At 42.4% G+C, this 119,291-nt stretch overlaps 11 protein-coding genes, 1 long non-coding RNA gene and 3 other non-coding genes across 35 annotated transcripts; 7 read left to right on the top strand and 8 right to left on the bottom strand.

Annotated features, from left to right (window-relative positions):
• Positions 1–3,480: 3,480 nt before the first annotated feature.
• On the bottom strand, positions 3,481–12,589 carry Nadk1a (NAD kinase 1a). Of its 7 annotated transcripts, none has more exons than XM_089470436.1 (5): positions 10,924–11,058; positions 8,670–9,126; positions 4,804–5,181; positions 4,067–4,730; positions 3,481–4,008 (listed from the first exon to the last, which is right to left on the bottom strand). In XM_089470436.1, exons 2-5 carry the CDS (start codon positions 9,020–9,022, stop codon positions 3,721–3,723), a joined length of 1,683 nt encoding a protein of 560 aa, XP_089326562.1. In that variant the 5' UTR covers positions 9,023–9,126; positions 10,924–11,058; the 3' UTR covers positions 3,481–3,720. The 7 variants fall into 7 exon arrangements, with proteins under 7 accessions (XP_089326562.1, XP_089326560.1, XP_017865718.1 ...); XM_089470434.1 differs by lacking the exon at positions 10,924–11,058 and adding an exon at positions 10,386–10,510; XM_018010229.2 differs by lacking the exon at positions 10,924–11,058 and adding an exon at positions 10,106–10,486.
• A 138-nt stretch (positions 12,590–12,727) lies between these two features.
• On the bottom strand, positions 12,728–15,140 carry Nadk1b (NAD kinase 1b). 2 transcript variants are annotated; one of them, XM_018010242.2, is made up of 4 exons: positions 14,903–15,140; positions 13,914–14,231; positions 13,272–13,854; positions 12,728–13,205 (listed from the first exon to the last, which is right to left on the bottom strand). In XM_018010242.2, the coding sequence occupies exons 1-4, from the start codon at positions 15,055–15,057 to the stop codon at positions 12,918–12,920; spliced, it is 1,344 nt and encodes a 447-aa protein (XP_017865731.1). In that variant the 5' UTR covers positions 15,058–15,140; the 3' UTR covers positions 12,728–12,917. The 2 variants fall into 2 exon arrangements, with proteins under 2 accessions (XP_017865731.1, XP_017865732.1); XM_018010243.2 differs by lacking the exon at positions 14,903–15,140 and adding an exon at positions 14,393–14,633.
• A 1,473-nt stretch (positions 15,141–16,613) lies between these two features.
• On the top strand, positions 16,614–17,829 carry Roe1 (grpE protein homolog, mitochondrial Roe1). Its single transcript, XM_018013363.2, has 3 exons — positions 16,614–16,823; positions 16,897–17,233; positions 17,297–17,829. The coding sequence occupies exons 1-3, from the start codon at positions 16,738–16,740 to the stop codon at positions 17,552–17,554; spliced, it is 681 nt and encodes a 226-aa protein (XP_017868852.1). The 5' UTR covers positions 16,614–16,737; the 3' UTR covers positions 17,555–17,829.
• Positions 17,830–17,984: 155 nt separating this feature from the next.
• link lies at positions 17,985–19,302 on the top strand. The gene has a single exon (XM_018013361.2). The coding sequence runs from the start codon at positions 18,126–18,128 to the stop codon at positions 19,257–19,259; it is 1,134 nt and encodes a 377-aa protein (XP_017868850.1). The 5' UTR covers positions 17,985–18,125; the 3' UTR covers positions 19,260–19,302.
• A 1,242-nt stretch (positions 19,303–20,544) lies between these two features.
• Positions 20,545–28,072, top strand: garz (Sec7 domain-containing protein garz). 3 transcript variants are annotated; one of them, XM_018012911.2, is made up of 10 exons: positions 20,545–20,965; positions 21,044–21,242; positions 21,320–22,320; positions 22,379–23,347; positions 23,421–23,629; positions 23,692–23,918; positions 23,990–25,211; positions 25,276–26,339; positions 26,422–26,660; positions 26,751–26,890. In XM_018012911.2, exons 1-9 carry the CDS (start codon positions 20,864–20,866, stop codon positions 26,649–26,651), a joined length of 5,223 nt encoding a protein of 1,740 aa, XP_017868400.1. In that variant the 5' UTR covers positions 20,545–20,863; the 3' UTR covers positions 26,652–26,660; positions 26,751–26,890. The 3 variants fall into 3 exon arrangements, with proteins under 3 accessions (XP_017868400.1, XP_089326552.1, XP_089326551.1); XM_089470426.1 differs by having other exon boundaries at positions 25,276–26,354; XM_089470425.1 differs by lacking the exon at positions 26,422–26,660 and adding an exon at positions 27,061–28,072 and having other exon boundaries at positions 20,553–20,965; positions 26,751–26,995.
• A 464-nt stretch (positions 28,073–28,536) lies between these two features.
• On the bottom strand, positions 28,537–28,608 carry TRNAH-GUG (transfer RNA histidin (anticodon GUG)). The gene has a single exon. It is a non-coding gene; the product is annotated as a tRNA-His (tRNA).
• A 3,288-nt stretch (positions 28,609–31,896) lies between these two features.
• Positions 31,897–42,952, top strand: SerT (Serotonin transporter). Its single transcript, XM_089471857.1, has 8 exons — positions 31,897–32,932; positions 34,935–35,551; positions 35,623–35,899; positions 38,890–39,100; positions 39,157–39,609; positions 40,049–40,343; positions 41,367–41,567; positions 41,632–42,952. The coding sequence occupies exons 2-8, from the start codon at positions 35,315–35,317 to the stop codon at positions 41,875–41,877; spliced, it is 1,920 nt and encodes a 639-aa protein (XP_089327983.1). The 5' UTR covers positions 31,897–32,932; positions 34,935–35,314; the 3' UTR covers positions 41,878–42,952.
• Positions 42,953–47,468: 4,516 nt separating this feature from the next.
• On the bottom strand, positions 47,469–49,387 carry Rpn8 (regulatory particle non-ATPase 8). The gene is made up of 2 exons (XM_018012081.2): positions 48,730–49,387; positions 47,469–48,663 (listed from the first exon to the last, which is right to left on the bottom strand). The coding sequence occupies exons 1-2, from the start codon at positions 48,902–48,904 to the stop codon at positions 47,816–47,818; spliced, it is 1,023 nt and encodes a 340-aa protein (XP_017867570.1). The 5' UTR covers positions 48,905–49,387; the 3' UTR covers positions 47,469–47,815.
• On the top strand, positions 49,136–61,122 carry Slik (Sterile20-like kinase). Of its 9 annotated transcripts, XM_089471854.1 has the most exons (14): positions 49,497–49,713; positions 50,180–50,381; positions 50,508–50,983; positions 51,643–51,841; positions 51,902–52,212; positions 52,285–52,425; positions 52,716–52,757; positions 53,162–53,237; positions 53,297–53,649; positions 53,711–56,020; positions 56,082–56,188; positions 56,246–56,378; positions 59,233–59,259; positions 59,521–61,122. In XM_089471854.1, exons 3-14 carry the CDS (start codon positions 50,657–50,659, stop codon positions 59,668–59,670), a joined length of 4,176 nt encoding a protein of 1,391 aa, XP_089327980.1. In that variant the 5' UTR covers positions 49,497–49,713; positions 50,180–50,381; positions 50,508–50,656; the 3' UTR covers positions 59,671–61,122. The 9 variants fall into 9 exon arrangements, with proteins under 9 accessions (XP_089327977.1, XP_089327975.1, XP_017867562.1 ...); XM_018012073.2 differs by lacking the exons at positions 59,233–59,259; positions 59,521–61,122 and adding an exon at positions 57,524–58,752 and having other exon boundaries at positions 49,496–49,713; XM_089471852.1 differs by lacking the exon at positions 52,716–52,757 and having other exon boundaries at positions 49,498–49,713.
• Positions 61,123–62,425: 1,303 nt separating this feature from the next.
• mAChR-A (muscarinic Acetylcholine Receptor, A-type) lies at positions 62,426–76,543 on the top strand. Of its 4 annotated transcripts, none has more exons than XM_018012075.2 (5): positions 62,426–63,848; positions 68,523–69,717; positions 70,647–70,830; positions 70,932–71,119; positions 72,840–76,543. In XM_018012075.2, exons 2-5 carry the CDS (start codon positions 68,774–68,776, stop codon positions 73,894–73,896), a joined length of 2,373 nt encoding a protein of 790 aa, XP_017867564.1. In that variant the 5' UTR covers positions 62,426–63,848; positions 68,523–68,773; the 3' UTR covers positions 73,897–76,543. The 4 variants fall into 4 exon arrangements, with proteins under 4 accessions (XP_017867564.1, XP_017867563.1, XP_089327981.1 ...); XM_018012074.2 differs by having other exon boundaries at positions 62,429–63,848; positions 70,932–71,068; XM_089471855.1 differs by lacking the exon at positions 62,426–63,848 and adding an exon at positions 63,856–64,160.
• A 3,554-nt stretch (positions 76,544–80,097) lies between these two features.
• LOC149268893 (uncharacterized) lies at positions 80,098–83,322 on the bottom strand. Its single transcript, XM_089469347.1, has 2 exons — positions 80,737–83,322; positions 80,098–80,682 (listed from the first exon to the last, which is right to left on the bottom strand). The coding sequence occupies exons 1-2, from the start codon at positions 80,897–80,899 to the stop codon at positions 80,354–80,356; spliced, it is 492 nt and encodes a 163-aa protein (XP_089325473.1). The 5' UTR covers positions 80,900–83,322; the 3' UTR covers positions 80,098–80,353.
• Positions 83,323–83,466: 144 nt separating this feature from the next.
• bs (serum response factor blistered) lies at positions 83,467–117,355 on the bottom strand. Its single transcript, XM_018012076.2, has 4 exons — positions 115,644–117,355; positions 110,341–110,589; positions 84,253–84,628; positions 83,467–84,176 (listed from the first exon to the last, which is right to left on the bottom strand). Exons 1-4 carry the CDS (start codon positions 116,274–116,276, stop codon positions 84,031–84,033), a joined length of 1,404 nt encoding a protein of 467 aa, XP_017867565.1. The 5' UTR covers positions 116,277–117,355; the 3' UTR covers positions 83,467–84,030.
• Positions 85,976–86,049, bottom strand: TRNAN-GUU (transfer RNA asparagine (anticodon GUU)). Its single transcript has one exon. It is a non-coding gene; the product is annotated as a tRNA-Asn (tRNA).
• Positions 88,131–88,204, bottom strand: TRNAN-GUU (transfer RNA asparagine (anticodon GUU)). Its single transcript has one exon. It is a non-coding gene; the product is annotated as a tRNA-Asn (tRNA).
• LOC149268892 (uncharacterized) lies at positions 91,283–106,305 on the top strand. The gene is made up of 2 exons (XR_016270175.1): positions 91,283–91,511; positions 104,827–106,305. It is a non-coding gene; the product is annotated as an uncharacterized LOC149268892 (long non-coding RNA).
• Positions 117,356–119,291: the final 1,936 nt, after the last annotated feature.

Below are 119,291 nucleotides of genomic sequence, written 5' to 3'. Positions count from 1 at the left end.
GATAGCGCAATACTCTATAGAACAGCGAGGGCAGAAACATTCACAAAAGAATAGAAACCCAGCTGCTTGAATCAAATATTCAATTTCAATTCAAACAGTATTTTCTAATTTAACAAAGTGTTTACATCACTGCTATTTCCCTAAGAAATTGAAATACATATATCACAGTTATAACCATCGGAAAGCAAAGAAATCATCAAAGGTTCTCGATCCATATCAGCTCAGCAGTCAGTATAGTTATAGAACAATTCATAAAAAATAAACTCTATATAGATACAAACGAATTATGGTTTTATTTTTATTAAGTATATACATACAGGTACTGCCACATCACAGGCTATCAGATGGCCCTCAAGGCTCATGCCCTTAATCTATTCTGTATTTACTCCTCCCTCCTTCCAATACTTATACTTATCGATATTGTTATACTTAATTCATATTACTGCTCTGTAACCCTCTGTACTGTCCAAACAAACTATACCTACCACTAGAAAAGACAAAGACATATTCCCCCCAATAAGATCGAACCGTAATCGGATGGGAAAAGGGGGGATATACTTTGGGCATGCTTTCAAAGAACATATATATAAATATATGTACACACATATATAATAAAATGTTCCTCTTAGTATGGGTCCCCTGAGAGCAAAATGTCAGCTAAACAAGTTATATGTCATATTTATATACCTTTTCAAAACTCCACAAATTAATGAATTACAGCATATCTGCAAAATTGTGAAAATACTGATTTATGCTGACATAAAAAATACACATTTCAAAGGCTAGGCCTTAATTATATAGCACATTTAGTATAGCATGCCAGATTTTAAATACAATATGGTTTAGAATTGGATTTATTTTACTTTTTAAGTAATAAGCACTTAGGAACACTTTCTTGAGGAGAGTGAGGACAAATTGAATAAAAAGACAAAGGCAACAATTAAGAAGGCTCTAGTCGAGACTGCTCGACTAGGAGATACCCTGAACACTCTAAGCTGAAATAACAAAATTAATTTTTCGATTATTCTCGATAAAAAAGTTATTGGATAAGTTATCGACAAAAAACAACTTGAACTTGTATTGCGTATAGTACACTCCAGTCGACATGCAAAATTTCAGCTCTCTAGCTCTTCTAAATTATGAGATCTAGGCGTTCATACGGACGGACGGACGGATAGACGGATAGACGGATAGACGTACAGTGCATTATCGACTCAGCTCGTCGCCCTTATCAACAATATACGTATATACTTTATGGGGTCTGCCATGATTCCTTCTACCTGTTACATACTTTTCACAAAATTATTATACCCTGATTAACCATTTTCAATAGGCTCAGGGTATAACAATACTTATTGAACCACAAGAATAGAAGAGAAAAGGTCAAAAAGCCGTTGAAGTGCTCCAGTATCGTCGCCAAAATAACTTCAAAGTTAATGGACTAGAAATCTAAGATGAGGGATGGACATTAAATAAGATGTGTGTAGGTAGTAGGAATTCTCGTATTGGGTTTCACTGAAAGTAGCACAAGCATAAATATGTTATATTGGTAGAATGGAGAAATATGTAGCCTCTGTATGTAAAAATGTATCAAGCAAATATGCTTTAAATTTCAATGCTTTGAGGTAGCCCAATCGGAAATTTAAATCTAATCGTCAGTTCTGAAATAGACCTAAATGATGTTTGCTAAGAGTTAAGGTAAGTTTATGCTGGTCCTCCACATACGAGTGCAAATACATTTATGGTGGTCAACTTTTGCCAGAAATAGGCAAAAGCCAACTCGAGGGAAAACGTTTAATTTCCTCTTAGTTCAGCATCGAGTAAGCGACGAGCAATTTGTTTGAAATGCAGGTCCACCCCAGCCAGGATTAGCAAAGCCCTCCAGCTAGGCAGCTAGTCAGTTAGTGAGCTAGTCGCCCAGCCGGCTATTCAGGCAGCCATCAACACACAAAGAGCGCAAACTTCAGCTGTCATCCGCACTTGGAATACTATCGGAGAATCGCTTGTTCTCCTTTGCTCTGGATGGGCGGCAGCCAAAGTTTAAATGTCAAGTGGGGTTCGCAGTGCAGGAAAATATTTTTCATTTAGCTCGGATGCCTTTGGCCTTACGGGGGTGTCTGCCACACATATTTTGTGGCATTCAATTGAAATATCAGCACGTGCCACTTGGCAGCTTCGAATATTATGCCAAGTCAAGTTAAGTTTGCTCTTTCGCGCTGCTCTTCATCATGTTTCATCATCATCGACCATTTGTCTTAAACTTCCTGGAGCATTACGTTATGCGCGTAAGCCCACAAATTTCATTAAGAAATTCCAAACATATTTCGAAATTCGAATTATTATATTACTCCGTTATAAACTTAATAAGCGTTAGATGGTCCGTCCGGCTAAAGGACTTTCTGTCTGGGGTGCTAATTGAATGTGAGTAAACTATTATAATTATTCGTAAGAATATAATTATAATTATAATTTATATATTATAATTTTTGACTATTTAGCTAATGGTTCAAACTATAAATATTGTGTAAACTGTAACTATTGTGGTTATTAAATCAAATGAGTTCTAATAAGATTGCTCGTTGATCAGCATTCCTCTATTTAATATACATATTTTGTTTATTTATTTTAGTTTTTCTTTGTAACTACATATTATAGAACGTTGGCATTCGTAAGGGCGTGTACGACGCATTTTCAACTTGAAGCCTGCGCAATGAAAGTGCGTGGGCGTGACTGTCCAGAAGGTAGCACCAATCGTCATTGGCGGATATTACGCAACATTTTTATCCGCCAGTCGGATGAGAGAACCAGAGGCGAGAGGACGCTGTGACCCACTTGTTGCTAAAGCTCGCGAATGAAGTCGAAGCAGGAGGAGGAGGAGGATGAGGAGCAGCAGCATCTGAATGTTGCCCATTATAGCAGAGCATGTGCAGAGTGCGTGTGGAAATGCTTTGGGCTGTCAGCACGTAGAAGTCATCACGAAAACATAATCCATGAAATAATTCAGCTAGCATTTATGGCCTCTGTAGTCTTTTTATTATATTAGTCTCTTAGCCAACTCGTTATATTCTTTTAACTTACTGCTGCAGGCATATGGGGAGCAGATGACAGACAAGGTAATTTATGGCCTTTGATAATTATTAGACATGCAATTTGATACGGTTCCTTATCCTAAGAGTAAGTCATCAAAATAAAGTTCTACCCTTTTTTTATATATACCAGTTCGGTAATCCCGTTACGTTTAATAAGGTCGATTTTTTTTTTTTTTTTTTTTTGTCAAAAAGACTTACAATGCATTTTTCCTTATTTAATTTAACTGTCTAATTAAATTTAAAAGCTTGAGCTTAAAACAAATTAATCTTAAATTATACTTTCTACACGTTCCCATAATCCTAAGCGACATAGGTGAATTGCACTGAAGTATCTAACACAACAAACTTGCCTATATTGTAGTAGTTAAAAATTGAATCGAATTTGGTGGCGTTTAAGTAAATAAAACAATTTATTACTATTATAAAAAACACACAGAATTCTCATTATCGCGGCACACTTACCTTACAAACTATACTTAAGTTTATTTGTTCTGAAGCAATATTAAATTGTATATATTTTTGTATAGATTTTGTATAACGTAAACTCAACCAAATATTATGTATCTGAATATTATGTATCTACAATAGACCGGAGCATTTATTTAGTTAGTTAGATTTATATCTGATTATACTACGCGTCGTGGATCTTTAGGTTCTCAAATTCGTCGAGCGTGTCCTCCGAGCCGGATGCCGTCAAATCCGACAGCTCGTCAAGACACTTTTGGCGTTTGCGCACATTCCAATGCAGACCCTCAGCCAGTGAATCGAACCAGTCGGATATCTGATCCTGTGCGCAAATGCTCGGTACAGGATAAATAGAGGTTGTTACTCGCAAGAAGTCACCATGATTTAGCTCCTGATCATTTCGGCCGTCGAAGGATACGCGCGACGTATTCCTACTATCCGGAGATATCGATATCTAAGACGAGAAAATGAAATTGAGACTTAAGGCTACACATCGAATTCGATCGTCTTACCTTCAGCTCCACTCCGGCTGGTACTACAATTGGTCTAAAACTTAGTGAATGTGGACAGATGGGAGTTACCAGAATAGCTGGCACAGATGGATGGATCATGGACGCACCAGCGGCTGCCGCGTAGGCTGTGCTGCCCGTGGGCGTCGACACAATCAACCCATCTCCTTGCACAGATGTGATGTACTTGCCGTCCAAGAAAATATCAATGTTGCTCAAGTAGGGGGATGGGCCCCGATTGATGACCACCTCGTTTAACACCAGAATACTGCTGTAGCCAGGAGCAGCCTGTGCTGAGGATGGACTACAGTTGTTATTGCTGGCTTTGGGGTTACCCAATTCGCCGTAGTGGGATTGTCGTTGCGAGAAAGGCTTTAAGAGATTACTAGATTGCTGCAGAGACTCCCTCCGGCGCTCGCCTTTCCGGTGGATTGAACAACGCAAGCGACTTCGTAGCGTGAGTGCGGCATGACCCTCCAGCACATTGGTCACTTGTTCTTGGAAGTTGTCACACTGGAACGGTGTCAGGAACCCCAATGAACCCAGATAGAAGGCCATAACAGGAGGAACCGATTGCTGGAATAACTGTGAGGCATACAGCAGCGTTCCATCGCCTCCCAGGCAGACAATAAAGTCAATGCGATCGGTGAGATCATCGCGTCCATCTCTGTAGCAAAGACACCCAAAGATTGTCAGTATGATCATAAGCATGGTTACATTCTAATGGTACTCGTATTTACTTAAAGGTCACTAGCTTCTCCCGCAGTGCGAGGAAACGAGAGCGTACTCCAGTGTAATACTCGTGAACCAGACGGAACTTCGCGCTTTCTTCCTCCAGTCGGACGTCGTCGCGCAGCAACTTGTCTTCCAGCACTGCGGACTCCACCCAGACGACCATATTTTTCTCCTGGACCAGCCATTCAACCAGCTGCACAAACGGCAGCAGCACCTGGGAGTCCTTCTTTTTAATTACGAGGACCGTCAACGGTGGCTTATACCAGGTCAGACGCTGGCTGGCGGGATCTTGGATTTGCATTACCATTGCTGAGTTCTTCATGATGCGCCCGCATGGTCCAAACTGCTGGAACGGCGAAGGTGCGTTTAGGCTACGTGTGCGCCTGAAATACATGTTTCGAAAACAGACGTGGAACTATTAAGTTGAGATTAATACGAAAATGCTTAAGGTAAACCTCAAAATTCGCGGATCGGGATCTTGGCCATAGTCTCGGCCTATATGCTTGGAAACAAGGCCTAAATGCAGCGACGCAAGACGCAATTTCGGATGCTGCATATTTGTAGCTCTGAAACTTATTTTGATGTGGACTTTATAGCCATGTGAGGTGCAGAGAGCAAAGCACAGCAAAGCTAATTTCTTTTCTCAAATAACAGTTCTTATGTGCACGAAAATTATTGGAATTTCCGTTGCCTCGCTCGCTCTGGTTAGTGCGAATTGGTTGAAGGTTACAAAATCACTGAAAGGCCAAAAAGTATCTGAGAATTTACGATTTTGTTCGTTACAGCAACAGCATTAAGAAACTCGTTTAGCCTCGAACAACGGAACAACGGAAACTGCACACTCGTTGAGGAGAGAGGGAGTAAGAGAGCAATAGAGCGAGACAGACAGTTGCTAAGAGAGAGCTCAGCTTAAAAGCGAAAGGAATGAATAAAAGTACTGCGTTGGTAGAAAACTCGGATGTCAAGTTTTATGCAGGGCAGTATATTATTGCTGTGATACATCTCTTCACATATCGTATAAATCTCTAGATCTCGGGTCGGTAGCACAACAACATAAGCGAGGAACTGTTGCTCTCATGGATCGTGGTTTTCTCGAATATGTTCCAGCTGCTGACTTCCCACTACTCTGCGCCTCCATTAAAAGCTATAAACTTGATATGAGCTGAAACGGCTTCTTACAAGCGGTAGGTGTTATATTCCCAATTGGTACCCGAAACAAATGCTGTACCGTTTATGCGTCTACCCACGCGGGGAATAAAGCTCTCAGCATTTCAATACCTTCAAAGGAACACTAATTGAAGACAAGGTAAGCCTACTTCATACTGACACTGGTACTGATAGCAACGTCGATCAGTGCGACGCTGTGACTTTCTATCTAAATGGATAAGATATGGCGAACATATTCAATAAAACAAATGAAAATAGTTAGGTATGCAGTTAGGACTGCCTTAGACTGCTGTTAGAAAGACAATATTTCCAGATATGTCCACTCCCGAAAACAAGTAATTTATGGGACCACCTGTCGAGGGGGTCAATACTGATCTACTAGAAAATGCTCGATCTGATTCTTCGTACGGATCACAAGTCCGGCAGTGGATAAAGCACGCGTGCACGCGTATTGAAAGCAATTCAAACGAATTTTGCACAAATTTTAGATAGGCGTATCCACCTATTTAGTTGGTTCCACTGTGCGACGGGACAAAAACCGCACCTCATTGACTTCTAGGCATTTCGCTAGGGTATTAATTAAGGGCCGTCTGGGGTTTGTTTAACATACTGCGAACGTACATGCAAATTGAAGGTTAACGCTTTTGACCCGCTGCACCTTAGGAGCCCTCAGTTGGCAGATTGATTTGATTTTGAGTTTTCGCTGTCCGCTGGTCATGAAGTTTTTTTATACCCTGAACCCATTTTCAATGGGAAATCAGGGTATAATGGTTTTGTTGAAATGTATGTAACAGGGAGAAGGAGGCGTGGCAGACCCCACAAAGTATATATATTCTTGATCAGGGTGACGAGCTGAGTTGATTTGGCCCTGTCCGTCTGTCTGTCCGTCTGTCCGTCTGTCCGTATGTATGAACGCGTCGATTTCAGAAGATATAAGAGCTAGAGACTTCAAATTTTTTTTTAAATGTCCGTAATTACAGCGCGCATATCAAGTTTATCATTAAAATTCGATAACTCATCCCGATCTTTTTTTATCGATAAAAAACCTTATCGAAAACCAGTTATAAAATTATATCTTCTACACCTTTATTGCAAGAGTCTCCAAATTTTTAATGTATGCTTATATGCAATTTATACAATTTCGGTTTTTGTTAAAATTTACCCCCCACCCTTAAATTCACCCCCTCACCCTCACTTTTGTAAAAAGCGTATTTCAAATACTAGAGACTTGTGCTTTGGCAATTACATGCATATCCATGTTATAATCATAATCTGAAAGTTTCATGAAGATCGTACGTCCATAAAAAAAGTTATTAAACAATTAAGTTCTCATAGTAAGCGCTCACTGCAGCCCATGCGTTTATGCGTGGGTGCTTGTGTGTGTATGTGTTTGTGTATGTGTGTGTATGTGTTTGTGTATGTGTGTGTGTATGTGTATGTGTGTGTATGCGCTTGTGTATGTATGCGTGTGTGTGTGTGTATGTGTGTCTGTATGCGTGTGTGTGTATGTATGCCTGTGTGTGTGTGTGCGTGTTTCTTGTGTAAGCTGAAAGACGCGAAAAATTATTGAAATATCTATTGCTCCAAGGGTTCAGGGGATCTCGTAGTCGAGCAGTCTCGACTAGAGCTTTCTTACTTGTTTTTTTTTTTGTGTTTTATTTATGAATGGCGCCTCGCACAAACTGGCACGGAATTAATTAATAGGCATTGACTGATATTCAATGCCTCGAGAGTTTTATGAAAACAAAAAGGCTAATAAACAACAACAAATAAAAGACAGTAGTACACACGTGCGGATCGGCTTTGATTCACAGACGGCGCCATCACAGCAAATGACTAGCCATTCAAGACGTCCGCAAACTCGTTGAGAAGTGCCCCAAGACGGTGATAACTATTCACAGACAACTATTTCTATCCGTAACTAGATCTGTGCAGAAGGGTCACGGCCTCTATGCCGTCGTGTAGGTCAACATTTTTATATTGATCAACTTTGACGAAATACGGCATATTCAATATACTCCTTATGCCAGCTTCACTAAGTCTATCTATATGATAATACACTCGAATAGACATTTATATAAATATCGAATGCACTAGTTCTAACCTTGAGCAGGAGTTCAAACACAAACCTATTAAAGTACTTTGCGTATTAGCCTGATAACGAAATCTGGCTCATCATGCTGGCGTTAACATTTACTTGAAGAACATCTACGTGATAGTTGGGCAGGCACCAATGATTCATACATTTTGATAACTGACATGCTAGGTGCAAAGTAGTACTGGGCCAGGCCTACTAGGCTGTGTATAAAAGCAGCAACGGTTTCCTGATCCAAATAAATAAGTAATATTCAAGACTTACATGCAGTTCCCAGAACAAACTTCGAAAATTCTCGTAACGCTGGCTTACACCCAATGTACGTAATCTGAGAAGTGTTATAGGGCCCATGCCCAATCTTTGCACGTGTATGGGTGCGCCGAAATTAAAGACCTACAATCGACACTCGAAAATGGAGAAAGCAAATCAATCCACAACGTGTGCGCACAAATTATGAGAGTTTTCTACAATCGCAGATTGGCCAGACCTAATCTATGTATTTTTGAAGGTCATTCGAGTGGTCTGTGAAGCGAACTTGTTGTGAGGCGATCTTGCTGGCTTGTGCCTATCTATAACGTAGGGCGATAGGTTTTGATTATTGTTACTTACGGCCAAGTGCCGGAGCGTCTGCGACGCGTCGTAGCTGTAAAGTAGTCATTACTATAGTACTCCAGTCCCTGAAGCGGCTTATCTTGATTATCTTTGGCAACGTTATCCTTTAGCCTGCTGACAGTTTTACTACAACTGCTGAAATTGCTTTTTGTCAACTGTTGGTGCGGGTGCTGATGGCGATGCTGACGCTGGCTGGCGCTCTGAAGGCCGAGGAGCTCATTGTAGTGGGTTAACTGTTGCAGCTCCTGACTTCTTCCATGGGCTCCGCACCAGGTTAAGCCATAGTTCCAGCGCTCTTCGAGGCGGTGCTGATGTAGAGTGGCCAGATCGATGTCCGAGCGGCAAGACATGGCTCAGATGCAGCTTTTGCAAATGCACTTTTCAAGTAATTCAAGGATCACAAATCAAAGTTCACTTTCTCAATTTCTTAGCACATTGCGGAAACTTGATCAAGCTGCAATATTGTATTTCGTTAGATTAACGTTTTCTTGGCGTTACACACTGCTAGCCAAACCACTTTAAAGACGGCCCTGGCCGATTGCTCAAAAATGTAAACAGATTTAACCTTGCTCCCTTTTTCGAAAAGTGTTAAAACGAACTTCACAAAAACCACGAATATTTTATTGTTGAGTCAGTGAGATGCCTCTTGATTCAGCATGGTAAGCACCGACAAAACGCGGTAAGAGCGTGAAATATATTTTAAATGAAAATATCATAGTAGTATGTTGCTATTTTGCAACAGGTTTTAGAATACAAATGATGAAAAACATTAGGTTTTTGCCTCTTCTTTTTTGCCTTTTTAACTTATGAATGCTTATGAATTTTGCTTAAGTTCCGGCTCTGACGTCAACTAATTGGCATGGGTATTTGCATAGAGATTCCAGTCAACACCAAGTCAACGAGAAATCTCAGCATGAAAGAGAGCAGGAGAAAGAGTTTCTCTCTATTTCTGCAAAACAAAGAGCCAATCATCAATCATTAATCAGCATCTTTTGAGCATCATTTTTGACAAAGGACAGAAGCCCTTGGCAAAAAATTGTTGTACATGTATGTGGAATGAGGTCATTTTCTATAATAAATTATAATTTTGCAAAATTAATTTTTGAGTGCATAAACTAAGAAATAGGGTAGATTAATCTCTTGATGCAAAACAGGAAGCAATGCATTGAAGTTCAAATATAAAAAATATTAATTACAATAATTGTGCACTTGCGTGAACTTGTAAACAAAGAAAACAAACAATACATTAACGAGCAGGTTTGTAGCGATTTATTGAACAAAGAAACGTCATGAAAACAAAGCAAGTACGTAATCTAGTATACTAGCTAGTATATACTAGGCTCGGGACTCGAGACTCAAGACTCAAGATTCAACACTCGTGCGTAATCGTTGGCTTGATCAGTGAGGCCACTCGAAGTCTTATTCATTCTTACAAAACAACGATTGCCGAGGAGGGCTGCACGTGTAAACGCCCAAGATTGTTTCAGTTAAATGAGCACTCCTGTTAAGATAGAAGGACTATTTAAAACACAGAAGTAACGTAGCTACATATTATATAAGATGGCGTTTTAAGCACACGTAGCTTTAGCCCTAGCTTCAAGCGAAGCCAACGACCGACATGAGAGAAAGAGAGCGAGCGAACGACCGACCGACAGAGATAGAGAGAGAATGAGATAATCTATACAAAAGACACGAGATAGGTAGAGATATCACCAGAGAAAGGCAAGGGGAGAGAAGAGAGCGCGCCCCGCCGATCTCACGAAACACAACCGTGCTGTCTGGTAAACCAGCGATAACTGAACTGAAACGCCAAAAAGGTGATAAACTTATAAATTGTTGTGTGATTTGAAAATAAAAGTTTAGGACCGTCTCCAATCGTCGCAAGCGATCAGGTGTAAACAGCTGAGAAATTTTTGGACACGCGTCGTATAATCAACAGAGAGCGCGCGAGAGACAAACAGAGGGAGAGACTAAATTTACTAACAGGTGCTTATGTGTCTAGTAGTATATATGTATGTTTGTATTTATATAAAAAAAATAAAAACAAACAGACCAACAACAGTAACCAAGTTATGTAAGCAACGCAGTAATTAGCGACTAGTCTTGCCTAATTATTACTTATATTCGAGTCTAATAATTACAATGTATGCCGCCTGTAAAAAAGCAGCTAGTTCTCCTTTAGAATGTGAGTGTGTGCGCGTGTTCGTTTATATGCATCCCGCTAATTAATTCAACTACTTCTTTTACTTACCACCACCAACGCATTTCTCTATCGGTAGCAGTGCCATTGGTCAGCAGGCCAGGCCCAGGAGCAGAGGACGCTGATCCATTGTTGTGGCGAGCACTGATTAAACTTATCAACTTATTGTCATGCTCATCGTAGTTGCCGCAGTGCGAAAATACACCTGCACTTCGTTCTCCAGTTGCACCTGGCACAGATTGTGCAGGGGATGTCTTAGTTGTTGGATTTTGATTTTGTATTATGTTATAGGAGGACGAGGACATGGCTTACACTCACAAATCAGAAAATTTAAGCTTTAAAGTGAAATTCCACAACACAAAACAGTATTTATTGGGACTTAAACGTATTTGCAAACATTTAATTTAGGCACCATGGTTATGGAATTATTAACGCAGTTGTGGTTGACCTACAAACGCGTTCACTTGACATCGTCTTTACAATTTTTATTATTAATATTATGGTTGACGGATACGCAGCCTAAATGCAGCATGCAACGCACTTTCAACTCTACCAACGTTTATTGATACATTTTTATTTATTTATTTACATATATGGAATTCATTACATTTTCTAAATTTAATCGATACGTCGGGAACCAGTTCGATTAATGAACAATCAGATTCCGACTTAAGTACAACCGCGAATAATTACTATCTTGCATAGTTTTGTCGTACTACATATAACTTTTACATATCAAAACAAGTCGGTATCTTATACAACTTATATATTTTTCAATATATTAACTTAACAGCGTTAAATCAGCTGTTATAAAACACATATCGATTATTCATGTCTGACTTTGGAGCATTCAATTGTAACATGCTAATCGCTTGTTGATATTAATAATGAAATAATTCAGAATTACGCAGAAAAATATAGTGTAAGTATACTGCAGCAAGTTTTGAAAATTAACTTTTCTTACAACTATCACTGACCAACTATTTAATAAATGTAGAAAGTATAGCTATCGATAAACTGAATACAAACTGGTTGCTATATCACTCAAAGATTCAGTTATTTTTAAATTCATTTTGGTTGACAGTTCAAGGACGGGATGGCTGTCAAAAAAAGTTGCTTAGTTATGCTTACCGAAACTGATTTCGCTTGTCGTATAAACTACCCATTTGTAGATTATTTTGTGTAGTATATGTTGTTTTCAGTACGGGCACTGCAGATCCATCTTCACACATTTGTCTAGCTCGGTCCATATCCCGTACATTCATTTTGACTTTAATTTAACTCAATTTAATAACAAAAATAAATTAAATAAATTTTTAAGTTTTACGCATAAACACAACCGCACGCTGTAACTGCTTAAAGTGTACTATAGCATACGCCTATATTTTGAGATTTTATGCATTTCATATGACTAGATAAGCACGCACACCTGTCACGACCCACACACACAATGGCAAACATACTTTGATATTGATTCGCACACCTTGAATCTGTTAACAAAAAAGGCAAAAGCAATCGACAGTAAAAAATGTATTTTAACATGAAGCAATGGCAAAAATCTGGTGTGTAAGTGTATCTTATGTAGACCTACGAAGCATTATCCATTCTCTTTCAGTTTCAGTTTTTTTGCCTAGACAAAAAGCCTGCTAATTGATGCTCGTTAAGTTCAAATGCCTATCATCGGAAGTGCTGATAGCTTGGCTATGGCAGTTCAAACAGATTAAGTCGAGGTGAGCAACATGTAACCACAATGTACATGGCATATTATGTGTACTTATATAAATACAGCAACGAAACTTAAAGTCTACTTAAACTGAAGTATTTCGTTGAAGACTGCGAATGGGCAACTCAGGGAGACAGTGTAAAATGAGTTTTTAATTAATTTTTCAAAATGTTCGAGTCGTTAAAATTAAACAATATGAAATAAAATTAAAATAATGTAGAATTCCGTTACATAGGCACACAAACAGAACGCGACTGCACATTTACACTACAGTGAAAGCTTGCAAGCTTACTATTTTCCAAATGGGTGTCTCTGAAACTTACTACACATCATACAATTTTGTATTTTCAATCTCATCGAATATATCCTCCGATCCAGATGCAGTTAAGTCTGATAATTCATCAAGACATTTCTGACGCTTGCGCACATTCCAATGCAGTCCATCGGCTAGCGACGCAAACCAGTCAGATATTTGATCTTGGGCACAAATACTGGGGACGGGATAAATTGACGTGGTTACGCGCAGACTGTCGCCATGAAACAGCTCTTGGCGATTGCGACCATCAAAGCTCACCCATGAAGTATTCCGACTCTCGGGTGAAACTGAAATCTGCATAACGCGCAAAAGAAGCGAATTATATTTGCTTTCTTCTAAAAGTTTATTATTAGTACTTGCTTTTAATTCAACCCCTGCGGGCACTACTATCGGTCGAAAACTCAACGAGTGCGGACATATTGGTGTCACCATAATGGCAGGCACGGAAGAATGTATCATGGAGGCACCAGCGGCCACCGCATACGCCGTGCTACCCGTAGGCGTGGACACAATCAAGCCATCGCCCTGCACCGACGTAATATACTTGCCATCTAAAAACAAATCAATATTGCTTAAGTACGGTGATGGGCCACGGTCAATTACGACTTCGTTTAATACTAATATGCTGTTGGCCAAGGAGGACGACGGCTCAGCATTCGAATCTACCGCATGTTCGAACTCGTGGGGATTTTCGCTTTTTCGATGCATCACGCAACGTAGCCGACTACGCAATGTAAGCGCTGCATGGCCCTCCAATATACTGGTTAGTTGTTCTTGGAAATTATCAAACCGAAATGGCGTCAAAAAGCCCAAAGATCCTAGGTGGAAGGCCATCACAGGTGGTACCGATTGCTGGAACAATAGCGAAGCATATAATAGTGTGCCATCACCACCAAGACAGACAATAAAGTCGATACGGTCTGTAAGATCATCCCGGCCATCTCTGTTAGGAGAATATTTTTTAGATATAACTTACTAAAGACAGCTATGCTTAAAACTTGCTTGAAAGTCACCAGCTTATCGCGAATAGAGCGAAATTTTATGTCTTCGTTAAGAATAACGTCGTCTAGCACCGCAGACTCTACCCAAACAACCATATTCTTCTCCTGAACCAACCAAGTGACCAGCTGCACGAATGGCGTCAGTACGGAGGCATCGCAGACTTTCTTGATGACCAGCACCGTGAGTGGGGGCTTGTACCATGTCAGACGCTGACTGGCTGGATCTTGGATTTGCATAACCATTGCCGAGTTTTTCATAATACCCCCACATGGTCCAAATTGCTGGAACGGTGACGGTGCGTTTAGGCTGCGAGTACGCCTTTAAAAAAAAGAAAGATTCTTCTATTAACCATTGATTTTAAAGAAACGGCTTTATTAGTGAAAAAGGCGTAGTTGAGATTGCGGATATGTGAAGTATTTTCACTTATCTCTTTGATGCGCAGATGAGCGGGTGATGGCAAATGAGACAAAAAAGCTCACCACCACCAGCTGCTGTTCATGATGTCGTCAGACGCTGTGCTGGATGCATCGTTGTCATTTACAAGCCTTTTGCCAAAATTATGGCACGGTTGCGACTGTCGCGGACTTTGTTTTACATGATTGTGTTTTAACGATTCTGGCGTAGTAGACATTATAAAATTTCACTGTATTGAGTTTTAAACCATTTTTTTATTGAATACAAAAATGTGACTGTAGACTGCGTCTGGCAAAATACCGATAAAAACTTAGGTTCCCAAAAATACCTAAGATGGACATTGACATTAATATTGCATACTTTTAACAGCTGGTATTATTTACGAATAATATGCTTTCATTGAAGTTTTTTTTTCAATTTTATTGAATATTAATAGAGCATTACTTATATCAATGTCGCTTACAGATACAACCACATTAAATGAAATACTATTTGTGATTCAAGGAATCCAACAATCCAACAGTGCAACAATATAGTTCATACATATTCCGTACTATTTTTAGTTTTTTACTTACCGAAATTGTTTACGTCTTTCATTCAAATCTAAAACACGTGCTCTCCTCAACGGCTTCGGAGAACTTAGTGTTTCATATTTGCTATCAGGATCATCCTCCACAGATATAGAGTTGGCTGCCATTTGGAGAGCCAATTGCATCTCTTCGTTGCTCATTTTGACAGGATGTTTAAAATTATTGTTTTACGATAAATTTGATCGCAACTTCACTGTCAGAGTGTTAAATTTCAACTAAATGGTTTTCTATGCCTTAACTTATATAATATATACATCAGCTGAATACAACATTTATTTACATATGTACGTACGTGAATATACGCAAACATGGACATGTATATGTAAAGTACTGTATTGAATAAGCACACATACTCGTACTTTGAATTTTAAAGATCGTACTCGAAACAATAATGCAGCCTCTATTGTATTCGAATAGAATATACCACGCACACAGTTCTACATCACTTAATAAGCTATTGCTAATTTACTGATGCAAAAGAAGAATTAGCATTCTCATCTTCATCCAGGATCTGAGTACTTCCTTTAATACTTTAAAGGTCAATCAAAAGTGGAATGCCCCGATTGTATAATATTACGGTTACAGGGTATACCTGTAAATTTACATTTTATCTCAACAGACAGATTATACACATGTATATGTACATATGTACATGCATATGTAATCACAGATATATTTTGTATACGAGTGAAAACATGTGTAGCGAGTGTTAATAATTTTCTAGTTTCTGGCGAATGGTATAAGGGTTTTGTTAAATGTATGTAACAGGCAGAAGGAGGCGCGGCAGACCCCATAGAGTATATACATATGCATATATTTGATCAGGGCGACGAGCTGAGTCGATTTAGCTCTGTCCGTCTGTCCGTATGTTTGAACGCGTCGATCTCAGAAAATATGAGAGCTAGAGACTTGCAATTTTTTCCTAGGTCCTTGTATACCACGCGCATATCAAGTTTTGCTTCAAATATCCTTAACTTGTCCCGTTATTTTTTTATCGATTAAAAACATTATCGAAAACCAGTAATAAATTTATATCTTCTACATCTTCAAAGCTAGAGTCTCCAAATTTTTAATGTAGATTTAAATGTGTTTTATGGAATTTCGATTTTTGTCAAAATTTACCCCCACACCTAATTCACCCGTCACCCACATATTTGTAAAAGGCGTATTTCAAATACTAGAGACTTGTGCTTCGGCAAAATGCATATTTATGTTATATTCATAATCTAAAAGTTTCGTGAAGATTGTCCATCCACAAGAAAAGTTATTAAACAATTAAGTTCCCATAGTAAGCCACTACTGCAGCCAATGCGTGTTTATGAGTGCGTGCGTACGGCTGTGTGTGTGCGATTATGTGTGTATGTGCGAATAATTATTCAAAATTTCAGTTGCTCCAATGGTTCAGGGGATCTCGTTGTCGGTCAGTCTCGACTAGAACTTTCTTACTTGTTTAATAAATTAATTGCGTTCACCCTGCGGCAAACAGACGGAAACTATATGTAAACAATTATAGGTAATTCAAGGTAATCCATTGTAGCTACAAATTTATTGTGTATAAATTAAATCAATCAGTCCGTTCAGCTCAGGCTTTTCTAGGAATTATTTCAATAATATATATTATGATTTAGTTGAATATTCGCAGTAAGCTCAAAAAGCTCACTGCTGTGCATAAAATACCAGTTCAGTTTTTGGTATTTTGTATGTATATCGATTGAGTTCTCGATTAATCAGTAAGCGCTGAGGCAAAAATTATTTCAGTGAATTGTAACTGTAAGATTTGTTAAAAGTTGCGTAGCTTAAAAAAGAAAACAATAACTTCAATGGCAACGAAAGCGTCTTTAACTATGAAAATGCTAGCTAATCGTGTAGGCAACTTTGTACCCACGGCTTGTATAAATAACATAAGGTAAGCGCTACCACATGGCCCACTTCTGTGACGTAATAATGGACGCTTAATTCTTGTGGCCAAATCCTGACAGCTTGCTATGCCATTCCCAATCACATTTGCTACGGGGTTATACAACGGAAAAGAAAGAGCAAGCGGTAGCTGACGATGCCACAGCAGCGGACCAGAAAAAAGTGCCACAATCACTGGAGATTGAGAGGCTGACGCAAGAGTTGGCGGCAGCTAAAGAGCAAAACAGCGAGCTTTTAGACAAATATAAGCGTGCACTGGCTGATAGCGAGAATATGCGCACACGGTTAAATAAACAAATAAGCGATGCGAAAATATTTGGAATACAAAGTTTTTGCAAGGATCTGCTAGAAGTGGCCGACACACTTGGCCATGCAACCCAAGCAGTTCCTAAAGAAAAAGTAATCTTAATTTAGTTCTCATTAATAACACAGAATTTATTATACATTTGGTCTATCTCTTAGCTCAACGACAATTCCGATCTGAAGAATCTGTTTGAAGGCCTAAGTATGACACGCGCTTCATTGCTTCAGGTGTTCAAGCGTCATGGTCTAGAACCAATTGATCCAATCAATGAAAAATTCAATCCAAATATGCACGAAGCACTGTTTCAAAAAGAAGACTCCACTGTTGAGGCAAACACGGTTATAGAAGTTACCAAGCTCGGCTACAAACTACACGAGCGTTGTATACGCCCCGCTCTGGTTGGTGTGTCCAAATGATAATACCACGATGCTCATCGTTATCCTATCTTATACGCAAGCGACATTTACATAGACTATTTTCCAGTTTGCACTTTGTCTTATGCTGCTAAATTCATGTACGATACGATACTATGTAAATACATATAGGTTATCCATATACAGGGAATTTACCCATTTCCTAGTTATTAAGCGCACTGAGGCGCTCAGGGTACAACTTATTTTCCCATCGGACTTAAATTCTTTAGTTTAAGCGATGTATTTTTAATAAACTCTAGTTTATTATTATTTTCAAATTGAAATGTTTCAAACGAACAATATTTATACATTTATCCACTAAGTTCGAAAATTCTGAGAAGCCATATGAAATTTGATAATTATACAGGTAGTCGATGGCAATGAATTTTCAATGGAAATCGTAATTTTCGATGGCCAACAGGTAAAAAACGTTTCGCCTATGCCATCGAGCATTCGTAGTAACAAGAAAAGAGAATTCCACGAAAGTAGGCCCAAACAAGAATACGGATTAGGTTTCTCAAGGCTCGATCGACAATGATTTATCAGTTGTTCTTTTAACCTCGTGTTGAGCAGAATGTTCGCTGAACTCCTGAAGTTTCTTTTGCATTTGGCTCTGTGGCAATGTATAAGCGGCCGTATTCCATTGATGCCCAAACTCTACGGGCAAGACAGTGCAATTATTGTTGACACTGATAAGCTCAGATTGAATCCAAAGTTACAAAATGGAATCTATTATAATATTCCCGCCTTTAAGCTCATCCATCCGATCACACATAATCCATCGTCTATTACGTACACAGAGACAGCAGTACCAAGAGGGGCTGGCGAGTATCCCAAGGATTTGATTGACATCGCTCGCACTAAGCTGGGCTTTAAGCGAATAGATCAGCTGCCCAGCCTAAGTGAGCTCGGGAGTCTGCTGGGCACTAGCAACGACGATGAGACAATCAAATATGTGCGCTCTCTGACTTCCACGGATCAAGGCATAGCACTGATGAAGGCATACTTGGAGTCAACCGATTCCAACAATGATAGCAAGGATAAGCCGGAAGCAAATGATAACTATAACAATGCCGATTTCGATGTCGACTACGATGCGACGCCATCCAGGCTCGATATACCTGTAACAACGCCGCAGATGGAAACGGGGGGCTTGATGAAGGGTGTGAACGAGTTCATAAATCAATACAAATTGTGGCCGGGACTGGATAATAGCACAAAATCCAGACGGTTGCCATATAAGCATATGCTGGTGGCACCCGTTCAGCCAAACAGCAACCATAAGCAGAGTTTAACACCAGCCTTACGACCCCTACTTTTACGGAGCCCATTGCCCTATCATTATCCTATTCCATTACGACCCGTATTATTTCCAAAACCCATGACAACTACTACAAAGCCAGCCCCAGTCAGCAACGACGCAAACACGGATTTGAGGCCGCCACACCTCAACACCCCTAAGGGGACGACATCTGATCTTGTGGCCCCGCATGTTCACGAGCTAGCGCGGATTGCTAACATTTCCCCAGACCTTCTTGACAGCTTTTTGCAACAACAACCAAAGCTGGCCGAATTGGCGAAAAGGTTTAGTCGATTACCGCTGGCTCAACAGCACAGCAAAGCTATTGACTCGCAATTGTTTATGGCTGTCAAAAGAGCCCTGGCACAGGATAACTTAAAGCGTTTGCTTGGAGCATCGCAGACATAGATTAAGTATGGTGTCGTCAATAATAAAAATTATATAAATGTAACATATACATATTTTTAAACTGGGCTAGTAACGGAATTTACGATGTCCCTTTATAGCCATTCACATACATATGTATGTGAATAAATACATTTAAATTCATACATATACATGTCGCGACACCTCAAAATGCAATGTCCATGGGACTTAGTGGTCAATGTATTATTAAATGTCGTTAGTTTTTTCTACCGTTGCTTGCATTATCGTCGCCTAATTATCAATCAGCGACCATTTACTGCTCAACGCAAGGGTATTCTTGATAAGTACATACATATGTATGTACGTAATACAATGTGTGTTTAACAATTTAATGAAAATGATGTACTAGGTATTTTGAGCACATCACTTTGGTAAGATAGTTAAATTACTCTTTGTCCATTAAAATAGCACCCGAGAGAAGAAAGTTACTAAACTAACGAGCGTGCATTGGACAATAATTATTACATAGGGTATTTTACAAAATTACTACATATATGTATCTTGATAGAAAAATATAACCACGTGGCACGTGCATCTAGAGTACGCTTTCGAAAGAACATAGGAAGCATTGCGATATACAACGAGCAACGCTAAGTATTTTAACAGTGATATTTGTCACTGCAAACATAGCTATCGATAAAATCGATTGTAATGTATAGAGTTTACAGATTATCAACTCTGTGTATAATTGCAACAGTGCTGACAATCTAAATGGGAGCGCAAATTGCGTGATCAATCTTGACTTCAAACTCTCAGAGATGTCTGCGATTGTTCATAACCACTGACCAAACAAAACAACACAGTGGTCAGTGTCATAACTATAGACTTAAATTTAAGCGAACATCCACTAACAGTTACCATTTCTTGAGCCAGCTTTTTGTGATCAGCTAGTAAAGAAGTTCTTAACATAGAATGCTCGACGATAAGTTATAATAGTAAAAATGGAAATGTCAAAACCAAAATCAATGTAGGTGCTTTTCTCAATAAATTTTTTATTAGTTGTATGTCCCACAAGCTACTAGGATGACACCGGTTTCAAAGATTAAGGAAATCGCTATACAAAGTGGTATAGCCACACTGTCCTAAATATTTTACTATTTACATATACACTCAAAGTGCACATTCGTAAACCCAAGGCTTATCAAGTTTATTTCAATAAATCATATGATTGATTCGAACTTATAAAAAATTGTAAACTTTTTTTTTTTTTAAGTTATGAGAATGGTAATTATTGTAGAGAAATTGAAAAAATACTAGCTCTAGCGATATATCGATATTGGCAGGGCTGCTAGTAAATAAACTGAAACGGAACATACACGTCGTAAACGTCACCAAAAAACTACTTGCAAACAAATTATTGACAAATTTCGTATTAATAAAATGTTTAATTAAGCTTATTCTTCCGTACACAATTGGCGAGCGTATGTGTGTATGAGTGTGTGTGCGCCTTGCTTTGTCTAAATGGAATAAACCTGTACATATGTAAGAAACAGAGCTGCAGCAGCAAATTATTGAAAATTCGTACGTTTCGTGCCAAATTCCTAAAGGTTGAAACCAATTAGCTGCAATTACTGAGTCTGGACACAATGTCACTGCCAGGAAATGGTATTTATGTGGTACGAGGTGAAATGGCCACATTAATGACGGCCATGCGACGTGGTACGCGTTGGAACGCAACAGCCTACGTGGTAAGTTCCTGACGTAAATATGTAGAATACATATGTATATATCCTACCAACATATTTAACTTGATCATTTAAATGCAGGATGACGAGAAGGACGGCTTGTTAAAATCGTTCATCGATCTGAAGCAGGTGCTTAACCGAATTGAGGATCTGCGTTTAATTGAGCCGAACGTGTTTCTGGCGCCCTTTCTTGAGGTGATTCGAACAGCAGACACCACGGGACCACTAACTAGTCTCGCCTTAGCCTCAGTCAATAAATTTTTGTCATATGGCTTGATTGGTATGTACAAGATTATTTTTACGTCTCTTTGGGTCTTGCCATCTGATTATGAATTTTCTTTAATATTGAAAATTTAGATCCTACAACCCCAAATCTAGCTGTAATTGTAGAGATGATTGCAGATGCAGTTACGCATGCCCGTTTTATGGGCACCGATCAGTCGTCTGACAGTGTAACATTTATGCGTGTTATCGAAGTGCTGCACACTCTAATCCGAAGCCCAGAAGGTGCTGCTGTAAGCAATGAGTCAATGTGCGAAGTGATGCTCAGCTGTTTTAAAATCTGCTTCGAGCCGCGTCTTAGCGAACTGCTCCGCCGATCCGCAGAACAGTCTCTGAAGGATATGGTGCTATTGTTTTTCATGCGTCTGCCACAGTTCACAGAGGACGGCAGCGATACTGCACTACAAAAGCGGTTTACCATTTATGAAGCAGCTGGTGCAGCTACAGAGAAACATAAGCGTAAAGCACAGCCGTCCTTGACTGCGCCACAACGCAAATCATCTACAGCCGAGGAGCCCCCCCAGACGCCGCAGAGCGCGTTAGGGGCACCCACGCATTTGAAGGCACCTATTCTCGCAACTACACCTGCTTCTCCAGCTGGCAATATTCTGGATATGCAGGGCAAGATAACGCAGACACCCACCACAACAACAACTGTTAACAATGTTGGGAATACAATCAGTGCAGGACTAGATGTACCATCAATTCAGGTGGAGGCTACGAAGCCTGACGAAGCAGCCGATGGAGAACAGGAGTCTACAATTGCCACGCTAGGCGACTCCAATAGCAACGAATATATTAACTCTGTGGGAGTGCGGTTCACCCAGCAGTCGTCTAGCCAGGATGCGGCAGCATTGTCTTCTACGCTAACGCCTTATGGTCTACCCTTCATTCAGGAGCTATTTCGGTTTCTTATTATATTGTGCAATCCGTTGGATAAGCAAAACTCGGACAGCATGATGCACACTGGTCTAAGCTTGCTGACCGTGGCCTTTGAGGTGGCTGCGGACAACATTGGAAAATATGAAGTATTGCTGGAGCTGGTCAAAGACGACTTGTGCAGAAATCTAATATCGGTAATAATATGTATTATAAAGATTGTATGGATAATTTAACACGTTTCCTATTTATCAGCTGCTCAGCTCCGAGCGTCTCAGCATATTTGCCGCTGATTTGCAGCTTTGTTTTTTGCTCTTTGAATCGCTTCGAGGCCATCTTAAATTTCAATTGGAGTGCTACCTGAAGAAGGTGAGCGAAATCATAGCAAGTGATAATCCGAAGACCCCATATGAGATGCGAGAACTGGCGTTAGACAATCTGCTGCAACTGTGGCGCATTCCTGGTTTTGTTACGGAATTGTACATTAACTATGACTGCGACCTGTACTGTACAGACATGTTTGAGAGTCTCACCAATTTACTCAGCAAGTATACGCTCTCAGCCACTAATGCAGTCTACAGCACGCACATTATCGCGATGGATACGCTAATCAGTGTCATCGACTGCATCGAACGTAACTGTGCGGCTGCCAAGAGCAATAACAGTCTTAACAACACTCTGGCTCAGACTCCAGCGATTGATGTTGGTGGCAGTCGACACTCGCGCCATAATAGCGGCCTTGAAGGCATAGTCATTGACAACGGGGAGGAGCACGTTGAAAATATTGCGAGCTTCATCAACAACAGCTCACAGCGTTTGCGACTGCAGTCTGCGGGAGAGAGTGGGGGCATAACAAGCGAACAACTAGCAAGCGTTAAGGAGAAGAAGCGTTTGTTGTCCAAGGGTACTGAGTGGTTTAATCAACGACCTGACAAAGGCATTCAGTACTTGCAAGAACATGGCATTCTAGATGCTCAACTTAATCCCATGCAAGTGGCACTTTTCCTGCGAGAGAACCCGGGTCTTGATAAAAAAATGATTGGAGAATATATCTCTAAAAAGAAAAACGTCGACTCCAAGATTCTCATCAATTTTGTGGATTCGTTTGACTTCACTGGGCTTCGCGTTGATCAAGCTCTACGTCTCTATTTAGAAACTTTTCGGTTGCCTGGCGAGGCGCCGTTAATATTTCTCGTATTGGAACACTTCTCGGATCATTGGCATGTAAGTAACTCATTTGCACAAGCGAGTACATTGCATGCAAGGTAGAATCTGTATTCAATAACTTGTTTTATAGAGTCAAAACAATGAGCCCTTTGCCAATACGGATGCCGCTTTCCGCTTGGCCTACGCTATCATCATGCTAAATATGGATCAGCACAATTCGAACGCTAAACGTCTTAACGTTCCCATGACGCTGGAAGACTTCACAAAGAACCTTCGTGGCCTAAATGGTGGACAAGATTTTGATCAAGAAATGTTAGCGCAGATCTTCAATGCAATTAAGTGAGTGGTGTGTGCTATAGTTGTTTTAAAGATAATTCAAAATGTATAATCTGTTCCCGCAGAAATGAAGAGATTGTGATGCCCGCCGAACAAACTGGGCTTGTACGCGAAAATTATTTATGGAAGATGTTGCTGCGTCGAGGTGCGACCCATGACGGGCATTTCCACTATGTGAGCGATGCTGCCTACGATGTGCAAATCTTTAATATTGTGTGGGGTGCTTCGTTAAGTGCTCTGAGCTTTATGTTCGACAAGAGCACCGAGACGGGATATCAGCGGACCCTGACAGGTAATTTTGACTCAGCTTGATTCGAATTGAAGTTGATTAATGAATACAATCGAAAAACTTATCTGCTGCAGGCTTCAGTAAATCGGCAGCTATATCGGCGCATTACAATCTCCATGATGACTTTGATGCTCTTATCCTAACTCTGTGCAAGTTCACGACGTTGTTGAGCAGCGTAGAACAGCACGAGTCAGTGCCAGCCAACAATGAAATCCAGCAGGCAGTGAATTTTGGTCTCAATGCTAAGGCGCAAGCGGCAATGAGAACAGTGTTTCTCCTAGTGCACGGCTATGGAGACAGTCTCCGAGAAAGCTGGAAGCATATTTTGGACCTGTTTCTGCAGCTTTTCCGTTTGAAATTGCTACCCAAATCTCTGATTGAGGTAGAGGATTTCTGTGAACCCAATGGCAAGGCAATGCTGGTACTGGAGAAACCACGCGAAAAGCAAGAGTTGGGTCTATTCTCTAGCCTCTACTCATTTATAAGCTCAGAGGGTCAGCGGGAGCCCACTTACGAAGAGCAAGAAGTTATCAAACACGGTCGAAAGTGCATTAAGGAATGTCAGCTGGATCAAATGTTGCAGGAGTCAAAATTTGTGCAACTGGAGTCACTGCAGGAGTTGCTTAGATGCATATTATCTTTGATAAAGGCACCAGAAACACCAAAATCCAGCGGACAGCCATATGCGGAAGACATAACTGTATTTTGGATGGAGTTTCTTGTGAAGATTGTAGTCCACAATCGTGATCGCATGGTCCCGCTGTGGCCAGGTGTGCGTGATCAAATGTTGCATCTATTGCTTGCCAGTGCACAGAACGGCTATGATTATCTGCTTAATCGCTGCATCGTGGCTGTACTAAAGCTGGCAATCTATTTGATGCGCAATGAAGAGTTGTGCCCTGTTGTATTGCAGTCACTCAAAAGTCTTTTGTCATTGAAACCAGCACTTTTGCTGCGCATATCTAATCAAATTTCCATTGGCATCTACGAGTTGCTGAAGACCTCTGCTCAAAATATTCACTCGGAGCAAGATTGGCAGATTATTTTCAATTTACTGGAGTGCGTTGGCGCTGGCGCGGTTTCGCCTAACTGTGAAGCTGGACAGCAGATAACAATGCCGCCCAATGGCCGCGCAGCATCTGACTGCGAAGAAGACTTAACGGCTGTGTCACTCGAGCGCGGATACACATCAGATTCAGAGTTGAATAAGACAGCGAGTGCAGCTGCACCTTCTAGTCCCACCGCGGAGAACTGGATATTGGTTGGCAAAGACAGTGAATTGACTACTGCATCAAGGCATGTTTAACGTTTTCTTAAAAGTTGATATACCTCGTTCATAATTCACAATTCTTGTATTTAGGCCCCAATCACCACCCAGCTCCGGCACACCTGTTGTCAACTCGCTGGTGTTTAACTGTCAGCTGCAAGATCATTCACCCTTTGCATTATTTAAGTGCTGGGACTCGCTAGCATTCATCGTTCGCAGCGTTGCTCACATTACGCCGTACAACTTTGAGGCCTGCGTGCGTTGTATTCGCATCTTTGTGGAAGCGTGCCGCGATGGTGGAATTCACCAGCGTCGAAAATTTGAGGCCATTGTCAAGAAACGTAATTTTAAAAAGCGCCAGGAGAGCGCACGTGAGCCAGGTGTGTTCAAGTCTACATCAACTGGAAACTTAACTTCAGCAGTAGGCGACATTGGCGAAAGGAATACTCCAAATGCCGCGGAACAGGAAGAATTGGCGCAGCGTTACGAACAATTGTCCATTCAGTTACTAGACCTCATGTACACGTTGTACACGCGCACTGCACAAATTTTTCGGTGGTGGGCCGAGGAGGGCTGCGCGGTGTCACAGTCGGGAGCACTATGGACGCCTGGCTGGTGTCCGTTACTGCAGGGCATTGCAAGGCTAGCTATGGATCGTCGGCGCGAGGTGCGCACCCATGCCATCTCCTGTCTGCAGCAGCGAGCATTGTTGGTCCACGATTTACAAACGCTTTCAGGCGCGGAGTGGAGCTCTTGTTTCAAAAATGTCCTGTTTCCGCTGCTCAACGAGCTACTGCCGGAGAGCCCTGCTACGAGTCAGCTGGACAGCTCTCTGTTGGAGGAGTCACGCATTCGAACAGCTACCATAATGTCTAAAATGTTCTTGCAGCATTTGACAACGCTTATTGAGCTGGGCACGACATTTAACGACCTGTGGCTCGACATATTGGACTATATTGACCGTTTCATGAAAGTCGGCTCCGACACGCTTTCCGAACAGATGCAGGAAATACTTAAGAACATGTTGCTTGTGATGCACTCTGTACGCGTTTTCCATAACCAGGACGGCTCACTTCAAGAAGCTTTATGGGAACTAACTTGGCGGCGTATAGGAGAGTTTCTACCTAATCTCAAAGCAGAGCTGTTCCACGATGAAGGTGCGTCGGGTGTGGGTGGGTGGCTAGTCGAATGCTAAGCAAAGCCGTAGCGTTTTAATGTCCGGTAACCGTCCGCCTGCAGATTTGGTCTCGCCAGCCATATCGCTGGAGATAACAAAAATCACTAACGAGCATTCAATGTCGTTGCCCTTGCCAGTGCGCGGTTACGATTTGGCACCATTTGCGACTGCTACAGCTAGGAGTGTGGGCTTAAACAGGGCCTCTATGCAGGTTAAGCGTCAAAAGAAACTGTGGACCCGTTTGTATTTTAAGCCAAAGATGCTCAAGGGTCTGACCAAGAAGTTCAAATGAAATTGAAATGTTTAGTTTTTGTCAACAATTTTGATATTTTCGCTTTTATTCGTTATTTAGCTATTAATTAATTCAATTGTCTCACTGCTCGTTTTGCAGGAAAGCGAGCTCAGACATTGACCAACACTACAGCCGCTCAGCAGGTGTCCTCTGCAGCTGTTCTACCTAACCATACATCACAGCTGCCAGATCAGACTGTCAAGGCAACTACTGATGCAGTTGCTGTTGCGATTGTTGGAACAGCTGCCCCGTCCTCACCTGTAGAATCGCCGCGACGGAGCATAATTCTTCAGCCTCCTATGACTGACGCACTCCAGCAGGCTCCCAGCTTTACTTTCGCGCAGGTAAGGTCACTGTTTTTAATTTTGTAAGCCAATAAGCTTATCTTCTGAATATTCTATTTCACCAGCCCATATTAGTCCCTTCGCAACATTCTACAGAACAACAGCAGCAACAACAGCAACTGCAGCTTTCCGTTAACAATAACACATTGCTTCCTGACTTGATCAATGACGCTGCTGCTTCAGCTTCAACAGCTGTCCACACAAATACGTATGTAAGGCCCGTTCAGGCTGTTATCCAACCGGAAGTGTTGACTTCGCCAGCAATGGTTAGCATTAACAACTACGCCATTGAGCTGCCAGCTACACCGCCGAATTCAGTTGAAAATCAGCAAGCTCTGTATCAGCAATTCCAGCATCAACAGACGCAACAGACACCAAGTGATGTTCCCCTTAGTCACCTGCTGGCCTGCAATGCTTATCCATCACTTCCCAGAATGCCGACTACATCCATTGTCCAAAGCTTTGTTCCAATCTATGAGGCGTCAACGGCGGTGCAAACAGGAAATGCGTCAGACATATATCACGAATATGTGCAGAATCCTTATAATATAACTTTACAACAGGCGCCGCAGGATCAACGACAGCCACAGGTACAACCACATCCATATTCACAGCAACCTCAGTCAGCAGAGGTGCTCTTTCCGTCTGTAGCAACGCCCGCCAACTACTTTAGTGCTAACGTCGATCCCAGCTCCATACCACCCGGCTCTGAACTGCTTTATGGACAGCAGTAAGCAGTGCATATAAAGTTTAACATAAAAATGTAATTTTAGTCGATTTTATTTTGTGTATTTTAAAAACATGTATCTTGTATACATCTGAAATGTTTTAACACATTCCGCGGGTGAATGTGTTTATGGCTTTCAAATATGACGAGTAAGCTGTAGTGGTAAACCACACTTTTTCTAAAAGATCGAAATGAATTCGATGAATTATCGGGGAAACGATAAAGCTTTATAACAATGTTTGATTTACTGAGAACTGTTTCAGATATATTATTTATATGAATCGTATGTATGTTATGCAAAATGGCAATTGTAAATACTGAAATCTAAAATATAGAGAAATGGATATGAATTTGTTGTTACTACATAATTTAAGAGTTCCTCATATATTCAGTTAAACAATAGAAAAAAAAAACCCAGACTCCGTGACAATGCCTTCCTTTAGACATTGCCGTGACCAGGATTCGAACCTGGGTGAACCTGGGTTACCACGGCCACAACGTGGGGTCCTAACCACTAGACGATCACGGCTACGCCTGGTTATTGAAAATGTCGAGCCTAACTACCAAAGATGTACAAAGCTGATCAAATAATTTATTTTCAATTTAGCCTATATACATACATTACATATCTTTCGGAAAAATAATTGAAGACAGAATTCTACAAATACATAATGTCAAAATAAGAATATTTTAATGCAGAATGCAGATTAATCGTAATAGAAGCTGGCTAATTTATTCAATATTAAATTTAAATAAAAATACAAAAAAAGTTGTTCAAATTCGACTCCGTGACAATGCCCTCTCTTATTAGCATTGCCGTGACCAGGATTCGAACCTGGGTTACCACGGCCACAACGTGGGGTCCTAACCACTAGACGATCACGGCTACGTCGAATCTGTCATACATTTCTCTAAATCTTGCTTTTATCTTAAATAGCATATATATAACGAACGAACGATAGATGGGGATTAACAATTTTAGATGTTACTGGTTTCGTAGCAATGACACGAACATGTTTTTTGTAAGAACTCAATATTTAAATTAAATAATGGGCTGTTGCGTACTGTTTAATTCAACAAAAGTAAAATTTGGTGAATAAATATATACCCATATATTGTATGAGCATACGAAAGATAGATGGCGCTATAGCTACAAAATAATTTAATAATACTGGTTTGACATTACTGGCATAGCAGCAATGGCACGAACCTTTATTTTTTAAGACCTTCATTTTCAATTGCAGTATAGATGGCGCTGTTGTACACTATGTAATTCAACAAATGTATAGTTTTACAAATAAATATAAAATACCAAACATAAAATCCACTGGCACACGTAGTCGTACAATACAAAGGTACTGAACTGAATATGACTTCGATTTAGGTCTGATGACTTTTTTCAATCAAGTAAAATATGTTTCTATTAATTTTATATTCTATTATAAAAAATCTAGAAATCCAGACCCCCATGACAATGCAATCCCATGCATTGCCGTAACCAGTATTCGAACCTGGGTAACCCCCGGCCACAACGTGGGGCTCTAACCACTAGACGATCACGCCTACTTCTGGATGACCCATTTCAAGTGGCACCGGAAAAACTATACCTTTCTCAGTTAGCTTAATTTTTACGACCAATTTTTGCAAATAAGAAAAATAATAAGTGAAAATACAACTACACTAACTACAATAAACATAGGTACACATGCGTCAATTATACATATGTACATATAAATTTTTGCATGATTTCTATTACGCTGATAATCTTATAATGTGTGTCGACAGATGTAATTAAATGCAAAATATAGATATTGTTTTTTAGCGATAGTGCGAGTGAGACAGCCATATACTATGTATATAATATGTACAACATAACTAACTATCAAGACTTATAATTCGATATCCAATATCCAATGTGTTCAGTTATCCGATGTCCCAAATATCCACTAATCTCAGACACAGAATCGTTTCAGTTTTCTTGATTTTATACCCCCATATTCTCAATGCTCAATCAGTTGAAACAATTGGAGCTAAGTCCTCAAGTTGTGCCAGGCGCACATCAAATACAACTAGCTCTTACATTCAAACATGTGTACATTTGTATATGATGCTTGTGTGTGTGTGCAGGAGTGTGTGTACATGTCATGTGTGTAGGCAAAATATCAATTGAATGACCTTCTCTGCGGCATGAGCGCAGTTTTATTCCATCTCAACCTTTGTTGCTCATGTGGAAACGAGTGTGAAATTCTTCCAGGCGCACAGAACTTGAGTAAGGTGAGTTGAATTCACCATGGACTGGGAGCACATTAACATTATCGAGACTATGAGAAAATTTCTTATTTGTAGTTTGCTTAAAATACCTGATGCTCGCAAGAGCCGACAGTGTTTTGGGCGCCACTATTATTTAGTATTATTATCATTGACAATCGGAATATCTCTCCAACCATAAAACGGATGTTTGTTTGGCTGCATAGATTAAAGATTAAATGAAATCAATGACAAAAATGTAAATCCACGGATTAGCCCCACACTTAAGTGCATATGTATGTATATGTGTGCGAGTGTAAATAAATGATTTTTAATGAACAAATATTACACAGGAAAACACCAGCAAGCAGGCACGCAGAAAGTACAGTGCACTGTTAAGGTAAATGTAGATAAATAACTACACATGTATAAATGAGCAGGTAGCGGAACTACCGCGCTACCGCGCTACCGCGCTACCGCTGCGCAGTTTCTTTGGGTACTTCAGAAAAATGCGGATGTAATGTTAAAAGTTTCACGATACATGTTAAACTAAGCAGAGAGCAGCTATGTTAGATTCATCTTAAATAACATTTTTATTTTTACTTTTGACCTACATATGTTCTAATAGCCTACATAAATAGTAAATGAAATCATTTTAGCGCATACTTAAGGTTGAGCCACCTCAAGAGTTTTTAGTAACATGAACATAATATGTAAGAATCAATTGAAAATAATAATATAACGTTCACTACGATCTTATACCTATCAGGTTAATCTGTCCAAATATACAATTAGATATCTTTATTTGTAAAAGTTGTCGTAGCAGTTTTATATCTTTGACAGATTGAAGAGCCCAAAAAGTACTATTCCGTGGGAGATCACGCGACTGTCAACGTTTACGAAATTATCGATATTTCAATAGAGAATAAGAGGAGGAATTCAAACACAGATTTGAAAAGCCGATTTTACTCAATGGGTACTAAATTATTTACGCAGCAATTAGCAAGGGGCATGCGAATTCCGTTTGCATCTTATTACAAAAACTAGGCACACGCAATTATCTTTCTCTCGCTCTCGCTCTCGCTCTCGCTCTCGTTCATGCTCACTCTTTCTTTCTTTCGTAAGTCACCTTCTGCGTGGGGCGAACGTGACGTATTCAAACAGTTTGTGGTCGTGGGCAATCGCTAGGAAATTCGATATCCGATTACACTTATATGAATTTCGGGGCGTGTAATGGCTCATAAATGCACAGATACGATGATGCGACACAAATGTGCATTTGTACAATCATTGAAAATGCGACGTGACTCGTGATCACTGATCAGACCTAAGGCGGTGCTGACTGCCCATTGACAATTCTGATCACCCTCGCTCGCTCTCTCTATCATGGGTGAGTAATCGATGAGGTCGCTCGAAGTGCCGGCATAAGTTATGGTATCGTTATGGTATCGTAGCAATAATGACAACAGTATCATTGTGCGCTCTGTCGTGGCTGGCATGTCCATAATTCGCAGCTCAAAACAAGCAACAGGTGCTACAGGCAAGGGCATGACATCACACCAGTCTGTGGACTCAAGCCCAGCTCTCGGCTTGCAAATGCGAGGTAAGCCGCAGAGGGAGCGCTAACACCAGTGTGGCCAGACTTTTGCTTGCGCTACCTGCCAGACCGCCAAGCTGCGAATGCCGCCTACCTCAACCGTATAAAACGTGCGCAGTGCAGGGCGCGCACAATCAGTGTAAGTTTTGCAGCTCGGCTGCGAGCGCCGCCTGGCCCGATCCGCGACTTCTAGTAATTAAACCAATTAGCTTGACTTGGAAATTGATGCAGTCGTCTACATCGGCAATGCGCTCAGACCCAAGAAATTAGTGTGCTAAATGAGCAACTTATACTATACATTTATTATGTATTGTGAAATGTTAGGTGATCTTTACACTTATTCTACTGTTTCCGGTATCTCAGAAACCATACTTTGTAAAGTGATGGATACCTCCCATTTGTAATACATAGTCTTATGAATACGTTGATGTAAGCATTGCTCAATCATTATACAAGCCCATTGGGTCTAAGCTCTGCTTTGAACAGTCAAGTTTCTAAACAAGATAAAGCCAACGATCGAGAATTCATTTCCCATATTAACCCTTATCGCCATAATCGGAGGCGTACGGCGCTCTCTGCAGTGCTCTGACTAAAAATCCAATAGGAATGATTTGAATATAAAAACTTGTAACTTTAGTTGTTTAGGAGTTGAGTGAAAAGTATTCTGGTATATTTACATTGAGATACAGGGAGATATATCAATATTTGTGTGTACATGTATTTCGAATATATATATATGTATATACATCTATACATATGCGTTAAACACTGCAGTTCAATTACGTATCAGTTAACATTAAGTGCTAAGTATGTGTCGGCTGCTCTTTCGACACATGTCCCATCTCCTCCCCTGCCCAGCCCTGCCCTGCCCTACCCGTGCCCATTCCTTCACGCCGTAGCTGTTGAATAAACTGTGGCACGCAACAGTTTGTTGCAATTTAAGCTACAGCTGCCACCTGTCTAAGTCAGGCAGGAGGCGAGCAGCCCCTGCCTCGGGCAGGGCAAGCATAGCCCGCATACATTTGGGCAACGCACGATGGGGAGCAGTTCGTTCGGCTCGGCTGTCGTCCTGGCGTGTATAAAAGGATGCGCCTCGTTCGCACGGCCAGCAGTTGCCACAGCGAAGCGGCGCGCGCCTCTCGAATTTTGAATGAAGCTCAGTTGAGGAAGAAAGTGCAAGTTGTTATTTACATATATTGAACGCGCAAAAAAAAAACAATTCACTTTCAACTGATTTTTAACATATAATTTTAAAAGATTCAATATGCCGGACTTAAAATTTTTGTGGATATTACGAACAGTGTTGTAAAGTCAATTTTAAAAACACACACACACACACACAAATAAATAAAAATAAATAAAAAAAGTAAGTTTGCTAAATTAACCGAAAGTAAATAAACTAAAGGAATCGGATGTAAACTTGCAATTATTTTTGAAAAAAAGAAAACAAATAAAATAAAAGCATTTCATACTTTTTACTGTTGGATATTATTTAAATTTTATCATTATTTTTTTTTTTTTGCTTCAGCTTTGAAAAACACAGTCATTCGTTGAACTTATTTCAAGTATCAATAGGTCTATAATGATACTGTTGCAGTTGCTTTTTTGTGACAATGATTACTATGTATATGTATATATAGATACATAAAGAATATAACTAATAACACATAAATTAGCGGTAATTATACAATGCATGTATGATATATGGTTAAATAAACACCTTGAAACATTTGCATGAAACGCTTTCTGATTGATAAAATCTTCATCCTATCTGCACGTCAAGTCGATATGCGAAACGCGATCTCAATCTATAATTTTATGGATTTATCGCAGTTAGTTCATAAAGTGCAATGGGTAACTGGTTTCTATTGAGCTCTCTCCAACAAACACCTGTAGACATATAATTTATGTGTAACTTTAGTTGAGGCTCGTTCGTAACTCACTTATTTTCATCTGATATATTAAGTTAACATGGGCAATTAATTTGCAATTGCCACGTGTGATTCGTTCCCTTCCAATCTCTAACTGACTTTTAATTACTGGCGACGTTTGTGCTGTTCGTTTTATCAGAATTGTCGCTTCCCACTCGGAGATATGTGCGCTGTGAACGCGCCAGGTGCAAACATCTTAAATTGTAATTAAAAAGCGATCCAAATGACTTTTAGCAGTTGCGACTCATCTCGAAATTCAAGAAGAGGCATCCTCTCTTACAGCACTACCAGTCCCACGATCCCACGAAAACACCTCGACTGTAATGGGCTTCGGTTGAATCATGTTCAAATACATGTGGAAGACCAGGGCGGCATCCTACAATAGCCTGAAGGCTAGCCGTCGGCTATTCGCGCCTAGCAACTCTACCTGATAGCGCACTCAATTGGCAATATATACATATGTGTACGTATATATGTATCTGCATCTGCATTCATGCCACACTGCAGTCTACAAGTATTTACAGCATTGACATTGAGCATCGCCAATTTGGTCAGGGATGCGCCGCAAATGCTCTCGGTGCAGGGCAACCGCTGAGCCATAGATTACGCGGCAAAGGACACCTCGGGGACTCCGAAGTAAGCGAGAGAGTCGCCAGTTAATGATGCGTACATGCGCGTCTGGGCAGGGGTAGTCAGCCAAAACAAGTATCAAATTTACAAAGAAAATCAAATTAGTCCATTCATGCAATTGCATATATCATTGTTATTTGAAAGGACTTCAGCTAGTTCAATGGCAAATTCTGTAGAATAATTGAATCAACTGATTTGAACTAGATTAAATACAACTTCCGATATTATTATCTCGATTCGATTTGCTTACTAGCCTTGTAAAAGTTTTAAGAAAATATTTCGACAATTTGATATGTATGTATATAGGAAGACCTATAATTAATTATATAGTCAAATTAATAGAATATTACGTTTAAAAACGTAAAAAACGTTCACGAAAGTGAAATGAGTATATTTGTTTTGTGCAATGTCCGTTTGAGGTAAACTTAGCTACTAAATTGCTGATAGGATGTGAATGAGTATTCTGCAGTTAGAACGCCCAACTGCAACGTTCTTATTTGTATTATGATTTGGAAATTTGATTAATGTATTAATGTAATGTAGGTATTCATATATCTATATTATAATTTGGCATCCACTTATTAACTTTATTTTCGTGAGCCACTTTACCACATGGATATTTCCTTGAATTTACAAATATTCATGTACAAACTTGTGTTTAGCCATTGTCCATAGGTGTGTGCGTGTGTGTGTGTGTGTGTGGGTGTGGGTGTGTTTGTTTGTGTATATGTGCGATACACCGTTTGGGAGGAGCTTCCCTGGTTGTTCATCATTTGAAGTCACGAGTAATCCTTTAACCGCTTTCAGTTAATGGCAAAAGCAATTGTTGTCCCAAGGTCAGTGCCACGCCCCCAGGCAAAGGATGTGCCGGCCAGCATGTAAACACTGAAGGGCAAAGTGCAATAATCGGGGTCCAGCTGACAATACACGGAGTGCAATAGAGCTTGTGTGCGACAGAGACAGAGACAGAGCCAGAGCCAGAAAGAGAGAGTAAGTGAGAGAGAGAGAGAGAGAGAGGGAGAGAGAGAGATAGAGAGATAGAGAAAGGGAGGTAGTGAGAGGAGGAGCGAGAAAGAGTGGGTATACTGAGAGCCTTGGCTCTGGCACAGCCACAAACGCAACCTGTGGCAGTGCAGGGCAAAGTCCGGCTGGCCACGCTAGTACCGCGATCGCCGTATTCGGCCACAATGCCCGTTCAGGCTCAGCCAGATGTCCGCAGCAGTGGCAGCATGGAGCGCACCAGAAACGACAGCAGCATGGAGTTCGGACAGAATGCAGCCGCGGCGAGCGCAGCAACGGCCACGCCGTGGGGCAACAAGGAGTCGCCCAACAACGAGGATGACTCCAACGGCGAAGATGACGGCGACAACACGACGCCCGCTAAGGTCACCGATCCTCTGGCCCCACGACTAGCCAACAATGAGGTAAGTCCAGCATCCTCATAAGCTCCGCTGCGACAGGAAACCATCAATGCCTTTGGCCGTTGTACTTTCAGCGCGTGTTGGTCGTGTCCGTGACGGAGCGACATCGGGAAACTTGGGGCCAGAAGGCCGAGTTCCTTTTGGCCGTGATCGGGTTCGCCGTTGACTTGGGCAACGTCTGGCGGTTTCCCTACATTTGCTATCAGAATGGCGGCGGCGCCTTCCTGGTGCCATATTGCATCTTCCTCATCTTTGGCGGTCTGCCGCTGTTCTACATGGAGCTGGCCTTGGGTCAGTTCCATCGCTGCGGCTGCATCAGCATCTGGAAGCGCATTTGTCCAGCATTGAAGGGTGAGTGAATGCTTGGTAATACTAAATCATTCTTAGAGAGATCTCGGGACATCATTGTTGCAGATTATTTCGAAATCTCTATAGCGCATTTAGGGCTTAACTATACCAATCAATGGTTTTTAATGTTTTTAATTATGCCGTGATCTCTCATTTCCAACAAGCTAAAAATGGGCTGTTGCCAGTCGGCGACGCGTTCTGTTTGACATCCTCTGAAATATTAATTGGACTTAAATGATATTGTCTGTAGAAGATCTACATATTCTACCGAAAAAATATATGTGCATAGGAAAAACGCAAAACTCGTTCCCACTTTGGCTGTATTTGCATCGAAATTCAATGAAAAACTTGCGTAAAATCGCAAAAGAAACAAACATACTTACGAAAGTAAATGTAAATTAAATTGCTTTTCAGAATGTAGCCCCAAGATGTGTAGATATAATGAATAACTGAAACGGGGTCTCGAAAAGTTAGATGTCGTAAATACTTAAAAACAAATACTTCAATTGTATAGCTCTTGAGGCATTTGATCGTAGCCCTGATAATACCTTGGGGGATTTCCCAATTTCAATGGGATCTTCGAATGAAATTCGAAGTCTCTCGGAGTATTCTCATTCAAAGACGAAACTAAATTAAAATTAAATCTCAAGCTCAACAGAGCCATCGCCATTACCCACTGCGTAGCTCCCAGAAGAATCCCAAGGCCCACCTTCTTTGTTGGGTGCAATTTATTTTGATGCTGCTCCACATAAATGAATTACAAATATTGAATAATCGCCACACGGAAAAGAAAGCACATTCCACACAAATTGCACGTTCGAATCTATCAAGACTTCAAATTGCGATCAATATTTGTGCAGTTAAATGCCCCGCAGCCCTGGGAGAGTAATGAAAATTGATTTATATGTACATATTTATGTATTTCACATTAATTTGAAGAGTTTTAATATCAAATATATTACACGCACACACACACACACACACACATGCACACATGCTGGAGGCACTAAAGAGCAACAGAAACAGCAACAGCAACAGCAACAGCAACAAAATTGTTTAATGTTTGAATTTGACGTGATGTTGCGATGGGATGGGACTGAAATGGGTAGGAGACAGAGAGGGGAGTTAGGTGAGAGTGTGGACAGCGGCGCCCGCAGGGAAGTTGCCTTCATTGTTTCGCTCAGCTGCTGTTGACATTATCGGGGAGACCGAATGGGACCGGAGTCGGCCTCGAGTTGAGTCAAGTGAGCTGCTGATAAGCCAGACTGGAAATTGTTGCAACAATTAGCGACGCATTCAGTCAAACTCAAATTCAAATCTGAATAGGGCACAAATCAGGCGCAATATTAGCTCTAATTAAATTGTGCAGCAAGGCGTCGCCACCACGTCCCCTTCCTCCTCCTTCGCCTTCCCATGCACAAATTGACTTATCTCGATACGAAGACACTCGAAAGTTTTGCGTATCAAGTTGATAATTTCATTAAATGGCAAACAAAATGCTGCCAAATGGATTTTCCAGGCATACAAGTGGATTTATCCTGCGGCTGACAGCGCTTTAAACTTGCTCCAACTTTTTGCTGACTCACTAGAGCCACTTCCACTTTCGCATCCGGAGCTCCTCTGAGCCTCCGCGCTGCCGAGCCGCCGGCCCTCTGGCCCTCTGGCCCTCTGGCCCTGAGCTGAACGGCAAACATTACTTTGTGGCAGTCATCATTTGCTCAACAAGTGTTTGCTCTAGAGAAACCTTTGCGCCAACTTTCTGCCAGGCGATTAAAACTGAATAGAAATGAAGGAAAACCATTGACACACACACACTCGCACACAAACTGAAAGTCACAGAGGTATAAAATAGATGAAAGTGCTCGACCAAGGTGCACCCTACAATCTAACGCTCCTTTATGATAAGACATTTCGGTATATACACATTACATACATGTACACATTAGATGTATACAGTGCTTAACTAATACATTTTGACAGCCAAGCTTTTCCCAATTAGTTACGGTAAAGCAATTAAAATAGAATTGGGAATGGCCCGCTTTTGATCTCAATTGATACAGGGTATCACAAGCATAAAATAAAATTGCTTGTGGCAAAGTCTGAGCCAGGCTACGATGGCTACAAACCAACTCAAAATCATGTGACGTGTCTTATTGGCATCATCAAATAAGTGTGGCAGGTGTTGCGAGGAGAGGTGCACAGCGGGTGGATCCAGATGCTTTGGAGACGCGTGGAGTCCGTGGACACATTTCAGCAAAGCATTCCACTTCCATGTCGTGTCCAATAAGCAGGAATGTGTAAAATGTCACGTGGGAATATTTGAAGTTGATGAATTCTCTCATCGTTATCAATCAGAGATTGGCAATCCCACTTTGCACAGAGACACGCACACACACTAACACACACATTCTGTTATATCGAAGCATTCTGTTAAGAGAAACTATGCCATGCAACTAGTTCGGTGCTGCCAGGCATTCGGGTTGCACTTGAAGGGAGGTTAACTGAATGGCATAAGTACTATGACAATAAGTAGTATGATAATGCATACTACAAGAAATCGGGGCCACAAATATCTCCCCATAATGAGATATTTATGGCAACTAATGGAGTTTCATGGCAATTATAATAAATTAGATTTGCAAATGTTATCATAGATAAGCAAAATTATATTTTCAAATCAATGCAAGTTCTATGTAATGCGATGATAAATCAATCAAATTATTATAAATTAAAATGCGATCAAATCACAAGAATATATAAGGGAGTTGTCCGACTGCTTCTCTCACGGCGTATAACTGGAGCTCAAGTGTGGTTGCCCCGGTACTCCTACTGCCCTATCGAAAATAAAGAAAGTATGGGGCGATAAATGATGAAGGGTATGCGAGAGTATAACGAACTAATTTAAGTAAGTCTACTACGAATACCTACGTATGTATGTGGTATAGACATGTGCTCACATAAGCTCTTCTGCTTCTCCTTCTTCTTCTTCCCAGGCGTTGGCTATGCCATTTGCCTGATCGACATCTATATGGGCATGTACTACAACACGATAATCGGCTGGGCGGTGTACTACTTGTTCGCCTCGTTCACCGCCAAGTTGCCCTGGACGTCGTGCGACAACGCATGGAACACCCAGAACTGTATGCCCGTGACAAGCGAGAACTTCACGGAGTTGGCCACATCGCCGGCCAAGGAGTTTTTCGAGTAAGATCACCATAGATATACTCTTATTCCTATGCGTCCATAACTGAATATCACAGGCGTCGAGTTTTGGAGAGCTACAAGAGCAACGGGCTGGACTTCATGGGGCCCGTGAAGCCCACCTTGGCGCTTTGTGTGTTTGGAGTCTTCGTGCTCGTCTACTTCTCGCTCTGGAAAGGCGTACGCAGTGCCGGAAAGGTCGTCTGGGTCACAGCCCTGGCGCCCTACGTAGTACTCATTATCTTGTTGGTGCGCGGCGTGTCTCTGCCTGGCGCTGATGAGGGCATCAAGTATTACCTGACTCCCGAGTGGCACAAGCTGAAGAACTCCAAGGTGTGGATCGATGCAGCCTCGCAAATCTTCTTCTCCCTGGGTCCCGGTTTCGGCACCCTGTTAGCTCTCTCCAGCTACAATAAGTTCAACAACAACTGCTACCGGGATGCGCTCATAACCAGCAGCATCAATTGCCTGACCAGCTTTCTGGCCGGATTCGTTATTTTTTCGGTGTTGGGGTGAGTATAGAGCAGAAATCCTGATTTTATTATATTCAGAAACGAATACCTCATTAGAAACTGAAAAAATGTAGGGATGGGTGCAAATACTACTAATAAAAGTTTGCTTCTTCAATGGGTTTTTCCGTTGTGATTTTTATGAAACATAAACTGTTATGTACATCTGAGGTAATTTCTAAAGTATAGCAAAATAAAATATTATAAATACCAAAAAATAAATAAAGAGTGTAGAAATTGTGTAAATATGAAGTATAGTTAGTTAATTCAATTGATTCATTCATTTACATTTAGAAAGAGACTTTGAGTATAATTTGGAAAAATATTTTTGGGGCTAGAATGAAGCAGCGCAATCAATCAATAAATCATTATATCAATACTAGCCGATAAATATTTGATTCTCTTAAAAACGTAAGCCTGTAAACTCTCTTCACGCCCCCAGCTATATGGCCAACGTGCAGAAGACATCGATAGACAAGGTGGGCTTGGAGGGACCCGGCCTGGTTTTCATTGTGTATCCAGAGGCTATTGCCACCATGAGCGGCTCGGTCTTTTGGAGCATTATATTCTTCTTAATGCTCATCACGCTGGGACTGGACAGCACCTTTGGCGGCCTGGAGGCGATGATAACGGCCCTATGCGACGAGTATCCACGTGCGATCGGGCGAAGGCGAGAGCTGTTCGTGCTCCTCCTGCTCGCCTTCATCTTCCTGTGCGCGTTGCCCACAATGACCTATGTAAGTATGAGTGTGAGGAGCTGCTGTCGCTTATCTATCGGTCCGAGTGATTCGTTTAATTAACTGTTAAGTGCGTGCGCCCTACTCCCCTGCTCGCCTGCACCCCACCCTACGACTATTCATGGCGGGGGCTTCTCATGGCTCATTAAACGCGGCCAGGGCCAAGAGTGGCAATTGTCTTGCTGCCGGCTGAGGCAAGGGATGAGCGGACTTGCTGACTGTTTAAATATGCCCGTTTGCCTGGAGCAAAAAACGATGGATTGCCATATTAAGTGCTTTCCATCGTTCCTCCAGATAATCTCACATACTCACTTAGCTCCGTCAAGTCGCTAGCCGCCTACCCGGTTCGCTTCCCTCTCCTTGTGTTTCAACTTCGGCGTCTGCCTCTGCTTCTGCTTCTGCTTCAGCTTCAGCTTCTGCATTTTTATTAGCTGTCAGCCAGGTGGGTCGCGCGCTTGTTTGCTCTTCGCCTGGCCAAGCATGCCCGACCACCGGGATAGGGAAGGGGGCTGGCCAAACACTTGGCTCTCTGTCTGTCTGTGCATGTTTCTGTCCGCCCATCGCCACTTTGTCTGATTACATTTGAAATTGTAATTCAGTATCTTTTATATATTTAACTTGACCACTCGACTTGAGTATCGGTCAATGGATCAAGCAATTCCATTTATGTGCATATCTTAGCCGGGACTCCGCCTGCATCCATTTATCAAGCCTAGCATGGACAACTGCATCCACTCCAGAGAGTGGAAGCTATTAAATAACAATCGGCAATGGTTATGATATAGATTTGCTGGGATAAACAACAGCAATTCGATTGATAGGCAATAGTGAATCCATCCACAGTCTGAATATGTGTGTAATAGATGTGTCCGAGTCCACGATAGCTGACATGCCACACAATTCGTAAATACTGTCCAGTTCTCTGTTCTCACCCAATAATAAGTACATGAAAGAGAATGCTGCAAGCCCAGCAAACGTAGAATGTAGCACAGGTGACTGATACCAGCGACCTTCTGATTGCAGGGTGGCGTGGTCTTGGTTAACTTTTTGAATGTGTACGGGCCCGGCCTGGCCATACTCTTCGTGGTGTTTGTCGAAGCGGCTGGCGTCTTCTGGTTCTATGGCGTTGATCGCTTCAGCGCGGATGTGGAGCAGATGCTGGGCGCCAAGCCGGGGATTTTCTGGCGCATCTGTTGGACGTACATAAGCCCCGTGTTTCTGCTGGTAAGTGGACAGAGAGAGAGAGAGAGGGAATTAAGACGCCCCTACAGATCTGGCCTTTCCGCAGACCATCTTTATATTCTCGATACTAGGCTATAAGGAAATGCTGGGCGAGGAGTTCTACTATCCGCCATGGAGCATCCAGGTGGGCTGGGCCGTGACCTGCTCGTCGGTGCTGTGCATACCCATGTACATGATCTACAAGTTCTTCTTCGCGTCGAAGGGCAAGTGCCAGGAGCGACTGCAGCAGTCGTTCAAGCCGGATGCCAGCTGTGGCTCGGCTGTGCCTGGCCAGCAGGGCACTTCGGTGTGACATGATAATGCTGTGCATTTGAATATACACACCAGCAGCACCAGCATCAACATTTATAGTTTAAACTGCAGGGCTTATTCACCAACAACAACAACAACAACAACAACAACAACAACAACAACAAACAAAGCAACAACAAATACGGAAGTGATCAACAACAAGGTGCTGAACCTCCACAGTTACTACGCTTATCACACAAATGTTAGTTATACAGAGGCGGACGGCAGTGCAGAGGATGCAGAGAAGAGGGAGCCATTCCCGAAAGCACGGAATGGAAACGGTGTTAATGCATGTAGTCTTAGCCATAGTCTTAGTCTCGGCTCGGCCAACGAGAAGTGCTATTACAGCAACCCAACAACTGCTCCCGAGGACAATAACTGCGCGCTAAGGATCAGCAGCTGCAAGCCACTCAAGTTTCCGCTAGCCAGCGAGTGGTTGGTCTGAAGATGGAATCCCCCCAAAGAGGAGTCATCTGGAAATGCTTCGCAAACAGCCATTTGCAGAGCATTTCGGGCCACCTGCTTTTCTCTCGCTTTCTATTTAACTTTAATGTTTATAATCGATTATAATTGTTATTGTAATTGTATAACAATCCCTAGGGCACAACTGTTTGAACTAGCCAAATGTGCCATGAGCTCGCCTACCCCTAATTACAGAGTTCTAATATTACTTTAACGGCTATGTAATACACTTGAAATGCTTCTTAATACACTTAATATAACTAGTTATTGTAATACATTAGGAAAACAAAATGAAAGAGCTCGAGCTGAAGCTTCGATAATTATACAATGTAATGTGGAAGCGCATCGTTAACAAATGCTTTTACTGGCAGATCAATAATAATAAGTTTGCAAAATAAGTTTGCTTTCAGCATCTTAAGCATACCCTGTGCAATGGTTACATGGACGGATCTCACAGATAACCCAATTGAAGGCCTCCGTTTAGCTGCAAAAACAATTGTGGAACAGCCATCCAGAATTGTTTTTGCAAAATGTATTCCTACTTATATAGAATATTTATAGAGTACCTAGACAAAATAAATATAAATAAACTATTAAAAATTATTACAGTACAATTTTGATTGATTTCATTAACTTAATCCTGAACGAAACGTAATTATCCAAATATTTACAAAATACTTAATATATACATACCGTTCGAACACAATAAGTATACGTTATATGTTTAAAAAAAAAAAAGAGAATATATACTAAAGATATATATCAAAGAACTTTTATTTTTCCCCATTTACTTCATTTAAGACCATTTGATCGGCATTTATCAAGAGAATCGGGTATTCAAGTGAAATGAATTATAATGTACATATAAACAGATAATATACAGTATAAAATAATGTTCCATATTCGACTGACCCATGTGTTTTTCAATTAAATCAAAGATAAACACAATTTTTGTTCATGTTGACGATAATAATCAATTTATTTGGTTCAAGTAGATTTGTTGACATCACTTTTTGAATAAGATTTCTCTCAAATGGCCGCGTTGAGAATTAACGGCTTATTGTGTCCGTTTTGCAGAATTTTCCATAGTTTTGGCGAACATTTCAGTTGGAATATCGGCTATTTCCTCGTGAATGTTGTTCTTGAGCTCTCCTGGGGTCGTTGGCTTATTAGGATAAGCCTTTGACTTTAAATATCCCCACAAGAAAGTCAGGTGGCGTTAAATCAGGCGAACGCGGTGTGCAGTCGAAATAGCCATTTTCCGACATCAAACGCGGAGGAAACAATTTCATTAAAGAACCGATTGTAATGCGAGCTGTGTGTGATCGAAAATATTTTGTGCAAACGTTTAATGGTGCTCTTAGCACATTTTCACATTTAATTTTTTATACGCACGTTGAGTTTTCAAAATTTACTTGTTTTTTTGAATGTAAATTTCAACAATTTGGGAGTGCTCGCGTCGCGTATACTGATTCATATTAATAAGCGCTCTGGCATCTCTGTCAAAAGATGTAAGGCTTCAGATGGGTCAGTCGAATATGGACAGCCCTGTGTATATAACTTATATATAAAATTCTCGTGTCGCGGTGCTTGTTGCCAAACTCCTCCGAAACGGGTCAGCCTATTCCCACGAAATTTTGTGTGCAGATCGGGTAGGTCTGAGAATTGACCAACATCTATTTTTCATGTCCCTCAGTTTAAAGGGTGGGTTACCGCAACGAATTTACGATATTATTCTGTGACGCAGTGTACAATGAAGCATTGCTTGCTGTTGAGGATCTTTGCATTGTCATTGATAATATACCCAGTAAGCTTGATACAGTGACAGTTTTCGGTCATGCTCTCATGTAAAACAATTATTCATGCACGTGTAAAGGTAAGCCAAATAATGAGCAATCGAATACAATATTATGACTGGCTATCCCCAAACAGTTTTTCAACTTGATTTATTTATGTTTGATTAAGAGACAATAATGCCACGAAAATGCAAGAGGGCTTATTAATTAATCCAAATCTAGAAGCATCTAAGATAGCAGATCAGATGAAGGAAAGCAACAAAAGCAATGCTGATGTCCGTCTAAGCATGCCGCACTTACATGCATCACAATTGCAAGAGGCACGAGATGAGCCAAACCAGCAAAGCAATTAGAACGAAGAGAGGCGCGTAGATTCGTAGTCAATGGCCGTAGAGGAATTCCATAGTGGTCATTGGTACATTGGAAAAAAAATGCTCGCACTGCCCTTAAATTTAAAAATCAGCTTCATCAGAAAAAGTGAAACTCCCATTTGAATTTGAACACCGCCGGACCCATTGCACGGCATCCTTATTGGTACTGATCCAGATTCTGAACTGTTCTTGCAGTCAATTCGATAATTCAATTTATGTTTTCAAATGAGAACGTTTGTAGCAACGGAAATAGTTGAAAATACTGTTGCAAATGTTCAGCAATCAAAGCCCAAGCTAACCACAAAGTCGGTTCATTGCTACCAATGCCAAGCGAACCTTATCAATTTTTACAAATGTACTTTATGGGTGGCAAACCATTCCTTATTTCGATATTTCTTGCCTAGATACGAGCAAAAGAAGGCATCGGATTAGCCGCTGCATCGTCTGGCATTGCGCATTAAAACCAAGTAAGAAGACTCTAGTCGAGGCTGCTCGACTAAGAGATATCCTGAACCCTCTTATCTGATATTCTAATCAGTCTGCACTTCTTTTCGACCCACATATGTACATACACACGCACGTAGTAGAACGCGCTCTGCTAACTGCGCAGTAAGCAGCGACTGCGCTTGGGCTGCGCTGCAGTGTGGGCAAGATAAGAATATAAATTAAATTATAAGAATTTATTTGTTGAATAATTTAATTTCTAGACGTACAATCTTAATTAAACTTTCAGAGCGTAATCATATGGTGAAAATGTGTGTACATTCTAAAGCACACGTCTCTAGTACTTGAAATAAGCCTTTTACAAAGGTGAGGGTGAGGGGGTGGATATAAGGGTGGGGGGTAAATTACAACAAAAATCGAAATTATATAAAATACATATAAGTCTACATTTAAATTTTGGAAGCTCTAGCTCTAAAGGTGTAGGAGATAAAATTAAATAGCTAGCTTTCGATAAGGTTTGTAATCGATAATAAAATATCGGGAGTAGTTATCGATAGATAAAGAAAAACTTGATATGCGCGTGATATTCACGGACCTAGGAAAACAAATTTCAATGGGTTCAGGGTATAAAAATTTAATGGAGTATTCAAAAAAAGGATAAACTTTTATTTTATAATTTTTAATTTTTATACCCTGAACCCATTTTCAATGGGAAATCAGGGTATAATGGTCTTGTTAAGAGTATGTAACAGGCAGAAGGAGGCATGGCAGACCCCATGAAGTATATATATTCTTGATCAGGGTGACGAGCTGTATATATACAAAAATATTTGATCTAGCTCCTTTAGTTCAAGAGATATTTCAATTCATTTTTTATTTTAAATTTTTATAATAAATTTTTAATATAAAAGTTAAGGCATAATTTTTATTTTTGGTTTTTATTATAAAAATAAAAAATAAGAATTATAATTTGATTTTTATATACAAATTGTTTTGTATTTTTATTATTATTATTTTTGATTTTTATAATAAAAATCAATTTTAATAATTAAATATATATATTTTAATTTATCAAAAAATAATTATTTTTTAATTTTTTGCTAAAAAATTATAATCGTTACGGTCCCTGTTCAAAATAATCCAGATGCAGCTTGTAACATTAAAAAAAAACCATCATTTGGGCGTAGACACTTCATTTTTGGTCACTTTTTAGAACGAGCTAACGGTACTCTAACTTTAAAAAATTATTGCTTACGCTCAAAATATGTGAAAATTACAGGGTTTTTATATGCTAGTCCTAAACAGGCGTACAAATTATTTTTGGGTCATCGATAGAGGAGGCTGCTAGTAACTTAACTATATAAATTTGAAATTTCTAGCTATTATACTTTAGGTTTCCGGTTTGCCACGCGCCCTGTGGGCGGACATACATATATCCGTGGAAGCTTTTTGGTCTTGGGTGGTCAGCCCGAATATATATACAAAATTTGAGGTCTCTGGCATCAATAGTGTCCAAGATATAGCAGAATTTAAAAAATCACTATATCCTCAGTTCCGAATTGCCACGCCCCTAATGGGCGTAGACATATTTACAATTTTATTATTAGACTTTATAGAATCATAACATTAGCTTACGCGCAGAACTTCAGGGTTCTAGCTGTAAAACTCCTAGAGATACAGTTTTATCCGATTTGCCACGCCCCCAATGGGCTTAGATATTTCCGCCATAGTTCGTGATCTTTGGTGGTCGCCGCGGATCTACATTCCAAATTTCAGTACTCTAGCTCTTCAACTAATATGATTACTGGCATATCGGAAAATGCATTTTCGGGAAAATTAAAAATTATAAATCGGAGATATACCAGAGTATGTGTTCCAAATTTAAAGTCTCTAGCTTCAATAGCGCCGAAAAAATTGCGTTCATACGGACAGACGGTTGCATTGCCGATCGCTGCGATTTGCGCGGGTCCCTTTTATTGACTTTGATTTTATGTGAGGCGGTTCGATGAGCCGCCTTACATCCCCCTTACTTATTAGAGAGATGGTCACGCTCCCCGAGGCCGCGACCGTCACGTTGACCGTGGCACCCTCGCTCCCGACGCGGAAGCGTGTCCTCCTGCGCGGTAGTCGCCGTCCTTCTAGCTCCCGTTGTACTGCCTGGACCACCTGTTCGCCCAGTGAAGTGCTGCGGGATGTATTATAAACGATCCCACCTTGAATTCTGTATTTACATCAATTTTTTTTGTGTTATATGATAATAATATAAACAATTGGCTGGCCCTGGGAGTAAACCATATAAAGATCCTTAGGCTTAAAAACTATATTTAAGATAATTATAGCTTACCTGGATCATTTTGAGTCGAAGACTGGTGCAAATCGATATAGATGGCCATTGCTTTAAATATTGGATACAAATAATATAGAGAGATCTTTATAGATCTAACGTATATCTGACAAGATCAACTGATTGTTTTCTATATACCGCGCATTGAATGAAATATTCTTATTGAATTTTAAAATTAAATTAATTAATTAAAATTTTAATTACATCAACACTTGCTGCTTTTTAGCGAACTTAGCTATACAAATTAGTTAAAGAGGATCTGGCTGCGTTTATTTATATATATATGTATAACTAGGTACGATATATTTATGTTATGAAGAAGAATTATATATGGTATTTCGTTTCGACGTTTGTTGACATGCCTAACACCTCCCACTCAGCTGGCCAAAATATGTTTCTGATTTGAAAATTGATGTTGTCACTGCCGCTTCTGCCTTTGGTGTCTGATGCTTTTCGTGTTGTTTACGGCTCTGGCGGGTGCTTTTTCCGTTTGCGACGTGATTTGCGTTTTTTCTTTCGCTCCTATTTCTTGCTACTCTTACCGCCCTCGTCCTTGCTCTTATCGGACTTTTCATCGGCCTTCTTACTGGCATCCTTATCCTTAGTGTCCTTATTCTCTTTATCCTTGCTATCCTTATTCTTGTCCTTGCCATCACTCTCAATTGACTTCTTTCCCTCCTCAGCATCGCGATTAGCCAGCTTGTTATTAATCAAATTGTGCAGAGCGATTATCGAACGGACCATGGACGCCAAATAGACTACCAGCATCTGATCGTTGGTCTTTACGTACATGGTTCCCGTGAACTGATCGTTGGTTATATCCGGCAGAAGGTTAAATATGTCCTGCAGCTGGTAGACAATCTGATGGTTGATGGGCATCTTGCCTTCTCCGACGCGCTGTAGATACTGTTTTATGTCACGCAATTGCGCATTTAGGCCTTTGAGACCCATTAGCTGGTTGGTGATTTTTTGGGACAGGCTGCCAACGGTGGTGTCCTTAATATCACGCAGCAAATGCTCAACGCCCACTTCTTCAGCCTCCTCGGCACCAATCTCGCTTGGCACATGCTCGAAGGTTTTGGTAGTGGGCGATCCATCGTCATGCACCTCTTCAACGGATATATACGCTTCTGTCGGAAGACCCAGATCTTTTGGCTTGGCGTCTATGATGACCAGTACAGAGTTTGGACAGTAGCGGCGAATCAGCTCGTTAATTGCTATATCATTCTGGTGCAGCTTTGGTCCAGTATGATACCAGCCCACAACGCGCTCGCGTGCGTTCACCTTCTTGAACATGCCATACATGTTCTCCAAATAATCGTGATCCAAAAACCACACTGACTTGTCCTTGTCATCTTCATCAAATGGAACTGGATGGCATTTGGGTGAATTGTACAAATGGCTAAATCATATTTATAAATGAATGTATCACTTACCCGCAAAGCTGTTAGAGACATCTAGTACACCCTTGGAACGCCAGCAACCAAGGAGCACGCCTACGACGCGCTTCTGGTTTCCAATTTTACCCATGCGATTGAAGTGATCCACGACCGACAACAGAACCAGCGGGTGGACAATAACTTTGTTTACGCTAACCTCCAGCGATGGCATTTTGAATTTGTGGCTTGATTTTTAGTGTTGGGGACTTCCTATGCACAGCGTACTATGCTTGTGTTTTCCTTAATATTTACTTGCAGCAATTGCAACTTTTGCTACGGTTAACAATTAAGCGAAATACCGAAATGACAAGCAGATTCTTCTTCTTTCACGTGTGTCTAGAGATGAGTGAATATCGAGTAAGTCGTCCGATATCGTTTGCATTCGTGCTATCGATTAGTTATATACAAGAATAGTTAGAGAGTTAATGGGAATCGATTATTCTAAATACCATTGAAATTAATTTATAAGGTATCAAGATCCTGTGATTCTGTATATTCAAAACAAATTTTACGTATAGATCGAAGTATCGATATATTTGGGTAAGCCTTAAGATTTACTAAATCTAAAATATAAATTTGCTGGATGTACTACGCGTGAATAACAATAGTTATAATAACAAAATTCCTAACAATTGATATGCCGTTATCGTTTCCTCGCGTGAATGTGTAGTTGTGGAGTGCTGTTTCTGTTTGCCCTTGGCGGCACTGCACGTACACAATAGTCGTGCTCTTCTAACACATTGGTGAATCCAAAGGCAATACGCGTTGCCATATCGTCGCTGTGGAATTTCAGAACTGGTCACACTGGTAGTCGTTGCGCGAGAGAAATTGACAAAATATCAAAAGCAATTAGCAGTTTGAGTGCAAAAGTGTTTTATCTACTCGCATAGTTCAGTAATGCCATTTATTTTGCTAGAAGTGATTGTCGTTTGTATAGTGTAGCCAACTGATATGATAAAATGATTGTGGTGCGACGATGAGGTAATTGTTTTCGCTGCCGTTGCTTGCTGCGTTCGTCTACAGTTTCACGCACACACGCACACGCAAGCACACGTCCAGTTTGATGGGCGGCCGCAGCGTAATCATCAATGAGCAACTATAAAACGAGGCTGAGGCTTCGATGCGCGTGTTGTTTACAAATTGTGCATTGCATTTTTTTTTTTAAATTAGGGTGCTTATCACATATGTGTAAAACTGCTGCCTGTTCCGAAAATCTGTTTAATGGAAATAAAGTTAAAAACCTGCTAAGAGCCAAGTAAAACAAGAGCCAAGTCTCAGTCTCAGATTCAGCTCGTAGACATACTCATATTCACACACATGCAAATGCATACGCATACACTGAAGCAATGACATACTCACGCACAAATACATGCACACGGACATACAGTTTTACGCTCTTTTTGTCTACATACGTCTTTTACTTATCTCGTTTGTAATCGTTTTGCAGCCATTCTTATGTGTCTCTCTCTATGTAGTGTACAAATATTAGAGCTTGAGAGCTGCTAATTAAATTATAAACACACAGAAGCGTTAAACAGTCGTCGCCGAGCAGCCAGAGCCAAACCCACGACCCCAAAGTTTGGCCCAGTTCTATTTGCACTAAGACGACGACGAGGAAAGAGAAGTAGCAACTAAAGTAGAAAAGACAGGTGAGCGACAAGAGAGTATAAATGAAAAACAGTGAATTAAAAAAAACTACACCTAGAAGAGTTCAATCAATCAATGAAGCTCAAGCTCAATGAATGATGCATGTGTTTGTTTTTGTTGTTACGCAGCTTTCACCAAATTGAGATCTAGTTTAATTTGGCAGTGGCCACTGCATCTTGCAGCATGTAGAACAAAGAGACCAAAATAAAAACAATATTTACATACGCATTTCTGCAAGTCGTAGACGAACAAGAAGAAAACTAAGAAGCTGCTCGAAATGTCCTTCATAACGAATTTGAAGAAGGTCTTCCACCTCGGCGGCGGTGGCGAGGCGAAAAAGAAACGCCTCTACAATAACATCAAAATGGACACCGACCCAAAGGAATTTTGGGAAATGGTTGGGGAATTGGGCGATGGCGCCTTCGGCAAAGTCTACAAGGCCCAGCACAAGGAACATAAGCGGTTCGCAGCCGCCAAAATGTGCACCCTCGAGGATGAGGAAAATCTAAGTGACCACATGGTCGAAATCGATATACTCTCGGAGATCAAACATCCAAATATTGTTGAGCTCTACGAAGCATTCTCTATCGATGACAAACTCTGGGTGAGTCATAGCAATGAGCATGCTAATGTGCTGGCATTTGTAAGAGGTTAGTTAGGGAATTGACTGTAACAGATTAATGAGTAATGAAAACAAGTTTATACATACTCCATTGCTTGAATCTGAATCGGAATTATTATTGGATTGTAAAAGGGAAAACCACAAACCCCTGAAACTCGAGCTCCAAATTGGGCTGTTTATGTTGGAAAACGGTTTTCATCTATTACATTTACACAGCAATCATGGGAAAGAAACTCTATAGAGCTGCATATAAGGATTGCAAGTCTCTAACAGACATGCAAATATAAATATTGCTAGATGCATAAACGGACAGACAGACGGACTTGATTCGACTTTATGGGTTCTGCCGCGGCCCATTCGGCCTGTTGCATTCATTTTTATAAAAACATACCCTGATTTGCCTTTTCCAAGGGCGGTCTGATTGAAAGACGGTATGAAATGAAAAAATTTAGTTTACTGGGAATACGGAACACATAAAATACTTTCTTACTGGTTATATGCGTTATTAGTCAGTTACTAGTCAGTATTATTCAGTAATTTTATGTACGCATACTAATGCATGTGCTGTATTTAAAATTAATGAGTAAAATGACTGTCTTAACTTTAAAAAAATATAAAATTGAAGCGCCTTTTATTTATAGATGCTCATTGAATACTGTGACGGCGGGGCCTTGGACAGCATTATGGTTGAACTGGATAAGGCATTGACAGAGCCACAAATCGCCTATGTGTGCAAGCATATGACCGAGGGTCTTTCATTTCTACACAAGAACAAGGTCATACACCGAGATTTGAAGGCGGGCAACGTGCTGCTCACCATGGAGGGTGGAGTTAAGCTGGGTATGCTGACTTTAAGTTAAGCGTGTTCTGAATTAACTGTCCTATACTCCTCACATGCAGCTGATTTTGGAGTGTCGGCCAAGAATAAACACACAATGCAAAAGCATGACACGTTCATTGGTACGCCCTACTGGATGGCCCCAGAACTTGTACTGTGCGAAACGTTTCGCGATAATCCATACGATCACAAGGTCGACATTTGGTCGCTGGGAATCACACTTATTGAGCTGGCGCAAATGGAGCCGCCTAATAGCGAAATGTCGCCCATGCGTGTCCTGCTCAAGATACAGAAGAGTGAGCCGCCCAAACTGGATCACCCGAGCAGATGGAGTAAGGAATTCAATGATTTTTTAAAAAAGGCTTTGGTCAAGGTGTGTAAAGTTTATTTCTACCAATGAAAACCAGTAAAACTGATCTGCTGTGCGTATATTTCACTCTTTCAGGATCCCCAGCAACGGCCCTCAACAGAAGTGCTGCTTCAGCATGGCTTCATCAATTGTAATCTGGATGCAAAACCGATCAAGGATCTGTTACTCGAGTACAAGGCCGAAGTTGTCGAGGAGGTCGTCGATGATGAGGCTGAGGTTAGCTATACATTTAACTACTCACTGTGATTTTTTTTGTTGCCAGCACAATTGCACCTGTATTACATCCAGAGCTAGAAAGGACACTAACTCTCTATATTTTGTATATCTTTTTCTTACACGCTGCCTCCTTGCCCCGTCTACTATGCCCAATCAAAACAAAAATCAAAATAACTAACTGTGCGATACATCTCTTTATTTATTTGACTCCGTAAATTTGCCGGGCTTATTTTGTTATCGTTTTCTGCATTATTTATTTTTGTGTGTGTGTGTTTATAAAATTGATTTAGAAGCTCAAACGCCAAGAGAAGCGGCGTTCACTCTATCAGAGGGTTGGTAAGTCGTTCTACAGCAACACCCCGACAGCCGTACCTCCGTCCTCCAGCGCACGCTCTATTTATATTAAAGTTATTTTGTTTTATCAGCATTGCCAAATTTTTATCTTGCTTTTTATAGTCGCCTTCAAGTGGCAGTCTTTTAGTTCTGTTTCTTTTCGGATGTCACCAACACATATATAGATATATGTATTTATTTATATGTCGCATTTTTGCTTCTGATGTTCTTATTTTATACAACGACTCATTGGCAAACAACATTTTTCCACAAAAATTGATTTTAGTTTGAAATGATTTAAATCTGATTTAATGTAATACGTGGGGCTTTTATACTCTTCAGCGAACCATTTTTATAAAACAGTTTACTGTATTTAACTGATGATATATTGTTTTTTGCCTAGGAACCCCGCAACTCGGCGCTCCAGCTCGACCTGGACGATGACTCTGTTTCGATGCAGAGTCAAGACATTGACAAACGTAAGTGTCTATCAACCTTTTCGTATTACGCTTGTTGAGCTTTTGTTTTGCATACGCAGTTCCAGGTACACCTACATCCATTTCGCGGGATTCCAAAGAGCAATCCCAACCAAGTAGCAGTCTACCAGCAGCTGCAGCAGTCGCAGCGGCAGCAACAACAACTACAACAACAACAACAACACCAGAAAAACCAAACCAGATCAAAGAGGAGCATTCGCCAGCAGTATCCGATACAGCCGCTCCGCATACCAAAGTGCCCGCACCAGTGCCGCCAATACCACCAGTGTCGGATAAACAGCAGCAACAAGAACCACAACCTCAACTACAGCCCCAGCCACCAGCTACAGCCGTGCAAAAGAAATCGAGTGAGGACATTGCAGAAACAAATGACAAGTCTGATGCTGAGAAAAAGGTGAGTAGTCCTTTGAAGACTTGCTAATGGCCCAATTTAATTGTCTAAACCGTTGCCATAGCACTTCATCAAAAAAGAAAAAGGCAAAGCGCCTCCGCCGCCATCAGCAGCTGCCGTTGCTGCTACAATTGCCAAGCCACAAAGTACTCCCGCATCGGAAGTGGAGACAACAGCGCCGCCTAAGCAGCCGCCAGGGGCCACAGGCGGCATTGAAGTGACCATTGGACAGGACGGCGGGGAGCCCAAGTCACAGCCACCGTCCCCGACCGCCTCTTCCATCATATCCGTGCAGTCCGTAGCCTCTACGGGCAGCACCTCGGGTAGCGCAACGGGCGCTGTGCTCAGCTCCAGTACCTCGTTGATAACCATCAACAGCAGCGATGCATCGTCTGCTCTGCGTCAACAGCAATCGGTGCCGCCGCCATCGCTGCCACCGACACAGACGCAGCAGCAGCAGCACTTGGTGCTGCCCAACAGCCTTGAGTCGGTTAGTCAAATAACGGTAGTGACAAGCACCCATCCGCCAGTGATCATTGACAATACACAGCCGTCATCGCTAATGGCGCAAAGTGAGGTGATAATTGTGTCGAATGATTTGAACAAGAGCAGGCACATGCATGAATCGTCCACTGATGAAGATTTCCCTTCATTGGACGACAGTCTCGGAGATCAGGTGAAACAGTCATCCATGATACTCTCTGTAAATGAGCGTCCTGACAGCGGCATAGCAACAGCTGCGGCAGGTGCTGTGCACGCACGCAAGTTGGACGAGAGTGAGGTATTGATTGTGAGTCCCTCGTATGCGGACGACGATTCGGCGTATAACACCGCTTCAGGCAGTCATGAACATAGTGATCAGCTCATGGACACCAGTCACGTGTCTGTCGTCACCGTAGGCGATGAGATCATCAAGGTCAAGGATAGCAGCCATCAGGATCTTAATGATTGCAGTGATATCGGCAAGCGCCAGCATGCCAATGGCGTTGTGCCTGAGGATGTGAGCATCATTGTGAACCGGTTTAAGCCCGGCCAAGAGCAAGAGAAACGCCTCTCGCCTGACAGCAGCCTCGGCTCCGGGTCAAGCGAGAATGGCTCCGTGCGTGAAAAACGCGGCGTTGAAGTGCTGATAACCAGCGGAGGCGGCGATGCGGACAGCATTGGCACCAACACTAGTCAGGACAGTCGCAACGAGGTAGATAACAAGCAGCTGCACACCATGATGCCCCCGCCGCCTCCGTTGAATAACAACAACCGCAACAACCTACATCAGCAGCGGCTGGCGCTGTCTATTGATGAGGAGGAGGAGGCGGACGTTGTGGTTATACGTCAAAAGCCGCGCATGCCGGCTGCTAAATCTGCAGGCATTAGTGGACTCACCAAGGAGGAGATCGAGCTGCGCAATTTGCGCAAGAAGACACGCAAGCGCACGCGCAAATTTGAAATTGATGGCGTGCAAATGACCACAACGACTAGTCGCGTCATCTATGGCGATGAGGATAACGGACGCATCTACGATGATCACGACTTCCGCAAACAAGAGCTGCGTGAACTGAAAATGCTGCAGAAGCAGGAAAAGAAGCAGCAAACCGAGTTGCATGTCAAGGAGCAGCTGGCCAAGGAGCAACAGGATCGCCGCTTTGAACAGGAGCGCATGTCACTTGAGAAAACCTACGAGACGGACATGGAAACTCTCGCGCGTCAACACAAGCAGCTAATCGAGAAGACCGAACAGACTCAAGAGAACGAGCTGCGCAGCTCTTCGAAACGTATACGCTCCGAGCAGGAGCAAGAGCTTAAGATATTCCGCGAGAATCTTAAGCAGGAGATCCGTTTGCTTAAGCAGGAGGTCGATCTGTTTCCCAAAGACAAACGGAAGGATGAGTTCAAGCAGCGCCGCACAGCCATGGAGCTGGATCACGAAGAGAAGGAGCGCGCGTTCCTTGACTCACTCAAAGAGCGACACGAGCTGCTGCTGCGCCGTCTCAGCGAGAAACATCGAGATCACTTGGCAACCATCAACCGCAATTTCCTGCAACAGAAACAGAATGCCATGCGCACGCGCGAGGCTCTGCTCTGGGAGCTGGAGGAAAAGCAGCTGCATGAACGCCATCAGCTCTCTAAGCGGCATGTTAAGGAGCTATGCTTCATGCAGCGCCATCAAATGATCGTACGCCATGAGAAAGAGCTAGATCAAGTAAAGCGTATGCTGCAGCGCAAGGAGGAGGACTTACTTAAGAAGCAAACACTCGAGAAACGCGCCCTGCCCAAGCGCATACGGGCTGAGCGGAAGGCACGTGATCTCATGTTCCGCGAATCCTTGCGCATCTCCACAAATCTCGATCCTGAGATGGAGCGTGATCGCTTAAAGAAGGTAGGTTAACAACCGATCAGGATTAAAAACAACTACTAACTGGAGCTTTTTCTTACAACAGTTCCAGGAGCAGGAGAAGAAACGCTACATGCAGGAGGAGCGTCGCTTTGAAGTCAAACATCAAAAGCAGTTGGAAGAGCTGCGTGCCACGCGTGAAAGCGCCATTAGGTGAGCGAACGCGAATGAAACGAGAGGACCGCTTTATAATTCTTACTTACCTTGCAGAGAGCTGGAACAGCTGCAGAACGAGAAGCGTAAGGCCCTTGTTGAACACGAGCATGCAAAGCTCTCGGAGATCGATGAGCGTCTTAAGGCCGAGTTGCGAGATTGGCGTGAACAGCTAGTGCCCCGCAAACAGGTGTGTATGCGCAGTTTCCGCTTTTACTTTCAACTCTCACTCCTCTGCTTGTCTCTATCTGTTACGTCCCTTCCGCACACCTGACTCTCCCAGTCCCCTGCAAGCCAGGCTACTTTTATCACAGCGGAAAACTGTCTGCCTCATTTTGTTGGTGTTTTGTATAATGTACAGTTGCGTGTAGTTCTTCTACTTTGGTTTATCTTAAGTTATTTCTAAAAACTTGTAAATATTATTATTTATTGGTTAACGGTGGTGTTTTGTGGTGTCCTGTGCTACCCTTGCTGTCCTTCCCATGCCCTCTGACCTGACCCCAGTCTTTCGCCTGCCCGTTCTTCCAAACTTCACAACGTTATTACGCCTGTCAGTTGAGCAATAATTGATTGTTTCACGGCTTACAACTTACTTGCTGATATCTCTGCCATGACTAATTTCACATTATCTATGAGAAATGCATTCTAGTGCGACAAAACAAATTGTGACTCATAAACTGATTGAGAAGATAGCCTTTAAAGTTGATAAGTTAATTATGACTAGCAGACATTTCGTATTGTAGAGGTTCTTGAAAAATTAAAATGAAGAAAGCTCCTGCTTTCTGTTAGACGAAACTAATTTGATTTATACTTCTGAAACTCCTTTCCTTATAAAGAAAATGCTCTGTTCTAATCGCGCTCTGCAGGCTAGAGGACTTTTTAAATGACATGAGGTCGCAGCACAACGTACATAAATATAATAGTATTATTATATTCGAAAGCAAGTAAAATGTTGCTCAACTGCAAAACGTTTTGTGTTTGGTGAACCTAGCACCACCATCAACAACAATAACTACAGCAACAGCAGCACGAGCAATGCTGCGATCCGATAATTCAAATGATATATATCTTGAACAACTTTTTCTCTCTCTTTACACCTCCACGAATATGCATACACTTTGGTGGCCTACTACTCTACCTACTCAATACTACCTACAAAACTAAAAATATATATATAACGATATACTTCCGATATTGTCAAAATCAATGCTTACCGCTGTGCTTTTCAACTACTAACCCATGCCAAACTACCAATTGACCGATTGGCTGGTCTCGGGCCTTGCATGTGCTAACCAAACCAACTTCAACTTTGACCTCGACTGCGGCAATGTTCAGCGACTCAATGTCCTGATAAGCGCCGCCATCGATGAGCATGAGAAGCGCTACGGCATCATAGCCAACCGAAGCGAGTTTGAGAACCTAGAGGTGGAGCTGCCCTTGAGGCTGCGCGGTATATTCAATGATCGATCGGCGCGACTGTTGCCGCGAAACACGTTCATCGATCCGCAGCAGCTGCCCCGGTCGCGCTCGTCGCTCTTGATGCTGGGGTCGGGCGGTGGCCGGGGTAACTTCCGTGGCTCAGCGCCCGATTTGAGCCGCAGCGTGCCGAGCACGCCGATCATGCACAAGCATCAACGGGCTCAAATGTGCAGTGACATGATGCTGCCCGAGGAGGACGGGGACGAAGAACAAATGAAGCGCGCTAGTGTGGTCCCCTTGCCGGGAGCTCAGCCGTTGCGTTTGATTACAATGATGCCGCCAAGTGCGACGCCGAATGAGCTGGTCAAGGTGGTGACCCCGACGCCACAGCTGAACAGCGCAGACGAGGCGAGTGTGAAGCCAGCGATGAGCACGTTCAAGCAGACAGCAGCCCCGCCGCTACCGAAGACACCAGAGGAGCTGGGTCTGGTAGCGCATCGATTCGGACGACCCGAAATGCCAGAGCCACCCGTCGAACTGCGCATACATGAGGGGCCCAAGCTGACAGCTCGCACACAGCACTTGCTGCACTCCACTTCATTTGCGATCAAGCGTCCCTCGCTGGCCAGCCGAAGCAGCGGGCGCTCCTCGTTGGGCAGTGCCCAGTCCATGTACAATATGCACGAGCTGAGCACGTCGACTCGCTACTGCAGCGACGCCGAGCTGATCTTCGATGCGGGACTGAAAGCAGCCGCCCTGCTGGATGAGGTGCAGCCGCAGCTGCGCTCCACGCTGAAGCCCAACCACAACGGCAGCGTCACAGATGACTTCTACCACGATTTGTATGCGACCAAGTACAGGCTGCCTCGCATAGCTCAGCGCCAGCTCAGCTTGGACGACGACACATCGGCCGCTTAAAGATCGCACTGGAGACTATATATTTATATATAACAACCATGTTTACAATATCAATATCTATCGAGTCGCCTCATCTAAGCAGCATCTCCTAATCCACCTTACTAATTCCTAAATGCGCTATATTTTCCCTTCCATTAACATAGCTTGCTTTTGTTGGTTAACACACACACACACACACACACACACACACACACACACACACACACACACAGAGACATAGCACACACTCATAACTAAACATACAGAACTATCGAGATCTTCGAAATCTAATTTTTGCCAATTGCCATTCAAAATTGCCAAAGTTAATATATATATATATATATATATATTGTTAATTAAATAATCGTTTTGCCTATGATGCCAAATAAAAAAAATGGTTTTGTGCGCGGGCTTCGCCTGCAACCGTTGCGTTCCATTTAGCAGTATTATAAAGCATAGAGTACTTAGACCAGAAACAGAAAGAAAGAAAGGCGAGAAATGTAATTAGAAAACTGTAAGATAATACTTATTAAACATACATCATACACGCACTCCATACATCATATACATGCCTGCCATATGTATATGTATGCATCGATATTCACTATTTCACATTAACACAAAAACAACGCGCGATACAAAACAGAAATGATATTAAAATCAAAAATCAAAAATGCCAAAATTATGTTAAAATCAACATTTTCTTGCCGGCTCTTCTATTCGCAAAGCAACTACAACAGAGGCTGCAACAAGAGGTTAGTTTACGGGCCAGAGAGCTCTTAACACTATACTATCTAACTTTAGCTATCCTTACTTACGTACAAAGCATTAGTAGAACTTAATTAGCAACTAACATGCATGCCAAATATCAAATTCAAATTCAACTTTTGTATACAGAATCTGAAACTTTTTTAGTTGGATGTTGTGTGTTTCAAATTCTTTGTTGCGTATGATCCAACATGGGTGTTGTAAATTCATGAATGACCATTTACTCTTGTATTTCTTACCGTGATCAGCGTTTGGAAGAGACATTCGCACAGCAGCTGGATGAGATGGAAACCTTGTACGGCGGCGCCTTGATCGTTTCTGTGCCTTCGGATACGCTGCAGCGCGATCACTTCACGGGTTCCACGCGAAGCAGCCTAAGCTCCTATTCCGAGGGATGACTTCCACCAGCAGCAGGAGGAGGAGCAGCAGCAGCAGCAACAACTATAAAACATTTGTCAGCCATCCCCAAAGGCTAATGGGCTCAGTCCCAACTATATCTATTTATATACAATATATCTAAATATATATACATATAATATATATATATATATATATATATATATATATATTTATATATTTATATATATATATTTATATATATATATATAAAATGCCAAGCAGCGCGTCGTTCGGGTAAAGCAAAAATATGTGTGTCGTTAAATTTAAGCATAAGACGTAATATAACTTTTTTTGCATTATATTTTAGCCTACTTATTCTATCACTCTTACTTATATATATATATATATATATATATATATATATATATATATATATATATATATATATATATATATATATATATATATATATATATATATATATATATATATATATATATATATATTTATATATATATATATATATATACTATAAAGCAAATAGCATCTATAAGGTATATATTTATATATATATCTATATATGTATCTAATTGTATGTAAAATGCTATCAAAACTTAAAAATATTTAACAAGAAACACGAAATAAGAAAATCAACCCACACACAAATCTATTGTTCACCTTATCGCTTTTGTAAATATATTTACATAACTTTTTATTATTCACACCTGATGAGAAGACCATATATGCTTACATCCATATACATCCAATTATCACTGAGTATGATATGACATATGAGAGTTGATCAAAAATAATTAAGAACCATCTAAACATATGTTGAACGAACTTCTTTATACCCCTGCAGCGTGGTAGAGCTGAGAAATTATTGAGAATTGAGAAAGAGCACTCGAGCGGTGGCTGACCTTCAGACTCTCCCTCTCAATTACTCTCAATTGTAAACGAAAACTTATAGTACTCAAAAAGGTATAATGGGGCCCATTTGGAGAATTTCATAATTTCACCCAAAAACGAGATATCTACTGTTTCTCGGTGCGCGGAGGGGTACTTGGTCGGAGATGTAGTAAACAGGCTACTAAGATCATATCACTAAAAAAGGTATCTCCCACTCTTACGTACTTTCCAGAAGACTCCACTAGAGAAGGAGACGGAAAAGACACTCGAAGTTTTACTGAACCGATTATTCTAAATTTGACATTAGCCGTCACCCCGTCTAAATACCACGCCCACATCTTCAGTCCTATACCATCCATACAATAATCTAACCCTAAAATAAGATACAAAATTTGGAAAGCAAAAGAGAAAGAAGTAATTCATTTAATTAAGAAAGAATGAGAGAGACAATGATAATGAGAGAGAGAGAGAGAAAGCAGGCTTTGCATAGCCACTGGAGTATGATAAAAGATATTTATATTTGTAAAACTTTATGCTTATATATAATATATATATAGAAAAACAACAACAAAAAAATAAAATATATATAAAAAGGACACAAACGATTGCATTGACTTAACCCGGTAACCTTACAGGCTCAACACGATTTCCAAGGGCAGGCATGATATACTTCTACATCCACTAGGAAACTGGGACATCACATTCGGCTATATAGTGTTTTTTATAAATTGAGTAATAACATACATATATATGAGTCATGTTTGGTCTATAAACTTGGAATATATACGCTTATAGACAGCTCCCGTGTAAATATAAATTCGTTTTGGCGTTCAGAAAACACCCTATAGTTCTTTAGCCTTCTAAAAATTGACTAAGAATCCTATATCAACGTTTGAGGTTCGAGGTCTATAAACTTACAATCTCCCATATACATATGTATGTATAGAGTCCATATAGGTCACATATAACTTTAGAGCCTTAACAATCGATGAACACTTCGGCTACATTTGAATACTGGTCGCGTAGCACGTAGTTAGTATACGAATAGTCCAGGGCCATTTCGCTAAAAGCATATATGTATATATAGATCGAGCATACATATGTGGTCTACAAGCTGGAATAGGGCCCATGGGGCTCAGACGGCCTGCAGGCATGTCAGCTGTCGGCTCGCATTAGCCCTTGGTCAGTTGGCTGGCCATTGTCGTCCGGCGTGAGGGCAACACGAGTTGCTATTAATAAAAGCGAAGGCAGCCAAAGGAGCGAATAAAATAAAAAATTCAAATTCATTCGGCATTATTACATTGAAATGTGAGAATGCGCTTTTTCAGACATCTACTACGTCCGCCCAGTGGATGACCTAACATGCCGAAACATAAGTCCATCGTCATCATCACTATCACTATCACCGTCACCACCAACACCAACACCACCACCACCACCACCACCACCGCACAAACATCGCCATCGTCCCCAACATTCCATCATCCTGCAAGTCCCATTCACAAACATCCACTGCTGCCGCTGTTCAGCCTGATGAAGAGCAAAAACAGCAACTGTGCTTCAGTTACACAGAAGCATGCTTGAGACAACGTCCCCTCGGGGCACAGGTTCATCCTCCTACTCCCACCCACCCGGCCACCTAGCCAGCAGTCCGCCAGTTGAGCATTTGTACTCTGCACTTGGCTGCTTGCGGATCTTTCATTCATATTCATCCATTTAGTTTGTGTTTTGTGTTCTTATTCTGTTGTTGCTGGTGCAACTTAACGCTACACTGCACGAAAAACGAGCTTATTGTAAATAAGAGAATATAAATATTATATGATATACATAAGTATGAAAGGCTATTGCTAATAGGTAAGCTCTAGTCATGTTAGATGATTGATTAGCATGCAACCGTGTGTTATTTTTGTCCTCGTTCGCAAAGCTAGACTCGAAATTTGGAATATATATTCTCGTGTTGACTGCCCTCTGACAGTTGTGTTCCTCTAGACTTTTCCTGAGGATTTTCCAAAGAAGATCTATCAAAAACCATATTTTCATTACTTTATCTACGGACTCTTAGAAGAGAATTCTATTAGCGTTCTGTCTAATCTGTTGCTTAAAGGGCGTGCAGTGTATAGACGAATGCCAAACAAACAGACACGCACATATATATATACGCACACATCTACACAGACATTGTAACAGCTTTTCCGCTTTTTCTCACCCCCACACACATTAGCCGAGCTGGGACATTATTGAGGGTGTTGCTGAGGATGCTCGCCGTGTTGCCCAACAAACACAAATTCCAGTACAAAGCGAAAGATAACAGCTTTGACACATAGACACACATATACACATAAATGCGCACAGACACACCCACATCCGCAGCTAGAAGTACTCACAGCTTCCTGACTGGCTACACACACAGAGAGAAATCGAGCGAGAGACAGAAAGAGCAGAAAAGTGAGAGAGTGTTGAGTAAACGCGCGCATTCGGGTTGTGTGTTGCAGCAAAGGTACCGTTAAGGTATGTGCTTGAAGCTTTTAGATTCAGTCCCGGACGAGATTTAGCAACGTGCGCTTGGGTTTCATCAGCAGCTCAGCCCTCCAGCTGGCGGCGAACGCGTGCAGCTCGCAACGTGAAAAAAGCAACGATTATTTATGGGCAGATAGCGGATGAGATGTACGTTAGCAAAAAACACGCTAAATAAATAATTTGTTAATCAGGCGAAACTGTCGCGTAAGCGCGTGTGTTGCTCAACAAATAGTTCAAGTTTAAGTTGTAACAGAAATTCGCTGTGTACTTGTATCTATAACACCAAAGCATAAATTTGATTACAATGTTAAGCGCAGGCCGAATGTAAAAACTTGGGGGCCAGCGCACACACGCTAAGCGCGTCAGAGCGTTGACGGTGGCGTCGACGCCAACGTTGGCGCAGCAGCCCGCATTGTGTATAATAAAATTTGCACAGCAGCAAAAAATCGGAATGAATAGAGCCGAGCAGCGACGTTGACGCAGCAGCGAGGCTGATGCCGAGAAAAGATGTGCGCGCACAATACGAAAAATTACAAAGCAGACTTTTGGGAGCGGCAAATGGCCAAAATCAGCAGCAGCACCAGCAGCAGCAGCCAGCAGTATCCCGCAGCAGCAGCAGCAACAACAACAATGTCAACGCTACAACGGACGCTGAATGCTCGCAACTGAATAACATAGTGGTGGGAGTTGAAGCACATATACAAACCAAGTGCCAAACCGATAGAGCGGGCGAGAGAAAGAGAGAGGGAGTGCGAGAGTCTGATAGAGAGTACGAAAGCACGAGAGCTTGCGCCGCAACGTAAGCGCCCATGTAAGTAATGAGAGCAGGAGCGGAGAGCACGAAATCATGAGGAGTGTGTGTGCGTAGCAAAGCCGTTTTGTGTTTGGTGTTGCTGTTCGTAGTGCTCTCGTTTTGATTAAACTTGCGAGTAGGTCGGATCGGGTCGGTGGGGCGCGGCAAACAGTTCGCAATATGCTTAGTATTGGGTCTGCCGGGAGCATAAGGTGTAAGCAGTTAACAGAAGCAAAGCGGCCACCAGCAGCATCCACCAGCAAAGCAATTCAATTTCCGCAAACAAGCAAAGGCCAGCACTACAGCCAGAGAGCCCCGCAATTAACTCGCGTAAAGAAATTAACATAAAAGCTAAGCAGCAGCTAACGGACAAAAGTCTACAGCTATTGCTATTTTTCTCGCATTTTGGTTTAAAAGCTTGAATCCAAGTGGGCGGTTGTATCTGTGTTTGTATGTGAGTCTCTCTGCTTGTGTGTGTATACATCTAGCTGACAGCGCCCGCATTAAATGCTGGGAAAACTCTACATAAAATCGTATATAAAATTAAGGCAGCTGCTGATGAGCTGATCAGGCTCGAAGGCATGTGTGTGAACTGAAGTGTGCGTGTGCATGTGGCTGCGGGTGTAAGTATGTGCGTCTGTGTAACTGTCATAAACATAGCCTAATAAATTGGCAAACGAAATGCCATGGATAGCCGCAGGTTGCTCGCGCTTTCATTGTGTGTGTGTGTGTGTGTGTGTGTGTGTGTGTGGTGGTTTGTCGCGTTTTCATAATAAATCCATAAATCCATTTTTTACGGGTTCGGCAGGCAATGAGATTATTCGCCATGATTTGAATGTTACGTTAAGCCCACAGTTGGCTAAGATGGCGGTGCGCTGCCTGCCTTGCCCAGCGTAAGCTGTCGTGGCCAAAAGGCTCGGCCGGTTAGCCAGGCGAACACACATGAACACACACGAATTGAGGTAGCGATGTCATAGCGATATTATCAGCGTCTGCTTCTTTTTATACCCTGAACCCATTTTCAATGGGAAATCAGGGTATAATGGTTTTGTTGAAATGTATGTAACAGGCAGAAGGAGGCGTGGCAGACCCCACAAAGTATATATATTCTTGATCAGGGCGACGAGCTGAGTTGATTTGGCCCTGTCCGTCTGTCTGTCCGTCTGTCCGTCTGTCCGTCTGTCCGTCTGTCCGTCTGTCCGTATGTATGAACGCGTCGATTTCAGAAGATATAAGAGCTAGAGACTTCAAATTTTTTTTAAAATGTCCGTAATTACAGCGCGCATATCAAGTTTATCATTAAAAATCGATAACTCATCCCGATCTTTTTTTATCGATAAAAAACCTTATCGAAAACCAGTTATAAAATTATATCTTCTACACCTTTATTGCTAGAGTCTCCAAATTTTTAATGTATGCTTACATGCAATTTATACAATTTCGGTTTTTGTTAAAATGTACCCCCACCTCAAAATTCACCCCCTCACCCTCACTTTTGTAAAAAGCGTATTTCAAATACTAGAGACTTGTGCTTTGGCAATTACATGCATATTCATGTTATAATCATTATCTGAAAGTTTCATGAAGATCGTACGTCCATAAAAAAAGTTATTAAACAATTAAGTTCTCATAGTAAGCGCACACTGCAGCCCATGCGTGTTTATGCGTGGGTGCTTGTATGTGTATGTGTTTGTGTATGTGTGTGTATGTGTTTGTGTATGTGTGTGTGTGTATGTGTATGTATGCGTGTGTGTGTGTGTGTATGTGAGTCTGTATGCGTGTGTGTGTATGTATACCTGTGTGTGCGTACGTGCCTGTGTGTGTGTGTGTGCGTGTTTCTTGTGTAAGCTGAAAGACGCGAAAAATTATTGAAATATCTATTGCTCCAAGGGTTCAGGGGATCTCGTAGTCGAGCAGCCTCGACTAGAGCTTTCTTACTTGTTTGTTTCCTAATCATTGCTCTTGTGCCACTGGCTGAGCTCCAATGCGGGAAGCTCTTCATTTGGCTTGCTTATTGCCCATCCCCACTCCCCCGTTCCCCTGTGACCCGCCCACTTCGCTGCTTTGATTTATGCGCGTGTTTGTGCCAGACAAGAATTGAGCCAAATATTCCGAATTGTGATTGATTTACTATCTGGCACACGTTTAATTTTCCGACGATTTGATATGAGCTGCCACAGAAAAACTGAAAAGTGTACACGATAAGTGATGTAAATACACGATACACAATGTAAAGCCCTTTTCATTTCATTCGTTTTGTTTCTGTTTCGCTTGGAAAGCTACAAGTTAGCCACTTTCCGCTTGGCGAGAGCAGCTCATTCATTTCCTATGCTATTCATTTGATTACGAATTTTAATTTCAGCCCAACTTCACTCTGGCGTAGAGTCATGTATGCAATGAAAATTACCCCCAGTCGACATAATCTGCGAATGCTTTTTCTGTGGCACAACTTCGAGCTGCTTGCGCTTGGCTGCCATTAGTCTGGCCAATGTCTTTGCCTGTCTTTTGCAAACGTTCAGGTGCTGGGGCAAACAAGTTGACCCAAGTTAAGTCCACTTCTCAGAGCAAATTACATTACAAGCATCATCGATTTAAATTATTCATATTAGTTTCTAGATGATATATGAGCCCTTCCTATGAAGTATGTAGTTACAGTAAACCCAAATAGGTCAGACTTATTGTAGGAATGCGTGCACGAAACTGTCTTTTTGTACGCAGGTTTCTTCCGGATAGTTAAGGTCCTTATTTTCTTATCAAGATTAGTTTTTTTTTTTTTTTTTTTTTTTTTTTTTTTTTTTTATATATTTATTAAGTGTAGAACCGGTACATCAAAAATAGAACCATAACAACACAGGGAAGGTAAATTAATAATAGAGCCGAACCCCATACCGAGTTATGGGGATTTTAAGTTGTGGAGGTTTTACTATTGTCCAATAGTTTTGGCAAAGCCTTGCCGTTTGAGTCTTCTTAGAGGTCTGGCAGGTAACATCAAGATTAGTACCTCGACAGACCACGGCAAACTGTAGTTCTTGCCGTTCCACAAAAGTATGCTACAAATATATTCGTTTCTTAGTTTCTACATTATTTGATTTTATAAAATTAATATATATAAATCGGAGAGTTTAATTCAATTTAATTCATATTGCTCATACTTTATCTGAAATTCTCGGGCGTGCAGCAAAATTGTACCTTAATTAAAGCCAGAAGCAAGATAACATAGTCATATTTACTTGGGCGTTTACCCTTAGCGTAGGGGATATGATAACAATAGCATATGCCTATTCTATTCTATTAATATGTTATAGAATTCGGGCATGAATGCCTTTCGAGCATTGTTGAATAACGTTTAGCTAAAGCCTAATTAAATGCTGGCCTAATGGAAGCCACTTCGATTGGTCTGCTCTATTCATATTTATGCCTCTGATTGAAGGATAATTTTATAGAAAGTGCAAACGGATTAAGGCTTTCAGCTGAGTTCTATTCAGACGGGTTTCAGTAAAGCGTGAAAGCAATTAGAGTTTGTTTTGTTTGACGAAATGCACTTGCAAGCACTCGCATTTTCATTGGCTAACTAAAAGCTTTTCATTATCAGTTAATTCAATAATAACAATAGCAGAAACTCGCACGCGAGTCTATTTTGGGCTCGGCTTAAAGTCCCATAATTCAATTATAAAATTGTGTTATTTCATTTATGCCTTATCATTTTTTATATTTGTATCCTGGAAAGCCTTCTGACATATTTCGGGCGTGATTTGTGATTTGCGGAGTAAGGACGTGGAAAATATGAGACGGCCCAACAATAGTGAATGCTGAGTGCTGTCAACGCTGCAGAGAATAATGGTCCACAACTTCCAATGGACTCAATACGAATCAATCAGGCTGCATATCATGTGAGAGGCATCGGTGAGCGAGGCAAGCGTTGAGAATAGCCTCGCACCACGCGGCGTATACGTTACTTATTGAAAAACTTTCCAAATAAAAAGACAATGTGTACCTATGACTAGGTGTGTGTGTGTGGGTGTGTGTGTGTGTCGTTGTGTCTGTAGCCAATGACAACATCAATAGTTTCGCAAAGTGTCAGAGGAGGCCGCTTTGAACATTTCCGTGCCAGAGTGCCTGCTCGAAAAAGAGAGGGAAGAGGTGCCTGCAGAGGGGGATGCGGGCCGAGGAGCTGCGCCTGTGTTCGATTCGATAGCCAAGTTTTTGCCTACGCTGACTGTTGCATGTTCTCCCATTGCTGGCACAACACCAGCAACAACAACAGAAGCAGAAGCAGAGGCTGTGGCAGAGGCAGAGGCAGAGGCAGAGGTCGAGGCTGAGGCTGAGGCCGAGGCAGCAACAGAAACAGAAGCAAATAAAGCTAAGCGTGGGCGTGGCATGTTTATCTGTTACTGTGCGACTGCCAAGGAAACGCATTCAAGCAGTTTTTCATTTACATTTTCATTAAAACAAATCACACTGAAAATGTCATTTGCAAAAAGCACAAAGCAATGCGACCGCAGGCGTCTTTGCCCCCTTCCACTGCCACTCCCACTGCTTCCATCAGTGTGAGTGCGTGTGTTTTCTTTGAGCCAGTGGGCGGCTAGTGTTGGGGCTTCTGCTTCTATCAAAGGCCTGCGACAGCTCATAACTCTCTGGTTTCTTATTTTATTTTCGTTTGTTTGTTTGATTGTCTGTGCGCTGGCACTGCAGGGCCTGTACGAAAATGCTCAGAAGTCCGACGACAGCGCTAGCGCGTGGGTGCAACAAGGATAAGCAGCATCAGCAGCAGAAGCAGCAGCAGAAGCAGCAGCAGCAGCAGCAAGACGACCGCCTGACCATTTAGAAATCACAACTCAAGTAACCAAAAGCGAGGCCAGGCACATCTTGTGGACAATCTATAGTGCATTCTCAGGCGGGTGAGCAAATTCCAATCAAAGCAAATCGAATATCTCGCATACGCCATGGAGCCAGTCATGAGCTTGGCACTGGCCGCCCATGGGCCGCCCAGTATACTGGAGCCGTTGTTTAAAACCGTAACTACGAGCACAAGCACAACAACAAGCACGACGGCTGCCACGACGAGCAGCAGCAGCAGCCCCACCATCAGCCCCACCATAACCACCAGCAGCACCCTGCTGACGGCTCTGCTTGAGAACCTGACCTCAACGGCGGCGAGTGGCCTCTACGATCCATATGGGAACCACACGAACTCCAGCCTGGGCTTTGAGACGAAGGGGCCGAGGTACTCAGTGGCCTCGATGCTTGTTATGGGCTTCGTAGCGGCGATTCTGAGCGCGGTGACAGTTGCGGGCAACCTCATGGTGATGATCTCGTTCAAGATCGACAAGCAGCTGCAGACGATCAGCAACTACTTCCTCTTCTCGCTGGCCATCGCGGACTTCGCGATCGGCGCCATCTCTATGCCGCTCTTTGCGGTCACCACGATACTGGGCTACTGGCCGCTGGGGCCGCACGTGTGCGATACCTGGCTGGCCCTCGACTACCTCGCCTCGAACGCCTCCGTGCTGAACCTGCTCATCATCAGCTTCGACCGGTACTTCAGTGTCACTCGGCCGTTGACATATCGCGCTAAGCGCACGACCAACAAGGCGGCCGTCATGATCGGCGCTGCCTGGGGCATCAGCTTGCTGCTGTGGCCGCCCTGGATCTACAGCTGGCCCTACATCGAGGGCAAGCGCACGGTGCCCAAGGACGAGTGCTACATCCAGTTCATTGAGACGAACCAGTACATCACCTTCGGCACTGCGCTGGCTGCGTTCTACTTTCCCGTTACGATCATGTGTTTCCTCTACTTCCGCATCTGGCGGGAGACGAAGAAGCGCCAGAAGGATCTGCCCAATTTGCAGGCCGGCAAAAAGGACTCTAGTAAGCGATCCAATAGCAGGTGAGTTTGATTTACTGACTTACGGACTTTAATATATTCTCGTATCGATATATATCTGCTATATATCAACATGTAATATCATATTATATGTGCCCAATTATATGTGCAGACTGTTTCAATGGCTTGAGAAGTAATAATAGTGCCTAGCTAGCATAAGCTGGCTCTTCTAAAGCAAAATCTTCAAAGTAAAGCTATCAAATTATAGTAAATGCCGAGAATTGTGGTATATCATATATAGAATAATGCATGGGATAGGCTAAAGTACAGACATAACTAAAGCAATATTAAAAGCTTGGGAAAGCACCTCAAATGTTATATATATGTACATTAGACTAAATTGAAAAGAGTTATTTAACAACATGATATATAGTAATACATAATAAGTAATATAGCATAAATACATATATTATAATATGAAACACCATTTCCAAATTCTGAAAATCAAAAATTATTATTATTTTTTCAATTTCTTTTTATACCCCGAACTCATTTTCAATAGGAAATCAGGGTATAATGGTTTTGTTTTAGATCTGTTTCAGTGGGTCAACTCATTTATCTATCGAGTCTGTAGTCCTGCTCTGCTGTAATCATTTGAGAATTACATGATTAGAGTTTTAAAGGAATTTTTTCGTAAAGCTCTCATACTTAGTAACACATTGAATGGGAGCACAGGTCTAAAAGTGTGTAATAGGTAGAAAGACATGTATATATACATATATATGTATATATATTTATTTTCCGCTACAGACATGTTCGTCCCTCTGTCTGTTCCGTTCTGTCTGTAGAGGGGGTGCGTATAATAATTGTATGTCAGTGCTTTGCCGGGTTAAGGGTATTCCCTGGTCGGGCATTCCCGACTAGAGCACTCCTACTTGATTCACAATTAACTACTGCGGTCTTTCGCCTGTTGCTCTCGTTCTTCATTTCAGCGACGAAAATACCGTGGTGAATCACACATCGGGGGGCCTCCTGGGGTTCGGCCAGCTGGGCGGCAATGATCATGATACGTGGCGACGGCCGCGCTCCGAGAGCTCGGCGGATGCAGAAAGCGTCTACATGACAAACATGGTCATCGACTCGGGATATCACGGCATGCACTCGCGCAAGTCGAGCGTAAGTTGGGTGTGAGCGGCAGGCGACTGCCGGCAGCTCGTCATATTCGTTTCTCCGTTCTATTTGACTTGTGTGTGGCTGACATGTATTTCTATGCGCAGATCAAGAGCACCAATACAATCAAAAAGCCATATTCTTGCTTTGGCAGCATCAAGGAGTGGTGCATCGCGTGGTGGCACTCGGGCCGCGAAGACTCCGACGATTTTGCCTACGAGCAGGAGGAGCCATCTGATTTAGGGTATGCAACACCAGTAACAATTGAAACTCCTTTACAAAGCTCCGTCTCCAGGTAGTAAAAAAAGCAGCTCTTTTTTGATATTCGTCTTATTTCGAGTAAGCAAACACCGCACTCAAGCACCCAGCACCCAAGCACCCAAGCACCCACACACTCTCACTCATGCACTCTAATCGTTTCTGTGTGTGAGTGCTGCATGTGTATGTCTCGCATCTCAAATGCACTTAGAGCACTTCATTCCAAAAGAAAAGTCCATTGGCTCCTCGATGCCTGTGCTCCAAGCAGAGAAGGGAGAGGAAAGGAAATCATTTCACTGCCAGCACACAACGGTTTCACCTCGCACATGCACAACCATTAATAGAGCGCACACAGTGTGCCCCAAAAGTATTTGCATGACAGTCTAGTGGCACAGCTCAATATTCAGCCGTGGGCGAGCTTCGCCAGATAATTGGATGCATTTCTCTTTCATAAATTTCATGTATGGGAAGTTTTTACTTACACTTCTCGTTTTTTATACTCATTTGTTATTCTACCTATTTTACAAGTGTGAAATTTTTGGGCGAGCTCTTGTTATTTGGATCCACTTCAATCATGCTTGGTTTTCACAAGTCACAAGACTCAAATCTATATGTTCTATATTATTTTAATCGAAACTATTATAAGCTAGCTTAAGCATAGTCGAGCTAGTCGAGTATTGTTGAGCAGGAAGGGGAGATTCGGTGCTATATATACATATATATATATATGCAGAGTCAGCTCAGCCAAATGTGTAGCCTGCAAACAGCCTGAAGACGGTTTGGATGGATGACCGAGGATACACGATTATTGTTTAAATAGCAATTGAGTTGATATAAACGGCAGGGGATTACGATAATTATAGGATATGAGAATCGTCCCTTATCATGGAATAATCCTAGTGTTGATTACAGTTGATTAGTCTTGGTCTGCCTACTGTCACTGACCAGATTTAGCTCTAGAGCTCAATACTTAAATTAATGGTTGCGTAGGATGAAAAGTGAATGTACTTTTTCTATAGAATATGAGGTAATTAAGATCCCAACATGTATCTACATATGCTTAGATTTACTTCGTATAATTAGTCACAATTGCTAGTTTAGTGATTCCATACTTAGGGCCACTAAACATAGGGAAATAATGGCAGAATTCTTCTTTAAGAACATCTGCTTTTACCAAATACCATTTGATACGTGTATATATAGTATATCTTGAAAAATATAAAAGATATTGTCATATATTATAATTATTGTTGCATATATTACCAAAAATAGCATACAATAGATTTTTGTTAAACTGTTTTTAGTTATTGAATATTTATTTTCGAAATGAAGTTCTGTTTCAGTTCAAATTTTCCTTTTGACTTTTCAGATAATAATTTAGTTAATTTTGATCGACAGTCGATGAAAGAGAATCGCTTTCAGCCTCAGAGTCCCTTTCGCTAGGAGTTTTCAGCTAATCACCTGTGCGATGAGGTGTGCGAGTGGTTACGCATGTGTATGGATGTGGGTATGGGTGTGGGTTGCCCGTTGGGAGGAGCAGCTCGCATCCGCTGCTCCGTTTTGGTTATTGATGTCTTTGTGGTTGTCGTTCCTGTTGTAGTTCTTGTCGTAGCTTGTCAGCCGTACGGCTTGTCAATGTCGAGCACTCGATGCCGATGCCTGCTGGCGTGTGGCATGTGGCATGTGGCATGTGGCATGTGGCATGTGGAAACTTACTGAAGAGCGACATGCCTTTGTGTCCTTTTTGTCGTTCGCAGATGCACCTCGATGAACGTCATGCGGGACAACTACTCGATGGGCGGCAGCGTGAGCGGGGTGCGGCCGCCGAGCATAATGCTGGCGGATGTGTCGCCGACGCCGCTGCGCCCGCCACTCAATTCCATTTCGCAGATGCAGATGCAGGAAATGAACGCGACCGGCAATGGCAACAACGGCAATGTCAACATCAACATCAGCATCAATGCCGGCAATGGAGCTGGGGGCGGCGGCGGGTGTGGCGGTGCTGCGCTCAGCAACAACAATAATATGAACGGTGGCAGCGCCAATAGCAACCCGAGCGCCAATGCGCTGCGTGACTCACGAGCGCTGCCCGTGAGCAATCGCATCGGGTCGCGCTCGGTTAGCCAGGACTCGGTCTACACAATACTCATCCGGCTGCCGCCAGATGGCGCCAGCTCGGCGACCGGCAGCAGCGGAGCGGGCGGCGTCAACAACGCCCTGGGCAGCCAGGGCGTCCATGGCGATTGCGGGCCCTCCATCAAGATGATACACGAGGATGTCTCGACGGTGGGGGCGGGCAGCATAGGCGTGGTCACGACAGCCCCACCGCCCACGCGCCGCCCCTTGCCGTCGCGTGACTCGGAGTTCAGCCTACCGTTGGGCAGGCGGATGTCGCACGCCCCCCAGGACATGCGGCTGCTGAACGCGAAGGTCATACCAAAGCAGCTGGGCAAGACGGCGGGGCAGAATGCGCTGCTGAACGCGCGCAACGCGGCCAAGAAGAAGAAAAAGTCGCAGGAGAAGCGGCAGGAGTCGAAGGCGGCCAAAACACTGTCGGCCATCCTGCTCAGCTTCATCATAACGTGGACGCCGTACAACATTCTAGTCCTGATCAAGCCGCTGACCACCTGCTCGGACTGCATTCCCACCGAGCTGTGGGACTTCTTCTACGCCCTGTGCTACATCAACTCAACCATCAATCCCATGTGCTACGCGCTCTGCAACGCCTCCTTCCGGCGCACCTACATTCGCATCCTCACCTGCAAATGGCAGTCGCGTAATCGCGAGGGCATGGTCAGAGGCGTGTACAACTAGGGCGGCGCAACGCCTAAAGTTGGTCACTTATAAGAATTCTGTTCATACAAGTTACAATAAATGTGTTAGGCCAAAAATTATATTAAAAAAAAAAAGAAGCCAAAACAAAACCAAAATCCAATAAATGGGAAATGTTAGCAATAGCAAAAACCAAAACTAGGCTTAGGTAACACTCTGACAAGCAGTACTGATTTTTGATGTCTAGCCAACAATATATAAATATATTGATGATAGTATTACAAACAAATATTTGAATACATATATATATGTATATATATATATATATATATATATAATGATGCTTAAATATGTATATACGTGTCATTACAATTTGTCTGCTCAATAAGTTTTCCATCGTTCACAATAAATCCAATTAGGACCATATGATTGATAAATGTTGATAATATATTTCTATTAGTTTTTTCAGATATTGCTTAAATATAGTGATACTGTTATCCACCTTACGTTCAATTTCGATGAAGAGTGTAACACTTTCAGTAATCTTAATATGCGTGTGATTTGACCGAAATTAGCTCCAAATAGATGTTTCATTCAAGGGTCTTTGTATGTCGTATATACCATAAATTGACAATTTACAGAAAGTCGTCTTCCATTTCAAAAATGCTCGAAAATATTATTCAGTACCAAAACATTCATAAATAATCTGAAGAAATCAAGATTCGACTCATACTCAAGCATTAATGGAAACTTATTGAGCAGCCCTCGAGGCTATTACTGTAGCAACCACATCATATTGGGACGCTTTTTGTTGGGCGTTCAGTTTTAGGTAGGCACGTGCTCCATGCAACAAGAATTTAATACAAATATAACCGATTACGATTTGGAATATATTATAAAACTAACACATATACATATGCATGTATATATATGTATTCTAATTAACATAAACCAATATATCTATGGTACACCTTAAGTTGTTGGCCTACGCGAAAAAAAAAACACAAAAGCTTTAATACAGTTCAAATTACCGCGCGCAACGAATTGCAGTGGGCACTTTTTCCAGATGGGATATATCTCTCGGATGATACGGAGTTCAGGATTTTAGTTAACCTTGTTGTCGTTGACGATGGTGCGATATGTGATTGTACTGCTCGTTGTGTTTTTGATAAGTTTTGATATTTTGAATCATCTTTTGTAATCCAAGTAAAGTATAAGTACCAGGCTAGCGAGAAGCGAGCAAAAAAGAAGCAAAGTAAATAAAGATACCAAGCATCAACTGCGCGTCAACCGTGCATGTTTATACGTAGTATAAAATTGAAAAACAAAACCAAAAACTAAAAGCAAAAAGCAAAAAACAAACCAAAACCAAGAAAAGTAACACAAGTATGTATCCATTAAGAACGTAACCCACCATAGTTCAACTACTAAGAACAAACTTTTGTAACTGTTGATTAAAACTTTGTAAAAACAAAACAAAAACTCAAGGAAAAGAAAAATACCTAAGAACTAAAGATACGATTTATCGAAACAGTAGTGAAAGCAATTGAAATCAGGCATGCGCCTTCCCCAAGAGCGAGCAGTCGATGGTCCAGCGAGTAGTGGAGGGGAAAGCCTTAAGATATCCATGCGAATATTTGGGTACTTGCCAGCAGACACACGGACGGACGAATAAAGTGGTCCCCGAAAGAGAGGCGAACCTTAGAGAAGATTAATTGTGTCTTGAGAAAGTTTTGCGTGGAACTATAGGTCACCATAGACAGGGGATAGATCCTGTTGAGGACAGAGCCGAACATTGGGAATATGCTTAACAAAACAAAACAAGGTTGTGCCGTTAAATAGGACATAACCCGTCAAACAATAGAGGTAGCTCAAGGTTGAGATTGAGCCTTTAATTTCGTTTGGCTGGGCTTATATCATCATCGACTGCGCCGACTTGGGCCCCAAGTTAGGAGTCTGTTCCAATGCAAAAAAACACCAAAAACTTTAAAATCACATACATATACAAATATTTAGCATATTTAATATGGGAAATACCAGAAATACAATAGTTTAAGCTGAACACAAACACTCCAATACATATATAGATGACACACAATGTGAGAAGAGAAACGAACAGAAGAAATAATCCTTTTTATCAATTTGTAGTTAACTTAAACAAGACAAAAACCAAGTGGATAAACCTTTCGAGGTGGTATCCCAAACGCTGAAATCAAAGCAACAACGCAACAGTCTCAATGGCACAGCTCGAGATGCATACCCTATATGTATATGAATATACCACATAAGATATATGAAGTTAATATTAAAGTTAAAAGCAAACCGAGAATTAAATTCAAATTACTAGAACCCAAAAGACATGATTTACACCACGCACACATCCGAACGAGGCATATAGAAACGAAAATGCATCTATCTATCTATCTCTGCAAAAGTCCCAAATTTATTATATAAACATAGATAACATAGTTTGCAATTTATGAGTGCAATAACCATGGAAAGCTGGCTACCTAAGAAGAAGAAGAGAATGTAGATTGAAGCATTCAGCAAATTGTTAAGGAATGAGATTTAATTGCATACAATCTAATTGTTTGGAACAGTACTACGACATATGTATGAAATAAAAATAATGATACAATTTAAAATGCATATATGAATTAATGCTAACAATAAAACAATGTGAACGAAACGCCTTCTACAGTTCTTTTCTATTCAATTTCTCTGATTGAGCCAAGGAACTAAATCGTGTCAACTTGTGATGGAAAAAAAGGAAATGATAAGAAAAGTAAGTCCTCTAAAAATGGTTGAACCGTTTTACCAGCTTCCTGAAACTTCGAATACCGGCATCCTATTGAAATATAATCAACAAATGAAATGGTTTTCTTTTTTATACCCTGAACCCATTTTCAATGGGAAATCAGGGTATAATGGTTTTGTTGAAATGTATGTAACAGGGAGAAGGAGGCGTGGCAGACCCCACAAAGTATATATATTCTTGATCAGGGTGACGAGCTGAGTTGATTTGGCCCTGTCCGTCTGTCCGTCCGTCCGTCTGTCCGTCTGTCCGTCTGTCCGTATGTATGAACGCGTCGATTTCAGAAGATATAAGAGCTAGAGACTTTTTTTAAAATGTCCGTAATTACAGCGCGCATATCAAGTTTATCATTAAAATTCGATAACTCATCCCGATCTTTTTTTATCGATAAAGACCTTATCGAAAACCAGTTATAAAATTATATCATCTACACCTTTATTGCTAGAGTCTCCAAATTTTTAATGTATGCATACAATAAAAATTTGGAGACTCTAGCAATAACACCTTTATTAGAAGATATAATTTTATAACTGGTTTTCGATAAGGTTTTCTATCGATAAAAAAGATCGGGATGAGTTATCGATTTTTAATGATAAACTTGATATGCGCGCTGTAATTACGGACATTTAAAAAAAAAATTGAAGTCTCTAGCTCTTATATCTTCTGAAATCGACGCGTTCATACATACGGACAGACGGACAGACATACGGACGGACGGACAGACGGACAGACAGACGGACAGACGGACAGGGCCAAATCAACTCAGCTCGTCGCCCTGATCAAGAATATATATACTTTGTGGGGTCTGCCACGCCTCCTTCTGCCTGTTACATACATTTCAACAAAACCATTATACCCTGATTTCACATTGAAAATGGGTTCAGGGTATAAAAAATATAAGAATTCTCATGGCATAAGTGAACATTGTCCCAGATATTAAATATAGATATAATATTTCAATAATAAATTGAAGGTATTCATTGAGTTAAAAGTCAATCAAATCAAGTCAAGACATATCCATATTAGTAAGCGTATATGGTCATAGTGCCGTTATAACCGGATTCGGCTGTAGTATAATCCATGAATTATATAAATAATTTCGGGACTGCTTGAATACGAGATCCCCTGAACCCTTTCAAGGAACTGGTACTTCAAAAATTCTTCGCGCCCTTTTGCTTACACAATAAACACCCACACACATACAGGCACACATAGCTGCGCACGCATAAACACGCATTGGCTGCAGCGTGGGCCTACTCTGGGAACTTAATTTGTTAATAACTTTTGTTGTCGGAGGACTATCTTAATATGCATTTGCCAAAGCAGAAGTCTGTAGTATTTGAAATACGTTTTTTATAAGTTTAGAAGTGAAGGAATGGCTATAGAGGTGGGGGTGGATTACAAAGCGAAATTCTATAAAATAAATACATACACTGCGCGTCATCAGGTTAGCGCCCCCCTTTACACTCAACCTCAAAGCTAAATAAAATCTAAACCATCCGAGCTCCATCTTTGAAATTTTTTTACTTTATACTCCGTTTATTTCTTTTTAAAATACAAAAAGAATGGCTACTGTAACATTAAGGATTATTTTTAAATAATTTTTTTTGTAAAATGTACAAAAAACATGTAACAAAAATTTGGTCATCAGATTAGCGCCCCCTGCGCTAAATTCAATTTATTTAAGCTAATGACCAAAAATAACACCGTATTTTAAGCTATTATTATTTTTAAGTAATATTAGTAGTGCGTAGTGCCGTTTTTTGTTTGAAATTACTTCAAAAATTCGATTAGGAGTGGAATTATAAAGTTGTTCAATATTGTTCAAGGATATGGTTGGCCAAGCGTGTTCAGTACCTTCGATTAACTCTGTCTTTGCACTATAATGCTTTCCGGACTCATATACTTCCTGACCATCCATCCCCAGACGTTTCCAATGATATTAAGGTCGAGTGAGTATGGTGGCCACTCCATGAGATCAATTTTTTGGCCCTGAATCCAGGACTTCAGGGATTTGGATTTGGATTTGGAGCATTATCATACTGGGAAATCTAATGCTGGTTTTCAGACAGGTTATAGAAATGCGGAACAGCAGTTTTAAACACGGTGTTATAGTCTTATGCCTTCATGCGCGATGTCAAAAATTGAAGCTTACAAGCGCTGTAGTAAGATATTGCACCCTACATCAATGCCACACCACCCCCCCGCCGCAACGGCTTGGAAACCGTTCCAAATTATGTTCTTCTATGCGTAGGTCATGGATATAATAAATTTAGCCATCAGTTCCTTCCAAATTCAATTTTTCTCATCAGAAAAGCCAACATGCTGCCATTGGATAGACCACGTCATGTTCGCCTGGCCAAAATTAATGCGTATTTCTTTTCTCAGCATATCGGCTGGTGTCTTTTTTTTTACATACTGTTTCTTTAGGTAATTAACTTTCCTTATTGCTCTTTGGACCGTTGAGAAGCTCGTCTTAACACCGATTTTATCCCTAATCTTGGTGGTCGATTCATGGGAATTCGAAGCTTCCCGAACTAATGCTCTTCTATTTCCTTCTGAAATCGCTTGATTATTGCCGCTTATATAGTTTTTTCCATAGTTTTCCCTATTTGTAAGAAAATTGCCACTTAGTTTTCTGTTTTTTCCTGTTTTTTTCAGCAATTTTATGGTTGCATAGTCTAGATTCAAAGTATGCCTCAATCTTTGATTTTCAACCAAAGATAAAACTGTTTCTTTACCCATACTATAAATATATTGAATGCTTTGAGCTCCACAAAAAATTTGGTGAGTGTAATTGCCAAAATAAGCAAGATAATTACAATTGCATTTGGGGGCGCTAATCTGATGACGCAAAATAAGTGAACACATTTTTTGCGAAAATAGAAAAGAATAGAAAATAAAACATAACGGGCTTTCACTCGCGCTTTTTTTTGGTATGAGAGACATCTCATATGATGATAATGAAATAAAAAAAAAAAACCAAGAAGTTGCGTGCAATAGGCAAAGAGAAAAACGTAAAAGAAAATGAGTGTAAGGGGGGGCGCTAACCTGATGACGCGCAGTGTATATTAACTTTTAAAATTTGGTGACTCTAGACCTAAAGATATAGCAGATATCATTTTATTACTGATTTTCGATATTAATTTTAATTGATATATTATATTTAAATTGAGATAAACTCGATATCCGCGCTATATATACAGACATTAAAACAACAATTTCAAGTCCTAGCTCTTATATCTTCTGAGATCGACGCGTTTAAACATACGGACAGGCGGACAGACGGAAGGACCGACAGATCAAGAATATATGTATATACTTTGTGGGGTCTACCACGCCTCCTTATGCCTGTTACATACATTTCAACAAAACCATTATAGCTAGATCTCCATTTTCAATGGGTTCAGGGTATAAAAATATATAAATATTTGATTTGAAGTTTGCATTTATTCTATTATTATTAAAAGTTTTCTTGACCTAATATGATTTATTAATTATATATAAGATATTATATTATAAGATATATTTTATATAAATATTTGTATTTCCTGAAATACTTTTTAATTACTGTATATTTACGTATATTCATTGTTTCTTTCAGCAAATTTGTGCATTAATTAAGTACAAATATAATTTATTTTCGTATTAAATGTGAATGAATCTGAATGCACTCGAACATAGTCAAATGAAGGCCTTGTTCCGCAGATCGTCCCGTTGCTCCGGCTGTTGGTACTCGTTTCTCGGCTTTTCTTCGTCGGTCGTTTGTCCACGTTGCATTAGCATCTGCGTATTCTTCTGAATGGCCTCCAGCTTCTGGTGCATTAGTTCCTGCCGACGAGTCTCTGCTCGCTGCTGTTTGTCCTCCAGCTCGTCGAGCGTGAGGGGCTCCGCCTCGGCGGCTTGCTGCATGAGCTGCTGCAGTCGCTTGGGCGGCTGACGCAAGGTGTCGTTCAATGGGACTGTCTCGCTAGCCGCGGCGTCGAGGGGTATGGTGAATGCCTCAGAAGGCGCTGCTCCACGGGCGATATTGATTATGTGGGCAGAGCTGAATGAGGGATACTTACGGTACTCCTGCTTGGGCAAGGCGTTCATTGTGTTAGAGCTTGTTGTTGCGGGTCGTGGTGCGGCGGGTGGCGGGGACGGGGCTGGTGCTGGGGCTAGGGCTGGGGTTGCCTTTGTTCTGGTCTCGTCTACAGCTGTCGTGGACTTTGAATTGGAGCAGCCCATGCTCGGCAGTTCATCAGGCGCAAGGCATTACGCTAAAACTTCCGTTTCGGGCTGACGGCTTTTCCAGCTCTCTGCTCTCTGCTCTCTGACTTTTTAAAGGAATCTGTATCAGTTGAGCTGGGGATGTTGGGGCAAATGCTAACGCGATTTCCTGCTCGGCAAGGAAGCTACATCCGCTGCGAATCGTTCTACGGTGTGGCTATTTAATTTCCGCTTCAAGCCAAGCCGACAGCTTAGTCATTAGAAGCAGCTTGAGACTGCGCTTAATGGCTCATTAATATTGATTTTGCATGCGCTATGTGTGTGCACTGTGTGAGCGTTGCAGGACTTGCAGGAGACAACCTTCAAGCTGTCCGTCTGACAGCGGCTCGCAGCGAGAACTAAAACTGGAATCGCAATGCAAATGTTTTGTGCTGGTCATTAATAATAATCGCTGGGGCGCAGCCAGGACTACTGTCCTCCAAAAGGATCAATATTCATATGTGAACGGCATGTTTATTTCCTTTTATCTATCTCTCACATTGCCTACACTGAGCGATATTTGCGCAGAACAATGACAAATATTATTATATTATGGAGGGCATTACCGACTACAGCATACTCATTCATCTCCATTTCCCGGGTGGTCAGCCAAGTCTATATACCTAATGTCAGGTCTCTGCAGCTGCTCAAAATAAATCTTAGAAATATAAAATGCAATTGTTACCTTTATAATTGAAGAATTCAAGTTTCTAGCTTCAGTTGCGGCGGAAGAAGCTGACGGAAAGTAATTTGATTTTTAGTCTTAAATATATCATTATTATTATTACGCTAAAAACAGACTTGCACAGATTTAAGAATATTTATTGAATTTCGAATTAATTTTTTAGCGTGTAGTTGCGTGGGCGTGTGTAATAAAGGCTGCCAAAGCAAATAGAGCTAGACAGCGGCCACGCCCACTCGTTCATGCAGTGCCCCGAAAGGGGACTCTGGCCACTGTCGACCAGCGTCAATCAACTCCTGCTTGTGGTCGTAGCCAACGCTAATTGCGGCTTCATTTGCGTGCACATGAGCACCCACACACATGCGCACAGCACCAACACACACACACACACACTCACACACATCACGCAGAGCCACATACCACAGAGCCGTTAGCCGCAAAAGTTTAGTGACCCACTCAACTTTGACCAGAGCCGCAAGAGGTTTTATTTTGATGTTTACAGTTGGCCAGTGTCAATGCTGTCGCATGGCCATAAAGGCTATGGCCCAAACTCTAACGGCTTCCGGCTCGAAAGCTGCCCATGGAAGAGCTGCTGCGGAAGCGACGGCGCGTGCCAAGCACCGCCCAGAGCGTCCACGCATTCGTTTTGCATTTGGCTCACGTCGCGTCTTTTGTGGCAGAGTGTTGCTCTTGGCATGCAAATGGCTCGGAACGGAAGCAGCGCCGTCGTCATATCCACTTGCCGACGGCCCGCCGCTCCACCCAAGCAGAATCGGAAGGGCCCGAGCCACACAACAGGTGCTACCACCAGGTGCCGCCTCCCATTGGGTTAGCTAGCCACCAGCAGTAATAAGCGACGTTTAATTAGGTTAAGTGTCAATAGGATCATGTCGTCAATCAATCAATTGTACGCACACACACATACGTAAATAAATACCAAGAGGCATTCTTAGCTTGGTTATACCCAGAACCCATTTGCAATGGGAAATCAGGGTATAATAGTTATGTGAAAAGCATGGATTATCGCAGACCCTATAAAGTATATATTCTTGATCAGGGCGACGAGCTGAGTCTCATATCTTTTTTATCGAGAATAATCAATAAATTTATTTCGTTTTCTCAGCCTAATTTGAATACTATTAGACCTGGAGACTTGAAATTCACTGTGAATATATATTTAATGGATACGAAGATTTCGTAATTTACAGATTTTCGATACCATGCCCCCTTCGCCTCCAATTTGTAAAAGCCGTATTTCAAATACTAGAGACTTGGAAGGTCCGGGGTATCTCCTAGTCGAGCAGTCTCGACTTAATTGGTTTTGCTTTGTAGTTGTTATTGAGGTCGCAATCAATATATATCTATATATATGTATGTGTATGTAAGCCAATGTAATTTCCTTGCTTGGTGGCTTGGCGGCTTCCTTGACTGCCCAGCTGAGGGTGTGAGGTAAGGGTTTTCAATATAGCCAGAGAGAGAGAGAGAGAGAGAGAGAGAGAGAGAGAGAGAGAGAGAGAGAGATAGAGAGTTGTGTGAAGAAGTAGTCCTCGATTAAGGTAATTAGATTAAGCATTATATTTCATGTCATCAATATTTATATATACATACATATTGCAGATAACTGCTAATCGGAATCATAGGCTATGCATTTTGCGTTTTCTGAATAATGAACTTTATTAACAAACTAGAAACAGATATCGATAATCATGCCAATAAGGTAATAAATATTATTCAGTGAAACTTTTGTTATAATACAAAAAGTTTTTTTAGCTTGGAATACTTACTTGCCAATCGGCAATCGGCAATCGTCAATCGTCAATCGTCAATCCCTAATTAAATTGAGTTACTTAGGAAAAACACGGTGTTTAGCTTGAATAATTTGCTCTCGGTTTATTTAAAAAATACAATTTAGAAACGCTTTCTCAGTTGGTTGTTGTTGTTGTGGCAAAAACGGTCCATGTGTATCATCATATAATAGAACAATCAAATAAACTATTAACAAAGCAACTTTTCATCTGCAGCCTAGGAACATCATCATCATCATCGTTCTCATTAACTCCATCTCCGGTATTTAATCTCAATTAACTTGTAAACTTTATAAACTTACGCAAGTATCTGCCTCTGACAGCTTGAGGCAGTTCCCAGGAGAGCTGCGATCTAGCCCAGCACAGCCCAGGGTTTATATAGGTATAAAAATAATCTATATAAATATGATATATACGTGTGTAGATATATATGACTTGGTGTGTGTGTGCGTGTATGTGTGTGATCAGCATCTGATCCACATTATGATCAAAGACGCATGTATGTATGTGAGTGTGTGTATGTATATGGGTAATTGTTTTGTCTTGGATCGATTAGATACGGATTTACAGGATTTATCCAAATATGCCCGTAAAACCAGTCTCCGTTTAGGCCAATCACTATGCTAGTCATATTCCTGCTTTATGGATAAGGCCTTCTCGGTACACTTCTCAGACTTCGGATGGGAGCTCGTGGCCCCTGTCGTGGACTTGCCTTTGATGTAACTGGCCACGGTGGAGCTCAGCGGTATGGTAACATACTGATTGCCATCTGGAATATTGCAATTGTAAATATGTATATGTTAAAAAGGAGTTATTTATTGAAGATTTGAATATATAATTAGGACCTTCTTCGGCATGAATCTGTAATTGGCCCGACTGTATTAGATGGCGCAGCATGTCCGGCGGTATATTGGCGAACGAGGTGGCCGGATAAACATATTTGCTATCTGGTGCTGCTGCTGTCGCGGGCGACGCTGTTGATGCTGCCGATGCTACTGCTGCTGCTGCTGCTGCCGCCGCTGTGGACGTCGATGCACCCGTCTCAGTCTGATAGATTAATGAGGCTGGCATTGATTTTGGGCCACCTACGGACGCTGCAGTCTCTGGCTTCAGCTCATGGGCTGCTGCCTTGGAAACAGGGTCGGCGTCGGCTGGCAACGGCATTTCCACATCCGAAGAGTCATCCGATTCGTTGCCCGACGATGTTGGCGAACGGTCATCCTGCCAGACCAGAAGAGACCAAGAGAGCCAGTGAGTGAGAGAGAGAGGGAGAGAGTGAGGAGATTAGATAGTTGCTGCAGCCAAACAGTCTGGCCTGATCTGATCTTAAGCCAAAGATGAGCTGCATGCCAGGCTGGCCCGGACGGGCTCGTTCTATATGCCGGCCAAGCCAGCGATTGTGTCTGGCACAGAAAAGAGAACGAAAAAACAAAATATAAAGAGGGAAAAACAATATGCTTGGACCAAATATGGCGCGAAATTGCGTATAAGTGCTGGCCGCGTTGCTCGCACGTTGCCGGCACGCATTTCAATGAGCCATGCGCAGCGCTCGTTGCCTTAAATGTGCACACGCGTTAAAGAATTTAGAATATTGATTTCTGGCTCTGTAATCGAACGTGCAGGGACAACTCATCAGCCAGCCGCGGCGGCCGCGACAGCGCAGCTGCCTCGCATCATTTTAATTTTGATTAGTGTCTCGGCAAAAATAATTGCGAACTGTAACAATGCGTTCGCCATTTTGTGGCATTGCGCATACGCAGCGTGCGCTGCGCAACTGCAACTACAACTGCCTCAACTGCCTCAACTTCCAATGAAATTGTAGCAGCGACGCGTATGGGTAAATTGCATTGCTGCCACTGCACCACGCTGACCAAAATGGGCGTTGTCGTTGTCTCTGACTCGTCTGCTTGTTGTTGTTGTTGTTGTTGTTGTTATTGTTGCTGACGTCTGGCAGCCGGCCTGTGGTTCGAGCGAGTGCCTTTTGAGCGACAGCATCAAGACATTTTAATTAGCAAACAGCACTGGCTACAGCAACAACAGCAACAACAGCAACAACAGCTGCAACATTGACAAAGTGCATCTAAGTCGCGCAACTCGACTTTTGGCACTTGCAGCAACAACTGCAGCTGTTGCAACTGGCCAGCTCAGCAGTCGACAACAAAGGCAGATTCACACTCAACGAGTTGCAGTTGCAGCTGTGCCACAGCGCCAAAGACCTGCACGCATTGCTGATCGTGTTAAGAGTTAAAAAGCGTATGAGCTTTGTGTGAATAGATTGTAATTAGATATGAGTGAGGGCTCGGGATGCCAAATATATATACACATATATAGTATATATACCATACCATTTCCCTATTCTATGAAAATATCTTGTTTTAGTCTAGATGATAGTTGTATACTTTGCTATGTTTATATTATAGATATATACATATGAGAAGACTTGAGTTTCCTTATAAAGTGCATATTTATATAAAATATATAATTATTAAATACAATAAAACTTTCATGATGACTTTAAATGTTTATTGCAAGCAATTTATATTAAAAAAAAAAAAAAAAAAAATGTCTCGCCCCCGGGTGGACTCGAACCACCAACCTTTCGGTTAACAGCCGAACGCGCTAACCGATTGCGCCACGGAGGCAACTGAGGGCCGCGTGGAAAAATACAATGCTTGAGCACGGGTGGCCATTCCGGGACTTTTCGCCAAAAGCTCTTTCACGGAGAAAGCTAAAAACGTAAGATAGGCGACTGATTAGCCAATAAAAATGCGGAAAGATCTATAAATAATGGCGAGCTAAATGAACTTGTTCTACTGTCCTGTCAACACGCAGCAAGATCATCAATTTATGAGAGACTCACATGATTTCAAATTATAATAATAGCAATTATCGCATCAAGCGGAGGAGCAGGAGGGGGAGTTACAGTTGTGATTAGTATTTCAACGCTGTTCAGGTGAGAATGAAATCTTTTTGGATTACAAAGTGTAATGGTCTGTTATTGATTTTGACTGGGGCATTCCTACTGCTTTTGCTGAACAAATCAATTTACACAAGACAGTCAGTCAGAGTACAGAAGGATGCCGAGAGTGGAAGGACACGTTTCTGCTCCGTCCTCTGTCAAGTGCAAGAGGAGAATCGAATTGTTGTCGAATTGATAGTCGTGTGTCGTGCGCAAATGCCGAGCGTGTCTCATTAAACGACAATTAGAGTTGAGCTTGAGCTCCAACCTGAAGACCAGAGAGCAGAGCCGACCAGCCCAGCCCAGCGCAGCTCAAACCCCAACTAAGATTGGAGGCAGGAGGCAGATAGGCAGCGAGGAATGCGCGGCCAGTAGCTGGCAATTTATATAAAAATAATGCAGCATTGTATTGTGTTTAGTTTGCTTTTATTTGTGTTTTATTGCATTCAGTTTTATTTCTGCGGCTGCTGGCCTCGACTCGAGCCTGCAACAAATGCAATTATATAGAAATTTGTCTTGCTGTGATATGTGCGGCATGTTGCAGTTGCTGTTGCAGTTGCGCTGTTGCTGCTACTGCTATTGCTGCTGCAACTGCAGAGTTTGTGTGGCCATCGACTGTGCCAAAAATAGTCAATTTGGGAAAGGCTAATAATAAATGCGATCCGTCGCCTGTCAGTCAAACACACACACACACACACGCACACACACACAGGCGAGGCAGTTCGTCAACCAGTCGGCAAATGAATACTCGGATTATATACATACATACACATACACATACGCATATCTACATATCTACTCGATATACATGAATGAACGAACGCTGGCTACCAAATTGGCCAACTGACATTCACAGCCAAGGTGGCATTTTGTTGTTTTTGGAGGCAAAGTGAATGCGATTGAATGCAATTCGCTGATGGTGTCGTGTGACCTACACCAGGCCAATGATTGACGGATGGCACATTTGTGGATTGATTAGTTGTTTTACCAAAATGGCCTCTCGGCTATGCCACACGACGATGGCGACGCTGATGGCGATGGCGACAACATCAAGCTGCATGCCCCATGCCCCATGCCGCACGTTGTGTGTTGTGTGTCGCCAGCTGCTGTTGCTTTGCTGTCCCGTTGACAGTCAGCACCCGCTTAACAATCTCAACTTCAGGTTCAAAACTGAAATTTTCAGTTTGTGTTGCTGTTTTTGTTGTTTGTTTGTTTGTTTGTTTGTTTCTGTTTTGTTTGCCTCCTCCAGCATTTTGGCCAACATTCATTTGCATTTGCATGTTGTCATTGCTGTTGTTGCTGTTGTTGTTTCTCCTTCCGCTGATGGCGTGTGCATCTACCGACACTGATAGGAGCCGCCGCGAAACAAAGGAATAGCCAAATGTGAGTGCTCCCTGTTGCGGGCTCCATTGATGCTGGCGCTTTCAATGAAAACATAAAAATAAAAATGCAAATTAAGCCCCATAACGAAAGCATTTAAATCTAACGCACAATTCCGCGAGTGCAAACCACGGCAACACACCGACCGGCACAGTGGTACAAATGCAGAAGAAAACACTTAGAAATTGGTGCTGAGCCTAACATTAAAGTCTAGGAAGCTTTATTCTTGTGAAGCCAGGAGCTTTTAGCCATCCAATTTATATTATTGAAGTTGCCTTTAGGCAACTGTATCATCAATAATATTTTGAATACAAACGATGACGAAAGAGTTTCAATCAATTAACTATTATGAGTATTTGATGGGGAAATTCAAAAATATATCGCCGCCCCCGGGTGGACTCGAACCACCAACCTTTCGGTTAACAGCCGAACGCGCTAACCGATTGCGCCACGGAGGCACTTGCGAATGAGGTCAGAGTGGCGATATACCTACAGAGCTACCCCCGGAAGTTGAGTTGAAGTTACATTGTAAATCTAGATTATACGATTGCAGATAGTATAAGTAGATTCTTCGATGTATATAAGTCGATAGGAGAGGGGCAAAGAGTACCAGCCATCTTTCCTTTTCCACGAGTTTTTCAAATTGATCATGTGCTAGGGCTCAAGGTCCACTGTGTGCAGGTAGGCGGAATTACCACCCAAACCAATTCAAACAAGAAAGGAAACGAAGCCAAGTGAAGCCCCGGGCAGGGTTTGGCAGGAAACGTTAAGCAAATGTTATGGCCAGGCCAGGGCAAGGCGCGCGTAAGCTGCTGGGGCTGGTCGAAATGGGGCGGCTGGCAAACAAAGCCAAAGTCAGTTGACACGAAACAGCAGCAACAACAGCAACAGCAACAGCAGCAGCAGCAGCAGCAGCAGCAGCAGCAGAAGCAGTAGCAACAGTAGCAACAACAACAAAAACAACAACAACATTCAGCAGACAGAGACAACGCTGCGTAGAGGGACATTGTCATAGTTGGAGTTTGGCTGGTTCGGCTGTGGGTTTCGTTCGGTTGCATCCGGGCGAACAACGTGCACTTTAAAGCGTTTATATCCGCAAGCCGCGGCGGCTTTCTGTTTTTGGTCAAATCACAGTTTGCGGTTACACGGATTCACGCGCAAAGAAAGCGGCCAGCAGGAAGTGCTCCAGCAGCTCCAAAGATGCCAACAAGAAAGTGAGCACATCGTGAGCGTTTCCATTTATATTGGGCCAACTGAAGAGCTGACTAGAAGTCCAGCAGTTGTTGCAGTTATGATGGGAATTAGCATCTATTTATCTGTCAGGCGCGCATTAAGATGCCACGATTGGCCATTCACAAGAGCAACGAGCGCGCCTCCTGGCTTATTGTTCTCAGTCAGCAATTATTTGGCCAAATTGTAAGGGGCCGATAGGCAACCTGCAGAGCACAGCCCGAACTAGATGCAGAGCCTGGAGTAGCAGCAGAAGCAGAGCCAGGCCTAATTATGCGTGAGCCAAGACAACAGAACAACGGCCAGCGACAACGACAACGACAACTACGACAACGACAACGACAACGACAACGACAACGACAACGACAATGGCAACAACAACAACAACGACAAGGCCTATCAGACTAGGAAAGAGTTGGCGGGGACCAAGCGCAGTCAGATGAAACGCCACCGATTAGCCCTGGCGTTTGTCCAGGCGCCCGCCTTCCGCAAAATTTATGATGGGCACTAACAACGGGTTAAAAGCCAAAATGAAGTGAACTTGGCCGCAAACAAACAGTTGAATGGGCATTGCAATTATACGAAGCATTCTGAACCAAGCAGCGCCCATCGCACAGTGCCCATCGCATCGAGTATCGAGTATCGAGTACCTGCTTGGCAGGAGCCCGCAGGCAGCGGCTGCTCGTGTGGGTGCACATTTCAGTGGTCAGCCGGCAATGAGGCGTAACCAGCCATTGCAACCCGTTCGCTGCGCTCTGCAGACTACACCCTGTACAGTGTACAGTGGACACTCTGCGGACCTAGGTTGGAGCCAACTCCAAATCAGTTGAACCTGCGCAAGGAATTTCGCAGTGAGATTTAATGTATGGGTTAGGCGACTGATATCGTTGTCTTTGATTATCAGATTCTAAGTACATTTCTTTAAAATATTTACCTTTAAGGGTTAGTGTAATTAGGATTGGCTAGGTATTCCTGAAAGGAACTACAAGCATAACCTACATCGATTTGTGAATTCATATAAGGGCAAATAAATACAATAATCATACAGATTCGAGATACATCTGATATTACGGGCCATTCTGAGCTGTTTCCTTTGACATTAACATTTCGAACTGCTCATGATAAATTAAATTGATTTATATAATAGATACGTTGTAATGCCGTTTGAATTCAGATTACAAATAAATAAATCAATTTTTTCTTATATAAATGAATCTTATAGCCATCTTAGATTACGATAAATTTTCTTCTTAATAAAAATATGGACGGATATGTCATATCCAATGATGAGCTATGTATATCTAAAGCTTTTATAAATCGAGAACTAAGTAAATTGATTTTTATCAAATTAAAATTATTTCTTATATTACGATAAAAGAAAATTGAGTTGAAATATCACCTTATTTTAAGACAGTTCAGTTTTTCTTGAAGACTTTTATGACATTTAAAAGAGATCGAGTCCAGCATGAATACATTGTCAACTGATTGAACCTGATCTTTGAATGCAAAAGTGAATGATTCAGAAAAAATCGTGATTGTTTTATAGCTAAAAACAGCTCCATTAAAACTTTAGAGCGGCCAATTAATGATTTGTAAACAGAAAACGATATCAGCTTCTAATGTAGAGCTCGGCTATTGCGAGAGTTGGGCAAGATTTTCACAGATTTCATCAAATTTATGTCATTCAATAAAAATGAACAGCAACAAAAAAAAAAAAAAAAAAAAAAATGAGCTCTATATATTTATATGTATGTATATAGTTTATATACACATATGGATGAAAATCTCTTGTCTCGTGCTCACGCCCACAAAATCAAAGCTGATTTCATATTTTGTGCACGCCGATCTCACATAAAAAGCAAAAACAATAAAACTGGTTAGACTCAGCGCTAATTGAAATATATACACACAGACCTGATCTTATAACAAATTAAATACTCAGCTCAGACGTCCACAACATCGGCTTGAAAGCAACTCATTTGTTTGCTCATTTGTCGCGCCAGCCCAAACGGCCAATGTACATAAGGCCCGGCCCAAAAATGGACAGGTAAGCAAGTCAAAAGCGAGTCTATAAAATCTAATACGCAGCCACAAGCTGCTGCAAGTCACGCCCACAGCCTTGGCTATGTACTTAAGAGAGTCAGCGAAGAGCGCGGACTGAGAGAGAGAGACAGATAGGGAGAGAGAGAGAGAGAGAGAGGGAGAGAGCACGCCATTGCACTCCCACACAGGCAGCTCTTAAAGTTGAGCTGCGACTGCGAGAAACGGGTTTTCTCAGAGATCGCAATCAGCGCGGCTCGAGAGTCGCAGCGACTCGGACTGCGCCTTCAGTCTGTGAGCAGCTGCGTAAGTCGCACGACGATCGACGAATCAGCGAACGACGAGCGCACCGCCTCGATCGTGCAGCCCATGTCGAAAGACGTTCAGAAGTGACTGACCGAAGTGCCCGGCGAGTGTGCGATTGTCAAGGCAAAAGTTCAAAAGTGAAAATAGAAAATCAAAATCATCATGATCGGCAATCAGGGCGAACCAAGGGTGAGTACAAGACCTTAGTACAATAAAGCGCACGGTGTCATTGGGTATATTTCGGCTACTAGATATGTTTATAGCTTCATTTCGTTAGCGAACAAAAATGTCTCAAATATCAGCAATACATATAATCTAAATCGATGTGTAAAATAGTGAATTTATATAATATCATTTCCGAGAGATTGTTTTCTTCTGTGTGTTCAGAGTGTAAGACTGTATGGGTGGTACATTGCTACTAGTGAATATAACTTCGTAAAGGGCTCAGACATTAATTCGGAATACAAATACGATATACCCTGGGTCTAGTCTATCGATATATACCGCGAGCCTATTGCTGATAGAACAAGATTGTTCTTAAGCTCATACTCAGTATATTATGTGGCCTCCAAGTAACATGGGATTGGATACTTAGCGCAGTATTGCAGCTTTTAAGTGCACCAACAGGCAGCCTAACTAGCTCAGGGTCTATGTAAACAGAAGCCCAACACACGGACAACTCAATCAGAGAGCTGCAATCACACACAATCACCAAGCAGCAGCAGCAGCAGATGCAGTCACCAGTCAGGAGTCGGCAGCCTGCAGCAGTTGGCAGCCAGCAGTTGGTCTCGGGTCCCCCGAGCTAGACCGAGTGCAGTGGGGGATTTGGCCTTTGGTTGGCCGCCAACCGGCCGGACACATTTCATAAATCAGCATGCGCGGAGTGCGAGAGAGCGAGAGCTGTGCGTTGGCCGTATCGCAATGGAACCGCCTGCTGCGAATCCTGGCTATTTATTGTATTTTAACAACATTATAAACGAGCGTTTAAGTGGCGAGTGGCGAGTGGCCAGAGGCGGGGGGCGGGGGGCGAGTGGCGAGAGGTGAGGCATTTGATTTGTGTTAGAATGCAAAATACATCGCGACTGCAAACGGGACAAAGACAATGGCAGCGTTAAGCAGCAGAGGGAGAGCGAGAGGGAGAGCGAGAGCGAGAGCGGAGGGAGAGGACAGCAGTCAGACAGACAGACAAACCGACAAAGCTGGCAACACAGAGAAACAGAAAGCCGTTTCTTAATCAGCCAAAAGACGTGGCAACATGTGGTCGCAACGTTGTCGTTTGGGCCGGGTCAAATGTCAAGCACATTATTTTTGTGTTTATGTATAATAAATATAAATACCTTATGCACCTTTGATAGATTTTCCTGCCAATAAACAAGCTGGCTTCAGCCGCTAGAATGGTGTTTTAGCCAACACTTGGCCAGAGCAGAGCTCGACCAGGTCAGGCCAAGCGAGAGCCGAGTAGAGCCGGGCCTGGCCGGGCCGGGCTTTCAGTCAGCCATTGTGTGGGTACATAAATCCACAAAAGACATCGCACGGCAACGGGAGTCCGGGAAGCCTGCGTTTCTTCATATTTTAGTTTTATTGTGTGAATGTGTGTGTGTGTGTGTGTGTGTGTGTGTTTGTGTGTTTTATCGATCCGGCTCTTAAAGTCGCAGTTTTGTGTCTATGCAAATGCACGCGTTGTATTCGCTTTGCATTTTTCGGGCTGATGTTGAAAAATCGACGTTCAACTCTGTCAGTCATTCAGTCAGTCGACCGACCGACCGTCTATCCTGTCACCCCACTGAGCTGGCGGACCAACCACGTTGATGGGGCCAAACAATGCCTTGTTGACACTGATGGAAAATCTGCGTGTCACAAATATCAAAATTCAATCGTTAAACTATGAGAGCCCCAGAGATCGATCCGCCTCATCTCGCAGCTCCAACTGCCACAAGACTTTGGCATTGAAATTGTCTCGCAACGAGTTCCCAGCACTGCTCAAAGTTATAGATCCCAGCAGCGATATGCTAATGCCAAGCAGCAGATACTCAGCCCCCTCTTGATCTCAAATTGACCAGGGAGGAAACGGCAAGGATGCGTTCGCCTGTGACTTTCTCCATACGATCAGCACCTTTAACCAGGCCGAAATTTAAAAGTTATATATATATACTGATATAGTGATATATTTAGAGAAGGGAAGGGAAGGAAATCAAATGATCTACAGAGATTAATAGCTCGACTTGCAGAGGAAGTCTTATGTTCGATTGAGTAAGCTTATTCAATGCAATTGAGTTATTAAAAACTGTAAAACTAAGGATCTGACTTCGTAACTGCAGTGAAATACGTCTGCATCTATTTTATTCGGGGTTTCGCATTGATCTCTTCTCTAACTTTGCAAAAATGGAAAATGATCGAATAAATCCGAGTCCTTAAGGCATAAACTATTGCATAATGATTCGATTTCCATTTATACTCGATTAAAAGTTCGTTTGATAATTTCGAATCAAACGAATTCATTGACAACTTCAGTTTTACGAACTTGCCCAACATCATGTCTTTATATGGCATGCAAAATGATACCGAGATCGTTTCTTAGCTGATCCGCTCAGAAGTCAAAGCAAAATTCAATTGAATAAATTAACAGCGCACTCATCTCATACGGAGCGCTAGTTGGAGACAGACTATATAGTGATTGATTAATTGAAAATGCCTTAAAAGGCGAGTGTGCAACTAATTTCCTCGAAGCGAGTCGCTAGATTAACGAGTGCACTAGCTACAATACATATGCATATAAAATATCCTCGAGTCGAAGCCTGTGATCAAATTAGAGGACACCTATGCCTAATTGAAGGCCAATTTAATGCGTATAAACAATAACAAATGCGAGCCACACAAATATGCCAAAGCATGCTGACAGACAACGAAATGAGCCAAGGAGAGAAACTGCGACAAAAATAATACATAATATCATCTGGGAAAAGCCAGATGGGTCCAACAAAAACGAACCCAACTAAATTACTTAACAAGCCGTTCAGCCAGCCGCTGGACGAGGACGTCCTCTGCGATGATTTACTTGTGCGTAATAATGCAACGCCCGCAACGCTGGAACGGCGAAAGCCGAGTCGAGGACTGGGCAGAGTCCATACCAGGCCAGGCCAGGCCAGGCCAGACCAGTCCGGGTCGAGTAGTCCACTGTCCACTGAGCCCGGCCAGAAGGATGGGGGCCTACGCAGCGCACGGCAAATGCATGTGAGAAGAAGTCTAACTGGGAATGCGCCTCAATTTAAAATGCGAATTACATTATCTGATCAAATGAATTCTTGGTGCGCTCCAGGAGGACGACTCTGCTGCTGCTGTTGCTGTTGCTGGTGCTGGTGCTGCTGCTGCTGCTGCTGCTACTGCTGTTGTTGCTGTACACTCATTGAGTGTGTGTTTCTGTGTTGTGCGTCCCTCTCGCTGTGTGTGGATGCTGCACAAATAAATAAATTTTAAAATACAAACAAGTAGCGCGCGCAAAAAGCGCCGAGTGGAAAATTCGTGACAGCAATTGTTGATGAGCAGCGTGTGAACAGAGCAGACCGAACGGCCCCGGTCCGTACCGATATTGCGGGCCAGAAGGCCCCTACGCCAGCAAGAACTCAAGATCATAGCCAGCAACAATACATTTATATATATATAGATATGTACATGTATATAATACGTATAGGTGTATGTGTGTTAGCACTGTTTACACACCCGCACACACACACACACATACGCATATTCGAGCAGCAGCAAAACGCGTTATATTGAGCGACTAATAGCTGAAACTTGACTTGAAAGCGAACGAACGAATGGCCAGCGACCCGACGGAGACACAGTCGAAGAGCCCAGCTCTGCAAGTAACTCGGGCCATACACCTCCGCAGTCTAATTAACTCCTACGAGCGCGCACACACACACGTTTTAATTAAGGTACACAAATACATCTGTAGAGGTATTTAAACTATGTCATGTGCGCCTCAACTATTATACATATATATCTATATATACGTGTATATATATTATATAAAAAACAATCAAATTGTCAAGTTCAGAGTGGGCAGCATCCAGCGAAATGGAATGGAACCAAAAGACCAATACACTGACTATCGCAGAATCGCAGAATCATCGAATGTTGTGTATTTAAGTAATGCATAAGTAGATTACGCGACATAACATGTTCTGTATCTGTGTAGTGCATAATTATTATGTAATGCATAAGTACATAACGTCCGAATATTCTGAATATACTCAAAGTGAATATTACAAGCTATGAAGTAATTGGTCTCTTTTATTTTATTAATTCTACATGTGCGAAGTCTAGAGATAGGAGATATGAAAGCCTTATTACGGCACGTTAATTCACCGCAGACTGCGTTGTAGGATATATGTGTCTAGGAAGCATACGTTCATTGCCCTGCATGCCATATATTGCTATAAAACACTCATTTCTTGACTGGGCTCAGCAGAATAGCGTGACAATTCTAAATGTTTCTGCATACTTTGTAAATGGTCGAAAACAGCCCTCGTTCTTCCTCTTCCTTCGCAAAGGTGTATCCTTCTGCTCACGATTGGCGTCAGGTTCCACGATTGATGCCAACTTTGTCAATTCTATTTTTGTTTTCTAATTAAAAGAGCAAAATGTTCGTTGCATGTTAAGTATATACATATATTGTTTTTTTGTTAAATTTATAAAGTTTCAAATTAGTAATGTGCTTGACAGCACAAAGTTTCTGAATAAGCTGAAGCCCATTGGCAAATATTCGTTTCCACACAAGAAAACAAGTAAGGAGTCTCCAGTCGAGACTGCTCGACTAGGAGATACCCTGAACCCTCCAAGCTGATATTCTACTTATTTTGCACTTCTTTTATGCACACATGCATACATGCATACACATGCATCCACACGCACGTATACTCACGCACACTGCCGACTGCGCAGTTAGCACCGACTGCGCTTGGGCTGCACTGCGATGTGGGCTATGTTATGAGAATTTATTAGCTGAATAATTTCTCTTGTAGTAGGACTATCTTTATGAAACTTTCAGAGCGAGATCGTATGGTTAGAATGTGTGTACGTTCCAAAGCACAAGTCTCTAGTACTTGAAATACGTTGAAATTGCGGGGCAAAGGGGGCGTGAAATCAGAAATCTGCAAATTACAAAATCTTTGTATCGATCAACTGTATAGAATACACAATAAATCTGAAGCCTCCAGGTCAAGAAGTGCTCAAATAGGCTGGAAAAACCAAATCAATTTTTCGATTATTCTCGATAAAACAGTTATCGGATGAGTTATCGGAAAAATATGATAAACTCGTACTGCGTATGGTATACACGAGTATGCATGTCATTTTAGCTCTCTAGCTCCTATATATATATATCTATATATCTGAGCTCGGCGTTCAGGCGGACGGACGGACACACGGACAACTCAACTCGTCGTCTTGATCAAGAATACATGTACTTTATGCGACACACATACTGTCTGCAATGATTCGTTCTGCCTGTTACATACTATTCACAAAACCATTATACCCTGATTTCCCACTTTCAATGGGTTCAAAAAACACCAAAAAGGATGCCAAAGTGCGCAAACTGTGCCAAGCAGCTCGAATCTCAGCATCTTTGATGCTGGCAGCTGACTTCTGGCTGCTGGCTGCTGGACTCGCAGACATCAATCTAGAACGTCAGGCAGAAGCTGAAAGATAGCCAGAGACAGAGACGGAGGCAGAGACGGAGAGGGACAATGGGACAGACGATTGGCAACTGGTTGAGAGTTGACAATAATGACGATGGGGACGATGTTGGACGATGCAGTGGATCGACAGACAGTAAAGGAGCAGCCATACTGCCAGAGACGCTGCCTGGGCATTTTCAGCCCTAGCAGCCCCAGCAGCAAATTTTTAACTACAATTTAAATGAGACGTGGGAAAATACTCGGCGCAGTTAAATGCTCGGCCAGCGAGGCACTGCAGCACAGGTAATTTGTAAAGCTCGCACGTTGAATGCAGATTTTATTGAGCCACTGTGCAAGTGCTGAACATTTATGGCTATATTTTTAGCTGGAAAAGGCGGCAGCCGCGGCCACCGACCAGCCGCCATCCCCACAAATTAGCGTTGACAGCACTCGCCCGGTGACAAAGGACCACCAGCCAGCGGTCAGCCACTCCTGCCGCTTTGTTGCCCCTCCCCTGAGCACTGGGCAGTGGGTAGCGTGGGGTGGGGAGTGGGGAAGTGGAGATAGCTGCTGCTGTTTGGCCAGCCAATTGGACGCCTAGCGTCCAGCTTTCTAGGTGGCATGCGGCATCTGTGCCTCGCAGCGGCTGCAGCGACAACTGCTGGGCGGTTGAGCGGCTGAGCTTGTTAAATGTTTTGCCGCCAAAGCAACATAGCGAACGGGGCGGCAGCTAGGCGGTCGGACAATCGGACAATTGGACAATCGGACCATTGGGCAGTCGGACAATTGGACAAGTCGACAAGTCGGGAAACATTGGGCCCGCTATCGTGAGCGTCATTTGAATGGTGTGATAATTTTTCGCCTTTTGGCCAGCTGTTTGGCAGCTTTGGCAGGGAAGTAATTGCGCACAACATTATAAATTGAGCGCTAGGCAGGGGCCAGGCCAAGCCAAGCCGAGCAGGAGTAGCAGGAGCAGCTTATTAAAGGTCCAATGCTGCCTCTAAGCACGCGTTGCATACGCTGCATTTCAAAAGAAATTCTCACACGCCGCCCATTAAAAAGAGATGAAAAGCACTGGAGACAAAGAGAGAAAAAATCGAGAAGCAAATGTATAAAAAAAAGCGGCGCAGCATAAATTCCAAAAAGTTTCGTGGCATGTTGCAAAGTTGTTGCTGCTGCTGTTGCTGCTGTTGTTGTTGTTGCTACGTGTGGGCATGTCAAGGCGTCGCGTAAGTGGCACTCAGTGGAGCTGCCTTCACTACTGTGACTGTGACTGCTGGGCTCTCCGCCAGGCCAGTCGGGTGCTTGCAAATATCGCGAATACGCCATGTGCGGCAGCTGTTCGCAGTCAATCAGCTGCAAAATAGCCAAATGAAATGCGACAAATGAAGCGCCGAAAATGCTAAGAACGCGATCAAAGCGTCGACTCGCTGCGGCGATCGCTTTAAGTGCCTCGGATGGCACATTTTTTAAAGTGCCCTATCGGAGCTTCAATTGCAAATTGCAAATTGTTGACCGAAAGTGAGCCTAAATAGGATCATCAATCTGCATTGCTGATCGTAAATTAAATAAATGCTTAAAGCCCAATTCTCATTTCTTTATGCAAATATTAGAATACCTCCTCTGTTCTACACGCATATACTAGCAAGAACTAAAGATATCGAAATCTTTAGAGTTATTTCCCTTGAACAAATTTTCCTCTCTAAAGAATATTGTGACAAATGTTTTGTAGGCTTGCAATAAATGAGAATAAAATCGAATAAGTTTGTTGGACTCCATTCACTTAATGTTGAATGCAGTAAACAAATGTGTCAAATAACCTAGAAATATTCAAAGAGCCCCAATTGATGTAGCTCGCAATTAAGTCAAAAATACAAATTGACAGATTGCGTCCTGCTTCCCGTTCCATTCCACGTTCTCGTTCCTGTTCCTGTTCCCGTTCCCGTTCTCGTTCCCATTGCTGTTCCTGTTTCCGGCCACGTTCTCGTTTACGTTTACGAAAAGCTGTCGCAATAAGCAGGATGCTTTCAGGACATTGCTTGCACTGTCTACGGTCGCCTCTTGAGCATATGCCCGATATAGATGCAGTTTCAAGCCCTGTGACTCGCTCGCACACAGGAATCAACTGTAATTCGCAAGCGCTGATGCCATTGGGCGATTTAAGCCAAACGACTGCGAGCGATATTCGCACTCGCGTGTATCTGTATCTATACAGCGTTAGTTGTGGCCGTAGCTTTCGCTGTGGTGTGCTGTGTCTGTGTCTGTATCTGAATCTGAATCTGAATCTAAATCTGTATTGGTGCGTGTTGGTATTGGTATTGGTATCCGCATCAGTATCTGTGTGCTTGTTTTTGTTAGTGTGTCTGTGTGTCTGTGCTTTCTGAAGCAAATGGCAAACAGAAATTTGCATATCAAACGTAGTCAACAACAGACGCCGCACAGTCGCCTTTAATGCGATACAACAACAACAACAACAACAACAATAACAAGAACACAAACAACAACTACGACATGTCGCTAATGCATAGACAATGTTGGCGAATTCGCGTACGCCGAACGATGCGAATTAACTAAATTACAATATGTGAAATTGTCGCTGGATCCGCTTGTGTCTCTGACAACAACACCCTCAAGTCCGCACTCCTCACTCCTCACACCCACACCCACACCTCCCCTGGGATGCGTGAAATTATTATGGCAATCGATTGTGCGTCTTGCTACATTATGAAAATTAAATGCGCCGACCACACAAGCCGACTGGAAAACGGGCGATAAAATTATTATTGATTACTCATACGCCGCGTATGAAATGGCCAAGCAAAGCAGAAGCAATAAAGCAGAGGCTAAGACTTACTTCAAATGAAAACAAGCGACAAATTCTGCAAGACTAATATATGCTCTGCTATTATCAAAATGGATTCAATCGATTATTATCGATTACTATCTGAACTCGGCTGCAACAGCAATCTTCGATATTTACCTAGTCATGTATACAGATTATTTTCACCTGTTGCTATTCGATAAAGTAAAGCCAAGTAGTTCGACTTTCCATCGTAGGCTATCTACAGGGTATGTGACAAACAGGGCAGCTTTCTTCAACTGCGCTGCTGCTGCTGCGGCTGACTACGTCGATGGCGATGACGCGATCGCCAGCCGCGATAGCCGCAATTATTTTCGTCATAAGTCAGCCAATGTGGCGACCACGCTGCACTCGGCTCGGTCTATGCCTCCGCGCGGCTGCCCCCGCAGGTGCTGCTGCTGCGGCTCGGCTTGGCTCTTGTTGCTGTTGTTGTTGTTGTTGTGCTGGTTTTTGTATTATTTTATTTTGTTCGGCTTGTCGCTGCTGTTGCTGCTGTAGTTGTTGTAGTAGTAGTTGTTGTTGTTGTTGGCTTTTGCGCAGCACACAAGCTTCCAAATAAGGGACGGCACATGTGAACTGAGGAAGCTATAACTAGCGCTGCGAGCTACGCAAATCTGTGGGCTTTGCACTTTCGCATAGATTTCAATGTAAATCAGCGCATGCTGACAAACTGCAGCCCCGCGCGTTGATCCAAGCGTCGCAAAATGAGTTCGATTCTGCCAGGTGGCAGCAATTGTCTCTCCGATTGGCGACCAGGAGTCGAAGCTCACTTCGGAGCTCGCCGCGCCGCGATGCGTCGTGCAACATATGGCAGCGATGACAACGCATGTTAACAGCTTTTTAAAGGCAATTGCACAACAGCAACAATACAGTTGGTAATAACGGCAACTCACGTTTCTCGTCTCTCGTCTCTCGCCTCTCGCCTCTCGCCACTCGGCTCTCGCCCCTCGCTTGCCACGATTCCCAGGCCTAATAGACAGATAAGCCATCGGAAGCGCCAAAATAAATTTAAGCCAGACAATAGTTCTTTTTTTTCGGGCATTTTATTTATTTTGGTTTTTGTTTTTGTTTTTCGATTCGATTCCTTTTTTGCTTTGTTTTTTTTTTTACACTTGCAACTTGAAACCTCTGACAGGAAATCTCACGCGTGCCACAACGGAGCAGCGGACGCGCTGTTGATTATCCAAAAATGCGGTCTGGCGTGCCTTTGAATTAAGGTATCGATTTAGCCAGCTTTCAACGGCCAGCCGAAGTGCAACGCCATTTGACGCGTCGCTCATTCTCATTCATTGTGGCGCGCGCTCATTGTTGGTGTGAAATTTAGCGCAGCAGCAGCAACAGCAGCAACATCAACAACAACAGCCGCAACATCAACTGTTGCTGTAGCTGTTGTAGCTGCAGCATGTGGCAACAGCAACAAGTGGCTGCGGTTGCAATGAATCCGCATAACAGACATACAGACATACGACCAAATGCACAACTGTCCGACTGGACAGAGCATTTGCTGCTGCTGCTGCTGCTGCTGCTGCCGCTGCTGCAGAAAATATTTCTTGACTCGTTGTGCTGCTGCTGCAGCAAGGCACGAAAAATACTTTTTAAATGCAGCCAAGCGTCAAGCGCAACGCTTTCCACCTTTTATCAACAAACAGCCAAGCAACAACAACAAGGATCGAGTGTTATAAATGTTAATCCACAAATAATTGCAGGCAGGCAGTGCCTCGCATCTGCACACTGCCAACATTATGCAAAATACTCGCCTGGATGGCTTAATCGGCGCCAATCAGACAATGATGAGCCTGATGCCACAAATGAAACTAAGGTTGGGTTCTCAGACTCTGTCTCTCACTCTCCTCAACCTCTACTCCCAATCTCAGTCCTGGGCAGCCACGCAGTCATCATCAACTTCGTCTAGACCGAGTGGCAGAATGGCCCAGCGTCCCGCCAAGAAGTTTATCAAGCTCTGTGCAGAAGCATCAGGTTTAATTGAAAATTTATGGCACTTTCATCAAGGGGATCTGCTCAGCGTTTACAGGGTATTCCGGCTATCTAATGACATAGAGACTAAACAATAAATTGTCCGAAGGGGAGACTCAGCATTCGGGGAGCTGAATCATTTCATTTCAATTCTAAATATATCTCGCTGAAGTAAATCTTAAATTATAAAGTAAATTTGACTTTGAATCGACTCTCTAATTGCCGACAATGAATATTTTCCAGATTATCTAGATCAATTAAATCTAACTAAAACCAGAGCACATAAATATAAGCTACTCGGATTTACAGATTGAAACTGAAGTATAACGTAGAACGATGAGTTTGATAAGCAGGGCTGTTACTACACTTCGGTTCATATCGTTAGCACTACTCAAGAGCTGCCCAGATTAGAAGTAATGTGAATTGGTCTAACGTCTGGCCTTTCAACACGCCCCAGTAAGAGATTCGCACACGTGTAGTGCGCGAATTGAGACGAGTTAACTAGTCTTGGGTCTGTTGTACGGGTATTAGCGGCAGCGACAAAACATCTTCGGTAATAAATTCTAGGCGCACCAACGCCGCTCACTGGTGCCATCAATTTCATTATATAATGAAGCACGCGGACAACCCACACAGCGTCAAGCCGAGCTGCTGCTGCCCACAGTCCCCCAGTTGCCATAGTTCCCTCAGTTCCCTCGGCCTCCCAGTTGACAATGTGTGTGCCCAGCACCCAGCACTGGACGAAGACAACAATATAAGATCTATCGCTAGAAAAAGAACTCAATTCAGTCAACTTGGCTCAACTCCTGCCCACAATCGAAACAAATGTTGAATGAACAACATTTTGTTTTCCTATAAATTTATTGAGTTTATTTAAATATAATAAATAATAATAAATAGACTCTGTATAATTTATTTGCTTCCTGCATAGATGTTCTCCGTGCAATATTCAATTTATTGAATACGGATTTTTCATTTCAAAAAAAAATTTCTTGAATTCACTTATCTTTAGGAAAATAGTTTGTATTCATATATCAAATAGACTTTGAATATAGATTAGATTTATATCTAAATCGATCGTGCCAAAATTTTATACATTTAGGGCATCATTTAGTCCTGTAGCCCTGATTAATGTTGTGAATAATAAATGAAATAGTTCATTCAAATGGAAGTCTCGGAAAAATTGGAAGAATTCATACTAAAGCTGAAATCGTGATGGGTGAATTCCTGATCTGAGTCTAAAGAAATGTTATAAGAGAATTCCCATAGATGTAGAGATACTTTAGCACAACATAAAAACAAGTAAGAAAGCTCTAGTCGAGACTGCTCGACTAGGAGATACCCTGAACCCTCTAATCTGATATTCTAATCACTATGCACTTCTTTTATGCACACATACATACACATGCATCCACACGCACGCATAAGCCTGCGCTCTGCTAACTGCGCAGTAAGCAGCGACTGCGCTTGGGCTGCGCTGCAGTGTGGGCAATATTATGAGAATTTATTTGTCGAATAATTTCTTTTGTAGACCTACAATCTTAATGAAACTTTCAGAACGTAATCATAATGTTCAAATGTATGTACATTCCAAAGCACAAGTCTCTAGTACTGTAAATTACAAAATCTTTGTATTCATTAACTTTATATACAACGCAAATTTGAAGACTCCAGGTTTAAAAGTGTTCAAATTAGGCTAAAAAAACAAAATCAAATTTTCGATTATTCTCGATAAAAAAGTTATCGGATGATTTATCGAAAAAATAAAGCAAACTCGTACTGCGTATGGTACACACGAGTACGCATGCCAAATTTCAGCTTTCTAGCTCTTATAACTTCTGAGATCGACGCACTCATACGGACGGACGGACGGACGGACGGACGGACGGACGGACAGACGGACAGGGCTATATCGACTCAGCTCGTCGCGCTGATCAAGAATATATATACTTTGTGGGGTCTGCCACGCCTCCTTCTGCCCGTTACATACTTTTTCACAAAACCATTATACCCTGATTTCCCATTTTCAATGGGTTCAGGGTATAATAAAAAATAGTTATTCAAGCTGTTGTTGGAGGGAACGACATATATTGTGTGTTTTCACATGTTTTCCTTTCCTTTCCTATGCATATATCAAAAGTTATCTTTGGAATCTCTGAAGCATGCGAAAGATCGACAGACTGAAATACACAAGTTGAGAAGGAAAACATCTTAATAAATCTAATCTATGAAGAGACCATTCCGAAAAGATCTAATTCTCAGCCGTAAACGGCGCAGTGAAGCGAGTCAAAAAAAAAAAAAAAAAAAAAAAAAAAACAAAAAAATAATAATAAATAAAAATATATATAAAAGAAAATAAACAGAAGAAAACCTTTGTAAACTCTTGTCAACGCCGCCGACGCAGCCTCTGCCACGCTCCAGTGGCGGTGCTTTTGGGCGTGGCAGGCGGACAGGCGCATGTTGCCCCATGGCACATGGCGCTAGCCTAAAAGCGACGGGCTCGCCCGGGGGTAAGGTCGTTGAGATTTCATAGTCGATAGCGAAGAATTTTGATTAACTCGGAAAATCATTGGAGTAGCTCAGACGAGGGAGCGGCAATCCGGCAGGGCAGTCTACTATCCCTGTGTGTGTGTATGTGTGTGTGTGTGTGTGTGTGAGGGTATTGCACAATCGCTGCTTAGACAGTTGCATACAATGTACGCATTATTTGTTTGCATTGCCAACAATAATTGCTTAACTAAATGCGCCGAAGGAGTTCTGAAAGGAAGAAGCGCCTCGTTAGGGCCGCCTGTTGGCGGGTTTCGGCCTTTAAATAATCACAATGAAAGCAAGAGGCGAACAAAACGGACGGCAGACAACTCAGCCAAGCAAAAACAATACACAAATGCAGCACAGCCGAAGCAGCAGCCAGAGGAGAATCAGCAGCAGCAGAAAAGAAGCTCACAAATTGTCATTTCTTAAACTTTGCTTTTTACTTTTTCTTTTGCAGATTGCGAAGGCGGCAGCCAACCGGGTAGCAGGACGCAGGGGGCAGCAGGAGGCAACGGCCACAAGGAGTTACAAGCTGCCGACTCGCAGTTCAGGTACCTCCCTGCTGCCAGCCTCAAGATGTTGCCGACGCGCACAATGCGCGGCTTTAAGAAATGCCGAATTCCAGAAGCTGCAGTACAATCAGTTGAATTAAAAACGAGCCCACAGGCAGACCCGGCGCACGAGAGAGAGAGGGAGAGGGAGAGCGAGAGCGAAAGCGAGAGAGCTAGAAAGGGATCGAGGATGCGCTGGCGACGATATCATCGCACAGCTGCGGCCTAGGAAATTAAGAGGACATTGTGGCGGCATGTGGTTAGAACTCAACGTGCGGCAACTTAAACACAAAATCCAGCTACAGCTCTGCAGCTTGGCAGCATTGCAGCTTTGGAGCTACTCAGCTCCAGGTTGGGGCCACGCAAGATTCTTGGCGTTGTTGCGATGTTGGTGGCGACTCCCGACTCGCGACTCGCGACTCGCCACTGACAGAGGTTGCCCTCGTACGTAATCGGCGAGCGCTGCGAATGCTTTTGTGCCGTCTGTTTCGTCTGTCGCGCTGCCTTCTGCTGCGCACGTGGCCAACTTGGTGACGCTTGGCCCCAAACACACCAACAACAACAGCTGCAGCAGCAGCAACAACAACAACAGGGTCAGAAAATCATTGAAATGTCGTTAGAGGCTCGAGCGGCACGCGGCCAAGATAGTCAGCCGAACCGCAAAATGCTTTTAATTTCTCAAACTGATATGTATTTACTGTACAGTGCGCACAGCCACGAGGGGCACACACGAGCGGCAGCTAAACGTGTGCGGACAACAGCTAAACAGCAGGAGTCGGAGCAAACTCTGCGCAGACATCTGACTTTGTGTGTGCCACGACTGGAAATAGTTCAAGGAGTCCGCATTGTTCAAATAAGTTTCATTATCAGCTAATTATATATATAACTATTAAGAATTGGTTTCCTATGACTCACAGTCCGTCGTATAGCGTAAGTCTTGTATTTTAGCTTTATTATGGCTAAATTAGCGGAATCTCAAAGTATTAAGTGTTTCATGGGTCACAGCTCCCGAAGAGGCAGAGATCAATAAGCAAAATTGACTAGGCATAAAGGTAATCCTTGAATGAAATCTCATTTGAATACAACTTATTAAATATATCACGAGTATTAAGGGTTTAAATTTGACAAAAATAGTAAGATCAGAGCTACAGATAGTTTAGGGAAATAAAATAAAGTTAAAAATGCATTATATGCTTAACATATAATTCAATGAATCAAGACCTTAAGGTTAACGCCTAATCTTGTGAGAAACTTGATACTCCATTATTGAAGATCGCTATAATTTATGGTGAATGCCACGCCTCCTTTTAGCTGTTACAGACTGCCCATTGTAATGGGTATACAACTATATGCTGATAAAAATTAAACTGGTGCCAATAAACTTACATTTTGCGTTTTTATTACTTTTATTTCGGTCTCTTACATATTTACAATATATATAACAGCATATATATAACTCTCTCTCTCTCTCTCTCTATATATATATATATATATATATATATATATATATATATATATATATATATATATATATATATATATATGCATATATATCGCTGAGGCGTTGGCGTTTAAGATGCGCAGGTGAGCGACCAAAGAAGGTAAACACCCGCGCAGTTAAAATCTACGCATATTGCTTAGCTATATATAAGTATTGTATAAAGTGGCGTAAAGTTGCTTAACGCCAACAACAGCAACAACAACAACAATAACCGCAGCGACAAAAAACAACATTAGCAACAATAACAAACTGAAAGAACAACCCACTGCAAACGGACAATTAACCTTGGCTGGGTTGAAAGAGAAAGAGAAAGAGACAGCGATAGAGAACGACCTACAGCAGCCGCGGGCAATAACAAGCTATGAAGTTTATCAGTCAGCTGCAGCAGCAAGGGTATCACAAATCGTGATGACAAGCCTCTTACATACCCTATAAACAGTAAAAAGGGGGAATGGTAAAAGATTGACATAGAGAGAGAGAGAGCGAGAGAGAGAGAGCGAGAGAGAGAGAGAGAGAGAGAGAGCAAAAAGTCACAAATGCAAGGAAAGTGACGAGCAGCAAAATGGAATTCAATTAACTGGAACAATTAAATGTGGAAAACGTTTTCATACCATAAGACATTTAGAAACACACAAGATGACAAAAATTTAATGATACAACGGACATAGTCCCAGTCACAATCGAAAAGCGAGTGAATGAGTGGAATACAACGTAGCTTCTAGTCGATCATTAAGTTGAAGCAGCACACCTACTTCTGTGTTTCTGTTTTGTTATGATCCGGAGCGGCGTTGGTGTCACACCCACAGCATTTGCGTGGTAGCTGCTGCTGCGCTGCTGCGCTGCTGCGCTGCTTCGCTGTTGCGCTGTGCTCGGCGTTCATTCATCGTCTCCAGTTGGAGCTGAATGAAGCGAGTGAGACGATTGAAGCGACAGCTGTTGGCTGCCTGCTTGGCGCAGCCGCAAAGAGTGGCTCGACGGCACACGTCATCGGGCCAGCTAAGAGATGCCATGAGGCCTACGCGACTGCCAGCTGGCCTGGCCTGGTCTGGTCTGGCATTGAAAAAGCGCGCGCGAGCGCGAGCGCGATTTGCATGCCAAGTGGGAAGCGAGGGGCCGGAGAGGGCAGCTGCTGATGCATGACTTGGCTCTTGGACGAGCCAATTGCTGTTGATCGATTTATGAACTCGATGCGAGTCGCTCATGACGTCACAAGCGGCACGCACAACCTACATGCGGCTATCAGAGGCTCTATTGTCGAGCCGAGCCGAGTCGAGTCGAGTCGACGGACGTAGCGGGCAGAGCGCCTCAGGCACTTTTAATAGCACAAGCGGAAGCTTTAACAGCGCAGATAGCACAAGCGTATGCAAACACAGATACACACACACACACATACATACAGATACAGATACAAGTAAAAGGCAAGCAGTTACAGATACAAATTCATTCAGCTGCGCCTGCCCACTCGCCGGCTGCATCGTGTTTTTTTTCTTCTCATTTTGAATAGTATCTTTGAGATGGATTTGCGTGTAGGCTAACAAGAAGCTAGCTGGTTATGTAAGATCTTCACCTTGATCTTGAAAAGCCAAAACTCCAAATTGGAAACTGGGAAACGTTGGAAAAGCTTCACTTCTTCTCTTTGAGCACAAGTTGCGGCAGTTATTTGCGTCGTTTTCAAATATTCTTTACGTTCGTTTTTTTTATTATTTTGTAATATTGAGCTAAATAATATATATATACACGCACATATATGTTTATATGTATATATGCACGCGTGCATTCGTATAGTTACTATATTTGATTTTTAAACATAATATATTTTTTACTTAGGCTAAAAACGTTTTGTTAATTGTGTTTTTTTAATGTTTTTTTGTTTTTTTGTTTTTGTTTTTTTTTTTTTACATCTAAAATTAATTGCACTATGAATATTTATTATAGAATTGCGGTTTTGATTTCTGTTTTGTTTCTGTTTGACAGAAATGTAATCTGCATTAAATTATCTAATTTATTTTTTTCAATTTAATTTAATGTTTCAAACATGTTTTTATTAATATATTGTAGTATATTGCTTGCAAATGGCTTCATTTTTGTTATTCCTTTTTATTTACTATTATCTATTGTCATGCCACACAAGAATGAAATACTTTGAGCTGCTTCGTAATTTGGTTTTGTTTTTAATTTTAACTAAAATTTTCATAAAAATATACAATAAATATTAGTAGACAGAGAAGCAGGCAGCTCAAAGGGTAAGATGATTCAATTCGATTTGCGAGTTGGATTTGAGTTTCGGCCTAATGGTTAAACGAGAACTGCCAGAGTTTATACGTAGCGTATTTTTTCTTGATATAATCCTGACACTTTTAGCCACAATATATATAATTTAGTTTCTCAACCATTTTAGAAGTGAACCTAAGCTCTTAAGAAATGGAAAATTATTATATTAATGCAGAACTTTCTTCTGAGATATCCATTTGATGATTTGATTTTAAAAAATATGGCTAAAACGTAATTTATTAATATTAATATTTATAAATATACTTTTCAGATCAGATCATTTTCAATTTCAGATCATTTTCATACCTTCGAAGGGAAGAGTGTCTTTCTTTTGCAGTGAGTTTCGAAAAACTGACACGCATTCGATTCAGTTATTTGATCATTATTGATTTGCAATAAATCGCCACGCATAAACTCACGTTCATTATGCAAATTGAAAAATTCAGTAGCTGTCATAACTATGAGAGCCAGAGCCAAGCTGGCAAATCGAATTGAGTACTATATATATATAGATATATATATGTTGGGGAAAAATCAGATAAACTATATAAATTATAAACAGTGCTAAGGTAATGCTAAGACGATGATAATATTCACTCAAAACAAAAAATATATATTGCAACTACTATATCATATAATAAACGATTTGTTTTACTGTTTTGGAGCACGCTCATCGCACTGGGGGCCGCCCTGCACATATTCCTTTAGAAAAAAAAAAAAAAAAAAAAACAGTTGGGATCATCCCTAACAAAATGTAGTTTTCTTTACATTAGACTCTGCGCAGCAAATGATTATACATAGAGTGACTCCTCTGCTCCTTTCATTTCATTTAGTTTAGTTCGTCTAGTTCTGTTTATTGCACTTATCCTTAAGGACTAACTAAAGCAGTCTCGGCTATCTGGTCGTGTTTTCAGGTGTGTCTGTTCGGTACGAGAGTTGTCTGGTAGAAACGCTATAGAATGATGGCACTGGGTACGATTCGGCTCGGTTGTATTTGCTGCGGCCGATGCTGAATGGCTATGGCTATTGGTGCTGCAATGGCCACGTATGCAGGTTGGCTTTGCTATGGCACAGGCGCCTTCAAGTTGGGTTTTGACTAGTATTAACAAAAGATATGCTTTAAATGAGCTGCCACGCCCACTGCGATAAACAACAAAATGAACGGGCGAGATCATCAGGTGCGAGACTGTCCCCTCAATCATAATCCCCCTCCCGTTGCCGCGCCGACTCATGCACTTTGGATCTGCTACACACACACACACACACACACACACACACACACACACACACACACACACACACACACACACACACACACACACGCACTCACACACTCAGCTATACCTAGGCCTATGCATATGCCTACGTCTATGTAGAGAGAGAGAGATAGGAAGAGGGGAGGTCTGAGTCCCTAGCGCTGCGCATGCGTATGCGACATGTGCGAGTGCGTGGAATGCGGCGGCGGCACGTGTGGCACGTGCGCGTGGTGCGCATGTCCGCCGTAGGCCTGGGCGTGCGACAGGGGCGAGGCCTGGCCACCGGTGTAGCCGGACTGCATGAGGCTCTGCTCGAGGCTGTAGTGCGAGGGCGGCGCCTGGGGGTGTGCGAGATGAGCGTGCCCGTGATGGCCGTAAATCAATTGTCTTACTTTGGTGTCCTCGTCGGCGATGTTGTAGCTGAGCTCCGTCTCCTCGAAGCCCGTCGCGGACATGCGCTGATCGCCGCCGCCCACGCTCGGCGGATCCGGCGAGTTCAGGCACGTCTGTATCAGCTGCTTGCCCGCCTCCGACGTTATCATCGGCTGCAGCTTGCGCGTGGCGAATGTGTACACGTGACCCGTCTCACTGGCCACCAGCAGCATCACCTGGGTCCCAGTCAGCGTTGACAGCTCGTAGGCCTGCAAAGGAACGGCAAGGAGGTGTGATTAGAGCTGATTAGATTAGGTTCGCTAGCCCCACGTACTCGCTGCTGCCCCAGCCGCAGGCGGCACATAAATTTACAGTCAAACTATGCGATTACGTGGCATCGATATCAGATCGCGCCAAATGCGGTTTCTCCAGCTGGCGATGAACTCGAGACATCCAAATAATTATACTCTATATACTCGCAAACATCGAGAGACAACGATAGTTCACAAACAAAGTGCTGACAGCACTTCAGTTACTCGATATACACATATACTCTCGATGTATGAGCAGCATACTCTTCTTAAATCAACCAGTCGAGAGTTACCGACTAACAGATACTCGGACCGAGCAGCGTTCTCAGATGTACTTGACATCTGGTGTCTATGCACGGCAACACAAAGCACTCGCAGTGAAATCCGAGAAGTCTTTAACCAAACATAAAAGTTCAGAAATGAAATGCTACATGGCTAGGAGTTGAGCTCACAGCTCCTCTCCATACCAATACCACAAATCATAATTAAAGTATTAGCTGATAATTTAAGTACAGCTCAATTGCATAGACGAGGGAGAATCTCATTTCCACTTGAGAAATTGATTGAATATTTTGCAATTTAGAGAAAATTCTGCATTTTAAAGAAATTGTTAGAACGGCCAATTGAGTATTCACCGCATATTTACTTATTTATTAGAGGTCAGAATTTATCCAATATATGTAAAAAGTCAAGATTGTATGAAACATACATACATGAAACTGAATGCAAGATTTTCCAATTTTTACTCCAAAGACGAATGAGTCGATAATTCACGTTGTAATCGACATCAATAAATGGTAATAGTTTTCGATTATTGAAGCCAATTCGATCTGCGTGTGCCAGAGCTGAGCAACGAAATTGTCTTTAGCTCTTAAAAGCTTTCAGGTCGATGAGTTCATTCATACGGAAAGACGAATAGACAAGCAGATGACTCTGCACGCGTTCGTTTGTCTGTAGAATACATTTTCAGAAAACTAATATTCCCTGATTTTCCATTCAGACCAAAAGTTTTCGTTTCCTCAGTTCTCACGCTACGTGAGCGAAATCACGCGCTCATCTCTAATGTAGATATTCAAAGCACACTGCTCCGGGCCGGTAGACGGTAGCTTAAGCTAGCTATCAACAGCTCGTAATTACTTCAAGGCGATAAAGCTGCTCTGCGGTGCAATGCCGTGCAGAGTTCTCAGCAGAGCCAGCGGCTCGACGCATAAATAACTCTCAAGCGAGGAAGTCGCGCGAGAACCGCGCACGAAACGCGCGAGTGCGAGTGCGAATGCGAATGCGAGAGTGAGCATAGCATAGCATTTATTAATATTAATGAAATTGTTGTGCACATTGTTGCCGTGGACGTTGCTCTGGTTGCCAATCTCTGGCAGGGCTGCCAATTTTATGTGTAACATGTGTAAATGCAAACAATTGACACGGACCGGGCCGCTGAGTGGCTGAGTAGGTGTCTGCGATGCAGGCAGATGAGGACAGAGGATTCGGATTGGGATTGAGGCTGAGGCTGGGGACAGGGACTGGGGTGAGGCTCGGCAGCAGCGAGCGGGCCAACAATTCATGTCAATTTGAATTTCGAACACAAAGACAAAGGACATGATGTAGCTAGAGCAGCCCGGGAGAGGGGCTGTGCGTGCTGCTTGCTGACAGGACAAGCCCCAGAGACCGCAGCGAGAGGCAGAGTCATTTGTTAGAAGGCGATTGTTGCTGTTGCTGCTGCTGTTGCAGTTGCAGTTGCAGTTGCATGTGCCCAAAAGGCGAGCCGACGCAGCCAAACTGTCGGCCCTGTGCCTTCTCGCTTATCTGTGCACAATCTGCCGCTGCTTTAGCTGCTGCTGCTGCTGTTGCTGCTAAGGCTGAGGCTGAGTCTGAGGCTGAGGTTGGCTCTGCTGCCAGGGGTCTCAATATGCTTCCGTGCAGTGAACAATTCCCAAGCTAAAAGCTTGGCCCCCAGCTTGGCCTCAGGCTCGCAGCTTGCGCGCAGAGCGCGCCTCGTGATTTCAATTTAACACCTTTTGGCGGCATTTTGCGCTTGCCTCTGTCGGTGTCCCATTGTTGCAAACGTTTTACATGGCAAACGACAGGGCAGCCAGGCAGGCGAGCAGCCGAGCAGCCGAGCAGCCGAGCAGCCGAGCAGACAGACAAACAGAACGGGCAGCCACACACGTGTGTCCCACTCACATACACACACACACACACACACACACACACACACACACACATTCACACATACACACAGACCCTGCATCCTCTGCAAACTCTCTTCGCAGAGCCAATGCCTCAGCCTACGCAATTAGGCCAGGCCTACAAATGAGATCATGCGTTGGCATTAGCTCACTTTTCACTTTTGGCCTTTTTCGGCCACTTGGCACGCCCACGATCAGAGCTCGGTTTCGATCACTGTTTTCCGTCTCGTCTTCTTTCTGCTAGTAGCTCTCGCTAAATGTCTAAAATTGGTATTGGCCACAGGTTGCTTTCGCAGCAGTGGCGTCAACCTCTGCCAGTCAGCAGCGAGCAGCGAGCAGCGAGCAGCGAGCAGCGAGCAGCAGCAGCAGCACCAGAATTCAGCGGGTTCAATAACCGCAATTTGTTGCCAGGATGCATGTGTGTGCATCTCTATCTGTATGTGTCTGTGCGTCTGTGTGTTTATATAGCGCCAAGCCCATTGTCTGCTTGTCAACTGTCCGCGCCGTGGACATCGATGAGGGCCACATCAAAGTCACTAAAAATATATAACAAAACTTCTGTCCCTGTCAAGAGGCGCGCGCCTGTCATAAGTAGGCCCCCAAAGTCAGCCAACAAGAACCACCGCAACATGAGGAGGAGTCGCCACAAAAGTCAGCAGGAAACTCGTATCTCTCGGGTCAAATATTTTAGCGATGCGCTCGCACCGAATCATATTTTCGAATAGATGCAGATGCTGAATATTTATCTTATTATATAAATATCGTTTAACAGTTGATTAACCCAAAGAGATGCCAACATTCCTTAGCCATTGTGTTCAAGGTAAATATTTGATCTATCCCCTCAGGAGGTATTTGTTACTTATACAGTTAGTGCCGGGATTAGAATTCTTGGATCGAGTACATTACGTTGTTTGCTTAATCGAATCTTGTTTTTAATTCATATATATTTTTTAAGTTATTTAATTATTTATTCATACATATTTTGATAAAAAAATAAAAATAAATAAAAAAAATAGACCCAATAAATTGGGGCTTTGATAACATTCCCAATTCTAGTCGACAGATCATTGATTTGTTTACACGCCCCCACATTGCCTTTGGCGAGGGTATAAACCGAGCCGAAGACAACTTACAAGGTTTTTTCCTTTTTACGAAACGAAAATATTTCATAAGATTTGGCTAGCTGTGCCTGTAGTTAAGATCGTGCTGAGATCGTGATTTAACTCTGGCGAGTTTCCCATTTTTTCTAGTCTTTGTTGTTGTTTGTTTTGATCGCAGCGACTTTGAGGCCAAGAAGTCTATTTAAAAATGTTAAGCATTTCATATGCGAGCTAAGCGGCGCATTATGTAAGTTTGCGTGTGAAAATTGGTCATTTGAAAGCAACGAAAGCCGCAGGAATTGGCCAAGCAAGCAGCCGGCTAGGAAGCAGGCTGAGTAGAAGGCGAAGCCAGTTGCAGTTGCAGTTGCATCTGCCATTACAATGAGGCCGAGCGACACGCAACTGCACAGGACGTCAATTGAGATCAGCATGTGTATTGCTATAGCTTATATGTACATATGTACATATGTACATACATATATATATATATATAAATAATATATATATATCACATATATATATATGTATATATATATGTATGGGCAGCTCTCTTTGAATGCAATCGCGCGTTCGGCAAATTAACATTTTATGAAACCGAAAACAAAGGGAAATTGGGAATCGGAATTGGAATTGGAATTGGAATCGTGGCTACCTCGCTTACACAGCGCCGTCGCCGCCAAAACAAGCGGGCAACAGTTGGTCGCCAGTGACGGGAAGGAATGGGGGTAGGGTCTTTTGGTGGGGGCTTTGGTAGCACGATGGCAACAGAACGATAAAGCAGCATTTCAAACGGAGAACAATGCAAGAGGCGCAGGACTCGAACGACTCGACTCGAATCGAAGGCAAAGAGAATTGAGGATTCGGTAGCATTTATTAATTGCACATGCGCTCAAAACGTGCTACACATGGAGGAGGCATTTGATTGGCTTAAGCAAAATAGAATGAATTGCTTGCAAAATTAAAGGATAGAGAAAAGTTCTTAATACCCCGTTGAAAAGAAACCATCGGCTCTCGCTGCTCCATGATCCCAGCAGATTAAAGCGTCAAGTCGACAAACCTTCGCAGAATATAATTAAAGTTTATGACTGATTTAACCTATTCAATTTCACTCAATTCATTATTTAATTGATCGCTTGTCCTAACTACAATGATAAACTCTTAAAATATTAACTAGTTTAATTCAAATAAGAATAACAAAATTGAAATTGTGTTTTAGATGCAATCAAAATTTCTTTAAAGTGGAAATATCGAAAACAAAAAGTAAAGTTCCTGCGCATGGAAACAATTTCTAAATTTTTTTTCTTTTACTATTTGACTGCCTAATAGATTAGAAATATAGATGATATTCAAATATAAGCTGACGCGACAAACACCAATTAAAAACAGTGTAATATTGCTATATAAGACAATCGTATAGTGAAGCAAAAATTACAATTATATTTCGAGCTGCGTTTAGCTTGTAGCTATTTTTTAATAATTTCTAATAATTTTGGGAAACCTTCAATCTGGCCGGGTAATCAAATCAAAACATTCTAAGTTAGTTAACTTCAGTTTTCAAAGTCTTCAACCCAAATTTATCCAAAATCACTTCATCAAGCAAACAGTCTCCCATACGAAGAACTCTCCTCATATTCACTCACACATTGCAGTATATTTCCCCAATTCATGCAGACAAGCAATCGCGATCTTAGTTAGCCTCATTGCGAAATATTGGACGTCGATTTACCTTCTTCATGATGCCAGTCTTCCGCTTGGAGAAGGTCGTGTAACGGCGCAATTTGTTGTCGATGTACTCCATTTTGATTTTGACGCGTCCCTTTGTCTTCTTGCCATTGGCGGGCGGTGATTTCTTATTGGGCAGCGTGTTGTAGCTGTCTACCCCGTCGACGTCGATGCCGCCGCTGGCTATGCTGCCGGCAGCGCAGCTCTCTAGGCCTTGCAGCGTCATGCCGCCGCCACTAGAGCGATGGTCCTCGTAGCAGTCGCTGCCGCTGCGCTTTAGGCCACGTGATTGTTGCTGTTGTTGCTGCTGCTGTTGTTGCTGCTGTTGCTGTTGTTGCTGCTGCTGCTGGTGCTGTGGACTGTGCGTTTGGCTGTTTCCCAGCGTTTGGCACTGTTGCTGCTGTTGCTGTTGCTGCTGCTGCTGCGCCGCCGCCGCCGGATTGGGGCGCTGCTGCATCGCCAGGCCCGCGCCACTGCTGCCGCCCATGCTCTGCAGCAAGCCGCCGCTGGGGGGCCGGGCGCCCAGGGCAGCGACGGCGGGATTGCCGTACATGTCGGCCTGGTCGGCCAGACTGAGACCTATGCTACTCATCGAGTAGTTTAGGTTGTAGCGCGAGTCGCCGCGCGTGGGATCCATTCTCAGGTAAAAGTTCTCCACCGTGGAGCCGTACAGTGAATTCAAGGCACCACGCGCGTCTATTATTGCCGCTGCGGCACACTTTTTTGATTCGATTTTGGGCTTTAGCTTTAGCTTTAGCTTTAGTTTTGCCACACACAAATCGGCTGCTAGCTTTTTAATTCCAAAAATAAACACAAAAACACAAAAACACACGCACACCAATACACGCACGCACGCACACACAAACGAACGAGCCGCCGCTGCTTTTGCTTTTGTTGCTGCGTTGTGACAATTACTGCCGCTGCCGCTGCCACCGCCGCTGTAAGCTGTCAGCTGTTTGCACTGCTGGCCGTTGCTGACACTGCAGTAGTTAACACGGACGCCCTTCGCCGAAAGCGCTGCACTCGTTATTATTGACAGCAATTGTCAATAATATTTGTATTTTGACTATTAACAATTAATTCACGAAACTTTCGGTGGGCAGCGCACACACACACGCGGCGCAAGCACACAAGAAAAACTGACAACTGCTGCTGCTAACTAACAGTCAGTTAGTTTAACAGATGCTTAACAGAGTCACAGTGTTGCACACGAATGGGCTGTGTTTGGGCGCGCTTATTTGAATCCGCTTCAGAATGTTGTTGTGTGCGTACGCCAAAGCACATTTAAATTTCTAACTGTCTATCGTTGATGTTTCTTCTGTTGCTATTTTAGTTGCTGCTGCTGTTGCTGTTACTGTTGCATTTTATATTTGGTATTTTTATGTATTATATTTTTCTTTTTTTATGCGGACTTATTTGTCAACTGCGCTGGATGGGGAGATGTGCGGCACTTGTTTTGGTCTTTTTGCTTTATTTGTTGTTTTAATGTGGTACTGCCAAATGCGAACTGCGAGCTGCGCGTTAGTATTTATTGTTGCTTTTGTTGTTGTTGTTGTTGTTGCTGTTGTTGTTCTTGTCGTCGTTATTGCTGATTTTGCTGTTGCTCTTGCTGCTACTTTTGTATATCTGTTGTTTTGTATTTTTGGTCTCGAGCTAACTTTGCGATCGATTGTTGCCTTCGTTGTGCTTCAGATGGCGTGCAAATACCTAATAACAAAGCACGCGTATGGCAAGCGACGGCGCAGCGCCGTTCAATGTTTGCACCAAACTTGGAGCGTGCATGCCCACACAACCGGTTGCGCATGAAGAGAGAGCGAGAGAGAGACAGAAAGGGAGAGAGCGCTTGCAAGCAAGAGAGGCGCTCTTTAACGCGCGCCAAAGAGCGAGCTTAGTATATAGACGCTCGTGCATTTGTGTTGTGCAGCTTTATGGCTTAATTAATTAAACACAGCTTAAGCCCATGTACAATACTCTGACTCTGTCTGTGTGTGTGCGTGTGTGTGTGAGTGTGCATATGCGTGTGAGTCGCTCTCATCACGATTCGTATGAATAATTTACAACGCTCATTTGCGCAAACGTCTGCCATTTGCGTGCATTTGATTGGCTGCGCCGACGCATAGATCGCATTGGGACAGCTGGCTCCGCCCACTGAGGTGCTTAGGCGGCACATTAAGTGCTGTTCTTGCTTTGTATTTTTATTGTTATTCTACCTTTGATTAAATTTTTGTGTTGCATTATTTGCTTCTTGACTGCGTGATTGAGTTTTTAATTGTTGAGTGCACGTCGATCGCGTCAAAATGGCCGCCATTCAGTGGTTACCGCTTATCAGCGCTGATTAAGTTAATTTGTTATTTTGAGCAAACATCGATGTCGCATCTCCCCCTGGGCGCACAAAAACCGATACACTTAAACTATGCCAGGAATTTCAGCTGGCGAGGGCCAATATGGTCAGTAAATGCTCTAGAGGATTTGCGTGGCGGTGCGATGGCGCAGGCGAAGGTGGTGTTACTGCAGCCTCTGCATCTCGTCCCAAGTCTCGAGTATTTGCGCAATGTCCTTAAATAGCCGTTCGCAAGAAAACGCTGCACCAGCGCGCTGGCCACGTGCAGTGACTAACAGATACAGTCGAGCTGCCAAACAATCCATCCATCGATACAGTGGCCAGTTATTGCTCCCAGTTGATAATCGAGAGACGACTCCAGCCAGCAGCACAGGCAGCAACATCGACGCATTCCAGGCTCGTTCCCCGCTGCAAATGGCAAGCATTGCCTTTTCCAGACACCGAGCAGCCTTGCTCGCTGTCGCCAGCCTGTCTCTTCCGCGGAATAGGAATAGTACACGAATGTGCGCTGTGTTCGCCCGCCTGCATTTAATTAAAATCTGGACTTGGCTCTCGGCTCTCGCAGCAGCAGCGACTGCAACTGCACACAGCGCTCTACCTGCCTAGGCTGCCTAATGATTTAAATTAATCATAATGACTGTCAAAATAGAACGAACGCTGCATGCCAGCCAACCAGCCAACCAGCCAACCAGCTCACCAGCCAATCCACCAGCTAGCCTGGCTTCCATGCTCTATATGGCTCGACCCCGCAGCGGGTGCATCAGTTCCAATTCCAGCTCCAGCCTCAGCCCCGCAGCTTCACCCTCCACTCTTCCCCATGTGTTGCCCCATCTGACGTTTCATCATACTCACACGCTGGCCACAAGGTTCTCACAATTGTATTGACGTGCGCTGTGCAGCGCTTACTAATTGGTACTACCTGAGCACTTGGCCATGGCCGTGGTTTCAGGGGTCAACGGGAACTGCTAAGTTCAGCTCATATTCACCTCTGTTGACGAGAGGCAACGCAATGTCTATAGTTTAAGCTGGTAGTAGATAACATGGCTCTGTTAGGAGAGGGCAACAGTAAATCTCATGTTAGTTGCTAAAAGTTAACTGAATAACAACTAATTTATTCTAGTCTCTGTGAAGCTGCCCCGGCTATCCATAGCAGACAAAAGCTTATACAGTTGCGATATAATAGATGTAACAGATTAAGGTTAAAGCAAATGTTATTCGCTCTCTGTTAGGTTAGACCTCTATCGTGCTGCTGCCCCCTTGACTACGCCCATGCGGTTGCAGAGTAACAGAAGCTTGCAGCTGGCTCCAGTC

The sequence above is a fragment of the Drosophila arizonae genome, chromosome 5 (genome assembly GCF_054131065.1).
Source record: "Drosophila arizonae isolate 15081-1271.41 chromosome 5, UAZ_ARI_1.0, whole genome shotgun sequence".
Taxonomy (NCBI): Eukaryota; Metazoa; Arthropoda; class Insecta; order Diptera; family Drosophilidae; genus Drosophila; species Drosophila arizonae.
Note: the sequence above shows the minus strand (reverse complement) of the source record. Positions and strands in the feature narration are given on the sequence as shown.

What these genes read in the sequence shown, in the direction of transcription:
- bs (XM_018012076.2), bottom strand. Translation starts at nt 116,276, where the DNA reads ATGGATCCCACGCGCGGCGACTCGCGCTACAACCTAAACTACTCGATG. An exon ending in AGACTGGCATCATGAAGAAG is followed by an intron (nt 110,590 to 115,643) that starts GTAAATCGACGT and finishes GTTCCTTTGCAG; the next exon opens with GCCTACGAGCTGTCAACGCT. An exon ending in TCGCCGACGAGGACACCAAA is followed by an intron (nt 84,629 to 110,340) that starts GTAAGACAATTG and finishes CTGGTCTGGCAG; the next exon opens with GATGACCGTTCGCCAACATC.
- Slik (XM_018012073.2), top strand. Translation starts at nt 50,657, where the DNA reads ATGTCCTTCATAACGAATTTGAAGAAGGTCTTCCACCTCGGCGGCGGT. An exon ending in GGCGTTCACTCTATCAGAGG is followed by an intron (nt 52,758 to 53,161) that starts GTTGGTAAGTCG and finishes TTTTTTGCCTAG; the next exon opens with GAACCCCGCAACTCGGCGCT. An exon ending in GAGTCAAGACATTGACAAAC is followed by an intron (nt 53,238 to 53,296) that starts GTAAGTGTCTAT and finishes TTGCATACGCAG; the next exon opens with TTCCAGGTACACCTACATCC.
- link (XM_018013361.2), top strand. Translation starts at nt 18,126, where the DNA reads ATGTTCGCTGAACTCCTGAAGTTTCTTTTGCATTTGGCTCTGTGGCAA.
- Roe1 (XM_018013363.2), top strand. Translation starts at nt 16,738, where the DNA reads ATGGCAACGAAAGCGTCTTTAACTATGAAAATGCTAGCTAATCGTGTA. An exon ending in GCTTGTATAAATAACATAAG is followed by an intron (nt 16,824 to 16,896) that starts GTAAGCGCTACC and finishes AAATCCTGACAG; the next exon opens with CTTGCTATGCCATTCCCAAT. An exon ending in AAGCAGTTCCTAAAGAAAAA is followed by an intron (nt 17,234 to 17,296) that starts GTAATCTTAATT and finishes TCTATCTCTTAG; the next exon opens with CTCAACGACAATTCCGATCT.
- Rpn8 (XM_018012081.2), bottom strand. Translation starts at nt 48,904, where the DNA reads ATGCCATCGCTGGAGGTTAGCGTAAACAAAGTTATTGTCCACCCGCTG. An exon ending in TGTCTCTAACAGCTTTGCGG is followed by an intron (nt 48,664 to 48,729) that starts GTAAGTGATACA and finishes AATGCCATCCAG; the next exon opens with TTCCATTTGATGAAGATGAC.
- Nadk1a (XM_089470436.1), bottom strand. Translation starts at nt 9,022, where the DNA reads ATGTCTTGCCGCTCGGACATCGATCTGGCCACTCTACATCAGCACCGC. An exon ending in GAGAAGCTAGTGACCTTTAA is followed by an intron (nt 4,731 to 4,803) that starts GTAAATACGAGT and finishes TCTTTGCTACAG; the next exon opens with AGATGGACGCGATGATCTCA. An exon ending in CAGCCGGAGTGGAGCTGAAG is followed by an intron (nt 4,009 to 4,066) that starts GTAAGACGATCG and finishes TTCTCGTCTTAG; the next exon opens with ATATCGATATCTCCGGATAG.
- Nadk1b (XM_018010242.2), bottom strand. Translation starts at nt 15,057, where the DNA reads ATGAGCAACGAAGAGATGCAATTGGCTCTCCAAATGGCAGCCAACTCT. An exon ending in GAAAGACGTAAACAATTTCG is followed by an intron (nt 14,232 to 14,902) that starts GTAAGTAAAAAA and finishes TTTTTTTTAAAG; the next exon opens with GCGTACTCGCAGCCTAAACG. An exon ending in GATAAGCTGGTGACTTTCAA is followed by an intron (nt 13,855 to 13,913) that starts GCAAGTTTTAAG and finishes TTCTCCTAACAG; the next exon opens with AGATGGCCGGGATGATCTTA.
- SerT (XM_089471857.1), top strand. Translation starts at nt 35,315, where the DNA reads ATGCCCGTTCAGGCTCAGCCAGATGTCCGCAGCAGTGGCAGCATGGAG. An exon ending in CCGGCCAAGGAGTTTTTCGA is followed by an intron (nt 39,101 to 39,156) that starts GTAAGATCACCA and finishes TGAATATCACAG; the next exon opens with GCGTCGAGTTTTGGAGAGCT. An exon ending in TAAGCCCCGTGTTTCTGCTG is followed by an intron (nt 41,568 to 41,631) that starts GTAAGTGGACAG and finishes GCCTTTCCGCAG; the next exon opens with ACCATCTTTATATTCTCGAT.
- LOC149268893 (XM_089469347.1), bottom strand. Translation starts at nt 80,899, where the DNA reads ATGGGCTGCTCCAATTCAAAGTCCACGACAGCTGTAGACGAGACCAGA. An exon ending in CTTGCCCAAGCAGGAGTACC is followed by an intron (nt 80,683 to 80,736) that starts GTAAGTATCCCT and finishes CCCGTGGAGCAG; the next exon opens with CGCCTTCTGAGGCATTCACC.
- mAChR-A (XM_018012075.2), top strand. Translation starts at nt 68,774, where the DNA reads ATGGAGCCAGTCATGAGCTTGGCACTGGCCGCCCATGGGCCGCCCAGT. An exon ending in AGTAAGCGATCCAATAGCAG is followed by an intron (nt 69,718 to 70,646) that starts GTGAGTTTGATT and finishes TCTTCATTTCAG; the next exon opens with CGACGAAAATACCGTGGTGA. An exon ending in TTACAAAGCTCCGTCTCCAG is followed by an intron (nt 71,120 to 72,839) that starts GTAGTAAAAAAA and finishes TGTCGTTCGCAG; the next exon opens with ATGCACCTCGATGAACGTCA.
- garz (XM_089470425.1), top strand. Translation starts at nt 20,864, where the DNA reads ATGTCACTGCCAGGAAATGGTATTTATGTGGTACGAGGTGAAATGGCC. An exon ending in CAGATCTTCAATGCAATTAA is followed by an intron (nt 23,630 to 23,691) that starts GTGAGTGGTGTG and finishes CTGTTCCCGCAG; the next exon opens with AAATGAAGAGATTGTGATGC. An exon ending in AGAGCTGTTCCACGATGAAG is followed by an intron (nt 26,340 to 26,750) that starts GTGCGTCGGGTG and finishes CTCGTTTTGCAG; the next exon opens with GAAAGCGAGCTCAGACATTG.